The sequence below is a fragment of the Sus scrofa genome, chromosome 8, assembly GCF_000003025.6.
Source record: "Sus scrofa isolate TJ Tabasco breed Duroc chromosome 8, Sscrofa11.1, whole genome shotgun sequence".
Lineage (NCBI taxonomy): Eukaryota > Metazoa > Chordata > Mammalia > Artiodactyla > Suidae > Sus > Sus scrofa.
In genome coordinates this window covers 58,904,228-59,048,406 of record NC_010450.4, presented here as the reverse complement: position 1 = coordinate 59,048,406, position 144,179 = coordinate 58,904,228, and the positions used below count along the sequence as shown (strand labels likewise).

The window sequence follows — 144,179 nt, the reverse complement described above, 5'->3', positions numbered from 1 at the left end:
GAATTTCATCCTTAACATCTCTAACAAATTTGATATATTGGAAAACAAATTAAAAATTCTATTCCTGGAGTTCCTGTTGTGGCTGAGTGAGTTAAGGACTCGATGTTATCTCTGTGAGGATGCAAGTTCAATCCCTGCCCTCACTCAGTGGGTTAAGGATCAAGTGTCGCTGCAAGCTGTAGAGTGTAGGTCGAAGATGTGTCTGGATCCAGTGTTACCTTGGTTGTGGTGTAGGCCTCAGCAGCAGCTCTCATTCATCCCCTAGCCTGGGAACTTCCACATGCCATGGATGCATCCCTAAAAAGAAAATAGAATTCTATTCATGGTTAAACTGATATGAAAGTAGAATGCAGCAGAATGACTATAGGAGGCTGAATTAGGAAGTTATTGAAATCTCTCAAAATATAAAATAAAGTAATATTTTAGCATTTATGTCATATGATATTCTTTTTGATAGTCTGCAGTCCTCAAAATTTCTGTAAGTTTATAGCATTTATGTCATATGATATTCTTTTTGATAGTCTGCAGTCCTCACAATTTCTGTAAATTTACTAATGTATTTTTCTCTTGATTCTTCACTATCATCTGCAACCATAGTTACCAAAGACTGCATATTGAGAGTTTTTGCAAATTACCACTGGTGTATCTTCTTTTGATTTTAGTGCCGCTTCAAATGACCATCTAAACTGGAATATATCTGTCTTTTGTTTAAAAGGGATAGTCAGAAGATATTGAATCTGAGATCTCTCAGTTTCTTTCACTCATCCTAATTTACTGAGATAGAAAATAAATTAATTTCCCAAAAGTTCACCAATTTCCAAAATTTTCTCATTATTATGGAATAACCTCTTTTTTTTTTTTTTTTTTTTTTTTTTTTTTTGTCTTTTTGCCTTTTTCTAGGGCCGCTTCCAGGCCATATGGAGTTTCCCAGGCTAGGGGTCGAATCAGAGCTGTAGCCGCCAACCTACACCAGAGCCACAGCAACACGGGATTCAAGCCTCATCTGTGACCACAGCTCATGGCAACGCCGGATCCTTAACCCACTGAGCAAGGCCAGGGATCGAACCCGCAACCTCATAGTTACTAGTCGGATTCGTAAACCACTGAGCCACTACGGGAACTCCCAGTATTATGGAATAACTTCTGTGGAGCATCTCTGTGGTAGGCAAGGACAAAGGGAAGGAATTAACATACTAGCATATTCCTTTTACTTTTTTATCTGCTAATCCAATTTAGTTAAATATTTCCTTCTTCCCTATCTGTTTTTCTACTTATACGCTTATAAAATAAAAATGTGAGGAATACCATTGTTAAAAGAAATATTAATTCATGTACAATATCTCAGGCTTTGGTCAAATTACCTCAGGGAAAGCTAGGTCAGCAATGAAGAGGAGGGTTTATTTCCCAGTGCTGTATGTCCTAGGAATATGTACATGTCCTTGGAATATCCAGCTAGGATAAATCTGTATTTTATTACAGATTACAGAAAGCAGTAAGGATGAATTTGGGCACCAAGGAAACTAGTTGTAGTCTAAATCTGTGGCATTATTTTAACAATTTAGAATTCTTCTATAGCGTGTTGTCAACAGATTGTGATTTATTAACTGATAAGAAAGCCTTGGATCAGATTGTGATCTTGCGCTAAAACTTAACTCAGTTCTTCCCTTCTGGCAATACTTAAGTTACTAGTGTGACATGAGTCTCTTTGTTCTCTGTGGGTGTGAGTCATCACCTCTCTTTGTCAGATTACCTAAATTCTTTCTGTTTTCCTGAAGTATTTTATGTATCTTAAATAGCTCCACACTTTCAAAGATGATGACTTTTCCTCCTCCTTAACAAAATAGTAAATGTTCAAAATAACACACTCAAGTTATTACCACTTCACCAACCTATGCTGGTGTTGCTCATTCATGTGTTTCTCTTTCCTCTCTTTCATGGTACACAAGTAAAACTATAGGGCCAATGTCACCTACTTTTCTCTCTGAATTGCTTCTCTCTCATTTCCTCCAAGATCTCACTATGATAATTAAACACTTTCTTCTTAGGTTTATTTTTTCCTATCACCACTGGTTACTTTCATCAGCATTTTTTTTTTTTTTTTTTTTTTTTTTTTGCCATGCCTAGGAATATGCAGAAGTTCTTGAGCCAGGGATGAAATCCATACCTCAGCAGTGATAATGCCTGATTCTTAACCTGTTAGGCCACCAGGGGACTCCTTTCATCAGCGTTTTAATAGTCTAGAACCACTATGATATTGAAACAAAACCACCATTACCAAAAACAATAACATCCTCATATTTCCCTCTGAAGGTTATCCTGTTTGTCCCCCCAAGTGCTATCAAAACATCAGAACAGCTTTCTCCAATTATTCTTTGCACCTTCTCATGTTATTTTCCATGATATGTGTTTTCTGTGTGCACTCTTCCAACAAATTATATTGATGGATGATCTCAATTAACTTTCGTTACTTAATTTATCTGAAATAAATTAAATAAATAAATAATAAATTAGTTTTAAAACATTTATATCTCAATCACGTGGAGATAACTATCCTGAGTTCTTGGTGATCCATATATTATTTTATTTGCATATTTTATTTTAGTTTTCCACAGATTTCTCACATTCTTCAAAATCAAACTCATTTTGAGCAATTTTGCTTTTTTCTTTCTGTAGCTTAATAAATAGAATATATTTTATTTTCCTTTTACTTGATTTCTTCTACACTGTTACTGTTAGGTGGAATAATGGACTATGAAGATTTACATACCCTAATGTTCATAAACTTTGAATATATTTGCTTACATGGCCAAAGGAACTTTGCAGATATGATTAAGTTTAAGACCTCAAGATGAGGATATCATCCTGGATTAGCTGGGTAGGCCCAATTTAATTATGATTCCTTACAAGGGAAGGATCTTTCTGGACCCTGGTTAGAGAAAAATGAAACGTGAAAAGAATCTAATTACACTGTGTTTCTGGTTCTAAGATGTAGCAGCTATGTACATGGACTAGATAGAGACTTCTAGGATCTAAGGTTGGCTCCCAGTTGAAACAAACAAAAAAGATCTCAATCCTACAACCCCATGAAACTGAATTCTGCAAACTCCAAATAAGTGGGAAACACACTTTCCTTTATAGCTTCCAAAAAAGAATGTAGCCTGCAGACCCACTGATTTTAGACCAGTGAGATCTCTGCTGAATTTCTTGTTTACAGAACTATAAGATAATTAATTTTGTCTTAAGCCACCAAGTTTGTATAAAGTGTGCATTTATATATATGTGTGTGTGTGTGTATATATATATATATATTTATATATGTATATTTATGCAGCAACAGAAAACTAACACATTTATTGCCCTATCTAATGAATTTTGCTAAATACTCCTTCAGACATTCTCAAGTCGATCTGCTTATTTTTATTTTTCTTAACATATTAACTCAGGCCATCATCATTTCTTACTTGAATTACATCCAGAAAGGTTGTCAAAGACTTGTGAATGGGCAAAATAGATTACTGAGTTCCCTTTCTGAGTGTGGTTTTGCAGAACTTCTGGAGATTAACTGATTCTATAGCATATGAGTCTTTGGTCTGGCTGAGTTTCTTTTGAATAATCTGTTTTACAGTTCTACAAAAGTGAAGTTAACTTGGTGAAATTCATCGCAAGGCAAAAAATTCTTGAACATAGAAACATGTACTATTAATATAATCAGTTTCTTTAGAAAAGATAACCCTATGTATGAGCTTTTTGCCCTAAAAGATAATTACCATTTTCATCTATTAGCAAATGAATTTTGGCATGCATCTTCCTAATGGAGGAAGAGAAATGATACCTTCTGGCTTGGGCCAAGGGCAAGAGTAGGAGGCCATCCAACTAAATGATCAGAAATGCCAAAATAAAGTTGCTAGACTCAGTTATGGCATCTTGCTGTTACCCTCATTAGTTCATAAGCTAAAAATGTTTGATATATATTTATTTTACATTATATATCTTTGCTTTAACTCTTTGAAAATTTATACTTCATCACTTAGTATGTGAAAGTCATAATATTATTACACGGAAAGATTCTTGATCTCATCACAGAAAGAATTCAGAAACAAGATAGAAATTGAGAAAAAGTAAGGATTTATTTTTATTCTTTTCTTTTTGGCTGCACTTGTGGCATATGGAAGTTCCTGGGCCAGGGATTGAACCTGTACTACAGCAGCAGCAAGAGCCACTGCAGTGACAATGATGGATCCTTAACCCACTGAGCCAGAGAGAAACTCCAAGTGAGGGTTTATTTAAGTGAGAACTATGCCTCCTGAGGGGAGTCAGACTGACAGGTGAGCAGCTACCTGCCATTTCTTTGGCAAGTAGATTATGAAGGCATACAAATGAATGGGCAGAATATCATTAGGAAGGAGAGGTTTGAGGGTTGTATTCCCTGATTTTCATTCCAGCTCCACCTTCCCAAAGGGAGGACGGATTTTTATCTTTATTTAGCCTTGTTCAGAAGTTTTCTCCAAGGTTAATTTTATTGTAATGAGGGTGTAATGAGTAACAGATTACATTCAGATGCTGGAGATTCACGCTTTTCCCCACCTTTCTTTGTCTGCCTCCAGGACACTTATCATCCCCAAATGTGTGGTTTCTTGTCAGTCTGGAGGTCCATGTGATAGGGCTTTGCCTTATTCCCTAAATCCCTGCCTGCAGAGCAGCAAAGAATTGAAGCAGCAGGCATTAAGGAGAAAGCTCTCCAGGTGGGCGTGCTGCCCTGGGATCCAAGCACAGCCAGTCAGAACCAAAGGGAACCCCCTTAAAGTGACAGCATCATGGTCCTAGAGTTACAGCTTTCCTTGGGTTGCTTTAAGAAGGGATCACTTGGTCCACTGGAATGAAAGCCCTGCCGCTCCGGGTTGCCTGGACACCACAATAGAGTCCACCCAAGTTCATGGGAAAGGAAGTGTGCAGATTTATTTACACCCTCAAAGAGAGTGGGCTGCCCTGGGAGTAGGGCCTGGCCCTGATTTACAATTGGATTTTTCTTATATCCCCATGTCCTGGATTGGAATGGAGACCTGATTTTTCCTCCCCTGGCCCACTGCACATGTGTAAGGTCTGAGTATTGATTGGTCTTTATTTGGGGCGTATTTGATCTTCTGATTGGTCTCAGGAAGGCCACCTTCTTTTCATGGGGAACAGGTTGGAGAGTCCCTTGATGTTATGCCTGCTAGGCCCTGTTGCTCAAGGTGGGGTGATGATAATTCTTGTCTTGGTCAGAGCTTTGGGTTTAATCTCCTTGAAGGGGACTTGAAGCCAAACCCATGGACACCCTCCCCAACCCCCACTGTTGACAAGATGTGTGGTTTCCTGCCACCTGGCCTGTGGCCTCCCTTTTCTCTGCTCATACCTAATCTGCCTGCTGTAACAATATCACAAGTAATTTCCTGCTTGAAAGTGTTAGTAGCTTGCTTTTCTCTCATAATAAACTCTAAACTTCTTAAATTAATGTGAAGATCCCACTATAAATGGAGATCTAGAAATTCTTCATCTTTGGACAAGCTCTCTTGAGTATATCATTTTGTACAGCTTCTTGCCTGTGTCACAGGCTGATTCGCATCTTAATTTTGCCTGCAACAAATTCATCTGCTTTCCCTTCCTTTTCCCTTCCCCTGGCTAGCTCCTGCTTGATATTTAAGCTTCGTTTTAAATGTTCCTTCTTTCTGGAATTCTTCTTGGACACTAACCCTAGAAAGCCATTTCTATGTATCCCCTAATATTCTGTACTAACATTGCATACAGTTTGCTCATTATTTCACTATCAACAGACTAAAACTACTTTTAATACACTAATTGTTTCTTCGCAACATACATATCCTTAATATTTGACCTAGTGTATGGTACACATGTGCTTAAAGATTTAATGAATACCTAACATGAATCTTTCTTGCTAACTTCTGTTATCTCTTATGCTGATGCTCTGTTGCTTAAACTAAATGTGCCATATAAATTCAGTACTTCTTGTACACAAGCTATTCACATTCCGTCTGCTTCCATGACCTAATTCAAACTCATTGTAAATATATTAATTATTTTTATGATACATTTGATTTTCCTAGAGAAAAAAACATGGTGAATTTGGAGAGACCTAAATTATGTTTTAAATCCAATAAATATATTCTTTGTTAAATATATATGAAAGAATCATAAAATATAATGTTATTAACAAATTCCAGAGTTCACTGAATTATGATTCTAGACTTCTGAAACAGTACTTAAATCATCTATCACTCTAACTTATACTAAACGTCAATGTTTAAAATAAGTATTAATATGTGATATAAGAAATAAATATTTATAAAATATTTTAAATAGTCAATTACCTGCCTTCATTATAAAATTCAAAAATTATAAACAACTATAGCATATAATGTGACAAAAATTTCTTCTGCTCGAACATGGAAAAATGTCTTGTCGTAGGGACAAATCATTATACACATGATCTTTTATTTTTCAATATTTGTCATGATGCAAAAACAATTGAATAAATATGCAAGAATTTCCTTTTTCATTTAGCTCTTACACTTCTATCTAACTTGTTTAGGAAGTCCAGCATATTTTCTGACTTTATGTAATTCTTTTCTTTTGGTATCTAAAGGACTGATAAGAAAAGAACTACATGAAAGGGAAACAAATCACCATTTTCCACTAAGTTTTTAGGGAAGGAGATTGATTCCCTACCTTCAGTATAAATCAAAAGAGAGCTCTCTGTTGACAACTTACAGTGTTCTGACCAATGCTTCAGAAATTTATAGTCTGTAAGTTTCAAAAATCTTTCAGAAGTACTCTACAGATTTCAAGCCTATGGAATTTTAAAGTATAGTTTTTGTGATTTCAAAGCCCCATTATTCCTCCTCTCCACCATACTCCTTATAAAATAGTGAGATAGAAAAAGATTAGTCAGATTTCACAATAGTGAAATATGTTTTTATATTAAAAGAATGAAAAAATAATTACTCAAATGAGGAACTGGGGAACTGGGCAAGATGAAATTTTAGAAAGTAGGACCAGATAATCATTAAACACAATGCACATTGTACCTCCTTTTTTTTTGCTTTTTAGGGCTATACCTGCAGCATGTGGAGGTTCCCAGACTAGGTGTCTAATCAGAGATACAGCTGCCAGCCTATACTATGGCCGCAGTAATGCGGGATCCAAGCCTTGTCTGTGACCTACACCACAGCTCAAGGCAATGCCAGATCCTTAACCCACTGAGTGAGGCCAGGGATTGAACCCACCGCCTCATAGTTCCTAGTTGGATTCATTTCCACTGTGCCACAATAGGAACTTATGTACCTCCTTTTTATAACCTATGGGTTGGAGGTCATCAAGAGGATATGACCGGAGTTCCCACTGTGGCTCAGTGGTAACAAACCCGACTCGTATTCATGAGGTTGTGGGTCCCTGGCCCTACTCAGTGGATTAAGGATCTGGCATTGCTGTGGCTGTGGTGTAGGCCAGCAGCTGCAACTCTAGTTCAGCCTCTAGCCTAGGAACTTCCATATGTCATGGTGGTGTGGCCATTTTAAAAAAAAGGAAGATGTGACCACTGGTTGACCAGAAAGCCAGTAACCTCCTTACTCCCTCTCTATCCTTGAAATACATATTTTATCCACTGTCACCACATCAGGAGACCCTTTAAGGATGCAGACCTGAGAGAGTAATGTGTTATTGAGCCCATTAGGACTAGACATATGACTAAACCCAACCAAGGCCTCTATATAACCTAAGAACCTGAAGGTGGTGTAGACATCTATTTATCTTGCAGCTGTCAAGACAAGCCTCACATGGAAGTTCTCTTACTTATTAAAATTGTATCCGAGAAGGAAATCCTAAGTTGGACATTGGCCTCTCTGTGGGGAGGGGTGGCCCACATGTTAGATGATCGTGGACCACTGCATGGGTACAGGGATGGGCCCAAAACCCTGGTTGGTTTTAACGCATTTGCTCCTTGGTTTTAATGCATTTGCTCCTTGAGGTAGAGCCCTTCACAAAGGAAGAGTGTGTCATGATAAGAATGTCCCTTCCTATCGAGGGGTGGATCGAGAGTATGTTCCATCCACCCACCTCTTCCATGACTCATGCTCCCACTTTGACTAGGTGGCAGCCTATTTATAGCAGAGTAGCTCCCTGTCCACCACCCCACTGTCTCTAGAATAACAAGTGATACTAGGCCTACAGAATATGTATATCTTATAAATGCCCCCTTTTCTATTTCTGTGGCGGCCCTTGCATCCTGTGGAGAGACACTAGGGAAAATTCTGACTGATGCCTGGAATAGGGATGGGTCTAGCTGGTGCAACCTACTCACATGAACTGCTGTTGCTCTTCAGCCCAACACTGACACCATCTGGAGAGAAATAAGAATGATCCACAGCTGCCAGTAGCTGAACTCAGTGGTTTGACTGGTGATCACTCAGCCCTGGCCATTAATCTTTTGCAGTAACAGTTGGGCTGTTGTAAAGTAGGGGGTGGATGATCACGAATAAGCCCTTATGGGATCAGAATATGTGAAGAGGTATTGGGTTCATCTATAAGAGCCTCAGACAATTCTCACCATCTTCCACGTTCTTGGCTTATAAGGCTCTGACATTCCGCAGCAATCTGGAAGCTGATGCTGTAGCCCAGGTACAAGCTCTAGCAGCTGACCCTATAGTAGACACAGTAGACTGGATGCATAGGAAGAGCAACTACTGCAGCACCCAGAGTGGATGGCGTATTGCCAAGGATGCCAGATTGCCCTTATAATGTAGTAACTCAGTTAATGTAATAATAGCATGTTCCATGAGTTTTATTTTTTTATTTTTTATCAAAGTATAGTAGATTTACAATGTTGTGACAAATTTCTGCTGTACAGCAAGGTAACTCAGTAATATTTTTTCTTATTTTTATATATTCTTTTCCATCATGGTCTATCCCAGGATTTGGAGTTCCATGCACTTTACAGTAAGACCTTTTGTTTACCATCCTAAATATAATAGTTTACCTCTACTAACTCTGGTCTCTGAGTCCATCCTACTCCCTCTCACCTCCCCCATGGCAACCACAAATCTGTTCTCTATGTCTGTGAGTCTGTTTCTGTTCTATAGGTAGGTTCCTTTGTGCCATATTTTAGATTCCGCATATATGTGATATCATATGGTATTTGACTTTCTCTTTCTGACTTACTTCATCTAGTATGAGAATCTCTAGTTGCATCCATGTTGCTGAAAATGGCATTATTTTGTTCTTTTTATGGCTGAATAGTAATACATTAGGTATATGTACGATATCTTCTTAATCCATCCATTGGTAGATATTTAGGTTATTTCCATGTCTTGGCTATTGTGAATAGAGCTGCTATGAACATAGGGGTTCATGTATCTTTTTGAATTGTAGTTTTGTCCAGATATATGTCCAGCAGTGGGATTGCTGTTTCATATGGTAATTCTATTTTTTAGTTTTCTGAGGAACCTCCATAACGTTTGCCATAGTGCTTATACCAGGGTACATTCCCAACAACAGTGTAGGAGGGTTCCTTTTTTTCCAACATTCATTATTTGTAGACTTATTATGACTGACATTCTGACTGGTGTGAGAATATAATTTTGTAATTTTGATTTGAATTTATCTAATAATGAATGTTGGTGAGCATCTTTTCCTGTGCCTACTGGCCATCCATATGTCTTCTTTGGAGATATGTCTATTTACGTCTCCTGCTCATTTTTTTGATTGGGTTATTTGGGTTTTTTTTTTTGTTGTTGTTGTTGTTGACTTGTATGAGTGGTTTTTATATTTTGGGGATTAAATTCTTGTTGAATGAGATAAAGATGCATATTCTTATCACTTTTATTCAACATAGTATTTTTGGAAGTCCAAGCCATACCAGTAAGACAAGAAATAGAAGTAAAAGATATCCAAATTGAGGAGAGGTAAAATTGTCACTATATGCAGATGACATGATGCTATATATAGAAAACTCTAAGGACTCCACACAAAAACTACTAGGTCTGAGAAATAAAGTCAGCAAAATAGCAGGATATAAGATTAACACTCAGAAATCAGTTGCATATCAGTATACTAACAATGGAATATCAGAAAGGGAATGTAAAAAAAATACCTTTTAAAAGCACACCAAAAAAAAAATTAAATACCTAGGTTTAAACCTGACCAAGTTGGTGAAGGACATACACTGAGAACTGTAAACAGTAATAAAGTAAATTAAAGAGGGTTCAAAGAAATGGAAGGATATCCTATGCTTTTGGATTGGAAAAATTAATATGGTTAAAATGGCCATTCTACTCAAAGTGATCTACAGATTTAATGTAATCTCTATCAAATTACCCGTGACATTTTTCATAGAACTAGAACAAAAAACTCCAAAAATTTATATGGGGCCATAAAAAAAACAGAATTGCAAAAGCAATCTTGAGGGGGGAAAAAGCAGAAGGCACACTCCTCCAGACTTCAGACAATATTACTAAACCACAGTAATCAAAACAGTGTGGTATTGGCAAAATAACTGACAGATGAACCAATGGAACAGAATAGAGAGCCCAGAAATAAACCTACACACCTATAATCAATTATTTTTGGCAAAGGAGGCAAGAATTTAAAAATGTGAAAATGTGCTGAGGATATTGGATAGCTGCATGGAAATCAATGAAATCAGAAGACATCCTCACAAAATCCACACACACAAAAACTCAAAATGGGTTAAAGACTTAACCATAGACAAGACACCATAAAACTCCTAGAAGACAACACAGGAGAAACATTCTGTGACATAAATTGTACAAATGTTTTATTTGGTCAATCTTCCAAGGCTATTAAAGTGAAACTAAAAATAAATAATGGGACCTAATCAAACTTCCAAGATTTTGCACAGCAAAGGGAACCATTAAAAAAAATATTTTCAAACAAATGCATCTTATGTGTTTTAAATAATACCCAAAGCAACTGCCAAAAGAGTCTGGGCCCATTCACTGGATTTCCCAACTAGTGAGGGATTGACAAATTGATCATATTAGCTCCTTCCTTGAGTGAGGCCTCAAAATATACCTTTATTTCTGTGGACACTTGGACACCACATCTGGTTTGGCCTAACCCTATTGCCACACAAAATAGGCTACCACCCTTAGGGGTTTAAAGAAGCTGAGTGCCATGTCATGTACTGATAAGTGAACAGGGGTCACATATCAAAGCTCATGATATGAAAGACTGAGCAAAAGAACATGATATTGAATGGAGGTTCTATCTCCCCTATAACCTGTGAGCAGTAGAGTTGGTAGAAAGGAAAAATGGAATGTTAAAGCAGCAGATTAAATTACCAGCAGGTAAAACCACCTTGGCTGGGTGGACTAATATACTATCCCAGGCTTTAATACATCTGAATGACCAACCAGTAGGGTCCATTACCCCATATTCTGGATTGAGAACCCCTGTTGAGATACCCAGCAGCCTTAAAGTATGGAAGTTATGAGAGGTAACCACCACCCTGACATAGATCAATGTGCTATGTGCTGAGAACACCAGTGCCTGGGAAAGGCATTATCTCACTGATATTTGTGATGTGCCACTTCATCTTGTACCCCTGGATGAAGAGGCACTACTCAGTCTCCACTGGGATCTACTTGTCCTATTACAAGCTGGAGCTGTCAAAATGCATGATACCAGGAGTAGAACGTGTACCATTTAAAGTGGGAGGAGGTCCTAGTCTGGCATATTTTCTGCACCCCTCTTCTGCACTCTGGTCCATCTCTTTATGCCTGACAGTGTGCCAACATGTGTGGTATGTACAACCAGGTCAAATTTCTAAAACTGCAGCCACATTAACAACTAGAAATCAGGCTACAGATATAAGCCAGAAAGCTGTCAAATGAGCCACCTCCATGCTAATGAAACCTCAGAGCACATTTCAGAGGAAGAGGACATATAAATTGTTAGAGGCAGCCATGAGGATGTGACTAGCAATTGAATCATGAGCTGGACCTAGGCAAATGGAGACAGTTTGCTCCCTACCCTGTTCTTGGAAAGCACATTCCACCTACACTGGGAGCCACTTCAAGGACACAGCCTTGAGGAAGTATTGTGTTGTTGAAATCATCTGACCCATATGTGTGACTGGACCCAGTTATGTACTCTAAATAAATTCTTAAGATTCTACAGGCAGGTGTGGAGATCTACTCACCTTGGGGCTGCCCAGACAAGCCTTGTAAGGAAGTTCCCATGTTTATTAAACTTCTACCTACCTTTTGCAGAGGTCTGCCTCTTTCCTCTCTTTCTCTTGACTGACTTCTCTTTGTATGGGGCCAGTTTCAGAATTCACAAGAAAAACTTTCCAGGCAGCAAACCAACTATTAAATGTGCATTTTTTCATTGGGAATGAGAGTAAAGTATCTTTTGTTATCCTGAGAAATTGGCCCTCTAATTTTTTAAAATGTACTCTGAGAGCAAACAGTAAAATCCATGGATGTGAGTTGACTATGAAATGTATGCGATGCATTTTTTTGACAGTATTTTTTTTTTCTACTTAGCTCTTTGTAATAGGTACTTCCTTTGTTTCTCTTGCTGAATAATTTGATACTCATTTAAATTTTTTCTTTCTTGATGAAATTTCAGATGGTAAAACCTAACAATTAGGAAATACTTCATCAGTCGATTAAATTGATGTTAATGAAAGTGACTTAACAGGAAATTTCTTGTCAGTACTACTTCAAATAACATCTCCAAATTATTTTTCTATCTCATTAGCAATACATTAACATCTATAGACTCCCTACTATATTCAGTAATTTTTTTCATCAAGAAAAATAAAGGAATAATATGGAATATCATTATCCATTATTAGATACTTAATTACTATGTTGACAGAGTTAGAGACTCACATTGTATTTTTAAAATGAGAAGTCTGGTCTATAATTTCATGCAGAATTAGCTATTTCAAATGAAACATGCACTTTATATATTAACTACAGTATAGTTTCACTGAAATATTGTAATACAGATTTTTTAACGTTTGCATTATTACCATTTTTATTTAAAATACTTGAAAATTTTATTTAAATTTACTGTCTGCCCTAGAAAAATTTAAGTATATTCAGATTCTGGATGATAATTATTTTGACCAATAATTTCACCCTAATATAATGGGGCTCATGAAATATATAAATTTTCCTATTACGAAAAAACAAAGACAAGGCTGAGTGGGTGATAATAGATTTTAATGATACTGTTTGGAAGACTTATGAAGTCTGAGGGCTAAATTCCTTGTATGTTATTTGTAAATGTTAATAGTTTTCTTCACAATAGACAAATATAATTTGTCTATCTACTATCTATCTACTGTTCATATATGACTTTTATTTTGTCTCTGTCTCATATCAAGGAAAAATATTTTTAGTTTTAATATATGAAAGACACTTGATAAGGGTTTCTAGTAGAATTAGTAGTCATATTTAACAGTGTAATTAGTAAAGTCTTCTGAGGCAAAAGCATCATTTTAGTAATTCTTTTTTTTTTTTTTTTTGTCTTTTTGCCTTTTCTGGGGCCGCTCCTACGGCATATAGAGGTTCCCAGGCTAGGGGTCTAATCAGAGCCACAGTAAGGCAGGATTCGAGCCACATCTGCAACCTACACCACAGCTCACAGCAACGCCCGATCTTCAACCCACTGAGCAAGGCCAGGGATCGAACCCACAACCTCGTGGTACCTAGTCGGATTTTTTAACCACTGAGCCATGATGGGAACTCCCATTTTAGTAATTCTGACATGGATATAACAAGGTAGAGACATGAAGGTTATCTAGTTTAGCCAACCTATTTCATAAATAAGAAGTCTGTGAGCTGAGACTTACAGAAGCTATGAAAAAATATTATATAGCTAGTTATTATAATTATTGGCAGAATTATGGCCAAAACCTAAATTTTCTGACTCCCAATCCTCTATTCTGTTTACTGTGTCATTCTGGACTGCCTATATAATTAAAAAAAACATCAATTAAAAAAAATCTTCAAATAAAACATTTTAAGCTTATATTAATATTAAGTAAGAATAATTTTATTTACATAATACTATAGATTTGTAAATTACTTCACACAGGGAATAAAATCAGGTACTTGTAATTTTTAAGTAAATTCCCTGTTTACTTATAAGTGAATATTTGAAATACCATCAAAAGTAAGAAAAAATGTGGGAAAATGTGTATTTTCGCATTCTTTAAAAAGAAACCAAGTATCCTTCCACCATTTACTGGGCACATAATAGGAAGCAGGAACTGTGCAAGGCACAGGGAAATCAAACCAGAGAGATAAGTGAGTTTTATATCATGAGTTATTTTATGAATTACAGCAGGAAGATGAAAATTTTCCTGAAAACTATGAGGTGCCATTCTATCTGCTGGTGACAATGAGGGCCAGCATTGTTTTTCACATAGATTCCTCAGATTACATGAAGGATGAAATTCAAAGCAAAAAGCAAAAAAATGTGGGATTAGTAATCAGAAAATTGACTTTTAAGTTTATAAAGCAGTCATTTGCATTTGACTAGGCAGTGATAATGGAATTGGAGAGGAAGGGAGGGGTCAAAGAAATATTAAATAAATGAAATGCTGGTCTTTGATAATTAATGGAAAAAATGAGAAGGAAAACCCATTAAGGACAAATCCTTGATGGTAGGCTTTAGTTATGTGGGTCTTTAATGCATTTAGAAATCTAGAAAATAAAGAAGAATTAAGAAAAATTGTACATAAAAATAATAAATTACACCATAGACACCAATTTGAGGTATCTGTGACTTATTCAAATGATGATATCATATGAGTAGAATTTAGAAATATAGATCTAGAGGAATAAATTTTGGAAAGTATCGCTGTGTAAGTGGTAGCAGAGTTTTGAATGTAGAAGGGATCTCCTAGGAGTTGTGTCTAACTCTAGAAGAAGCTGAGGCTGAGGATGAGAGACTCTGCTCTACATTTACTTTTAAGGGACAAGCTGAGGAATGGCAACTGGAAAATGAAATAGCGGAGTAACTGAAATAGGGATAAAAGCATGCAGAACAGAGATGTGAGAATGCTTCAAACACTTGGTTAGCTCAGAGTTCTTATTTACTGATATAGTTCCATTAAGGGTTAACTTAAAGGGCAGTGTTATTGTTCTGCATGAGGAATGGGCATGGTGTTCTTTCTGGGGAGTTTTTTCTTTTATTTTCTAGGAATAAGGTCTTAGGACCAAAATGCTATCTTCAGCTGGAAGGGTTTGTGGTATATGAACCCAGAGGAACGCTAGGCATTAAGGCATGCGGGGTCTCCACTGACTACCCCACCTTGTCCCCATTAACTTCTATCACCATTACTTTGTCAGAGTGTGAACTGTGGACAGCCTGCATCGTAATTACCTAATTCAACTCTACTGAATCAGAATAAAGTGAGTGGGTGATGTCCTGGTTAACTGCACTGAAAACAAGTACCCTTTTATGATTGTTATGGTTCATAAAATTTAGACAATTAATTTGGATATGAAATATAAACATGCACCCAAGAAAGCAGGGCCATAAATTCCATGGTCTAAACCTTCCTCATTTAATATGATAGCCGTAGCCGCTAGCTACATGTAGCTATTGACTACTGAAACTATTTCTGGTGTGTGGAGAATAGGGTTTGTAATTTTATATAATTATAATTAATTTAAATTTAAAAACAAATAGATACTGCAAAATGTTTGGATATATTTGGAACAACTTGGTTATGTGAACCTATTTTTTCAACTATAAATTTTGTAAATAATTCAAATTCAGATTAAATATTTTTTATCAAAATCTGTTATCTGAATTGGTTGATTCAGCACTGTGTATGAGTACACACTGGATTTCGAAGATCTGATGTGAAAAAATTACACATATTACTAATAATATTTATCTTGATTAATATTAAAATGGCAATATTTAGCCTATATTGGGTAAAAGAAAATATATAATATATAAACTTAATAAATATATATATATTTACTATTCTAATTATATTAAATTCATTTATATATTATATAATATGCTATATATGTATAAAAATAATATATAAATATGCAAATAATATAGAAGTAAAATATATTATTACAATTATTTTTCCTTTTTCTTATTTACTGTTTTTAAAATAGCATATATGGTTCACATTTTATTGCTACCTAATGGCTTAAAAGTGGCCTTCAAAAATTTCAGTGGCTTAAAACTCTGCACATTTATTATCTCTGCTTCCATGGGTCAGAAGTCTTGACACAGATTAGCTGTGTCCTCTGCTCAGGGTCTCAGAGTTGAGGTGTAAACCAAGCTATAGTTTCATCTGGGGGCAGGCTGGGGAAAAATCCCTTTCCAAGCTCACAGTGGCTGCAAGACTGGGATCTTCAGTGCCCCTAGACATTCCAGAGTTCTCTGCCATGGAGACCTCTCCATAACCAATTCATGCATAGGCAGTTGACAAAACAGCAGCTTGCTTCAAGACCAGTGAGAGCAAGAGCAACTTGAGTGAGTTGGAGATTCATGTAATATAATGTCAGGAGTGACATTCTCTCATTTTTGCAATAAATTGGAATCTAATCACAGGAGAGAAATCCCCTTACCGTTGCCATATTGTGTGAGTTAGGAGCAAGTCTTAGAACTCCTTGACACTGAAGAGAGAACAACGAACACCAGGAAGCAGATATCATTGCTGGTTAGTGTAGGGTTTGTCTGACACAGATCTGAGTAGTAACACCTGTCAACTTAATGTCACTAGGAGACCACATTGTCAGTTAGCATATAAAATTCCCTTGTTGCTGAGTTTTTATGAGATTGATTGAAGTTAACTTCTACCATCCTCTTGCAACAACTCTGCATTACATATAATCATGACTGGAAATTAAGGTAAATGTATAAAAGCAAATAAAACTGTTTCCAGCTATGTCACTAGGGTTTTTTTGGTATGTTTGTTTTTTGTTTTTCCATTTTTGGCCACGCCTCAAGCACATGGAAGTTCCCAGGGCAGGAACTAAATCTGAGCCACAGCAATAACCGGAACCCAGAGCCACAGCAGTGACAATGCCAGATCCTTAACCTGCTGAGTCACTAGGAAACTCCCTATTTCACTTGTTGATAGGATGACAATCACAGAAAAAGACTATAAAGATAAGTATGAATATGTAAGAAGCTCTGAACTTAAGATAATTCTTCTATTGAAGGAAAACTTAAGGCCATTTCTCTTAGACAAAACCAAGTCTTCTCAAACAGTGGATATATTTATTGTGCTTATCACATTTAACTCACCTTTCAACAACTCTAGATTCATTTTAATAGACCATTAGGAAAATTTTATAGAAAAATTAATTTTTTATTAAGGAATCATCCCTGTCCTAATCCTCTTTTGCTGGTAGTCATTTTGTGCTAATATAAATTTCCTGAGAGGAGAATTACATTGTTCTGTAAGAACCACACATAATAAACAACAAAAGAACAAGTTTACATGGCACAAAAGATCTGTGGAATAAATTACACTTTGTCTAATATATGAGGATCCCCTGAGACTGGACATATAGTCCATATAAGTTGAAAGGATAAATGGAATCATAAGAGGAATGAGTCTTCTTCTAAGAAACTGAGTTTGCACAGAATGATTTCAACAATTTCAAGTGTTTATAGTGATAGAGATTCTTGTCAGCTCGAGGAAGCATGGACTGTTTGAGTATGCTTACAAGAGATTAGTAATTTGTATTTCCGATATCACTAAATCATACTTATGAGGTGAAACCTATTACATTTGTGATGATTTCTGCTGTAGTACTAGACAAAGCTGAATCTAAATGGAGTGAACAGTAGCTGTTCAAGTAAGGCACTGATACAGTATATGTTAAATGGAAAGTAGTATTCTTCATATTGCATAAAATTTCAGTTGTAAATTTGTCTTAATTATATAGGTTCTTTATATCTATATAGTTACTCTTCCTTTTCATTGATAATTTTGATCTTTTTGGCTTAATTTAGATAATTTTTCTAGGTTATGAAGCACTAATAATTATTTGTATATTGTATCTTTATATCAAATAAATTAATGAATAGGTTATAGTATAAAATTTAATAATAATCAAATTTAATAAAAATTATTGCTAATGTAAATTCAGGATACATTTGCCTTGGGTCATTTATCTCTGGGTATATGTCAACATTTATTAAGAACAAAACATAGATTATTTAAGAGAAGAGTGGAAAAATACCAACATATGCTCATAGTTACATTTTAAGGGTTACTGTTTGTATGTGGTATATTTATAAAATGGACATCTGAAAGAAGTCACTTAGGGAAATATAGATATTGGAAAAATATCAATTTACGTGTACTTTTATGTTTATCAGGTACTATGAATATGTAAAAAATAAGAGACAGTTACAATTAGTTTCCACATTGTTCTCAAAGAACAATGCTTCCCCCCAAAATAGGCTATTTCAAACTGAGGACATAATACTACAAATAACTGTCTGATATTTAAGAGACTACTTTTTTAGTTCTTTTTTATGAACTAAATAATTTCAGAAAATTTTCAAAATTTGCATTAAGATTTTCAATTTGACATTATAATAGCAAATGCTAAAATACAACTAAAGTTGATGGTTGAAGAAATGTATTCACAGGAAAATCAACAATGTTTACTTTCTCAGCACTAGCAGTAGGGTGGCATGGCTAATTTCACTCAGTTAATGGTTGATCTATTCATTTATGATTTGATGTTATGTTGATAACTTTGGAGATGCCATCAAATCATATTTGTTTAGAAAAGGTGAACAAATAATCTCACTACTTGAAATTATATTGCAGTATAATACATGATTTTATTTTATGCAGTTATATATCATATTATAATATTTATTGTTTCTTTGAATTATTTCTGTGTAAATAACCAGTCCCAAATTTAGTTGTATAAAATAATGATCTTATCATTTTTCATAGTCTTGTTTGTCAGGGATTTGAGCAGGGAATGGCTGGCCTGTTATGTTTCCCATATTATTAGCTGTGCTCCTCAATCAGCTGCATTCAGCTGGTGGTTGAGCTGGGATGGAACATCCCTGATGCCTTTTCTCACCTGTCTGATATGTTATGAATCCTTCCTATTGTTAGCTTGGACCTGCTTACAGCGTGGTGCCCTTGAAGTAGTTGAATTTCTTATAAGACAACTAGATTCATGAAGGAAAATGGTAGTCAATGGTTTTAAAGGCATAGAATAGACACACTGTCACTTATGCTGTTTTCTGTTGGCCAAAAGGAGTCAAAAGTTAGCCCAAATTCAAGTTCTTCAATCTTATTAGAAATGATTTGATTTCTGCCTGACTGTATCCTCTTTTGTCCTCTCCATTCCCACTAGACTCTGGAGTAGGCATCTTTTTATTGTTTTTCAAGCTTTTGTTATCTAGGTGCTTCACACATTTTTCCTTTTACTAAGATTGCTTTCATGTGGCACCACATAAAGTTTGCTCTTTCTTTAGTTTTCAAAAACCAGGAAAAATATCACCTGTAGCATGCCATCTCTGATCACCTTCTTTTAGTAGCATCCCATTCAGTTCTTGATTATCTTTTATTCATAATTTTCTTCATTATTTATAATTATGTTCATACATATACATACAAATATATATTTTAGTTATTTATCCAATTGCTCATTGTTCATGGTCTTTTCAATAAGAATATAAATCCACAAGGGAACAGCAGTTACTGTTTTATAATTTTTTGTTTACAACATAAGTAGCATACAGTTGTTGCAAGTGGTGTTTTCTTAATAAGTATTTGAATTAAAAAAATAAGAAAACATCTTGATAATTTAATGTTAAATGAAAAAAGGACACAAAATTGAATATGTAGAATGACTGCGTGTGCATGTGTGTGTGTAAAGTCTGAAAGATTCACTGAATATTATTTTTTTATCTTTGAAAAATGATATTATTGGCAAATTAATCTTTTTTATATTTTTCAATTTAAAAACCCTACATATAGGTATCAATATGAAGTGTTATGTAATAGCAATTTTTAAACATAATTAATTTTTTTCTAATTAAAATTATTTTCTTATAAGTTTGGAATTTTTTCTCATATTACTTTTATAGTTTTGATACCTTGTGTGCCAGATGAGTCTGAATTCTCAATTCTTATGGCTTACTTGTGCTGAATTCTTCTCTTTTACTACAGCATGCAAGTAACTCTTGCTATGGGTTTATATAAATTAAAACCAATTTTTAGTGTTATTAATATATTAGTTTTCTTTGGGGGTGCATTCGAGTAACTGTATAAGCCAGAGAGAAAATTAATTCCCACATTGCCCTTGGCATTACACTTCCTCCTTCTACTGTTTAGTAAAAATGGATCACATAAATGTTAAATTTGTGCTGTTCTGCTGACAGTGAAACTTAAGGAAAGCACCCATGTTATTAGGCTAAACTTAGAAGAGCTGGAGAAATTTCTCTATTGTAAGAGAAATGTGATCTTTGCAGAAAGTAAATTGGCTAGGAGAAATTCAATGAGGTGCCATCTAAAACGTGTAGATAAAGTAAAGAGAGTGCTTTGTAGAAGCTGTGAGAAAGCAATTTAGATATTCCTGGTGATAGCTCAGGTGCTTGGACGCCTAGAAGTCATCTAAATCTGAAACTGCTTGAAGGATACTGAACAGGAACACGCTGTCTTGCATCATTTTTGTGTTTATCTTTGCTTATTGATCGCAGTCACTGTTAACCTTTTCATTGTTTATTGTATCATTCCATTAAAAAGATTATAACAAAAACTCAAAACTCCAAGGAAGCGTCCATGCATAGCAAGTTTCTCTCTCTGTGCAGTATTCAGGAGCACTGCTTAATTTGCCTTTCTGTTCCAAGTGGAACTGAAGACATTTTAATGAAATTAATTTCAAGCCTTTATTCATATGTTTTGACAGCAGCTATCTCCTGACTATCCAAATAAATCCTATATATAAATAAATCTTTAATAAATTATAGATGTTGTGGTCTATATATATATATGTATGACCTATACTTACATACATTAAGCATGAATTCATAAGTCTTCCTCCTCCTCATTTACTATTTACTATCAACAGGAAGTCTGTTAAAACATTTATATGCATCATCTAATGTAACCCCTACAAGCACCTCATGAGATAGATACAATCAACCTCCTTTTAGAAGCAAGAAAGTGAGACTGGAAGATCACTCAACTTGTCCAAAGTTTGAACTAACAATAAACAAAGCTGGTATTTGAACCTAGTTTTCCTTAGGTTGAAAGTCAAATGAGGAGTTCCTGTCTTGGTGCAGCTGAAGTGAATCCGACTAGGAACCATGAGGATGAGGGTTCGATCCCTGGCCTTGCTCAGTGGGTTAAGGATCCGGCGTTGCCATAAGCTGTGGTGTAGGTTGCAGACGCAGCTCTGATCTGGTGTTGCTGTGGCTGTGGCATAGGCCGGCAGCTGTAGCTCCGATTCGACCCCTAAGCTGGGAACCTCCATATGCTGCAGGTGTGGCCCTGAAAAGACAAAAGACAAAAAAAAAAAAAAAAAAAAGAAAAAAAGAAAAAGAAAAAAAAGAAAGTCAAATGAGTTAATAATTTAAGTGTTTAAAATAAAGTCATAAATGTGTTAGAAAACAGATGAGTACTTTTTAATTTTAGGGCTAAGGAGACAATGACTTTCTAAAGCATGAAACATTGCAAGAGAATATAATGATGGATTTGACTGCAAAAAATGATTTTCAATGACTTGGGAAAACAAATCTGAAAACTTGGGAAAAACAAATTAGTGTCATATGCAATGAACAACAACATATTAAACATTAAAAAGAATCAAAGAAATCAATTAAAAAGTACTTAATTGAAATAGGAACAGAGACATGTATAAGATATTTGCAAAAGAAGAAATACTAATGGAGCATTAATCTATAAAAGGATGTTGAAATACCTTGTAATTAACCATGTAAGATTCTATAAAAGTTAAAAATCATTTTTAATGTATGGAATGGTCAAGCATCTCCGAACGAAAGATACAGAGACCAAAACATTTATAAAAGAAGTTTGCTTTCAAAGAACTGGAAAAAAAAATGTCCAGGCTTTAAAAGCACTGGGCATCAAGTTAAAAAAAAAAAAGTTATTGATTTAAAAAAAAAAAAAGCAAGCAGAATTATCACATTTACTGAGTTTGCATTTAGCCTGTTTATGGTGAAAAAAATAACAGTTATCTTGTGTTGTCATCATTATATCCACAAAGGTATGGTCTTATCTTCAGATGAAAGCTGTACAAAAATCAAGGATAGAGTTGTTTTCATTAGAGAACTAGCAAATTATAGAAAATGCCAGGACTTTATCGAGTTTACAGCCTAGAACTAAACAAAGAGACCCAGTTATTTATAGTTTATCTCTCTGTGCAAAGTGTTTTGTTTCATTTTGCTTTCTGGCTAGGTGACATGATGTACATACTTTTCCTAATGGATCCAGGATTGTATCTATATTGTTTCCACAGTTTAAATAGTTGAAACAGGCTTATGTCCTAAGAGATGTAGGAAAACAGGAAAAATCATGTACAGATAACATAAGAGCAAATCAACACAATTTCCCAGCTTAAAAATAAATTTCAAAAGAAAGAATGCCTTTTAATTTAGGAATTTCCTTCCAGAAAAATATAGTACAGATTTGAACAAATGAACCACAATTTATATGTCAAGAGAAATCATATGACTGTCTATTTTATCCAAATATTGGCTGCAACTTCTACATGTCACTCCTAAAGAGATGGGTGAAATAAATTTTAGTATATCCTTTAAGTTGAATAAATTCACTCATCCAAATTTATGATTTCAGTCTCTTTATTGGAAATTGGCCAATAAATATAAGGAAGTAAAGAGGTTATTAAAACATGTTGATCACAGTTTTGAAAATATTTATATAGCAGTATAGATATGAAAGTCTATACACCAAATTTTAAGCATAATTAATATTGGATAATCTTTTTCTGATTATTTTATATTGAATACTTATTTATTAAATGTAAATAGATGAAAAATCAATTTCAAAATATTGTTAGAAGTGTGACAATAGATTGAAATAACACTAAATTTGATAATCATTTAAATTTTAAGCTGAAACTTAATTTCTAACAGTTTAAGTGGTAAAATCTATATTTTCAGGCATTCCTTTATTGAAAATTTCAGACTAAATATGAAAACATCCTTTACAGGTTAAATAATCTTTACCAAGATGACTTTGCTTTAAATAAAATGTAAAAACTTCAAATTTTCTTATGCTTCATAAAAGATGCTATTTTGGTTCTTGCCAGCCTAATAATAATAATAGGGATTTTTAAGCTTTAGTTTCTTTTTTATGCTTACAGGGGAAATAGTGAATTGGCATGCAAAAATTGTATGTTTTTGACAACAATTTCCTGCATTTACCATTAGAAATAGGAAAAGTGAAGCTCATGTGCTTTATAAGGACTTAATATATGTATTTTATTATAGAAGAAACATCCTGTGTGAAAGCATTATGACAGGATCTTCTAATACCCTCTGAAAAATAATCATATGCTTTCACTCTTCTCTAACTCCTCAAACTTTTTCCTCTCAAGCTGTCCACACATCTTTTTTGTTGCATATTTTCATTTAACCCAACTGGACAGATAAATGCATTATACCATAACATTAAAATATTGAGCTCACTTTCTCTATAAAAATGTTAAAGTATATTTTTCTTGATATTCCATAATATGTGCTTAAATTTATATGTACCCTCTGAAAAACCTAATTATATTTCTGAACATCGTTAGTTATGGGTGGCTAAGATTAATGTTTTCTGACCCTTAATTCTTCAAATTCACTGCTTCTTTTATGTTTTCTAAAATAGTCAACATTGGCATAATATATACAGCTGTTCAAACCAGAAAGATTGGAGTGACCCTTGACATAAGCAACCCATTCCCCTAGAAGGTCATCAAAACCTTTACCATTAGGTTTCCTTCTGTACAAACTGTCATGTCTTCAGGTGAGATGTTCTTCAATTTCACATCAAAATACTGCATGTCATGTATATGTGTCTGTATATATGTGTATTCATATATTTACCATTTATGTTTCAAGCAATACGTCTGTTATCATCACCTCCCTATTTACAAACCAGTATTATTCCCAGGAGAAAGTAAAGTCCCCATTTTTCATTCTAGTTCAGATATCTAATCACTCTCCCTCAAATTTTATAGACAAGAGAGAAGCATTTTGCTATTGAGTGTCTTTTAAATATTACTCCAGTCCCTCTCCTTTATGCATCCCCTTTACCACTGTCTTATCTCTCAGAAAGGGGAGATAAAGTTGGGAGATGCAGGGATGGAGGGAGGTGTTTGTCTTGTGCCCCCTGAGAATATTTAACAAAGACTGTAGACATTTCTGGTTGTCAGAATTGGGGGTGTGGGTAATACTGGCATTTAGTGAGTAGTAGCAGGGGGGGCTCCCAAACATCCTTCAGTGCATGGGACAGTCTTCCACAGCAGAGAATTATCCAGCCAAAATATCAAGAGTGCTGAGGTCGAGAAACTCAGCCTTAGATCAAGTCATCACTATCACCGAGACAACTGCAACCACATCATAATTGATCTCTCCCCATTAATCTTGCTCCCATCCATGTCATTTTTAATGCTACAACTAAAATGGCTTGTCTGTAACTTAATATAAGCCTGTGTATTGTACTTAAGACTTTAATATCTCCTGACCATAAGGTCTGACAAGGCTTATAAGAGTCTTCATGATTTGGTTCCTGATTTTTTCTCATTTCCTTTGTTATCATTTACCTTTCTTATACTAAGCTCCAGCCCTCCTGGAGTTGAGGTAGAAGTGCTTCCCATTCTTTGAACATCCATCCTCTCTCTTCACTGTCTGGCTCCCAGCATTTTAACATGCTCTTCCCTCAGACTGATACTGTGACACTCAGTGTCAGGCCTTTTTCCCTTCGGACAAGTATCTGCCACTAAGGAAAGGTGGGATGAAGTCACGGATAGGCACGGTACAAATCACATCACTGGAGTTCCTGAGAAAACAGGTCAGGCTGTTTTGAGACCTAAAACACAGTCCATTTTCTACTTTAGGTATTCAGTAGATGTTCGATTTTGTTGTTAATTACTATTCCTGCTTTATTTGAAACGCTATAATAATATTAAGGACAGTTTTCCCCCATTTGTTTTGGCACTGGAGCCTGGAGTTATCCCACTGGGACGGAGCAGCTAAGGAAGAAGCACTTCCTTTCTTTGCAGGCTCCCTGGGGGTCCTTGTGGTGCCAGGCTGCAAGCAAACATGGAGAGTCATGTGTCCATTCAATATCTTCTATCTATTTAATAGCTGGAAAGTCACAAAATGATAGAGAAAAAAATGGCAGGTTTAGACACCAGAAATTCCCCCTGCCAAATGTTGAGCCAGAGGGGAAAAGCAATAGGAACAAAAATTTTGGTGATATTAAATGTTTGAGAAAAGGTAGAGAATAACACATTTTTCCTTCATCTTTGACTTCTGAATGCTGCCATGAGAAACCTATCACTTAAATATCAATGCTTCTATTTTTATTTTTAAAGTATTTTATGACAAAAAAATCAATTATTTTGCCAATCTGAAGGAATAGGGTTGTGTTTTTAAGAATAAAAATATTCCACCGCCTGCACACATAGAATCCACATTTTTCTTACATCACACAGCTTGATATTTGTCGACACTACTGCCCAATTTCTCTTAGGTTTATTTTTAAAATCCTCCTATCCAGTATGTCCACGTAACTTCATAGCAGGTTGAACACACTTTTTTTCTTTTGTGATACTATGGAAATAAAGATCATGAAAATATATACCAGCTATTTTCATGCCAATTTTTAATAATTATCATTTCCATGTTTAATTTTCCCAAAAAAGAAAACTCAAACAGATGCTACTCCTTAGAAAAGTCTTCCCACATAGGGAATTTGAATTTCTATCATTCTGATATTTCTTTTAGTTATCTGTAGTAAAAATAGTAACTTTTAAAGGGGAGGAAAAAATAAGCTTTTATCTTATTGACATATTGAAAAAAGGAAATATAATGAGTTCAAGTCTGATAAAAATGTCATTTTCAGAAAATATGTAAGTACAGTTTAAGTGCTAAAATCAAGAGTATCTAAGTGATTATATTTAATTATATATTTAAAAATTATTTTCCAGATAAAGGTAGGCACTTGCAAAGCATTCCCAAAATCCACAGAAACATTATTTCTCAGTTATAAAACTCAAGTACTTTGAATTTTTTTATTTTGTTTTATTGACTGTTAGAGAGGGATGGAGATAATAGCTTTGAGGAAGAAGTAACTGTGATATTTGCTCTGTGCTACAGAAGTATTTAAAATTGCATCCCTGCCTTTCTTAAAAAAGGCTGATTAAAAAAATACCAAGTGAAAACTCCATTCTAATTTTATCCTATTTAAAAAAGGAATTTATTCAAGTTATCAGAAATTAATCTATCTAATGGGAGGTTAGATTTTATTGGGTAAGTAGTAGACTATAAATGGGGAAAATCAGTTTTTTAAGTTATGTTCACTTGCAATGTGGAATTACAGAAAAAGAATGCATAGTTAGAAATGTAATACAAAGTAAAAATGAATATGATAGCTTTGATCTTAGATATGATAAGAAGTAAAAGGACTGTTTGGGAGCTTTAGATTTCAGAATATTTGTTCTTTTTTGTACTAGACATTTAGAATAAAAAGAAAAACAAGATATAATTCTCACCAAGAAGGACTTCATATCATAGTGAAGAAAATGTCAATTTGTAAAAACTGAGACAAGGTGTACTAAATTTTATAATGGAGGTTTTTACAGAAGACAGTGTATTGTAGATTAAAGAACTATTCTATTAGGATGAGCAGGGAGTGATGGTATTGAAGAAACACTTTCAGGTGAGATAAAATTCACCTGGAACTCATTGGCGGTGGGTCCACACTGGTGCTGTATTCATAGAGGTTAAGCATGAGCAGGGGCAGAGAAGCAGTGGAAGTACAAAGAGAAATTACTGTGCTGTATGTGATGGATGGAAATGTGTTGGTGGAGCAGAGTTTGTTACTAAGGAGAAGTTGGTAATGTATTTGAGATCTTGTTTGAATAAGCTTTAGGGTCATAGAAATACTTTGAAGCTTATTGCATGGATAGTAGAGGGTTCTGTTACTTTTTTTAAGTGGTGTATGGAATGATCAAATGTTTGTCTTAGAAATTAACTCTTGTGAGGTGTTGGTGAGATGGTGTTTTGGGCAGAGAGGCCAGTGTCAAGGATAGCAGCTACAAGATAGTCATTGTTATTTAGACCAAAGATAAGAGAAGAACTGACTGCAAGCTCTGGCAATGATTAATAAAAGGAGGACATATCTGGAAAGCGGAAGAAGTAACTGGTGTAGGAGACTGGTATGCGTTAGAGAAGAAGGAATCAAGATGGTCGTAAATAGTTGTTTTGTGACATCTTGTCCTGGTGAACTATGGATTCTTCTAATCTCAGAAACCACCTATGATGAAATTTGCATGACTTCTCCTTTTTTTTTTTTAACAAATAATTTAATTCCTCCTTCTTCTGGGTTTTATCTATACTTTACAGATGCTTCTGTTGTTCTAATCACACTGTATTGCTCTTGTTTAGACCTCTCAGGCAGGATGGAAGTAAGAATAAGTGAAAATAAACAAATTATTGAAGGAGTCTAAGTGAAATTATCCAAACTATTGTCAAGTAAACAATTGCCATGGATGCTGTCAAATTAAAAATGAAAGACTAGATTTTTATATGATCTTCAGGTTCTAAATCTATAAGGCATAGAGAGTAGAAAAAATGAGCAGTTGAAATTTCATTTTCATAAACCATGTTATAGCTATAATTTCTTCTGTTTTCAGTGCTGTCAGTTGAATGTGCAGACATTGTCTTAAAGCTATTTTATTTCTCCTCCTTCCTCAGACTTATTGTCTTTATTGTTTAAGAATGTCATCTCTTCCATTTAATCATAAAATGAGTTTTTTAAAGTAATGATTAAGTTTATGATTATAAAATTAATACCTGCTTACTGTGGAAAATTTTAAAAATTGAAAAAATATATAAAGGAAAATAGAATTGAAATATAATTCCACTCCAGTACATAGCCATTATTAACATTGCATTAGTGATTCTTATTGATCTCTATGTGTCCTGTCTTCTTGTATGTATTTATATACAGGCCTCTTTATTGGTCAATTATTAAGAATTTGTTGATTACCTCAGACTGTATATCACCAAAATATTGTCGCTTCTCTTGAGATTCTACATTATGTTACAAAAGTATGTTGTACTTTAGAAATATCTTAGCTTTCTAAAAAAATTATGGACAAAAGTGCCATAAATATCACAGGGGCTGTTTATACAAGGTTCTTTGTTAGAATCTATACTCCACTATTTCTGTGGGTGATATTTATAACAAATACAGATAAGAAAAGGAGAATCAAACTAAAAAAAAATTTGGGGAGTGGAAAAATTCCAAAACATTAGTTTGAAAGTTAGTAGCCTGTCAATTTAACAATTTATTAAGACATATGTGGTTTGTGAAGTCTTGATTTGAAAAATAAAAATGGATGTGTGTGATTTCAAAATTGTTCTAGTAAGTGGGAAATTGCTATTGAAATTTATGGTCAAGAATTGGTTCCCTGGAGAAAGAATCTTATAATTACAGCTCTTTTCTGTTTAACAAGCTGAGCAAGAAATAGCCCTATTAGAACATAGTATTTTATTATTAATATTGTTTCCATAAATTTGGAAAATGTGACATTAAATTTTTTGTAGCAGTTCTATTAAAGATCATTAGTATTTTTGATTTTTATTGTTAAATAAGTGACCAGAAATATAATCTTTTCTTAGATCATGAGCAAAATGTGGAAGTTACCTATTTTTAATCTCATCTTGTTTTTTTCCATGGTCAACTTTCAGCTAACTGAATTATTCAAAAATACTGAAGGATATTGTTTATATTATGTTTAAATATCTAAGTGAATTTGTACATTAATTTTCATTTTTCTTATTTTTAAACTCTTCATTATTTCTGTTAGAATAATTTCAATGTTAACAGCATTAGCAAGTCAAATGTGAGAAATGCCAGGTATTAGAAAGGTTGGTTTTGAAAAAATTGTGTAGGGAGAAAAAAAAAATGTCTTTACCATAGAATTTCTAAATAGAACCTACCAGCTTGTGCTTTAATTAAATTGCAAATGTTTTTCCTTTGAGTATTAAGTATTAACAGCTGGTGAGCGGTTGGATTAGCAAAGCTGTATATGAGGGAAGAAGGAGAGGAGTTAGCCATTTTTCCATAATGTCTCACTAATTTCCAATTCTTTTTAGGCCACTTAACACACTTACACATATACATACGTACACCATGTTCTCTTATACGCTCCTTTTTTTTTGGAACAGGAATACTAGATAGAAATTTTGAAATTGCCCAGAGTTACATCTCCTGTAGAAAATGTCCAATAGTTGGTGGGACCTCCCTGAGGCTTTTATTAACACACTGCTAGATCTCTCTAACCACATGGGGAGATGGTGCTGGTGGTCCAGCTGGCCAATTTATTGAAACCAGGACAAAACCCTAGTTTCTATTTAATTATCTGTGACATTGCTACAACTCTAAGAAATTGGGTTGCCTGGTAATTTTGCTGCATTGCTGAATCTGTTACAAGGTGAAAATGGTGAATTCAGAAAATTCATTGAGTTACAGGCCTGGAATGAAACTTTAATGCCTACTTCATTCATCTCCCTGCCTTAATCCTAGGTCTGCAGTAAAGTAATCCCCCAAAGATAGACATCTTATTTTTATCTTTAAGGAATGAGAATCTGCAATCTTATTTGGGACCCAAGTCTCACATCTCTCCATCATCTCAGCCAGAAAGTTCTTCCAAGCACCTGTACAAAGTTTAGCCAAATTATTACTTGTTACTTCTCATTGAAAATGAATTGAATTCTCACTCCTGAAGATGTAATGTCTATTACCAGAATAAAAGTGAATATGTCTATTAAATTTTTCTTATAGTCTTGCTATTTAAACACCTACATTTGTGATATAGGAATGTTCCAAATTCCATTGACTGTTTCCTGAATACTGTGTTTTATCCAAAGCCCTTTTAATATTGAGATGAAGAATTATGTGCATAATATAGGTTACATCACAGAGCTATTCTTGTTTTTTTCTGAAACACTACCAGATGACTTAATTGTTGAAATATTTTTTTACCTAAATTAAACACCAGTCATAATTATATCTACCTTTTAAATTCATCAAACTATTTTGAACTTTGATTGAATTCCCTTAAGTGAATTATTCTGTCCAAACTGGGCTCAATCCATAAATATAGACAACACATCTATTTATTTTGTCTATTTAAAAATTCCTTTTAAAAATTTTTTGTTGTTATTTCACCCCAAAACACTTTTTTCCCACTGTACAGCATGGGGACCCAGTTACACATACATATATACATAATTTTTTTCTCCCATTGTCGTGCTGCGCTGTAAGTATCTAGACATAGTTCCCAGTGCTACACAACAGGATCTCATTGTTAATCCATTCCAAGAGCAATAGTTTGCATCCATTAACCTCAAGCTCCCAACCCCTCCCTCAACCACCCAGGCAACCACAAGTCTATTTTCCAAGTCCATGATTTTCTTTCCTGTGGAAAGGTTCATTTGTGCTGTATATTAGATACCAGATATGAGTGATATCATATGGTATTTGTCTTTCTCTTTCTGACTTCAATCAGTTAAAAATTCTTTATTTGTATGCTTTGCTTTGAATTGTGATCTGAAATTTGAACAAAAACATAAAGGAGTACTTAATAATAGCTACTAACTATTTCATAGAAAGGAGAACTAAAACTCAGTGATTAAGGAGATTACTCTTAAATCACTATAGTGTTTCCTATGATTTCAAGATGTAATGAAACATACCATTCTCACCTTTTGTTCACTTTTTGAAACTACTGTATCGAGAAAAAATAAAAGATAACCAAGAAAAAAATAACATACCACCACTATTTCCCTGGGAGGTGCACACACACAATGATACTTATAAGAATTACCTTTTGTGGAACATATTTTGTGACCTCATTGCCTTCCTTGTCCGTGGAAATTTAAATGTGTAGAATCCACAACTATTCACAACGATGTGCTAGGGCTTAGAAAACATAACTAATATAATAGTAATGACAAAAACAACATAAAGTAATGACCTGAACCTAGATAAATATAAATAAACACTGTGAGCTGGCATATACGTGATCTTCCACACCATTGAATGTGGGTTAAGAAGCTAACTGGACCAAGACAGGAGCTTGAGGTGCTTGCAACTACCATGAAGGAAAGAAACCACTAAGGCTTGTGTTGTTGTTTGTTTTAATCAGTGTTGTTGGGTTGCATCTATTACCCTAGAAGTTTGCATAGAAGAGGCCTTTCTGGGAAGTCAGAAATTAATAGGAAAGAGTTAAAACTACCGAAAGAAAAATTGGGTACATGCTCTGTTTTCCAGCTCATTCACAGGAAGACAGCCATGCTGAATCTAGGTGGAGCCAACAAATAGAGACTCCAAAGTTTGTGAATGTTCTCTTTAATAGAAGGAGGTAGAAGAAATTGTCTATGTAAATCTTTTAAGTTCTGAGCAGAGGGGTAGAAATCAATGACTCTCTGCAAAATTAACAGTTCTCCACCAAGGCAAGACCTTGGCTTGTATGATGGGATCATGTAGAATTGCGCAAGCTTTGCTAGAAAATCTGGGGGTTGAGTCTAAAGGAGTTGTGTGGAGATGTGCTGTATCAACTCCTGCTCTGTGAGGCCACTACCTGGATGCTAAATTTCTTTATCCTTGGCTAAATTAATTGAGAATGTATAATCTGCAGTATATTATTTTTGTCAATCCATTGAACAGTCCTATATGTGCCAAATAAAAATCCGTATAGATGTGGCACAGATTGCATATTAAGTCAATGATTATGTAGTATAGAAAATGTAAAACTAACATTTTAAAAGTTAGGAGGTATATGCCAGTACTGTCTGTGTGTGTATGTGCATGTACTTAAAATGAAAACCAATGCTAAAGTTGCAGTCATTGATTGATGTGATAAACTATACTTGAAAGGTTTTCAAACACTTTAGAGGAAGAGCATAAATTTCTTGTTATTGTAAAGAAATTATTTTATAACATTAGTCATTTTTCCTTTTGTTCAATTTATACTTTTAAAAGTCCACTAAAATAGTTTGCTGACTAGGTTATACCTTTGGTGATAGTGGCAAAGTTAATAAATACTATAAAGGCAAAAGAGGGTCTTTTAGCTATTATATCAAAAGCTTTTATGAAAGACAAACAATACTCAAAATTATAATTGCCAGTGTTTATATTGTACTGCCCTAGATGATTTAGTCATCAATTCACTTAATTCTAACTATAACCTATTGGATGGCGTCCTCAAGATGTGACCACCCACTGACCCTCAGGCTGAACCCAGACCGTAGATGCTCCTCCCACCTCCCTGTGCTTGCAGTGTAAGTTTGGCTTTGTGTATTCACAGCTGCAGCCATTTTCATGTATGTACCTTTGCGAGAACAATGAGTTCCTGAGAGCATCTGAACTGAATACGTGACTGCACCCAGTTAAGGTCTCTGTATAAACTTTTAAGATACTGGCGTGTGGGTGCAGAGATCTTCTTCTTTGGCAGCTGCCCATGAAAAGCCTTCTCTGTAAGTTCCCTTGCTTTTTAAAGCTGTCACCTACCAATCTGAAGTGGTCTGCCCCTCTTTTTCATCTCTCCTTGTCATTGTATATGGGGACCAATATATAAACCCTGTGTGATGTGTACTCTTATGATCTCCATTTTACAGATGAGGAGACTTGCTCTGAGTTAATATTGTAGAACTGTTACTGACTGGGGTTCTTGGACTTCTTCATCAATAGAAGTTGATAAGGGGCCAGACGAGGAATTCAGACAAGGCTTTATTGGGACTTGTGCTGAAGCAGGAGGAAGTGAAAACAAGTAACAGATTTTTTGTTGCGGGGCAGGGGGAGACAAGCAGGTTCCTTAAGTGGGATGAGGGTAGGGTTGGACCCCTGGGCTAGGCCAGAGGGGCAGCTGAGCTGGTCTGCCCACCCTTTTGGTTGTGCTGTGTGCAGGGATCACGTGTAGTACATTAATCTTGCCACTTACACTTCAGAAGTGGCTTTTTGGTCCAATATCTTGTTTATAATTTTCCCCAACTTGGCATGAATGCACTTATTTTTAAATGCTTATTGACTCTTTGTTTTCTGTTGTTTGAGGAGATGATCCTCTAGGTGCGAGCACTATAGCAAAGTGTCCCGGTACCCAGCCTGTCTTAGAGCTAGCATAAAATTTTAGGCAGTTTGGCTGTGATGTCTGTTTTTTTAACCTCTACAAATAATTTGTCTCACTGGAGAAAAAATATCACACCCCTGCATAGACCGAAGACACCAGTACTGTAATATTTAATCAAAACTGGGGATTTAACCCTGCCAGGAAAATCTGTACAGAATTGTTATGCTGAAAAGGAAAATACAGTAGAATGTCATGATAAAATAAATTCCGTCCTCCCATAACTATCCCTTTAAACCTATTATGTTTGACTAGTTCCTCCGTGTTCCTTGGGTGTTATTGGGGATAGGATCTATGATTTTCATGCTCACTCTCTGAGGTAATAAAATGTTCTCTGGTTACTTTAGTCACAATTAAATCTTATTTTTGTATAACAGGATTCAGTACAAACTACTCCCCAAAATATGGCACCTTGGCGTTTTGAGTATCTTAAACTGAAGAAATTTGAGAAATGGCAGGTGCAGGAAGGACTCTGACGTTTTCCTCATCTCCCCAAAGTAGATCATATGAGGGGTTCCTGCCCTGTGCCCAGAGAAAAAGAGAGTATTTCTGGAGAATCTGGAAGGAAGGAGGAATGGAAAGGAAGAGACTGCTAAGGTCCCCCAGTTTACCACTCTTAGCTCCTCTGCTTTTGTCCTTAGCACACATTTCCATGATTCTGCACGCTTCATTATACTGAGCATGAGTTTAGCAGTTTTTTCCAGTCTTCATTTTCTTATGAAAGCTCCCACTGTGGCATAGTAAATAAATATATACTTTTCTCTTGGTAATCTGTTTTCTGTGCAGATCCCCAGCGAGAACCTAGAAAGGCAGAAGAAAAGATTTTTTTCTTCCCCATGGTTATTAGAATATCCATTCTCATGTAATAGTGAGAACTGTAAAAAAAATTAGACTTCATTTCACCGTATTTTATAGGCCTACTGTGGTTGGAGAGAGTGGCCAGCCTCTTCTACAAATCTTTTTTTTTTTTCTATTTTTATTATGAAAACTTTAGAACATGTCAATATTGAAGAAACTGTTGTGAACATACATACACACTCTTCTAGGTTATATCACAAACCCTTTGGTGTTCTTGCTTCATCATAAGTCCAATGCTTTACCCAGCCTCTATTAATCCATCAATCCATCTTAGTTTTTTGTTGAATTTCAAACTAAATCAGAGACACCAGAACATTTCTAAATATTTCAGTGTGCAGATCTTAAATAGAACTCAGTATTTATATACAGATATTTCTGATGTCAAACTTACAGTTTGTGAGTAATGAATTTCACAGATTTTAGTGTATGCTTTCTGAGTTTGACAAATGCACACACTCTTATAAACTAAATCAAGATGTAGAATATTGCCGTCATCCCCCAAATTTTGGTCATGCTCTTCCCATTCAACTCATGCCTCTCACAAGAGCCAACTATTGTTCTGATATTTTTAGACCACATATTACTTGTATCTGTTTCAGAACTTGAAATGAGTCAATAGGGAATGATCTCTAATGGTGAGCAGCATTACTTTGTATGGGTACAGATCAATTCATTTAAAACATTCATGTATTAGTGGGTTCAGCTCTTTCTAGTTTTTAATCATGCATAAAACTGCTTTGGAATATTTTAGTTTGTTTTTTTCTGAGCACATATTTCTATTGGGGGGTTAAATACCTAGTAATAGAATTATAGGATTATTGAAGAAATGATGTTTAGTTCTGTAAGATATTGCCGGAACTTTTCCCAGAATGATTTTACCAGTATGAGAGTTACGGGTAATATACATTCTGAGCAATTTTGGTGGTATCAGTCACTTTAATCATTCAGGAGAGTATGTAATGGTCATTTATTATGCCTTCATTTTTCTTTCCTAATGATTGATGATGTTGAACACCTTTTCATGGACTCACAATAGGCTCACGGCATATCTTATTTTTGTAGAGTAGAATGTTCTATAAATGTCAGTTGGGGCAAATTGCTTGATTGTTTTCAACAGTTGTCTCGTATCAGAGTCTGTTTCTGCTAATTACTTTGTCTTTTCAGAATGTGTTTTTCCTCCCCCTTTTTTTGTATGCCTGGTAATTTTTATCACAAACCTGGAATGTTGTTGTGTAGGGATGAGTTAAATATTGTGTTCTGCTTATAAACTTGGACTCCGTTCGTTCTGCCAGGACTGTGATGTGTGGGCTTCTGAAAAACCAGTCGGGAGTTGAGCTGGGTTCTAGGCCCCTTGCTGCTGTGATTCCTCTCATTGCTGTAGCCATCAAATTCTGCTGGCTAACCTTGACATTGGGATGTGGGTTAATTTGCAGAGGTTTCCAATTTTTTAAATTTTATTGAAGTATAGTTGATTTACAATGTTGTGATGATGCCTGCTGTACAACAGTGCTTCAATTATACACATCCACCCTTTTTCAGATTCTTTTCCCATATAGGTTATTACAGGATATTAGGCAGAGTTCTCTGTGCTATGAAGCAGGTTTTGCAAAGGTTTTTGCTCCTCTGTTTCCTCTATCTGCTCCCTTCTTGGTCCTGGGTTTCCCTTTTGTGGTGTGGCCTAGAGAGGTGCATGCTCTTGCTTTTCTCCCAGCTGGATTCCATCATTGCATTTACTCAGGGCCTATTTGCCTGGGGGGGCAGGGGACTGGTGTTCTTTGTTCTAAGTTCAGTTTGGGCCTGAACTGGTCCCTGCATCTTTGTAAGCATAGACTTTACATGTCCTACTTGCCCTGTTGGAGCTGGGGTTCTGGGCTTTGCATGTATTCTTGAATTTTCCTCTGGGAACGGTGCTGGGGTTTATTTTTGTTTGTATTGTTCTTTTCCCAGCTGTGTTGGATTTCCTTCAACGTTCTAAGGCCCCAGGTAACAGTGTTTTTTACTGCTTTCTCCCGTCAGTGTAAGGATTGTTATTTGAATGGAGACAGGGAGACCCTTCTCTGCAAATTTCCCTACAAGCTGCTGTTGCTCTCCACCAACACAAGGATTGCTCCTCAATCTTCCGTGAGCACCCAGTGGTTTGCGGAGAAAAAGTCTACAAAAGGTATGACTCTTTCCCTTATTTTTCCCTTCTAAGGCTTCCATACTTTCACTTTTGCCTACATTTGACCTTTAGCTAGTCTTTAAAATATTGTGCCTGTTATCTTCTTACCAGTTGATATTTCCTTCTGCTGCATCTGTCTACTGCATCTGTCCCAAGTAAGTAAGTGTCCCACTTCTTACTTCAAGTGCCTGTGTTTCTACAGATTTCAGATTACTCATTTGTCCTGCAGTTTGTTCTCTGGTGAGTTCAAGGGTAGCTATTGATTTGAATTTTGTCCAGCTTTTGCTTTGTTGTAATGGTGGGAAGGATTTTTAGGTGTCTCTCTACAACTCTGCACTGGATTGACTTTATTTTGATTACATTTTTCTCATTTTTGTATATATTTGTTTCATTTCGCTTTTAACCTGTTTGTGTCATTATATTTGAAGTAGATTTCCTGTAGGTAGCATATATCAGAGTCTTGCTTTTAATTCCTATCCATGTGTGTATGCTTTGAGTGTGTGTGTTTAACCATTTACTTATGTGATTATTGATGTAGTTGGGTTTAAATGTACCATCTTGGAGTTCCCCTCCTGGCTCAGTGGTTAACAAACCCGACTAGGAACCATGAGGATGTGGGTTTAATCCCTGGCCTCACTCAGTGGTTAAGGATCTGGCGTTGCTGGGAGCTGTGGTGTGGGTCACAGATGGGGCTTGGATCACACATTGCTGAGGCTGTGGCTTAGGCTGGCATCTGTAGCTCTGATTCGACCCCTAGTCTGGGAACCTCCATATGCTGTGGGTGCGGCCCTAAAAAAGAAAGCAAAAATAGGAGTTCCCGTCGTGGTGCAGTGGTTAACGAATGGAACCATGAGGTTGTGGGTTTGATCCCTGGCCTTGCTCAGTGGGTTAAGGAGCTGGCGTTGCCATGAGCTGTGATGTAGGTTGCAGATGCGGCTTGGATCCCGCTTTTGTGGCTCTGGTGTAGGCTGGGCGGCTACAGCTCTGATTAGACCCCTAGCCTGGGAACCTCCGTATGCTGCAGGAAGTGGCCCTAGAGAAGACAAAAACAAAACAAAACAACAAAAAAGGCAAAAATAAATAAATCTACCATCTTTCTGTTTGTTGTTAATATGCATTATCCTTTTTTTTTTAACATTTTCTTAATTTTCTTAATTGAATATTACTTAAGATTGTATTTTATCTCTGCTTATTAGATACATGCTTTATATATATCCCTTCTTGGTCCTGGGTTTCCCTTTTGTGGTGTGGCCTAGAGAGGTGTGTGCTCTTGTTTTTCTCCCAGCTGTATTCCATCATTGCATTTACTCGGGGCTTATTTGCCTGGGGAGCAAAGGAGGGGTATTCTTTGTTCTGATATAAGTTCAGTTTAGGCCTGACCTGGTCCTTGCATCTCCATAGCATAGACTTAGGTTTATAGCTTTGTGTCGACTTAAGGTTTATAATAAAACTTTTAAAAATTATCAGCCTACCTTTAATTGTGCTATCTCATTTATAGTATAAGGACACTTCTATTTCTCCCCTCATGGACTTTATGCTATTTTTGTCACAGATTTTACTTCTCTATGGTTGCTTTTGTTTAAACAATTACATTTTGAAGAGATTTAAAAAATAGTTCTTATATTTATCCCTGTAGTTTCCAATTTAAGTGTTCTTTATTACTTTGTACACATGTAGATTTTCTTTAGCATGATTACTCTTTTACTTTAAAACTTCCTTTAATAATCTTGTAGTGCATATATGCTGACTACTAATTTGTTTGGCATATTTGCCATTATGTGTATTTTTAAAAGCCTTAATTTTTGAAAGATATTTTTGTTGGCCAAAGTATTCTTGGTTGGCAATTTTTCTAAATATTTAAAAGATTTTTCTCCGCTATCTTCCAGCTTGCCTTTTTTTTTTTTTTAAACAAGAAATCTGTCTTATTTGCTTTTCTGTGGGGAGTGTGTTTATTTTGCTCTAGCTGCTTTTAAGATTCCCCCCCCCTCTCTTTTTTAAAGCCCCTAGGGCAAGGGAGCACACCTGTCTAGCTCCTTACTACTATGTCCTCATTATCATATTGCATAACATTTAGTAAGTACTTAGTAAATATTATTTAAAAGCTATGAAATATGTGGTGTCTAGCATGGTTGGTTTGACAAGATAAGCTTATGAAAACAGGTAGCTCAGATAAGAAGCCACTCAATAAAGACTGAGTTCTGTTTTGAATGACAGAAAAGGTAAGGTAAAAGCTTATATAACTTTCACATAATGGAAATTCAGATATACATAGCTCTGGACTAATATGGCATCTCCATGATCAGAAGGAAACCTCATTCCTTCTTTTTTGCTTTGCCATTCTCAAATCATAGCTTCCACCTCATATCCAAAAGGGTTGCTTGAGGTTTTGCTGTTACTTACTTTGTATGGAAAGGTAAAGAAGCAAGAAAGAGAGGGAAAAGGATGAATGTCAGTTATTTCTTAGAGAAGGTGCCCAGGAATGTCATATATAGCACTTACATTCCATTGGTCAAAATTTAGTTGCATTGCCACACCTAATTATAAGAGATGTTGGAAATGTAATCTTAATTCAGATAGCCATATGGCCAGATAAAAATCATAGGTATTATTACTCTGGGATAACAGAAGAGTAGAAGAGATGTTGGAGGATAGCTAGCTGTTGCCACAGTCACTGATGACAAACATCCATCCTTTTTAGGGCTGTAGAGAAGAGGCAAGGCAAGTGGGCATATATTGGTAAGCTATTGTCACCGTAGTGCTGCAAAATAAACCACTCCAAAGCTGAATGGCTTGAAGGAAACAACAGTTAGTATAACCTTTCCCGTACTGAGGGACATGGCTGCTTCCAGGTTGTGGCCATTCCAGACAAAGCTGCTCTGAAAAATTGTGTAGAGAGTTTTGTATAGACACAAGTTTTTATTTATCTGGAATAAATGTCCAGCAATGCAACTGTAGAGTTATATGGTTAAATATAGGTTTTTAAAGACACTGCTAAACTACCTTTCAGAGTAGCTATACTGTGAGAGATCCATTTTTATCTGCATCCTTATTAGCATTTATGTTGCCTTGGTCTTATTTTAGCTATTATAATGTTATATGTTATATTTATGATTGGTTTTAAGCCACTTATTTGCAATATGCCCAAGTGTATTTTCTTCATGTTTTTATGTCTGGGTTGTTGAATATCTTATACCTGTGTGTGTATGTATATACTTTTTCATAAAGTTTAGAAAATATTGACCTTTATTTAAATATTTTTCATCACCCCTTCAATTCATTGACTTCAATGCACAAATCTTTTGATGCTTGACACTGTCCCAGAGTTCACTAATGCTCAGATTTTACTTCCCTGAGCATTTTTCTGTTTTTGATTTGAGGTTATTTCTACTGTTGAGTCTTCAAGTATTATAATATTCTATAATGTTTAATCTTCTGTAAATTTCATCCAATGTGTTTTTTATCTTGGGCATTATATTTTCTAGGCTTCCTTTTGGGTATTTTTCTATAATTTTGATTTCTTAACATGCTAAATAATTTATATTCTTGAACAAATTGAATCTCACTATAATTGTTTTTCTACTAACACTACCATATCTATATTTAAACTTTAATTTTCTACTACTTTATAACAGCTTTTATTAAGGTGTAATTATCACAAAATGTATAAATTTAAAACATGCAGTTCATTGGTAGTACATGAGTAGTTTTTATATTCAAAAACTTATCAACACTATCTAACATTAGAACATTTTTATCTCTCCAATAAACACTTCATACATGCTAGCAATTGCTTACCAGCTTCATCCTCCTCAGCCTTGGGAAACTACTAATCTGCTTTTCTTCTTAGATTGGTCTGTTCTAGATATTTTATTTAGCTAGTTTCACAAAACAGGTGTTATTTTATTATTGGCCTATTTCCTTTAGCATAATGTTTTTAAGCTTCCTCTGTGTTGTAAAGTTTAAATCTTATTTATTACTCAATATTTCACTATAGGGATATATAACTAATTTTCATTAGTAGGATGGATTTTGGAGTTCTAATGTTTGGTTCATAAATGATGCTGCTATGAATATTTGGTACAAGTTTTTATATGGATATATGTTTTCATTTCTTGGTAGACACATAGGAGCAGAATTGCTGAGTAAAATAATAACTCTATGTTTAATATTGAGGAACTGCCGAGCTGTTTTCCAAAGTGACTGCAGCATTTTACATTTCCATCAGCAATGCTTGAGGGTTCTAATTTTTCCTTACCCTGTTCAGTACTTGCTATTGTCTGTCTTTTTGATCTGTGCTATCCTAGTGGATATAAAGTGTTATTTTATTATAGTTTTGATTTTCATTTCCCTAATGAATAATGATATTGAAAATTTTTTCATGTGATCTATTTCTCTAGGAAAAAACATTCTACATTGCTTCAATGTCTTAAGAAACATTTTTTTTTTCATTTTCTTCCATAACTTTTTAGTTGTCTCAGGAAGAAGGGAAAACCCAGTTCTTTATGTTCTTCCTCTAAAAGTGAGTCTTTTTATTAAAATATTAAACAAAATAATTCCAATGATTCACAGAGGTCAGATGGAATTACATTAACTTTGTAAGCATTTCAAAACAAGCCTAACAGCCTTACAGCCCAATCCATAGCAAAAATATTATACTGGTGAGAATAGACTTAGGGCAAAATATAAAATTTGCCTTTACATCCAAAATCCTAAGTCCTTCCATAAGTCCCATTAACCAAAATAGAGTTAACATTTTGACCAGTATTTTTCTTTTCACATGTTTAATAAATTATTAACTAAAATTGTCTTTGCTAATTACTTAAATCTCATACGTGACATGAATATATTGGTAAGTGTGACCAGTTGAAACTATAGCCTGAGGAAACTCTAGGTAAAATAATCCTCTCTCAGTGTTTGTAAGTGCTATCAGTTGAGTCATGTTCCTAACAAAAGTATATGTCGAATGTGTACCCTCTGGTATCTCAAAATATGACCTTCCTTGGAGAGAGGGTTTTACAGAGGTCATTAATCTAAAGTGAGGTTGTTGGGGCCCTCCAGGATATGACTAGGCTCTTTTGGAGGGGAAATGTGTGAACATAGATCAAAGCATAAAGGGAAGACAATAGGAAGATGTAAGAAAAAGATAGCCATCTGCAAGCCAAGGAGAGAGGCCTGGAATGGATCCTTCCACAGCTCTAAGTAGGAACAGGCCCTGCTGACACCTTGGTCTTGGACCCCAGAAAGGCTGGATAATAAATTGCTATTGTTCTCGTGGCTGTGTGTTTTGGCAGCCCTAATAAATATGCAAGGGAATTCATGTTATTTCAGGAATCTAGCCCTCCTTTTGCCCCATCACTTTGTCCTTGGCTGTCACTCTACTGGAGGTGCCTTTGATTTTCGTTAGTCTTGCAGAGAACTACAGAGTAAATGTTGACTTTTTCACAATGCTGACACCATGTTAAGCCCCCGTCTGCTCCTGGCAGGTATTTTCTTCCCCAGACAAGAACATTTTCCCCAGTGACAGAGCCTAACACAAAGCAGTAACCTGCCAGAAGCTTTGCTATATCTATGGCAACAAGATTAGAATGCCGTTTACTGCTAAAGTTCAAATCAACAGTTCTTTGGAGGGAGGACAGGATGCTAACATCTGGAATAGCTCTTTTATCCAAGGCATAAAGAAATGCTTTTTTTTTTTTTTCCTTCTTGTGATGACTTTTCTTCAGTAAAGTTTTGAAAGAATATATACCAAAGGCTGTATTAAGATTTTTCTTTATTGAGTAGATTGTCAATGTACCTCTCCTTAGCAGAAAAGAGAGACATAAATTTATTAAAGGACAGATTAATTAGGGAAAAACAATAAAGAGGGAAACAAAAGTTTAACTTTACTCATATATTTATATTTCTATTTTCAGTTCACATGTTTTTTTTTCTCTTAAATGATGCAATAATTATTTTTGCCAAGGATTACAGTTTGAATAAGTAAATATAGGAAAAATACTATACAATTTTCTTACACTACTTAAAATATTTTACTTCTTGCTTCTATGGTTTCTGTTAAGAAGTCCATTATAATTCTTGTTCTTATTCTTCTAAAATTAAGGCATATCTTTTTTTTTCAAAACTCTCCCTTTGTCTTTGGTGTTCTGGTAGTCGTCAATTTGAATATAATATGCCTGGGTGTGCCTTCTGGTATTTACCCTGCCTGATGTTCTCTGAGCTTCCTGGATCTTTTGTTTGTTTTCTGTCCTTAATTTTAGAAATTTCTGGGCCATTATTAATTCAAATATTTCTTTTCCTTTCTGTCTCCTCCCTGGTAGTCCAATTATGAATATATTACACGTTTTAAATTTGCACTGTATATAGTAGTTCTGGATGTTCCTGTGGTTCTTGGATATTCCATAATGTTTCTCTTTCTTCTTCCTCTTTCTCTTCTTCCTAATTCTTTATCATTCTTTTAGCACTTTGAATTCCATTTTAATGTGGTACATTTCTATTGGTCTATATTAAATCTCACTGATGACTGTCTCAGTTTCTAGTCAACTGATGGGCCTAACAAAAGCATTCTTTGGTTTCTGAAACTTTTTTTTCTAATATTTCCTTTCAGTTCTTAGAATTACTCTTTCTCTTTATAGCTTATATGTTCTTGTATATTGTCTAATTTTTCAATTAGACAAATAATATTAATCGGGGTTATTTTCAACTTCATGTCTGAAAAGTCCACCATTTGTATCATAAATCTGGTTCTGATGATTGCTTGGGTCTCTTCAGACTTTGGTTTTATGTGTCTTTTAGTATGTCTATATATATATAAAGCTGGGCATTTTTTGTTGAATAACAGGAAGTAAAGTAAATTCACTGGGGCTTCAGTGTAAAATTTTAAGTTAAAGATGGTTAGAATTTGACTTGTGTTTAACGTTTGTTCTAGTTATACATATCAGAGGCTTCAAATTCTTCTAGTGTAATTTTAATTGGTCTCCCTTATTAAATTTTGGTTTTTCTAATTTTTTTTCCAAAATTATGCATCGTAAATTTTTTCATTTCTGTTACACTGTTCTGTGCTAGAGCCTTGTTAAGCAGGTAGTGTAGAGGAGGGAAGGCATTCTATAGTCATAATTAAATCTGGGAGTTCCCACTATGGTGCAGTGGGTTAAGAACCTAAACTGCAGCAGCTCAGGTCTTTGTGGAAGCATGTGTTTGATCCCTGGCCTATGGCACAGTGGGTTAATGATCTGGCATTGCTGTGGCTGTGGCATAGGTTGCAGCTGTGGCTCAGATTCAGTCTCTGGCCCAGGAACTTCCAAACACTGCAAGTGCAGCCAAAAGTAAAAAATAAAATAAAACTAAATAACAAAAGGAGAGGAAAGAAAATTAATTATTTCAGGGAACCTGGCATGGGACCTTTACAAGGCATTTTTATTCCCTTTTCCTTCTTTCCATACTATGGGAAGTGGTGGAGTGCTTTTTCAGTACTATGGGAAGTAGTGGGGTGCTTTTTGCTTTTTGCCCAGGTAGAATAAAGACCCTGATAAAACCTTAACCCCTGGAGAGAAGGCCTTTTTATATGAGGTTCTATTTCACAATGATTATGACTCCTCTCACCCATCAGACCCATAGGAGATCTTACTCAGCTCTTTACTCTAAAAACCTAATGCAGTTTCTCAAGAAATCATTGGACTCCCTTAGACTGTGGCCCCAGGAATTTTGCATTAATGCAGGTACTAAAATTAAAATTAAGGTTTTCCAAAATTCTGTTTGTCAGGCTAGTCAGTGTCCATCAAGATTGTAGTATAATACAGAATTTTATATTAACAAAATACAACTTGAATCAGACTTGAAAGTGCAGGGCTCCTCTACTAACTCCTCACTGGATAAAATATTTGTTTACATAAAATACCAATGAACATAGATAGCTCTATAAAAACAAGAATTATCCATTGTGGGAGGAAAATCAAGTTTAGGCTTATTAGACACCATTTTAACAAGCACACTAATTTATCAGATGGGGTATTTAAAAAGTAATATGTATTTTAAAATCGAACATTTACTACTGAATATCTGCCATAAACACTCAAATTGTATATAATGGTGCAAATTTTTTTAAGAACCTGAAATACAAGCTTTTTATGTGTGTTACAGAAAATGATCAGTACTTTCCATGTTTATTTTAAAATGGTTGTTCTTTTTTAAAAATTAAAATACTCTGTATTCAGATAGTCATCATTAGATAAACATTATTCAATAGATTGGTTTCAGTCCAAGATTCTTCCTGGTTTAGAGATGACTAAAATGACTACAGATTAGGATGTAACAACGAACCTAGGTGGGTCTAGGAAATCTACTCTTTTTTTTTTTTTTTTTTTTCTGTCTTTTTGTCTTTTTGCTATTTCTTGGGCCGCGCGGCATATGGAGGTTCCTAGGCTAGGGGTCAATTGGAGCTGTAGCCACGGGCCTACGCCAGAGCCACAGCAACGCGGGATCCCAGCCGCGTCTGCAACCTACACCACAGCTCACGGTAACGCCGGATTGTTAACCCACTGAGCAAGGGCAGGGACCGAACCCGCAACCTCAGGGTTCCTAGTCAGATTTGTTAACCACTGCGCCACGACAGGAACTCCAGAAATCTACTCTTATTCTTTGTACAACTGAAAACTTTTTAAGTTGAAATTCAGATGAGATTGCATCAAAATATTCATCTGCCTGGTTTCATTCTAGGCAGAAGTCCGTTAAAGCACTTTCTTGTGGCAGGTCTGCTGTTGATGTGGATATAAGGCAGGGGAATTGTTCCTGTTGTTACTGTGGTAGCTTTCTGCACTTTGTGACTCTCTTGACCACAACCATTTGTCTCACAAATTAAGTGCTGTACCTGCATTGATTTATCTGCTATAGCACTTGTTCTGGTTTAATTTAATTATTTTGTGTGTATGCAGCTTATTGCATTAGGTTTCATGTATCTGTGCATCTAAAATATATTTTGTCACGTACTGCTAAAGCATCTGGGCACCCAAAAGTAAATAAGAATTAAACAAATTTATAAATAATAAGCCTATCCGTTTAGCCAGAAAACTATTTCCATGCTAACAACTGTAATCACCTGCTAAATTAGATTACACTTCTGCCTGAATCTTTGAATCAAAGAGCTCACAAACAAAATTTTGTCAAATTGTTCTCAGCTCAATTTACTTAAAATCCCAACTTTCATAGCCATTACTTTGTCAATACAGTTGTGAACTATGTTTGCAGGTTTTTTGAAGTTAAAACAGTAATGTTTCTTGGAGTACCTTTGGCAGATGGTAGTGTAAAAAATGCCTGATGCTAAATGCCTCCTATGGTTGATACTTTCTATATTATAGAGGTTCGCAGTGTGAGGACAAATAAGTCAATGAATTGTTTAATCCTGATGGGCATTTCATGGTTTATTCTCAGGTACACTCCTTGTAGGTTTGTTTTAGCAGGATGAGGCTAAGATTGTGGTTTTAATATGGAATTCTTGGGACAGGCAAGGCTTTGTCTAAGTCCATCAGCCAATTGAAAGTCCAAAGCCTATTCACCTCAAATCACAGAACAGCTTGTCCTGGGGGCCCCATTGTAAGAGGTCAGGTAGGATCTTCTCCATCCTGTATGCTTTCAGCCCAGAGGGACTATACTGCAAAACACTCCTTGCACAGCTTAGAGAAACCTGATTTTAAGTTTGAAATGGGAAGTTGTACCATTTACAGCCTATATTTTACTTTTTGATAACAGCACTGAAGAAAAATTGTGTGATATATGCTGTATGTTATTTTTAATCTTAATGATAATCCCATGGAGCCACTTGGCTAAACTGGCACAGTTTGATGACTGACAGAGCCAGAATGCAGGATAGGCATTCCTGGCATCAATGTTCAAGCCCTTTCTCCCTGACATTTTCTCCAAAAGGGCAATTGAAGGTAACTGCAAAAAACTTAAAACTACTTTATTTGTGGTTATAATTTATAACCTTACACATAAACTGGTTTATTAATTTGTAAATACAGCAGTTGTTTTTGCAAGTTTAATCATACTAAACTTTCCAAAAAAGGTTAAAGCAAAATATATGGGAAATCCTAGAGTGATATTTATGAGCTGTGCATTGGACCTTGATTATATACTCATTGCTTATTTTTTCAATGCAACATTTGGATTTGAGGTAGATGATTGGTACATATGTTTTTAGCCAAAAAAAATGAGTTTTGCCAATTAGTGGATAAGCTTTCAGGATATAATAGAATGTTAAAATAGGGATCTATCTTTCTCAGGTGTGGAGACCCCATGATAATAAATTGAGGTGCTAGATTTTCTAAGCAGGATGAGAAAAGAACCCATTTAAAATCTGGCTTGATCATTCTTTCCCTCAAATCAAAAGTTGAAAATAGAAAGGGCAGTGGTTACACTGATGCAGAGTTTTAAGAGTTTCTGCTGTGCTCCATTCCTTATCACGAATGACGTGGTTCTTTCCTCTTACCTTGATTGAGAAGAAGGACTTTGAGGAAACTACTTGGAGATGTATTTATCCCCTGTAATGTTGGGACACATTGAATTGACTTTAAACCATCAATTATACAGAAGATTCTCCAAGATAGGCTGAAATGGCTTGAGGCTGCCTGGCTTTGGTCATGTTTGGGAAATAATTTCACCTTCTACACACTCAGTCAAAGGTACCTGATTTTTAGGAACTGGTCCTGGACTCTCTGGTTGGACTATTAGCTGAAGATTGTTTTTAAAAGGTCCTTATCAAGAAGTCTGAGAAGAGGCAAAACAAATGAGCAGAATGAAGATGAATATGAACTTCCAGATGCAGAAAATTTGACAAGATGGCAGTAAGGATGAAGTTATTAAACAGTCAGTGTGGAGTTGCCTTGAGGCTCAGCCGGTTAAGGATCCAAGGTTATCACTGCTGCAGTTTAGATTGCTGCTGTGGTGTGGGTTCAGTCCCTGGCCTGGGAACTTCCACATGCTGCAGATGTGGCCAAAAAGAAAAAAAAAATACAGTCAATATAAGGAGAAACCAGCCTAACAACATGAGAATGGTAGTAGTAGGAATCCATCAGGTAGCCCACTAAAGGAAGCAGGAGGAAAAGGGTAAGCCTTCAACATCTGCTGAAGTAAAAAAACTTTTGTGTTTCTTATTTTGCACTTGACTACAATCTTCATTCTGGAGAGTATCAGTAAACTCTTGCTGTATATCTACCTACAGTTTAGTGGATTAAAAGAATAAACACTGATTTCTCATGACTTAAAGTGTAAGCTTGTTGGTTTGTCTTTTTTTTTTTTTTTAATCTCTTATACTTGCTTTCTTTTTGTAGTTAATTTACAGGGCTGTGATAATTTCTGCTGTAGAACAAAGTGACATAGTCATACATATACTCATATCTATTCTCTCTTAGAACCTTTTCCCATATAGATTATTACAGAAATTTAGGCAGAGTGCTTTGTGCTATACAGCAAGTCCTCATTGGCCAATTATTTCATATACCTCACTGTGCATATATGCCAGTCCCAAACTCCCAGTTCATCCCTCCTACCTCCCACTATCTTTTGTGAGCCGGCTTGGCTAGTCCTAGATTTCAGTTGGCAGCTAGGCTAGGACTGGATAACCTAAGATGGCCAGTATCATAGGTTTGGCAGTTGGCTTGAGTTCAGCCAAGAATAAATGACTTGGCTACATTTCTCTCATTATCCAGCAGGCTATTCCTGACACATTCACATGGAGATGGTCTCAGTGCCCCTAGAATCAGATAAGGGAGGCTAAGCCACATTGCACAAATACTTTTAAGATCTATCTGCATAGCATATTGTCCTAGTGCCCAAAGGAATTCCCAAGGATAAACCTATGGTCTGGGAGGAGTATGGGAAAAGGAGGGGAAATTTTTTGGCAGATATTGCAAATGTTGGAGATTTTAGAAGCAGTTTAGAAAAGCAACTCAAAATGAGAGGAGGGGGAAATATTCAGCTTTATATAAAATATATAGTGTTGGCCATCTGTACATCTTCCTTGAAAAAAATGTCTATTCAGGGCTTTTGCCAATTTTTCCGTTGGGTTGTTGGCTTTTTTGCTGTTGAGTTGTATAAGTTGTTTGTATATTCTAGTGAGTAAGCCCTTGTCAGTTGCATCATTTGAAACTATTTTCTCCCATTCTGTAAGTTGTCTTTTTTGTTTTCTTTTTAGGTTTCCTTTGCTGTGCAAAAGTTGTCAGTTTGCTTAGGTCCCATTGGTTTATTTTTGCTGTTATTTCTGTTGCTTTGGGAGACTGACCTGAGAAAATATTCATAAGGTTGATGTTGGAGAATGTTTTGCCTATGTTCTCTTCCAGGAGTTTGATGGTGTCTTGTCTTATATTTAAGTCTTTCAGCCATTTTGAGTTTATTTTCGTGCATGGCGTGAGGGTGTATTCTAGTTTCATTGCTTTGCATGCTGCTGTCCAGGTTTCCCAGCAATACTTGCTGAAAAGACTATCTTTTTCACATCTTATGTTCTTGCCTCCTTTGTACAGATGGCAACAAGCACATAAAAAAATGCTCAACATCACTGATTATTAGAGAAATGCAAATCAAAAGTACCACGAGATACCACCTCACACCAGTCAGAATGGCCATCATTAATAAGTCGACAAATAACAAATGCTGGAGGGGGTGGGGAGAAAAGTGAACCTTCCTGCACTGTTGGTGGGAATGTAAGCTGGTACAACCACTATGGAGAACAGTATGGAAGTACCTTAGAAATCTATACATGGAACTACCACATGGCCCAGAAATCCCACTCTTGGGCATATATCTGGACAAAACTTTCCTTAAAAAAGACACATGTACCTGCATGTTCATTGCAGCTCTATTCACAATAGTAAAGACATGCAAACAACCCAAATGTCCATTGACAGATGATTGGATTAGGAAGATGTAGTATATATACGCAATGGAATACTACTCAGCCATAAAAAAAGAATGACATAATGCTATTTGCAGCAAAATGGATGGAACTAGAGACTCTCATCCTGAGTGAAGTCAGAAAGAGAAAGACAAATACCATATGATATCACTTATGTGTGGAATCTAATATACAACACAGATGAACCTTTCCACAGAAAAGAAAATCATGGTCTTGCAGAATAGACTTGTTGTTGCCAAGGGGGAGGGAAAGGGAGTGGGGTGATTAGGGAGCTTGGGGCTAATAGCTACAAACTATTGCCTTTGGAATGGATTAGCAAGGAGATCCTGTTGTGTGACACTGGGAACTATGTCTAGTCACTTATGATGGAGCATGATGTGTGAATATAGAATATGTACATGTTTGTGTAACTGGGTCACCATACTATACAGTAGAAAAAAATTGTATTGGGAAAATAACTATTAAAAAATTAAAAAAATTTAAAAAATAAAATATATAGTGTTGATTATTTTTGCAGGACTACTTTTCTCGGGATTAAAGTGGCTGTAGTACTTTTATTATCAGAGATTGACAGGGGAAGTTTAAGACACAATCTTCACAGTTTATTCAAGGATAGAGGTAGTACCAGACAACTAAATGCATTTGAGTAGGTGTGGAAAGGGAATAGTAACATTGCTTTATGGCTACATCCTTTGAGTTCTCCTTGTTGCATGTAATTGTTAGACTGAAAAACAATCCTATGGTAGAGTAGAACAGTAAAACTATTGGATCTAGCACTACAACTATATTTCTTTTGGCCTATCCAGGATTAATCAAACACAGTAATTATCCAGATATAAAAACAATCAGATTTTAAACACAAAAAAACCCTGAATTTTTGGTATAATTATAAAAGGAGCACATCTGGCTTCAGCACTCAAAGCAAGTGTGTGCTGGACTTGAGCATCAGCTAGAAAAGATTTGTAATTTCTTTCCATTGAATCCCCACATGACCTACTTAAGGTCACATAGTTCATGGTAGTAAAAACATATATAGATATACATATATTTCTGTATGACTGCAAAACTCCTGCCTTCTCTTGCAATACCTAGACCATGTACATTCAACCACCAGAAACTCATTATGTTTATAGTGTATAGAATTTTGTTGATTATGGCTATACTTTTTTAAAATCATATTTTTCTCTTAAGTATAGAAAGAGGCTTTTTGCAAACAGATTTATGAAAGTATCTTGCTTTATATATTTTTTATAGAATTTTCTGGATTTCTTTTTGTGTTCTAGTTTGTCATTCAAAAGAATTTTTTTTTTTCAAGTGGGGCTTTGGCATGTATCCTTAAGATCTTTTCTGAGATCTTTTTTGTTGTTGTTGATTCAATTGAATGCCAATGTGTTTGCTTATTATTTGAAAGTTCTTATTGGTTAATACTTTAAAAACAATGGCTTGGCCTGTTTTATCCAGTACTGCAATTGAGAATTTTAGTATCACTTAATTCTTATTTCTTAATGGTCTATTATTCATTTCTGGAGACTAATAATTTTCTCTTTTATTGATATTTGTGCATTACACTATGACGTTTTGAGGCATTGGGTTTTATTAGTTACATTGGTTCCACAAGCCAAGGGTGATTTCCGTCATGTCATTTATACATCCTTAGATTTTTGAAAAGATATCCCTTTTTATAAAATAGCTTAGCCTTCCAATTTTAATTTTATCTCTTACTATTCACTTGTCCTTTTCTTTATTCCTTCTTTTTTTTTTCCCCTGGAAATTTCCTCCATCTAGATTTCCATTTGTACTGTAGCCAGTTACTTTCAGAGATACTGAATTTTGGTAATTTCAGTGATTCCTTAAAACCACTGAATACATTTGTAAAATATTGTACAAAGAATTAATATTTCTAAAATAAAAATAAATAGAATATTCATAAATAGTTAATAGACCAACAATGCACACATTTAACTTTCTTGTGAGTATATAATTATTTTATTAATAAAATACATCTATAGGAGTTCCTGTTGTGGCTCAATGGTAGCAAACCCGTCTAGTATCCATGAGGACACGTGTTTGATCCCTGCCCTCACTCTTGTGTTAAAGGATCCAGCGTTGCCCTGAGCTGTATTGTTTGTCCAAGACACAGCTCAGATCCCATATTGCTGTGGCTGTGGTGTAGGCCAGCAGTTACAGCTCCTACTCAAACCCTAGCCTTGGAATTTCCATAGGCCTCAGGTGCAGCCCTAAAAAAAAAGACAAAAAAATACATCTATAAAATGAGATGACATTCAAACTTATGCCAAAGATTTGAGTATTAAAGCACAAGGAGCAATTCTGGACACATGTTAAGGACTCACTGTGAATCACTATTTTAGTTATTGCTTTTGTTATACATTAAATATGGCAGGGATGTGTTTATAAAATGGGGAATGTTCAGGCTGACTTTTTTTTTTTTTTTTTTTTGTCTTTTGTCTTTATAGGATTGTACCCATGGCATATGGTGATTCCCAGCCTAGGGGTCTGATCGGAGCTGTAGCCGCCAGCCTATGCCACAACCAAAGCCGCAGCAACGCCAGATCCGAGCTGCATCTGTGATCTACACCACAGCTCATGGCAATGCCAGATCCTTAACCCACTGAGTGAGACCAGGGATTGAACCCACAACCTCATGATTTCTAGTCGGATTTGTTTCTGCTGCACCACAACAGGAACTCCCAGGCTGAAATTTTAAGTAAAGTTGATAGCATTACGATGCATATTTGAAAATTTCTATCACATATAAAGAGAATTATCTCTTGAAGCTAAGCTTTGTCTGTATTATATTCTGTGTTTGGAATACTATTTCCTCTATTTACCAGGTTTTTCAGTTCTCATCTTTTGTCTAGTTTTCCTTCAAGAAGTGTTCTCTAGGCTCAAGAATCTAATTTAAACTTCCTACATAAGTTTTCTTATCACAATATATCATGTAATAGTAATGATATAATTATTATAGGATAGCTGGACATAGTATTTACTAAAGATTGCAAGCCACTGACTTTTCTATGAACCAGTAGAATTTACGCTCCAGATTCGAGTCATGCTTCTTTTTTTATTTTATTCTCAGTGCTTAGCTGGGAGCAGATTCAGTATATAATTTAGATAATAAATAGAAAAAAGGGAGAGAACAGATGGAATTGAGGAAGTAAGATCAGATTACAGAAGATTTTTATTTTTCTCATTGTGAATTTTTTTTTTAAACCTGTGTGCTCCGGGTCTGAATTCTCTGAGCTGACTATTATTTCTGTCCACTTAGCATCCTTTTGACACTGTGAGAATACAGGGAGAGTTAAAATCATTTGGACATCTTGGTGCAGTTGATGAATATGTATACTTAGGAAATACGTTGACTGTCATGATTATTTCCTAGGCAGTGTTTTAAACTTTGATCCTACCTGTCCTGTAGGAGGTGCAGATAATGCTGTTTAAATAATTTAAAAATCACCACTGATTTATTAATTTGTCTGCCATGGGCTAATGGTATTTTCATGGTATCTGTATATGGATTCATTCATAGAACTATAATAATTTTGTTTTTAATAATCCATACATCCATACATAATTTATAGGAATTAATACAACTTACAAAAATGTTTAAAATATTATATATATATATGTTTGTAATATATGATAGAAACATATAGAAAATATTTACTGTTTAAAATATAAATTAGTAGGGAGACTATGTTTGCATATATTCCCGCCAAGTGTGCAAAAATGATAATGTTTGCCTCAGGTTCAAAAGGTAGGAGAGCAGAGGCTTCCTATAGGAAATGAATTAATAGGTCCATTGTGCATGAAATCCCATTTTGTTAAATGAAACAAGCCCATTGGTCTTTATCGATCTTTTTGTTTTTAGACTGGTTATGCCTCCTGGTTTCCTTTTATTTAATCAAAACTATTATGTGAAGGTAGAAAAATAGTATTAAAAACTTAAGATGATCAATTGTCTTAAAATTAACTTCAAATTCAAACTGTCCCCAAATATTTTATCATAAATATATCCTTAGTATAAATGTAATACTGAAAACAATATAGTAATTAGGAAGGATTGAATAAATAAAGTAGTATCTGATTACATGAAGCCATGTGAACTGGATTAATTGAATTTTATAGGGTTGAATTTTCATAATAGGGAAAGTGCAAGGGGAAAACATTCAAGTTTTGATTACATGAAGTTAATTATACATGTTCTCACACACATACATCTTTTCAGGCTGTAGAGACTAAAACAAGAAGAGAATTACACTAATTTTTCACTTTATAACCAAAATGTGAAAAAATGTATTGTTGAATGCAAAAACCTGGGTTGCTAGTGATTGTATATCTTTTCCAAAATCTTATAAGAACAACCATTAGCAGACACTTTTCTGGACTTGCTAAGCTGACTAAATATTACATATATGGTTTATTCATAAATGTTTTTTTCTTTCTAAACATAACTATTTACATACACACACACACACACACACACATATACATATACACATCTCTATTCACAATCTAAGGAACTACTCCTTCATGTCAGGATAATAGAGAGGTCGCCATACTGCTTATTTTAAAATACATACTTGGACAACAGTATTTATTCTATCCCAATATGCAGTAGGAACAATATAGTAGGAAAAAGTGCAATCAACAGTTTGGAACTCCTTATTTTAAATAATCAGGCTAATACCTCTGTATTTTATTGGGTTATTATCCACTGAAAAATACTAACTTAACTTTTCAATGGTCATTTTTTTATGTTGCTGTTTGATTTAGTTGCAAAGTTTTGTTATAACATGCTATCATTAAATTAGCCTTTCAACGAAAATATTTAAAACAACTTTGGGGAAGTCAACAATTTCCATAGCAAAATTCATGGCAAATTAAGAATGACAAATCTGACTTCGTCTTAAATAATGCACTGATAGCTAACTATTAACTAAATTAAATATTATACTATTAACTAAATTAAATACTATACTTCTATAGTATTGAGAAGTATTTTGAAGAATTTAATAATTTTAGAAATTGTTTTATTTTTATTAAATTATACTTCTATGGATTTCCTTATTTCCTTATTCATTTTTAAGCTATTTTTTCTCAAATATTTATTTTTTGTGTTTTGTTTCATAATTGCTCATTTTCAAATGTGAAAGATTTTTTTTTAAATTATGGTTTATTTACAGTGTTCTGTCAATTGCTGCTGTAATGTAACCCAGTGATAATATATATCTCACATTCTCCTCCATCATGTTCCATCACAAGTGAGTAGATATAGTTCCCTGTGCTATACAGCAGGATCTCATTGCTTATCCACTCCAAATGCAATTGTTTGCACCTACCAATTCCCAACCCTTAGTCCATCCCACTCCTTCCCCCTCCCCCTTGGCAATCACAAGTTTGTTCTCCATGTCCATGAGTTTGTTTCTTATCTATAGAAAGGTGCATTTGTGCTACTAGATTCCAAATAGCATCTTTTAGGGTGTGGAGAAAAGGGACCCTCTGCACTGTTAGTAGGAATGTGTGTAAATTTGTGCAGTCACTATGGAAAACAGTATGGAGGTTCCTCAAAAGCTGAAAAAATAAGAGTTACCATATGACATATATATGGACATATATATAGACAAAAGTAATTTTAAAAGATACATGCACCCCAATTTTCATAGCAGCACTATTTACAATGGCCAAGACATGAAACAACCTAAATGTCCATTGACAGATCAATAAAGATGTGATATATATACATATGTATACACTCACACACACACACACACACACACACACACACACACAATTGAATATTACTTAGCCATAAAAAAGGATGGGGTAGTGCCATTTGCAGCTGCATGGATGGACCTAGAGCTATTATACTAAATGAAGTAAGAGAAAGGCAAATATCATATAATATCACCTATATGTAGAATCAAAAATGATACAAATGAGCCTATCTGAAAAACCGAAACAGATTCACAGACTGTTTCATAGAGAACAGACTTGTGGTTTCCAATGAGAAGTGGGGGGTGTTGGATTGGGAGTTTGGGACTGGCAGATGCAAACTATTATATGTAGAATGGGTAAACAACAGGGAACTATATTCAATATCAGATAATCATAATGGAAAAGAATATGTATAATTGAATTGCTTTGTTGTAGACCAGAAACTAACATGACATTGTAAATGAACTTGAATTTAAAAAAAAAAATCAAACTTACCCTTTTATACCACTTTCTTTTATGTGTACATGTCAGTTGGGAATTGTTCTATTACAAGGGGAATGAGCCCTTATCCAAATGAGCATGTGAATAAAAAATAAATTTACTGCCTCTTATAAAAAGAGCATGGGATGAATGTAGTTTCAGGTGTAAGGTATTTAATTAGGACTCAAATGTGTCGCCAAAATCCTTTTCAAAGTTTGCATTTTTTATCAGTAAGTCCCAGGTTTAAATCATCACAATATCCAGTTCACAACATAGTGTGAGTATCTGATGGGTTCACACACAATTCTTTCCTCTTGATTATTCCAAATTAGGCACATATCAATCCCTGAGCCAATCTCTGTAGCCCCAAGAATGGAGTGACTTGATTTGCTTACCATACATCAAAGATTAATTACTCTCTTTGCTCCCAGGGGTAGATAGTTAGGTTTATCAGTGATAATAGAATTAGATTATCAGGAGGATGAAAGATTCCGGATGAAAGATTCCAGGAGGCAATAGCAATAAATAGCTAAGGCAATTTCAATTTCATTTTTTATATGATTTCAGAAGATTAGGTTAAGTATCAGTATTTGGTCATAAATCAGTTTATATAACTCAAGTTCTAATTATGGAATCAAATTAAATTTTTATTGATCTCTAGTAAAGACATTAAATAGACATGCCATGTACAAGGACTAAACACATTCATTTTTGTTATTAAAATGTTCAAATACTTACAAAAGTAGAGATAGCGCATAATTCCCCTTTTGTACTCATCTCTCAGCGTCAACATTTAACAATTCCTATCAAACCATGTTTTATCTCTACCCTATAGCTCTTCTTTACTTCAACACCATTGGACAGTTTTTAGAAAAAGTCATAACTTCATCTCCAAAATTTATATAAATTATGTAATTTAACCTATAAGAGTAGTGGGATTTACCTTTAGGGAATTCAAAGATGTTTAAATATGGTTCTTAAATACTCATAATTAATATTCATCAAAGTTAGAAATAGGCATAACTGATATGTATTCTAGATCATATTTCCCTATAGTCTTTATATAATGAGATCTACTCTAATTTCTGATCATAAAACATTTAAACTGGAAAGATACAACAAACAACATTAATATTTACTTGTTCTTCATGCTTCATTTCTGTTAATGGATTTGGAGACCCAATGTCTAGAATAAGTAAGTATTGCCAAATACTTAGGAGATGCTATTTACATTTATTTAAGAGGTAATAATTATAGCTTAAATAAATGTGCACAGTGATTGCTTCTTAAACATTTATTTGGAAAACTTAAGATAAAATACCTCATTTTTCTTACATGTAAAATGGTTAATTTGAATCAGAGAGACCTAAATTGCAATCTCAATTAGTCATGGTATCCTGGCAAAGTTATGTGAAGTCTCTGAGCCATAGGCTAGTCTTCTAATTGCAGAACGTTATGTTTACCTTGTTGGAATGTCTGTAGATCTAAGAATATTGGAGAACATAGAAAAGTATTTAATGGAAAGCAATTTATAATACAAAAAACTTATTTCAAAATATAGTTGATTTAAATAGCTGAGTCTATTAAATGTTAAGTAAACAAGAACTCATTTATTAGATAAATATAAATAATGAGTTAGGATTGATGCATTAAAACAAGGAAGGACTGGATGGAGAAAGAGGGAGAAGAGAGCAGTATTGAAATTGATCAAAGCTGTACCAACAGGGCTAACATTTTCCAATTTTCTACAAGATAATTGATTTGGAAATTCTTTACCATAAAAATGGTAGAATCAAAAACTCATCTGCTTTCAGCTTAGCATCTCCCAATGTGAAACTCAGTCTTGTGCAAGTTTTCATGAAATTATTTCAAATATTTTTCATCAGTGAGAACAACAAAAGGAAGAGCCATGAAAATAAGAATATCATGTTGGTATAAATAATCCATGATACTTGATCAATAGAAATGCTTTCATAAATATTCAGAAGTGGAAGTGACCTTAATTTTTATTGCAGCCATCTAATTTTATCAGTTCAAAATGCCAAAGCTCGGAGAGATTAAATTACCCTCAGTCATGTCTCAAGTATATGGTAAAAATTGAAATCAATAAATCAATTAATTGAAATAAAACCATTTTCCTAACATGTATGCCATAACCAATTTGGATAACATTGCCAATGTTTCAGAGTTCTTCTTATGCTCAAATGAATTAACTAGGACATGTTTAGAAGAATGTCTTGTTCATAGGAAAGTCATGATGGAGGTAATGATGCTGCTGCTCATCAAAATGATGACAACTATGAGAAACAATCTCATCACAACAGGAATTCCTCCGCTCATGTGCTCTATCAGTATACTTGATGCTGATGTGTATATGTGTGGAAAATTGCTTAATGGTCACGAATTCCTTCCAGCCACGTGTATGTGGTACTTTGTAATGTGGCATTGCTGATCCATCCAGCTGGCAGGCCTTGTGATTTTCTGTGTGAGTTCTGGCATTGAGGCCTTGAGAGATCCATGGGGCCTCCCCATTTGCTGTCATTAGCATTTCCCTGAGATGGCCATGTAGGGAAGTCTATAAGCCTAAATGCAAATGAGAGGCCACGCAGTATACCAAACAGCCACCAGTTCCATCTGTCAGTGGGATTGTGTCCATCCATATGTTCTATTCCAGTCAGACCTCCAACTGACTAGTCACTCAGCCAATGCAACAGAAGTCATGAGGAATATTTTCATTGTTGTGTAAACTGTTACATTTTATGGTAGTCTGATAGATAACAATAGGTAGTAGACACAAGAGAAATTTGATTTCATTAACTTTATTTTGAAATGATTCTTAAAGTCTGTCCTTTTTTAAGCAGAAATTATGTTTATCTTAGCAACAATTACAAAGCAGAGGGCAGAATAAAATTCTGTGTTTTCAGCAAAATATTTACTTATTTACTCAGGCATGTGTATGAATCAATAATAATAAACACATGTAATATAATTCATTATAATGATCACATTGTACAACTAAAAATACAAGTGGATTCAACTTAGATCACTTCTACTATGTCACTTTTTTTCAGGGCCAGAAACATTGGAACGTATTACAGAAATGTGAAGGTAGTTAAACAGTATATAAACACATTGTTAGCTAAAAGTTTGCTATTACATATGAAGTACTGATGTTATTCAAAATAATCATTATATAGTGGTGAAACATTTTAACAAAAATGTTTTATTTTAGAGCATCTATTTAGTCATCACATAACCCACACCCAACGTCCTCTTTTATTGATGGTGTATATATAAGATTTTACCTTATATATCAACAGTCAATATACAATATTGTATATTATAATGTTGTATGTTATAAGAAATTTGTTACAGTAGTAATTTTACTTCTTACAATTAATATCCAATATTGATATATTAAGCAAAGTCCATGCTTTGTTTAGATTTTAGTTCTACCTAATTTCTTTTTTCTGTTTTAAGATTTCCTTCAGGATTCTACATGATGGTAGTCCCTATGTCTTAAGCTTTCTGCCTGTGACAGCTCCTAGGACTTTCATTGTCTCACGTTTTTGAGGCGTACAGGTTATATATTTTGTAGACTCTCCCTCTAAAGAAATTGCTCAACGTTTTCCTTATTAGTCTGGGCTTATGTTTTTAAAAGGAAGATCACAGGGGTAAAGTATTGTTTCATCACATATCAAGAGTAAATGCTCTCAAGATGCTATATCTCTGTGGGCGTTATACTTGATCACCTGGCTGATACTGTGTTTTACAGATTTCTCCACTACAAAGTTATTTCCCTGGCTTGCAACACCCTCATGCCTTTCATACCATACTCTTCGAAAGGAAGTCACAATTCACAAATTTAAGGAGTAGGTAATTTTGCTCCTCTACCTTGAGGGCAGAATATTCACATAAATTATTTGAAATTCTTGTGCATGTGAGGTTTGTTTGCCTCATTCATTCATTTAGTTGTCATGACCCATTGGTATGGACTAATGTACATTTATTTTAAACCTTGGGTTATAATCAGGTACTTCTTTATTTGTTTTGTTGCTCAAATTGGCTCAGCTTTGGCATTGAGGCATCTTTCTGGTGGCTTCTGTGTCCCTTTGATGTACCCACATCAACACAGAGTTTTGGGGGTTTTGTTTTGTTTTTGTTTATTGAGTACTACCTTACTTTCTGTCACTACAAGATACTTCAGGCTCATCCTGAATATCTCCTGCCTCAGTCTTAGAATTGGCTATTCTTCTAAGGAGCCCTGATGCCCTTTATTGAAGAGGTTATTAGAAACTACGATCTGGGCTCTTGGTGTGGTTGTGATTACTTCCAGGCCCTCTCAAGTGACAGAACGAGAAGTATATGTGTGTGTTTACTAACCTGTGCACAAGCACACATATAAATATATATTAACCATCTTTTTCTATGTTCAACTAAAAATGAAACCATATCAGCATTTACAGGTCTGACTCATTTCCACATGGATTATTCAAGCTTTTTTTTTTTTTTTCAGTTCTTACTCATAAGTAATTGCTGTTCAGTAGTGAGAAAGGTGACTCTCACCATTCAGTTGCAGAATACAGACAGTCCCCAGCTTAGGATGGTTCAACTGACAATTTTGCAATTTTACGATGGTGTCAAAATGATCCTAATTTAGTAGAAAATGTACTTTGATCTTTTCCTGAGCCAGAGCTTTGTGTCAGGATACACTCTGGTGATGCTGGGTCATGCAAGCCACCCTGCCAGTCAGCCATGAGATCACAACATGAATGACTGATACACTTAGAACCATTCTATACCCATACAAACATTCTGTTTTTCACCTTCGGTATGCTATTCAATAAATTACATAAGCTAGTCACTACTTTATTATAAAATAAATTTTGTGTTAGATGATTTTGCTCAACTATAAGCTCATCTAAGGGTTCTAAGCATGTTTAAGGTAGGCTAGGCTCTGCTATGTTGTTTGGCAGCTTAGGCATATTTTCAGCTTACCAGTCAATTTACACTGGGTTTATAGGCATGTTACCATTGTAAGTTGAAAAAGGTCTATGCTTGTATAGTCATATCAGAATTGTTAACTTGTACTCTTATGGAAAATAGGTTTACCAACTAGAGTGCAGTGGTTATGAAAACTATTTTAATTAATTTATTTATAGCTATTAGTCTTACAGATTTCAATTTACTCCAAATGACTTAGACTTTGGTCTCCATCTTTTCACTACCCCACTCAGTGAGTTTGCTTCATATTTTTGCAATAGTTAGATTATGTTGTAACATGCTGCATTGTATACTGGGATCCCTCAAACTCCTCAGTGATTTTTTCTAATTGTATATAGCTCTTTGTGCTATAGAGTTATATAGGCTTTGACAAATGCACAACAAGCTATATCAACAATAAGCTATATCAACTGTAGATATATATTAATTTTTTGGTAATTTCGCTACCAAAAATATTCCCCCTTTTTTTTATTTATTTATTTTTGTCTTTTTGCTTTTTCTTGGGCCACTCCCGCGGCACATGGAGGTTCCCAGGCTAGGGGTCGAATCGGAGCTGTAGCCTACGCCAGAGCCACAGCAACGCGGGATCCGAGCCGGGTCTGCAATCTGCACCACAGCTCAGGGCAACGCCGGATCGTTAACCCACTGAGCAAGGGCAGGGACCGAACCCGCAACCTCATGGTTCCTAGTCGGATTAGTTAACCACTGCACCACGATGGGAACTCCTCCCCCTTTTTTAACAATGCCACCATCTCTCCTCCCTCAAACTCTAATGTCTTCTCTGATTAGTTTCTGTTTCAGAATCTCATGTAATTGAAACCCTGCAATATATAGCATTTCCAACTTCTTTCTCTTAGCAATATGCACTTTAGTTTCATTTATGTATTTTTGTGACAAGATAACTCATTTTTTAAAAAATCACTGACTTTAAAAAACATTCCATCCCTTACAATGGTTTTTAAGCTTGGTGATTTCAGTTTTGGCTGAATATGAATAAAATCATAATAAATAGATAGCTACATGGCAGTTTGTGTGTTCAAAGTTTAACATCCATTGGGTACATACTCAGGAACCTGATTGCCAAATTGTAGGGTAAGAATATATTTGTTTTTGTAAGAAATTGCCATGTTGTTTTTACAAGGTGGCTCTACCATTTTTGCTTTCACATCAGAAAATAATGGGTCCCCTTTCCTTCACAATTTAGCCAGCAATTGGTAATATAATCTTAAAATTTAATCTTAGCTATTCTACTCTGCTTATTGTGGTATCTCATGATTTCAATTTACATTTCCCAAATGAAAAATAATGCTGGGTAAGTGTAATGAGCATCTTTAGGGAAAAAATAATGAGTATATTTTCATATGCGTATTTTCTAACTGCATATCCTCTTTGGTGAGGTATCTTGTTGAGTTGTTTTTCTCTCTCTCTTTTTTTTTTTTTTTTTTGGTCTTCTTATTTTTGATTTTTAAGCGTTTCTTATTTGTTACAGGAAGTTTTGAGCTGCCTGGAGTGGGAGAAGTGGACTTCCCAGGTGGAAAAATTCTGTGGGGAAGAGATTAAGGTTTTGTTTTCAAAAATGCTCCACTTATTTTATGATAATTACTCTTCTACTTTCCCAGCCAGAGCCATGAGGGATAGGGGAACAGGAATTTTTCTTACTTTTTACTGTCGTGTGCTTGCAAGTTTACTGGAAGTAAAACCTCTGAAAATAAAACCAATGGACCTGTGAAGTAACACCCACAAAAGTGTGGGGGACTGCCTCTCCCAGGAGTTTTCTCACTCTCCCACTAGTCCACACACTAGTCCACTAGTCCATGAAGTTGTTAAAATGACCACTTCCGTTTTCTTCCCAGTTTGTGGTTCAAGGGCTTCTGTTCAGGTGAGCAGTTCTCCTCTATGACTCTCTATGTTACCATCAGTTTCCTTCCTTCCTGTCTCACTGAAACAAAGCTTTGGACCGGCAGACGTTCTACAAATTTATTAAAGCAAAAGTACATTTTCAGAAGGGAGAGAGAACTCACGCACCTGCTGAATGAAGAAAAGAGAGCCTGGCGCACTCTGCAGTAGTGTTTATATCCCAGAGCGTGACCTGAGTGGAGGCCCAGTTTGATCTTCTGATTGGTCTTGGGCACGATACTTTATTTGCATGGGGAACAAGTTATGTGGTGGCCTGGTGAGGAATGGGCTATATGCCTTCTCTAGCAGGGAGTCAGTTGCCCAGGCTGGACAGAGTGGGGGAAGGGGCATTACAATGAGACTGAGACGTGGCCAGAGGCTTTGGGGTTTAGTCTTGAAGGGGACTTGAAGCCTGTAACACCTAGATTTGATTCTCCCCTCACAATTTAGGATGGTTATTTGTTCTGAGTCATCATTCTTTGACAAGCCTAAGAAAAGTTGTGGAATTACAGTTTGTCTAGTATTTTTTATTGTAAGTATAGTTTTGACAGCTTCAGAGTTCTTTGCATATTACAACTGAAATCAGAAATCTAATATTGAAATTAAAAAAACTGATAGCCTTTATTTACTTCATGAAGAGAAAATAAAGTATTATTACTGTACAAATTATTTTAATCTATGAAATATAATTTATTAAAATTATCAAAAATGCATTTTGTATTCATAAGTAGGTTAAATAAATTTTTTTAGATTTTTTGCATTTGAACAATGAAAATTATTACTCATATGGTAATAATAAGCTAAATTTAAAGAAATGTTGATTATTTTAAAAAGGCCAAATAGTAACAGTATCTACTTGGCTAGCCAAAATGGATAAATAAATTCATTTCAATTTCTTTTTTATTCAAGGGATCTATTTGGGACAGAAATGGGAAACTAAGGTATGTCCTTGTGGTTTATGACTTTTAATACCTTGTATTTGTATTGTCAAAAATATTTTAGTATTTTAATTGCTTTAAAAATTGTATGGCATGTAGATGTATGGTGAAAAATATTTAGAAAAACTACAGATATCTATACTTTTTATATTGAAATTATTAGTATTCAGATATTCTGACCTTGTATGATAACTTTTACACAATAATTGCATGGGTTGGAAATTATACTAATTAGAAAAGGTTCAATAAAAGACCTCTTATAAAAAGCAGAAAGCTACACAGGTGAATACATTTTGATGAAAAAAAAGCTTATAAATGATAGCTATAAATAAGATATTATATGCTATTCTTGAAATCCTTACTGTAACAAGTTCATAAGAATTTTTCATTAATTTATTCCTTGAGGGTAGAAATAACTTTTCTTTAAGCATTTATCATTATCTTTTGTGAAGTGTAAGAAAAATGAATCAGGGTAATAACTTATATGAAAAGATCCAGATTGCTCTGTGAGCTAAATGAATAGAGACCAAATCTTTAATCTTAGAATATTCATTTCTACTGAATGATTGTTACATAGTATATCCTTAATAAATGTTGATTGAATAAAAGAATGAACTGATTGAACTATTAAAAAAATTCCTATTCCCCTATCACAAAATGAGGAAATTCATTACAGCAAGCTTATAGTTCCTAAATAATGTTTTTTTATGGAAGGTAAAATACCCAAACTGTGCTGTGAATATAATTGCATATTAAGAGTTATGTTTCTCTAGAAACCATTAAATTTTAGTTCAAGAAGTATACCTTTAATGTAAACAAAATGAAACATCTTAGATTCTAGAAAAAAAATGAAAATTAAAATTTTCCTGGGAAAAAAATCAACAAAAACATGATTTTGTCTTATGTAAAATAGTACAGTGAACAATAGGAAAAAGTTCATAAGGAAATTTGAAATTTTAACATTCATTTTTCAGTGACTAGCAGAGAAAATAGATTTTTAAAAATTAGTTAGAATATGTTAGGGTGCTTTCACTAAGGTAACCATATTCAACATCTGTATATTATTAGAAAAGAAGATAAATATCTTTCGGTGACCATTTAACCACTAGGTTTCTCCTATGGTAAAATATTACCATTGGTAATCTAATAGTATGGAGGACCATATTTGGTAAAATGGAACATGAAATTCCATGGAGAACACGGGAACAAAATATAAACTTTGTCTGAAGTTACAAAGATTATTTCTGATGTGGTACTAAAATGAAAAATTCAGTTTGAAGTGAAGATTTTTGTTCAGGTAGAAAAGGCTCAAATAGGAAAAAAGAAAGCATAGAAAATGCTATAATGATGCTGACTTAATTTGTAATGTTCTCAGTCTAATTCCTATTTTAACTGCTATTTAGGGTAATACTGTTTGATATTATAAATTTAATTTTGATAAAAATAAAAACATTGATATTGATGATCAAATATCAGAGGACTGAATTAAAACCTGCTCGTGGAATTGCTGCTGTGGTTCAAAAGGATCGTTGCTATCTTGGGAGTGCGAGGTGACGGGTCTGATCCCTAACTAGGCACAGTGGGTTAAGGATCTGACATTGCCACAGCTGTTGCTTACCTTGCAACTGAGGCTCAGGTTGCGGCCGTGACTCGAATCTGTTCCCTGGCCTGGAAACTCCATGTGTCTTGGGGTGGCCAAAAAATATCCCAAACAAAAAACCTACACATAAAGTTCTTTTAATAGAAGATTATTGGCCAATTGAAGAATTATACTTAGTTTATAATCACTTAATTTTTATATTGAACAAATCTACTGATATCTTTCATAAAGTTCAAACATGAAAATGAAAGAATTGTCAAGCTTTTACAAGATTATTAAAAGCCTTATACTGGTAAACTGAAATATTTCTTTGAAGCAAAATGTGAATCTCATTTGACAAAGATGATTATTATTTTCATCAGTATGCTTTTGCTTTTTTTTTTTTTTTTGCTTTTTAGGGCCACATTCGTGGCATATGGAGGTTCCCAGGCTAGGGGTCTAATTGAAACTACAGCTGCTGGCCTACACCACAGCTAAAGCACTGCAGGATCCGAGGCACATCTGCTACTTATACCACAGCTCAAGGCAGTGCCAGATCCTTAACCCATTGAGCAAGGCCAGGGTTCAAACCCACATCCTCATGGTTCCTAGTTAGATTCATTTCTGCTTTGCCATTATGGGAACTCCACCTTTTACTCTTTATGTTCTACAAATTGTGCAAAAGATACCAGAAAAGAAATAATCATGAGTGAATTATAATGACAAAATCTTGACCAAAAGTTAGAGCTTGAACTGTGCAGAGATACTATTGGTTATCTGAGTAGGAAAAGCTCTGTCTTTGTATCTGGGCATGTGTAGATATCTCGTTATTAATTTCTGGTCCAGGCTAAGGGCAATGGAATTTATGATATTCTGCTTAAGGATTCAAACTCTCCTGGCAACCCCAGAGGGCATTTTCTTTACTGAGGGATTGCAAAAATTGTCCTGTCTCCCAATTGTACCTGTGGAATTTAAATTTATGGAGTTGACTGAGTGGCAACACAGAGAGGTCAATGCCATTGAAAGAAGAATTTATTACTTAGAGTTCTCAAGAGGGAGCATGCCATGCCATGCAAACCCACATGTGGAAGTACTAGATTTGGTTATTAGGCAGAAGGAACAAAGAAAGCATGACCTAGATCTTTATTATTAAGTTTTCTCTGGGAAGTGAAAGGGAGGACATAGAAATGGCTTAGAATTGGCCCTTTTGCATAATGTCTGTAGGTCCTGGACTGTAGCAGTCATCTCCAGTGTCTGGTACCAGATCCTGGGATGATTTAGGCAGGGGAAAGGTTGCCTGGTGTGTGAGAGACAAAGGAGGTGACTGAGGGTATAACTTGGGGTTGTTGGTTTGTATATGAAAGATGTATTTACAGCTGAATTGGCATCTTGGAGATTAGCTAACCTTGGGAAGGGTAGTTCTCCCCAGACCAGTAGATAACCACCCCCCGATATCAGAGCACCACAAAATATAGAAAATTTTAAAAATATGATTAATACAGTCTAATCAACTAGAAGATACTGATTTGATCACGTGGCCAAGGAGACTTAAATATATTTACCAAAAACTTTTCCTGAGTTTTCCCAAAGCTAAGATTTTTGTCCTAGATACTGACCTAGATATCATCTCAAGATACGGAAAGTCTACTCTGTTCCAGCCCAAACCCTGGTGTACTTGCATGTTAATAGCACTTAATTCTCCAGAGTTTTCCAGTACTCTCTCTTGTGCACTGTATCTCATGCCTTTCAGTAAAAGCCTTATATGTTTTGTGAGGTCTGGTACGTTCTTTCATGAATATAAAATAAGGATTAAATAATGCATATGATAAAATAGGTGAACTTGAAAATTAAACAATAGAAGGTATCAACCTGAAGCTTAAATAAAAAACAAAAATATGAGAAAAGGAAAGATCCTCAGGCTCATTGGGGAAAAAAAATCAAGCAGTAAATGGAGTAATCATGTAACTAGAGACCTAGAAGGAGAGAAATAAGGAAAAATGCAGAAAAGAACAAGTAAAACAACTAAACACACTTGAAGTTTTATAAGTTTAATAAAGTAAATAAACTAAAAACTCAAGAAGCTCATTGAAACAGAAATAGGACAAACATAAAGGCGTATATTTGAATTGTGGAAACCAATGATAGGAGTAATCCTAAAATGCTTACAGATTTATATGTTCCTAAAGATAAAAGATAAGAAATTCCAGACTTTTCAGGAACCTCGTTATGATGGAACAAAACAGAATTGTATCTTTACATAGCAGAAACAAACAAGCAAATCAGAAAACAGCTATAATTCTACATCTAGCCAATAATATAAGAAATGAAATAAAATAAAAATATTTTTGGAATACAAAAGCTGATACAGCCAACTTGCTCTGTTAGAAATAATAAATATAGATATTTGATTTCTTTGATTGAAGTTTTATAGTTCTCGGCATATAGGTCCTTTACCTCCTTGGTCAGGTGTATTCCCAGGTATTTGATTTTGTGAGGTGCAATTTTAAAAGGTATCGTATTTTTGTATTCCTTTTCTAATATTTCATTGCTGGTATACAGAAATGCAACTGACTTCTGAACGTTAATCTTATATCCTGCTACTTTGCTGAATTTATTAATCAGTTCAAGTAGTTTTGGGGTTGGGTCCTTAGGGTTTTCTATGTATAGTATCATGTCATCTGCATACAGTGACAGTTTCCTCTCTTCTCTTCCTATATGGATGCCTTTTATTTCTTTTGTTTGTCTAATTGCTGTGGCTAGGACTTCCAAAACGATGTTGAAGAGCAGTGGTGAGAGTGGGCATCCCTGTCTTGTTCCAGATTTGAGTGAGAAGGCTTTCAGTTTTTCCCCATTGAGGATTATATTTGCTGTGGGTTTCTCATAAATGGCTTTGATGATATTCAGGAATGTTCCCTCTATACCCACTTTGGCGAGGGTCTTGATCATGAATGGATGTTGGCCTTTGTCAAAGGCTTTTTCTGCGTCTATTGAGATGATCATATGATTTTTGACTTTTTTTTTTTTTGTTAATGTGGTGTATGATGCTGATTGATTTGTGTATGTTGAACCATCCTTGTGAACCTGGGATGAACCCAACCTGGTCATGGTGTATAACTGTTTTGGTATGTTGTTGGATTCGGTTGGCTAAGATTTAGTTGAGAATTTTTGCATGTATATTCATCAATGATATTGGCCGATAGTTTTCTCTTTTGGTGGTATCTCTGTCTGGTTTTGGAATGAGGGTGATGGTGGCATCATAGGATGTCTTTGGGAGTATTCCTTCTTCTTCAACCTTTTGAAAGAGTTTAAGGAGGATGGGCACCAATTCCTCTTTATATGTTTGATAGAATTCACCCGTGAAGCCATCTGGTCCTGGACTTTTATTTGTGGGGAGTGATTTTATGACCTCTTCAATTTCATTTCTAGTGATCGGTCTGTTCAGTTGGTCTGTTTCTGCTTGATTCAGTTTTGGCAGGCTGTAAGATTCTGGAAAATTGTCCATTTCTTCCAGATTGTCAAACTTGTTGCCGTATAGTTGTTCATAGTATTCTCTTATGGTTTTTTGTATTTCTGCTGTATCCGTTGTGATTGCTCCTTTTTCATTTCTAATTTTGGTTATTTGGGTTCTTTCTCTCCTCTTTTTAGTGAGTCTGGCCAGGGGTTTGTCAATTTTGTTCACCTTTTCAAAGAACCAGCTCTTGGTTTTATTAATTGTCTCTATTGTTTTTTGAGTCTCTATTTTATGGATTTCTTCTTTGATCTTTATAATTTCCTTCCTTCTGCTGACTTTAGGACTTTTTTGTTCTTCTTTTTCTAATTCGTTTAGGTGGAGGGTTAAGTTGTCAATTTGGGATCTTTCTTCTTTTTTGAGAAAGGCCTGTATTGCTATAAATTTCCCTCTGAGCACTGCTTTCGCAGCATCCCATAGATTTTGAGAGGTTGTGTCTTCATTATCATTTGTTTTAAGGTAGTTTTTAATTTCCTTTTTGATTTCCTCATTGACCCATTGGTTTTTTAGTAGCATGTTGTTTAGTCTCCATGTAGTAGGTTTCTTCTCTTTCCTTTTCCCATGGTTGATTTCTAATTTCATGGCATTGTGGTCAGAGAAGATACTTGAGATAATTTCTACGCTCCTAAACTTATTGAGATTCGCTTTGTGTCCCAGTATGTGGTCGATTCTTGAGAATGTTCCATGAGCATTTGAGAAGAATGTGTATTCTGATTTTTTTGGATGTGGTGTCCTGAAGATATCAATTAAGTCTAACGTTTCTATTGTTTCCTTTAGGATCTCTGTTGCTTTATTGGTTTTCTGTCTAGAGGATCTGCCCATTGATGTGAGGGGGGTATTAAGGTCTCCTACTATCATTGTATTCTCATCAATATCTCCCTTTATGTCTGTTAATATTTGGTGTATGTATCTGGGTGCTCCTATATTTGGAGCATATATGTTGATGATAGTAACATCCTCTCCTTGGATGGATCCCTTAATCATTAAGTAGTGTCCTTCTTTGTCTTTCTTTATGTCTTTTGTTTTAAAGTCTATTTTGTCTGATATGAGTGTTGCGACTCCTGCTTTTCTGTCATGTCTATTGGCGTGAAATATTTTTCCCCACCCTTTCACTTTCAATCTATATGTATCTTTTGTCCTAAGGTGAGTTTCTTGTAGGCAGCATATTGAAGGTTTTTGCCTTTTTATCCACTCAGCCACTCTGTGTCTTTTGATTGGGGCATTCAGTCCATTGACATTTAAGGTGATAATTGATAGATGATTATTTACTGCCATTTGCACCTCGTGTTCTAGTTGATTCTATGGTTCTCCATTCTTCCTTTCTTTTTTTTTTTTTTGGTTGGATGGTCTCCTGTTATTATCTGCTTGAGTGTATTTTTTTTTCATTTTTTGCAAATGCACTATTTGGTTTTGGGTTGTGGTTGCCGTGTTTTTTAAGTATGCTAACCCCTTCCCATAATTGTGTGTTTTAGCCTGATGGTCCTGTAAGTTCAAACACTTCATTACTATATTAAAATTAAGAAGAGAAACATACAAACAAACAGAAAGGCTTATTTACTTCTTAACATCCCTTGCCCACATTTTATGGTTTTGATGACTCTTTTTTATTTTTTTCTTTTTAATTTTATTTTGTTTGAAGCATGTTCATGATTAAATCTGTATGCTGGCTTATTTGAGTGACTGCTCTCTGATTACGGTTTCCTCAGTCCTAGTCTTCCTCTTCTTCTTTTTTTTTTTTCTTTTCTTTTTTCTTCCCTTTCCTTCCTTTCTTTTTGGTTTAGAGAAGCCCTTTCAATATTTCCTTTAACCTGGGTTTTGTGTTGCTGTATTCTTTAAGTTTTTGTTTGTTGGGAAAAAATTTTATTTCCCCTTCTATTTTAAGTGATATTCTTGCTGGATAGAGTATTCTAGGTTGCATATTTTTTCCTTTTAGCACTTTCAGTATCTCTTGCCATTCCCTCCTGGCCTGTAGTGTTTCTGTAGAGAAATCAGCTGATATTCTAATGGGGGTTCCCTTGTAGGTAACATTCTGTTTTTCTCTTGCTGCCTTTAGGATCCTCTCTTTATCACTAACTTTTGGAATTTTTATTATGATGTGTCTTGGTGTGGGTCTGTTTGGGTTCAGTGTGTTTGGGGCCCTCTGTGCTTCTTGTATCTTGAACCCAGTATCCTTTAGATTTGGGACGTTTCCAGCGATAATTTCTTCAAATATATTTTCCATCCCCTTCTCTTTTTCTACTCCTTCTGGAATTCCTATTATGCGTAGATTGGCCCGCTTTATATTATCCCATAGGTCTCTTATATTGCTTTCCAGTTTTTTGATTTGGTTTTCTGTCTGTTGACCGGATTGAGTGATTTCCATTATTCTATCTTCCATATCACTGATTCGTTCTTCTGCATTATTCATTCTGGTTTTTACTGCCCCTAGTTCAGTTTGCATCTCTGCAAATGAATGTTCTAGTTTTTCTTGGCTCCGCCTTATATTTTCTAGTTCCTTTCTGAAGGAGTCTGCATTACTGTTCATATCTTCTCTTAATTCCTTCAGTATTTTCACTGTTTCTCTTTTGAACTCCAGGTCTGTCTGACTGCAGAGATCTGTTTCATTGTTGACTGTTTTAGGTGAGTTCTCCTGTTGGTTTGACTGGGGGTGGTTTCTCAGCTTCTTCATCTTGCTTGTTGTTTTCTTTCTCCTGAGGGAGTTGTACTCTCCGTAATCGGGCAGTGTTTTCCTTGTCACTGCCGTGGAATATTTCCTGAGGGCTGGCGTTGTTGGTCAATCTTTTTTGAGGCAGTGTGGCTTTTCTGGAGTGTTGATGGGGCTAACAGTGTTTCTTTGAAGCAAAGGAGGACTTCCTGAGGGCAGACAGGACTGGGAGGTCCACCCCACGATGGTAGCAGATTTCACTTGGTCATGCAGAGCTTGCTCTAGTGTTTTTAGGCTGTGGGGTTCTTGCAGGGGGTTGGCAGTGTTGGGCAGCTATTCCTCAGGAGTGCAGCACCCCCTGGGGACTGGAGCAGCTATCTGGGTCACTGAGAACCTAAGAGGCTCTTCCCTAGGGCAGCCTAACTCAGAAGGACGGCTTGCGAATGTAGGCGGATCTTTTCACAGTCTGGCCAAGCTTGTTGCAGCTTTTCTGGGCTGCAGGGGCTCTTCCAGGGGGCTGGTGCTGCTGAGCAGCTATTCCTCGGGAGTGGGGCACCCCCTGAGGGCTTGGGCGGGTAGCAGGGCCACTGGAAAACCAAGAGGCTCCTCCCCAGGGCAGCCCGACTCAGAAAGACCGTCTGAGATTTTTTCCCAACTCGGCCAAGCTTGTTGCAGCTTTTCTGGGCTGCAGGGGTCCTGCCTGGAGCTGGCTGTCCTATGCAGCTGATCCACTAGGTCTCGGGACCCCCTGGGGGCTTGGGCAGGTAGCAGGGCCATTGGAAACCCAAGAGCTTCCTCCCCAGGGCAGCCCGACTCAGAAAAACCATCTGAGATCTTTTCCCGACTCGGCCAGGCTTGTTGCAGCTTTTCTGGGCTGTAGGGGGTCCTGCCTGGAGCTGGCAGTCCTATGCAGCTGATCCACTAGAGCTTGGCACCCCCTGGGTGCTTGGGCAGGTAGCAGGGCCGTTGGAAACCCAAGAGGCTCCTCCCCGGGGCAGCCCGACTCAGAAAAACCGTCCTAGAATTAGGCAGATCTATTCACGGCCTGGCTAGGCTTGTTCTAGCTTTTCTGGGCTGCAGGCCTTTTCTCAAGGGCTGGTGGTGTTTGGTGCTGCTCTGCGGAAGTGTAGCCCCTCCAAAGGACAAGCAGGCCTGTGCAGGGACAGCCCCTGTGGTGGTAGGCTTCAGGCAATTGTTGAGGCCAGCCCTCCTGGATGGCAGGCAGCCCCAGGTTCAGCGAGAGCATAGGGGGTGGCAGGGGTGGGGGGAGGGGATGCACTGGGAAGCACAGCCTTCAGCTAGCTAGCGGGCCTGTAAGTTTGCTGTGGCGTGGGGGGTGTTCTATGGGGAACCACCCCTTCTTCTCTCCCCTCCCCAGCAGGGGCGCAGACCAGGCTCTTCTCCCAGGTTCCCTCTGATGCGGCTTTCCACTTCCCGGCCCCTAGAGTATTGCTCCCTTCCTCTGCAACAGCTTTGTTTTCTAGTCTCCCAGGCAGTCTCTGCCCTGTCAAATGGTTTCTAGACCTCCCAAGCAGTTTCCGCTCTGCCCCGCCCCCCCAGCCCGTTCTGGGGGACTAACTTCTGGAGCCGAGGTCTCGGTGTCCAGCCCCCACCCAGGCATCCCCCGGCCCTTTCCCGGGACTAACCTCTGGAGCCAAGGATTTGGTGCCCAGCCCCCCCCCCCCCCAGGCGTCTCAATTTTTGGTGACTGTGCCCGTAGTTCAGATGGTCCGTTGTGTTCTTGATCGGCTTTTCCGTACTCCAACTTACTGCTATACTCTTCTCTGCATCTGGAGATTCCTCTGGTTCATTTGATCTTTCCCCTGTGTAGGTGACTTTCCAGGGTGCGGGATCCCTTTCTCCTCCGCAGTTCCCTTTCGGGAGCGCCCGTCCCGCTCAGATTCACCTTCTCTCACTCTTCTCTTTTCTCCCGTTCTGCCCAGTAATGTCAGGAACTTCTTGCCGTTATTGGAGTTTAGGTTCCTCTGCCAGCGATTGGTTGCTGTTCTGTGCAAGTCATTTATTCTGTAGATGTGCTTTTTTTGTTGTGTTTGTGGGAGAGGGCGAGCGTGTCCCCCTACTCCTCCGCCATCTTGTCCTCTCTCCTAAATATAGATATTCACATGAATATAAAATGATACAAGCAGAAAATTAAGGAAAATTAAAACAATGTGTTATGTGTTTTGTGATGTAGAAATAGTAACACAGGAGGAGAAAATTGAGGTTATAGAATATAGCATATTAAATATTGGTATAGCAATATTTAAATATACTTTGTTAAGTTAAAGAAGCATCTTGCAGATCCCTAGAAGAAAATGAGTATAAAAAAGGAAAAACATATGGATAATTAGAGCTCTAAAATGGAATGTTAAAATTACTCATTTAATACAAATGATGTTAGGAAAAGAAAGAAAAAAAAAAGGCTAGATGGTGCAATTAGAAAACACATAGCAAGATGGTAGACTTTAATCCTCTCCTAGAGATAATTAAATTTAAATGGTCCAAATAAAAGGCAGATTGTCAAATTGGATAAGAAGCCAGACATAGCAACATGTTGTCTAAAAGAAACATAATTAAATGTAAATATAAAACTAGATGAAAAGTAAAAAGGTGAAAAATGTATAAGATGTTAAAATCCTAAGAACCCTGGGGTGGCCTGTACTAATACAAGACCATATATTCTTCTGGACAAAACATATTTCTAAGGAAGGACATTCATGATTATAAAAGTAATAATTCATCACTAAGACAAAATATATTTAAATATGTATGTACCTCTTAAGAGTTTCAAAATATACAATCGGTAGGAATGGAAAACTTTCCATTCTTCCCTTCTAGATTCTTTAGCTTGTCTAAAAGTTAAATTGATGTAAGCCGGTTTTCCCAGCACCACTTATTGAACAATCTGTCCTTTCTCAGACATTGAAAAACTTACGGTCTCTGGAGGAGACAGTTTGTGGGGTGGGGGGATGTGCTTGGGTTATAGGATGGAAATCCTATGAAATTGGATTGTGATGATCATTATACAACTACAGATGTGATAAATTCATTTGAGTAATAAAAAAATAAAATAAAAAATAAAGTGAAAAAAAATTGATATAAGCCAGATTAATAGGATAAAAACACATTTAATTTTGTATGAACAAGAGCTCATAAAGATGAGACTCCCCAGGCTAACCAAAGCAGGCAGCTTTTGTACCTTTTAGGCAAGTAAGCAATAAATTTGTGAGGAATTGACGAAACAAAGGGGTTGGGCTTAGGGTAATAAGTTAGTGAAAAAGTGACAGGTTTGTTTATGCAGCCTTAGTAGCCTTGAATTCCCTATCTCTAGCCCCAAGGATACCTTTTACCCTCCTGGGAGGGCTGTTTCACTGGGAGATTTATTGCTTGCAGGGGCTAAAGGAGAATCCGAGTGTCCTTTTTGTATGGCTGTTTCTTAGCAACTTTAATTCAAAGTAATCAATGTGCTAAATGGCATATTTTAAAGTGGCATATCTGCTCTCTTATAAGCCCCATAACTGATAGAACTAAAAGGAAACATAAATATATCCACAATTAGAAATGAAACGTGCAACTCCTATCTCAAATAGACTTTGACACACCTGGAATGTTAATATATATAGACCATATAGATAGGGCATAAAAATATCCCAATAAATTTCCAATAATTAAAATCAAATAATTTATATCCTCAGAACACTAAAGAATTAAATAGCCCAAAATATTAAAATAACGATTTCTTTTTTTTTTTTTTTTATTTTTTTAGGGCTGCACTCACAGCATATGAAGGTTCCCAGGCTAGGGGTAGAATCGGAGCTGCAGCTGCTGACCTATACCACAGCCACAGCCGTAGCAACGCAAGATCTGAGCTGCGTCTGTGACCTACACCACAGCTCATGGCAATGCTGGATGCCTAATCCACTGAGCAAGGCCAGGGATCGAACCTACATCCTCATGGATACCAGTCAAGATTTGTTTCTGATGAGCCATGACAGGAACTCGTAAAGTATGTTTTTTAATGTCAAGTTTTCCTCACAAAACGACTTGAGGACTCTTTTCTCCTCCTATGTTTTGAAAGAGTTTGTCTAGAATTTATAATATTTATTCTTTAAATATTTGACAAATTTACCGGTGAGGTTTTCTGTGGTAATTAAAAGTTACAAATTGAGTTTTACATATGTGGCAATCATACATATATATACACTTACACACATATATGAATACATAAACATACATATGCATGTGTATATATATATGTGTGTGTATATATACAGATATGCCATGTACTGTAATATACAAATTTCCTATTTCTATTTGTTAGTTTTTTATAGTGTGTTTTTTTCTAGAAATTTGTCATTTTGTTGTTTTAATGTATATTAAAATGTATTTTAAGACTATAGCAACTCTATAGCATGCTACTGGCTCAAGAATCAGCTAGCATCAGTGTCCCATAACTAATAAACCTAAGACCAACCTTATTATAATAGCAACATGAAGTAAAAAGCACTGCAAATTAATGGTAAAGGATTAAGAACAAAGTATTGAGAAAACTGACAACTTAGGAAAAGCTCATTTTAGAACTGTACCTATCTTTACTTTTTTCTGAGGTGAATGCCAAATAAATTATAGCATTAAACATAAGAAACTCCATAGAAGAACATAATTTTTTTTTAGTTTCTGACTATACTTCATTTATTTTACATGTTTTAAAAACAATAATAATATACATGAAGAATAACACCCGTGCATGATTTGTAAAAATGAAACAATACAGAAAGAAATGAAAAGCAAAAATCTTCCTATTCCCTGATCCAAAAATCTTAGCACTCTCCAAATGTGGCAACTGTTAATAATTTCATATATATTGGGTCCAGTGGAAAACAGTTTAAAACATACACACATTCTTTCGAAAATTTTACACATATGTTTCACACAGTTCTGCACTTTTCCACAATAAACAATGTATCTGGGAGATTTTTCTCTATTTTAATGGCTGCAGTTTGTGGACATATGATTATTTACCTGTTCCTTTTTTTTTCACTTAGCATAATGCCCTCGAGGTCCATCCACGTTGTTGTAAATAGCAGGATTTCCTTCATTTTATAGTCAACTACACATTTTATATACAAAGATGTAATGAACATGAGGGTGGGGATCTTTTCCATGTAGGGATTTCATTTCCTTAGGATAAATACATAGAAGTAGAATTGCAGGATTATACGGCAGTTCTATTTTTAATTTTTTTGAGGAAATTTCATACTGTTTTCCATAGTGGCTGCATTAGTTTACTTTCCTATTTCCATTCCATCTAACCAAAGTGTGTAGCAAGAAGTCATTCACAATATTCACTGTATCTGCAAGACATATGGGAATATTCCTTCTGGATATTGCTAGTTTGACTTTTCACACTTTTTTTGCCATTGATTTAAATCAGACTGTCACAAATGTAGCCTTGTAAGAGAATCAAGTAAAACCATTAAAGACAAAAAACAGCTAAATTGTAAATCAAAATTTTAAAAAAGTATCTACATTTAAAACTTTAAGGGTGTCTTATAAACAGAATGGTAAAAAATTAAAACGAATGGTACTACTAAATATTAACTGGAAATAGAAGAACGGGACTCCCAAGTGTTACTGGTGAGAACATAAAATATTATAATCATTTTGTAAAACAGTTTGGTAGGCTCTTAGACATTTAAAAAGTCCATCAATTTCAATCCTAGACTTATATCCCATCAAATGAAAGATTATGTTTATAAAGACTTTTTACTGCCAATGTTAATAGCTTGCCCATAATAGTCTTAAACTGGAAATACAACTAATGTCTATCAACAGATGACTGGATTAACTGACTACTCATAACTGGATATAACATACATTAAATGTATATTCATATAATAGAATACTACTCAGCAATAAAAAGGCAGAAACTGAAAAAGCACAAAACAGCAAATAATTTTGTTGAGTGAGGGAAGTTAGGCATAAGGAAATTTAATGTGTAATTCTATTTGATATGCAATTCTAGAACAAAAAAAAAATAATGTAATGTGGAAAAAGACACGTGGTTGTCCAGGACAGTTGGGTGAAAGTTATCTTTAAGGGAGCATAAGGGAATTTTTATTGGGTGATGAATATATTCTGTCTCAATTATAATAGTATAATATGAGTGTGTATTTTTGACAAAACATCAAATTATAAACTTACTATGTCAATTACTATGTCAATTATATCCAAATAAAATAGATATTATCTATTAGTTAAGATAATAGATAATCTATCTTTAAGAAATTTGGTACTCTATCTTTAAAAAATTTGGTACTATTAATACAGGGATTATGTCACCTTCAAGGGCTATGGGCAATTACAAAAAAAAAAAAAACTCTTTAGAAAAATTGTGGATTTATCACCTATCTTAGCAGCAATGTAAATTGCATTGTTATAATTTCCAGAGGATGGAGATATGCTCTTTCTTGCCCACTAATAGATATTTTTAGTTTCCGCTGGAAACATAGGAAATACAGGAGACTATTCAGCAGCTTCTCAGGAAAGCCTCCTACAGTAAAATAACATTTATTGCTGTTTCAGGCAGAAGCACAGTTAAGGGTCACAATAGCTATTCCTACAGTCCGATTGAGTTGTTGTTTCTTCAGAAGTTGCTCCCCATTGCTTCATATTCCAGTACCTTGGTCTCCCTTGTTGATCAAGTTCCCTCTGAACCTGTTTTTTGTGCTTTGCTACCACTCTTATTTTCTGGCACTAAAGGCTTTTTTTACATTTCTTTATACATTTTGTTGTCTAAGTCTCACTTTTAAAATATTCCCAATACATACATGATATTTTTGAAAATTATTTTATATGCTTATTTTTATTTACTCATTATGTATATTTCATTCCATAGACTGTAAGTCTTATTGTTGGGAGTGCCATATTCTTTATGATTTATGTATATATTATTATACATGTGACTATGTATATAATACATAATAGATATTTAGAAGGTATCTCAAATTAGTAAGTTAGAAGAGAGTATAACTTGTGAAAAATCTCAAATTTATGTAATCATTTATATAGTATTGAACTGATTTTACTTTTGAAATACTCATAAGATTTAGCTTCATTTTTTTCTTTACTATGGGAACTACTAGTTATGCTGAGGTATTAACACAAATGCAGACTAGGGCACATATAAGTAAAACCCACATGCCCCTATGATAAGAAATATTATGTAGGTTATATGTATGTGCATATATATATATGTGTGTGTGTGTGTGTGTGTGTATATATATATATATATATATATATATATATATATATATGACATGTTCTATAGATATACAAAAGAATAGGAAGAAAGTTAAGAGGGTTGAGTTTCCCAAATTAATACCTGAATGTTTTGTGGAAGGTTTTCTCAGTTAGAATATCTTATATTTTCAATTAGAATAGAACATCTAGCTTGGAAGGAAGGAAAATATTTTCCAAAATATCTTTTAAAGGGATTTCTATTTATAATAGATATACAACATCACAGAAACAAGCTATGCTATTCCTCCCACCTTTGCAATTTTATTTCAATGTAAATTATTTTCATTAGAATGTCTCATCTTTTTGGCCAGTTTCCATCAGCTCTTGTGAGTTCTGATGGCTCATAAATTCCCTCCAATCCATGAAATGAACATAAAAAGAAATTAAACACCAAAAGTAGGCTAAACTCCACATAAAGGCAATATCACTTTTGCTTAAGCAATAATTTATAACCACTTTTCACTTCAAAGTACTTTTAAAAATTGACTTAGTGAAAAAGCCATAATTCTTATGAAGAAGGTAAACACTGCTGTACCTTTTTGGTTTCTGGCCACACCCACAGCATGTGAAAGTTCCTAGGACAGGAATTTAACCATGCCACAGTTGTGACCTGCACCACAGCTCTGGCAACACCAGATCCTTAACCTGCTGCATCACAAAGGAACTTCCATCGTTGCTATACTTTTAACAAAAGTGGAAACTAAGGCTGAGGCTTGGAGTCTTCAAAAGTGAAAAATAATACCTGATACTCATTATTAGTTTTGGTTGATTATATTACATAAACCTTCAAGTCCTATCTTAGTACTCACCTCACAATCTTCATAACCTCTTTTAGTCTACAGTACTAGTTATATTAACAGATCTCAGTTTGTATTTTTCCTTAAATGATTCATAGCCTAACAAAATTTTAAGTGATAGATCTTCAGGTAAGTACATTGTCTTTGATTTGCATTATTCCAATTAAATTCAGCAGACATTTATTAAGTCATAATATGTGTCAGACACTGTGGGAAGTGCTAGGGGTAAAAAGATAAATATGGAATGATGTTTGCACTCAAGGGCACAGAGTCAAGAGATGAGGACAGTGATGTACATAAACCACTGGAATAAAATGGCGTGAGTGAATTTTGTCAGTATTTTCAAAATAGAATGTTGACCCCCAAGTTTTTTATATGTAATGATTTTTTTTCCATTATAACTGGTTTACAGTGTTCTGTCAGTTTTCCACTGTACAGCATGGTAACCCAGTTACACATACACGTATATATTCTTTTTTCTCACATTATCATGCTCCATCACAAGCGACCAACATAGTTCCCAGTGCTACACAGCAGATCTTATGGCTAATCCATTCCAAAGGCAATAATTTGCATCTATTAGCCCCAAGCATCCCATCCATCCCACTCCCTCTGCCACCCCCGTGGCAACCACAAGTCTATTCTGCAAGTCTGTGATTTTCTTTTCTTTGGAAAGGTTCATTTGTGCCCTATATTAGGTTCCACACATAAGTGATATCATACGGTATTTGTCTTTCTCTTTCTGACTTACTTCACTCAGGATGAGAGTCTCTAGTTCCATCCGTGTTGCTGCAAATGGCATTATTTTGTTTTGTTTTATGGCTGAGTAGTATTCCATTATGTATATATACCACATCTTCGTAATCCAGTAATCTGTCAATGGACATTTGTGATGTTTCCATGTCTTGCTGTTGTGAATAGTGCTGCAATGAATATGCAGGTACGTATGTCTTTTTCAAGGAACGTTTTGTCTGGATATATGCCAAAGAGTGGGATTGCTGGGTCACATGGTAGTTCTATGTATAGATTTCTAAGGTACCTCCATACTGTTCTCCATAGTGGCTGTACCAGCTTATACTCCCACCAACAGTGCAGGAGGGTTCCCTTTTCTCCACACCCCTGCAGCATGTTTTATTTGTGGACTTATTAATGATGGCCATTCTGACTGGTGTGAGGTGGTATCTCATGGTAGTTTTGATTTGCATTTCTCTAAGAATCAGTGATGTTGAGAATTGTTTCATGTGCTTGTTGGCCATCTGTATATCTTCCTTGGAGAAATGTCTGTTCAGGTCTTTTGCCCATTTTTCCATTGGTTGTTGGCTTTTTTGCTATTGAGTTGTGTAAGTTGCTTGTATATTCTAAAGTTTAGACTCTTATCAGTTGCATCATTTGACACAATTTTCTCCCATTCTGTAAGTTGTCTTTTTGTTTTCTTTTTAGGTTTCCTTTGCTGTGCAAAATCTTGTCAGTCTGATGAGGTACCATTGATTTATTTTTGCTTTTATTTCTGTTGCTTTGGGAGACTGACCTGAGAAAATATTTGTAAGGTTGATGTCAGAGAATGTTTTGCCTATGTTCTCTTCCAGGAGTTTGATTTAAGTCCTTAAGCCATTTTGAGTTTGTTTTTGTGCATGGTTTGAGGATGTGTTCTAGTTTCATTGATTTGCATGCAGCTGCCCAGGATTCCCAGCAATACTTGCTGAATAGACTGAATTTTCCACATTTTATGAGCTTGCCTCCTTTGTCAGAGATTAATTGACCATAAGTGTCTGGGTTTATTTCTGGGTTCTCTATTCTATTCCATTGGTCTGTCTGTCTGTTTTGGTACCAGTACCACACTGTCTTGATGACTGTAGCTTTATAGTATTGCCTGATGTCTTGGAAGAGTTATGCCTCCTGCTTGTTTTTTGTTCTTCAGGATTCCTTTGGAAATTCTGGGTCTTTTGTGATTCCATATAAATTTTTGGATTGTTTGTTGTAGTGCTGTGAAAAACGTCATGGGTAATGTGATAGGGATTGCTTTGTATCTATAGATTGCTTTGGGTAGTGTGGCCATTTTTACAATATTAATTTTTCCAAGCCAGGAGCATGGAATATCTTTCCATTTCTTCGCATCTTCTTTACTTTCCTTGATTAATGTTTTGTAGTTTGTAGCATATAGGTCCTTTACCTTCTTGGTCAGGTGTATTCCCAGGTATTTGATTTTTTGGGGTGCAGTTTTGAAAGCTATTGTATTTTTGTATTCCTTTTCTAATATTTCATCGGTAGTATACAGAAATGCAACTGATTTCTGAATGTTAATCTTATATGCTGCTACTTTGATGAATTTGTTGATCAGTTCAAGTAGTTTTTGTGGTGAGTCCTTAGGGTTTTGTATATGTATTATCATGTCATCTGCATACAGTGACAGTTTTACCTCTTCTCTTCCTATTTGGATGCCTTTTATTTCTTTTGTTTCTTTGATTGCTGTGGCTAGGACTTCCAATACTATGCTGAATAACAGGGGTGATAGTGGGCACCCTTGTCTTGTTCCAGATTTTAGTGGGAAGGCTTTCAGCTTTTCTCCAATGTGATTATATTTGCTGTGGGTTTGTCATAAGTGGCTTTTATTATGTTTAAGGTATGTTCCCTTTATACCCACTTTGGAACCACATTTGCTCCTGAATGGATGTTAGAGTTTGTTAAATGCTTTTTCTGCATCTATGGAGATGATCATGTGGTTTTTTTACTTTTCTCTTGTTAATGTTCTGTATGACATTGATTGATTTGTATATGTTGAGCCATCCTTGTGAACCTGGGATGAATCCCACCTGGTTGTGGTGTATGATATTTTTTATGTGTTGTTGGATTTGGTTGGCTAAAATTTTGTTGAGAATTTTTGTGTCTACATTCATCAAAAACACTGGATTATAGTTTTCTTTTTTGGTTGTATCATTGTCTGGTTTTGGAATTAGGGTGATGGTGGCATCATAGAATGTCTTTGGGAGTGTTCCTTCTTCTTCAACCTTTTGAAAAAGTTTAAGGAGGATGGGTATAAGTTCATCTTTGTATGTTTTGTAGAGTTCACCTGTGAAGCCATCTGGTCCTGGACTTTTATTTGTAGGGAGTGTTTTTATGACATGTTCAATTTCATTTCTAGTGATCATTCTGTTCAGTTGAACTATTTCTTCTTGATTCAGTTTTGGAAGGCTGTAAGTCTCTAGAAAGTTGTCCATTTCTTCTAGGTTGTCAAATTTGTTGGCATAAAATTGTTCATAGTATTCTCTCATGGCTTTTTGTATTTCTGTATTATCTGTTGTGATGACTTCTTTTTCATTTCTTATTTTGTTTATTTAGGTTTTTTTCTCTCCTCTTCTTGGTGAGTCTAGCCAGGGGTTTGTCAATTTTGTTTACCTTATCAAAGAACCAGCTCTTGGTTCAATTGATTTTTTTCTATTGTTTTTTGAATATCTTTTTTATTGATTTCCTCTCTGATCTTTATGATTCTGCTGATTTTAGTTTTTTTTGTTCTTCTTTTCTTTCTTTTTTTTTTTTTTTTTGTCTTTTGTCCTTTTAGGGCCACAATCAAGGCACATGGAGGTTCCCAGGCTAGGGGTCTAATCAGAGCTGTAGCTGCCAGCCTACAGCAACACAGGATCCAAGCCACATATGCAACCTACACCACAACTCATGGCAACGCCAGATCCTTAACCCATTGAGCGAGACCAGGAATCGAACCCACAATCTCGTGGTTCCTAGTTGGGTTCATTAACCACTGCACTATGTAAGGAACTCCTATTCTTCTTTTTCTAATTCATTTAGGTGGTGAGTTAAGTTGTTGATTTGAGATTTTTCTTCTTTTATGAGGAAGGCCTGTATTGCTATGTATTTCCCTCTGACACTGTTTTTGTGGCATTCCATAAATTTTGAATGGTTGTGTCTTCATTATTTTTTGTCTCTCAGTATTTTTTAATTTCCTTCTTGATTTCCTCATTGGCCTATTGGTTTTTTAGTAGCATGTTGTTTAGTCTCCATATAGTTAGTTTTTTCTCATTTCTTTTCCTGTGGTTGATTTCTAGTTTCATGCTGTTGTGATCAGAGAAGATACTTGAAATAATTTCTCTATTCTTAAATTTGTTGAGCATAGCTTTGTGCCCCAGTATGTGATCAGTTCTTAAGAATGCTCCATGTGCACTTGAGAAGAATGTATAGTCTGATTTTTTTTGGATGTAATGTCCTGAAAATGTCAATTAAGTCTAACTTTTCTATTGTGGCATTTTGGATCTCTGTTGCCTTATTGATTTTCTGTCTAACAGATCTATCCATTGCTGTGAGTGGGGTGTTCAAGTCTCCTACTATGATTGTATTCCTATCACTTTCTCCTTTTATGTCAATTAATATTTGTTGTAGATATCTGGGTGCTACTATATTAGGGGCATATATATTGACGATTGTAATAATCCTCTTTTGAATGGATCCTTTAACCATTAAATAGTGTCCTCCTTTGTCTTTCTTTATGGCCTTCATTTTAAAGTCTATTTTGTATGATATGAGTATTGCAACTCCTGCCTTCCTGTCTTGTTTATTGGCATGAAATATCTTTTCCCATCCCCTCACTTTCAATTTATATGTGTCCTTTGCCCTAAGGTGAGTTTCTCGTAGGCAGCAGATTGAAGGTTTTTGCTTTTTATCCAACCTGCCACTCATCAACTTGAATGCCTAAGGTATATTTTCAAAGAAGAGGTGCTTGTATTGAACATATAATAGGAGTAGTTTTTTTGCTTGTTTGTTTGTTTGTTTTTTCCCCCAGTTGGGAGCAGAGTGAGATTGGGAGTCTGGTGAGGAAAGAAGAGTATTTCAGGAGGCAGAACACCATGTGTCAAACTAGAAATGGATTAGACAGCTAAAGAACTGCATAGTTTGGGTATTGATTGAAATGTAGACTCTGTTTATATAACAAAGGCATATTAGGCAAAGGAAAAATTTGGGGATACATCTTAATGACATTCTAATAATCCCTCAAGCAGTGATCCCATTGAGAACATTAAAAACCAGATGAGAGTAACATGGTCATATTTCTATTTGGGCTCAGTCTTTGTTGAAGAAGAGATAATATAGATTATAAGACCATGGATAAGGACAAGAGTTGTGCTTTCTATGGTTCAGGTGGGAGATGATGAAAATCTGACTTAAGTCACTGGTTGTTCAAAGGGGTTGAAATTTAGAGATGCTAACATAGTGAAATCATATAGGATTTAATAACGCATGAGATTCTGTAAAAGGGAGGGTTGTTTGGGTGTCCTCAGTAATTGTAGGTTAATGAAAAAAATGCTTTATTCAAAATAGAAATACAGGAGGGTAAGTTGACAAAAAAGATGATAAGTTTTGATTTTGGACGTGTTGATCTGGAATCTACATTTTAAAAAGCATTTCGATAATTAGCAACTAGTGTTGCTGTCCATTTGTGCATGAAATGCTTGAACACTTTACTGAATCTGAAAGTTTTTAAGTACTAGCCTCATGTTTCATTTCCATGAAAATGTTATATTTTAATAAGCAAATTATTCTTAGTTTGAGTTATTAGTGATGCTTAATGTAGGTATTTAGAAAATTATACTGACCCTACCAATCATGATTTTGTTTTATCGTTTTTATCATTTAATGTTTCTTTTTGATAAATTGTTACAGAAAACAAAAATTTAGTCAGGAATATTATATTTATTTTCAACAATTTTGAAATCACTTGGAGCTAAGTTATCTCAGGTTAGATTTGAAGTGAAAAGTAAAATTTTAAAAAGCCTGATACAAGGGAGAAAAAGGAATTTGATATTAGAACTGTCTGCTCACCTTCTTCCCAAAAGGCAATTATGCTGCATCCTGTGAATGAAGAAAATTGCTGATTTCATTAAATTAAAATTTGATGTTGAAAGGCTTTACATGTAAACGCTTCACTGAATGTTACTATTTTAAAAAGCGGAACTTAAGGAAAAAGTTTCCTGTATCTAATGTGGCCATGCTCCCATTGATCATAATATTAACACCTCATTGAACTGACAAGAGTTTAGAAAAGGTTGAGTTCACTACATTACTACTGTTATTCAGCTGAATATGAGTTTAATTAAAGTCCTTATTGGTGGATTTTATTTATATAAATTATTGAAAAGTATGCTTTCTCCCTATGTACAGTGTAACACCCCCCTCAATTACCAACCCAGTACAGGCAAACAGCAACAACCTTCCCTGGAGGGGAAGCTCACATCTATTTTCTTACTAGATTCTTTTTTAAGATAAAAAAATAGGTTAGTGATTTTTTTTCAGCATCTTCAAAAATATCTTATTTTCTTTATGATGCACTGTTTTAGGTAATTGCTATAACCATAGCAAGAGAAGCAGCCACTCAGTTGGTTTAGTAAATAGTTTTACATCTATGAATTATATTTTATGTTACTACAAAAGTGAATCTGAGTAAATAAACTAGGAATACAAGAAGTGCCTGGTGGTATCATCACAGAACTTTGATTGGGATTAAGTTCCTTTAGGATGGAGATAGGATGAATACTCTATTTAGATATACCCAGGACAGTTGAATCATTACAGGACCCTTAACACTCACAGTTGAGGTCTGTCTTCAGTAAGGAGACTGGCTTCTTTCTCTGCATCCATCTCTGAGGTGACTTACGTTCTTCCAAGTAGAATTAATCTTAAAGTGACTCCCTTTATTGGTTTGCTTTAATACTTTGACCTACCATGAAAACACTGATACTTGAACTGGCATGTCTTTATTTTTCAAAAATCTATTGTTTCTTCTCGACAAGTGAAAAAATTACTATTCGGAAAACACCCAAATTCCTCAGATAAAATTAAATAATGGAATCTCTGCAGCACTATTACTGATCTCTGAGAAAGGACACAAATCTATTCTTACTTTGACCAAAAAAGTACATAAACACACATTTTAAATTATATTCTTGTTTTAAAAACCAAAGTAAATCAGCCTATACCTATTTCATTCACTTTGTGGTCATTTTTTTTTCTTTTCTCACTATTAAGGGGGCTACAGTTTCTCAAGAAATCAGCAAGTAACTCCGTAGCCTGGAATAGAATTTTTGAATTGCATTAGATTTTTTTCTGATGGTGGCTTACTCATTATCCAAGAGATCCTGTGTCCTATTTAACAAAAGCACAACCAGTCAAGCAAAAGTGATATAGAAATCCAACAGTGGAAAAATAGGTCCATTTGATTTGGAAAAAGATCACTATTTTCTAGTGGTTATGAGAATTTTCAAAATAGCAGACATTAAAAAGAAAAAAGTCAAATTTAAAATAGTCTCTATTGGTGAGTGGTGTGTCTATGTCTGTAAGGCAGTGTTTTCAGCCAAGTGTAAATGTCAGTAAACAGAAAATAAGTGAAAGGTGTATTTCTTTTCATAGAAAAGCGATGAAATGGGACAAACTGTCAATATTCCCATTGTTCCTACATGCCCACAGAATATATCCTTGGGTACTTACATGACTAAAAATCCTTAAAGACATAGTTTCTGTTCACTAATACTTTTTCAAAAATTCTGTGAGGTGAGCAAGTCTCACTCAATTCTTCCTCTCTTATCTTTCTTGAATTGAGCAATCCCCAGCAAGAAGGCGCATCTTCTCAATTAACAAATTTCACAAATATGTAAACGCTAAAGAATACATTTTGAGGAGTTCCCATTGTGGTGCAGCAAGAACGAATCTGACTGGTGTCCATGAGGATGTGGGTTCAATCCCTGGCCTCGCTCAGTAGGTTGGGGATCTGGCCTTGCTGTGAGCTGTGGTTTAAGTTGCAGACATGGCTTGGGTCTCGTGTTGCTATGACTGTGGTGTAGGCTAGCAGCAACACCTCCAATTTGACCCCTAGCCTGGGAACTTCCATATGCCACAGGTGCAGCCCTAAAAAAGCAAAAAAAAAAAAAAAAAAAAGATAAAACCAAAAATATGAATAATTTTGAAAGACGTGCTAGTATCATATCATTGATACCTATTGATAAAGCTTAACAAATATATGAATTGTTTGACAAAGAATATGTGATTGTGTTTAAGCTGTCAAACAAGGTAATTAATAACTTTAAAATATTTAAATTTAAAAAAACTTCTTATTAATTAGAATTAGCTTGTATTACCAACTTTCTGAATATCAAATCTAATAAGATTGTTCACGCGGGCAAGAAAAAGCTGAATACACTTTGCAAGGGTTCTGTTTTTAGTGTGGATATAGATAGAAATGTTTAATCTTGGGAAAAATACTTGGATCAAAGTGGGAAAATTTCGGAACAAACTTTTGACTTGTGAGTCTCCAAGTAGGAGTCTCCGAGTAGGACTTTTGGGAGTTGTTTTACTTGATACAATTCAGAAAAGGACCATCTTTGACCACTATGGTCAATTCCAGTCAAAGTGAAAAGGATTGACCAAAAAACTCAGAGTGTATGACATCTGGGGACAAAGGAGAATGCACATAAAATTTGTCATGGAGGTAAGTTTAGCTCATAGAGCAAACCAAAGAGAAAAAGGATATAGGGCTAGGATTAGGGATATAAATCCAAATAAGGTCAACAATTAAAAAAAGTGTGAAAGCTCTAGTTAACTAGTTCTGATGTTTAAAGAGAAGAGAGTTGAACTCTTAAGCATGGTGGAAGCCAATGAATGGATCTAATAAATTATGAAGACTGATCTGAATTTCTACTGTGTACTGCAGAAGTTGCTTTTATGGATCATGTCATGAGAAAGAGTCTAAAATTTCAACTTTATAGTCTATTATTGTTTCTGCTACATCATTTGGGTACGGATCATAAATTTCTATGACTTCCAAGTTCATATCAGTTTTACAGGTCAAGTTGAGTGGCATAAGTAAAGATTTTGAGCTAAGACAATATAGATATTTTGTTTTCATTTCAAGTTGTTGTCAGTGAATTGTGAGCCAGGTGACAAGTGCCACTTCAAATTTTTTATTTTATTTTATTTTATTGATTGTCTTTTCTAGGGCTGTACCTGCAGCATATGGAGATTCCCAAGCTAGGGGTCTAATCGGAGCTGTAGCCACCGGCCTACACCAGAGGCATGGCAACACAGGATCCGAGCCGCGTCTGCAACCTACATCACAGCTCACGGCCACGCTGGATCCTTAACCCACTGAGCGAGGCCTAGGATCAAACCCACAACCTCATGGTTCCTAGTCAGGTTCATTAACCACTGAGCCATGACGGAAACTCCAAATTTTTCATTTTAAAAATCCAATTATTTGAGATCTTTTAGTTTTTAAAAAGTTCTCACTCAAGAGGTGGCCTAATTCATTTGAGCTGTATAAATAGCCTAGGGAAAATGATTCAGACTTTAAAGTATTAGAGCAAGTTCAAAGTAGTAGTTTATAAAAGAGTCCAGAGGAATAAGGCCATAGCCATGCAGGGATGGAGTTGAAGTTCAGGCTAAAGTGAAGCCTAGAATCCACAACAGATAGCGGCTCATCCTCAGACAATAGGCTGTGGATGGGACCTGCCTTAGGCAGAAAAAAGAGTGTCTCTCTCTTTCTCTCTGCACTCACCTCTTCCCTTCCTTCTCATACCAAGATTTGAATTTGAACAGTTGCTAAGGCCGAGCATTCTTAGGGGTGTCACAGTGGTGTACCCCTCATGCAAAGGGCCCTGAAGCCATGCTGGAATTGGGGTGGGAGTTATTCCTACCATGGCCAAATAACATAAATCACTAAACTATAACGTAAATGTCAGACTTGCTGAATGTGTACCAATCATAGGGACTATTTCAATTTTCTTATCATTGACCTTCCACCAGAAAACACTTGCCTGACTCAGATGTAGATCAGCCTCAGTACATTCCATGGGAATTAGCTTTCATTTACCCACTTTTTTATACTTTCCCTTTATGCTCAGAAATGAATAGGAAGCTTGTTTCTTTTGAGCAGGATGGTGGGTATAGTATTCAGTGAGACTCACTAAAGGAAAAAAATAGACAAAATAAAACTCTATTGAAGAAGTAAGGACCAAGAAAGCTAACAGAGAACATACTCTGTAAGTGACAATAAAGACTTTAATATATTCAGGGAGATAGAATTTTATTGCAGTTTAGTGGTTTTGTATTTGAAAAATTGAAAACTTTCTAAATTTGTTTAACAACTAAAAACAGATTAGCAGCAAATGAACATCCAATGATGCAATTTAGACAGCACTTTTATGGACATACTATTTGATAAAAAAATGCTTTTCCTTGATAGAACAGATGAAGAAACAGTACTCAGAGATGCTTCTATGTAGTTAGGCATTTAAGGACATCTTGTCTTATACTATATCTCAACAAGATTAACTTTTCAAACAGAAAATTCTAGTAGGAAAAAATTTTATAAAAACCAAAAACAAACAAGGAAATAGACAAATAATTTTTTTTTTTTTTTGTAGATCTAGCTTATAATCTCAGTAAATGTCAGTGATGGTAATTTCTTTTCTTTTTTTTTTTTAATTGACCTGTATTTGATTTACAATGCTGTGTTAGATTTGGGTGTAGAGCACAATGATTCAGAGTATTTTTCAGCTTAATTTTCAGTATGTGTTTTTAAAAGATATTGCGTATAGTTCCTAGTGCTATATGGTAGATCCTTGTCGGTTATCCATTTTGTATGCAGTAGTGAGCATATGTTAATCCCAAACTCCTGATTTATACCTCTTCCCCTTTTCCCTTTGGTAAACGTGTTTGTTTTCTGTCTATGGATCTATTTCTGTTTCATACCATAAATCCTTTGGATCTTTGTTTTTTTTTTAATTTTATTTAGATTCTAAATATAAGTGATATTATATGATAGTTGTCTTTCTCTGTCTGGCTGGCTTCCCTTAATATGATAATCTCTGAGTCCATTCATGTTGCTGCAAGTGGCATCATTTGGTTCTTTTGTATGGTTGAGTAATATGTCTTCTTTATTCATTCCCCTCTCAGTGAATATTTAGGTTGCCTCCTTGTCTTGGCTATTGTAAATTGTGCTGCTATGAATATTGAGGTGCATGTATCTTTTTGAAATCATGGTTTTCTCCTGATAGATGCCCAGGAGTGGGTTTGCTGGATCATATGGCAACTCCATTTTTAGTTTTTTAAGAAACTTCCATACTGTTCTTTACAGTGGCTGTACCATTTTCATTCCTACAACAATGTATAATAGTTTTCATTTATCCACACCCTCTCCAGCATTTGTTATTGGTAGGCTTTATGACAATGGCCATTATGACAGGTGTGAATGGAGCACTTCATTGTAGTTTTGATTTGCATTTCTCTAATAAATAATAATGCTGAGCATCTTTTCATGTGCCTTTTGGCCATCTATTTGTCCTCTTTGGAGAAATGTCTTTTTAGATCATTTCCCCATTTTTTGATTGTGTTGTTTGTTTGTTTTTTGATATGGAACTGTGAGAGCTATTTGCATATTTTGGATATTAGTCACTTGTTGGTTGCATCATCTGCAGATATTTTCTCCCATACCTTAGGTTGTCTTTTTGTTTTTTGCATGGTTTCCTTTGATGTCCAAAAACTTCTAAGTTTAATTAGGTCTCATTTGTTTATTTTTGTTTTTATTTCCATTAGTATAGGAAATGGATCCAAAAAGCTATTTCTGTGATTTATGTCAAAGCATGTTCTGCCTATATTTTTATCAAGGAGTTTTATAGTATCTGGCCTTATGTTTAGGTCTTTCAAACATTTTAAATTTATTTTTGTTATATAATCCTAGAGAATGTTCTAATTTCATTCTTTTATATGTAACTCTCCAGTTTTCTTAGCACCACTTATTGAAGAGACTATCTTTTCTCCATTGTATATTTTTCCTCCTTTTCATAGATTAATTTCTGTCATCAGAAAGTGCACAAATAACAAATGCTAGAGAGGGTGTGGAAAAAAGGAAACCATTGTACACTGTTAGTGGGAATGTAAATGGTGTGGCCACTGTGAAGAACAGAATAGAAGTTCTTTAAAATACTAAAAATAGAGTTTCCATATGATCAGCAATCCCACTCCTAGTCATCTATCTGGAGAAAACCATGATTTGAAAAGATACATGTACATCAGTGTTCATGGCAGAATGATTTGCAATAGCCAAGACATGGAAGCAACCTAAATATCCATTGAGCTGGGAATGGATAAAGAAGACATGGTACATATATGTGAGAACATACAGTATTTGTCTTTGTCTTTATTTCATTTAGCCAAATGCCTTCAAGGTGAAATAATGTTGTCACAAATTATATGTTTTATAAATTAGTAGTATGTATGAAATTATATTACTCTCTGACATGCTAACAAAATATGCTTCATTTAGCCATTTAATAATTTTTAAAGAAGGTATCAGATAATTGTAGATTCACATATACTTATAAGACATAACACAAAGAGAGTCCACATATATTCTACCAATTTCCACAATAGTAATATTTTTGTAGAATTGTAGAATATTATCACAACTATAATCCTGACTTTCACCATTTATATTATTCATATTTCCCAACTTTATGGTACTCATTTGTATCTATTATTGTACTTGTATTTAGTGGTGTATTATTTTACCTTATGTGTATTAGTGTTTCACCACTACCATAGTCCAAAAACTGAACAGTTCCATCCAACATGGATCCTTACTGTGCTGACATATAACCATACCCAGCTCCCTCCCATCTCCTTCCTGTCCAATATCTAGAGACCATTAAACTGTTCTTCATTTCTAAAGTCTTGTTATGTCAAAAATTTCTTATAATTTGAGTAGTATAGCATGTAAAATTTTGAGTTTGGCTTTTAAACCATAATAATTCTCTGGAGGAATCTTCATGTATTAATAATTCATTTATGTTGACTGATAAGTAGTATTCCATGGTTATAGATGTATCACAGTTTTCTTACTCAATTGTCATTTGAAAGACATCTGGACTACATCAAATTAGTACAGTAAAAGGAGCAATCAACAAAATTAAAAGGCAACTCATGGTATGGGAAAAAAATTGAAAACTATCTTTATGATAAGAGGGTAATACCCAAAATACATAAGGAACTCATGCAACTCAATAGCAAGTGATAATAATAATCTGATTAAAACTTGGTCAAATGATTTAAATATTTTTCTGAAGAAGACACAGAAATCTTCTGTAGGTACCTGAAAACATGCTCAAACGTACTAATCATCAGGAAACTACAAATCAAAACCACAATGAGATAGTGCCTTACACCTATTAGAATAGCTTTCATCAATATGACAATAGATTACAGACATTGGCAAGGATGTGGAGAAATGGTGGTCTTTGTGCTCTACTGATGGGCATGTAAATGGGTACAGGCACTGTCGAAAATGTATGGAGTTTCCTCACAAATTGAAAATCAATAACCATATAATCCAGCTATTCCACTTCCTGGTAAATATCCAAAGGAAATGAAATCACTCTTTCAAAGAGATATACTGTATCCCATGTTTATTGTAGCATAAACAAGAACCAAAACATGGAAACAACTTGGGTCTATCAGTGGATGAATGGATAAGGAATATGTAATGCACACACACAAAATGGAATAGTATTAAACCTTAAAAATAAGGAAATTTTGTCATTTGTGACAACGTGGATGAACCTTGATGGCATTATGCTAAATGAAATAAAGAGAAAAATACTGTATGGTCTCATGTATATGTGAAATCTAAAAAAACTAAACTCAGAGAGTAGAGTGGATAGTGGGGGATGGGAGGAGAAAATATTGGTCAAAGAGTACAAACTTCTAGTTATAAAATGGATAAGTTCTGGAGATCTAGTGTACAGCATGGTGACTGTAATTAACATTATTGCATCATATGCTTGAAAGTCGCTAAAAGGATAGCTCTTAATGTTCTCACCACCCATACAAGAAAGGTAATTCTATGCAAAGATGGGGTTGTTGATTGACCTTGATCACTTTGCATTATAAACATGTATCAAATAATCACATTGTGCAGCATAAATTTATATAACATTATGTGTCAAATAGATCTCAATAAACCTTGAATAATTTAAAAAATAAGAATCAGAAATCTTTTGAAGGGGAAGAGGAATAAATATTCCAGAGACATACAATTAATTAGTTAATCCAATTGATAGCTAAATTTAGACTCTTGACAACCAAGGAAATAAGGAAACCATGACAAGTTTTGTATATCTCATTATGTGATAAGGCAAAGCCAACATGGTTTTTGAAAATAAACATTTTCCTGACACTAAAATTTATGTGAAACCCATAAATTGATTCTTATGCAACTTTAGAAATTTTTTTTTTAAATGGCTCTTAGTTTTCTTTTTGCAATTAAGATTTTTATTTCCAATGGAAATGATGTGTTTTTCTTTAGTATATTTATAACATAAATCGTAATAAATTTCCTGGTAGTAATTTATCCTCTAAGCCATAATATATATTTTAATATTAATTATTAATACGATACTGAATTTGATTTGTTGGTATAATATTTAGGATATTTGCAGGGATCTTCAAACATAAAATTGATTTTATTTTTGTTTATTTGGATTTGTAAATCATAGGTTTTCTTGTAACATAAATACCTTCTTTTAATATCCTCTGGAATATTGTCAGTGGAATTGGAATTATTTTTTCCTGTGGGGTGTTGTTAATAAAATTGAAATAATCTTTTTTTCCCCTGAATATTTGATTGAACTGAACTGATACATTTTTGATGGGTAGTTCTTTGTAATTTTATGCCCAAGCACATCACAATTATGTAAATTTTCCAATTATTTTCAAATCAACAAATGACATTTTCATAGAAAATCATCCATTTGTTCCATATTTCAAAATTCATTTTTGTGGAGGATCTGATGATTCGTTTAATTTCCTCTTTATCTATATATTTAATTTAGTATTTACTTTATGTGCTATTTCCTTCTTTATCATATGGGCTAATCATTTAATCTTTTTAAAAAGCATATATGTGTGTGATGTTTGTGTGTATATGTATATATATAAACACATACACACATGTACTAATTTTATTATTTATTTATTTATTTATTTTGTCTTTTTGCCTTTTCTAGGGCTGCTCCTGTGGCATATGGAAATTCCCAGGCTAGGGGTCTAATCAGAGCTGTAGCTGCCAGCCTATGCCAGAGCCACAGCAACGTGGGATCCGAGTCACGTCTGCAACCTACACCACAGCTCACAGCAACACTGGATCCTTAACCCACTGAGCAAGGCCAGGATCGAACCCACAACCTCATGGTTCCTAGTCGGATTCATTAACTACTGTGCCATGACGGGAACTCCATATACTAATTTTAAAATTTATTCAAAAGAATTAATGTTTACTTTTATCTTTATTAAAGCATTCTTCACTTTATCATTGTTCAAATATTATCTCTTCATAGAGAATTTACTGATAATCCTTTTGTGATAGAAGTTCTGTGATTAACTTCATAATATTTAACTCTTCACGACATTTTCCCTGTTCGTTAATTTAATTCAGGAAATAAATCTAAATATCTCAGATGACACCTTTTAAAACATTAAAGTGAAGAATAAGCATCTATCACCTTTCCACCATTACATATTTAGAATCTTATGACATCAGTTGCTTTTACCTAAAGGAATACAACTTCAATTAAAATGTCCTTTTTGGATACCAGGTTTACTGTGGAATTTCCACTGTAAAGGCTCCATTTCCTGTGAAAGCAAATCGTCTTTTTATCTCTGTGTATTTTTAATTGAGACTTTATTTTAAGAGCAGTTTTGTTTTTTTTTTTCTCTTTGGGGCCTCCCCTGCAGCATATGGAGGTTCCCAGGCTAGGGGTCTAATTGGTGCTGTAGCCGCTGGCCTACGCCACAGCCACAGCCACTCAGGATCCAAGCCAAGTCTGCAGCTTACGTCACAGCTCACCAGATCCTTAACCCACAGAGCAAGGCCCGGAATTGAACCCGCAACCTCATGGTTCCTAGTTGGATTTGTTTCAGCTGCGCCACGCAGGGAACTCCCTGAGAGCAGTTTTAGATTCAAGCAAAATTGACTCTAAGATATAAAGTTTTCCATCCCCCCCTTCTTCCACTCACTGCACAGCCTACCCAATTATCAACCACCTCACTAGTTTATTTTATTTTTTTATTTTTTTTGTCTTTTTGTCATTGTTGTTGTTGTTGTTGTTATTGTTGCTATTTCTTGGGCCGCTCCTGCGGCATATGGAGGTTCCCGCGCTAGGGGTTGAATCGGAGCTGTAGCCACCGGCCTACGCCAGAGCCACAGCAACGCAGGATCCGAGCCGCGTCTGCAACCTACACCACAGCTCACGGCAACGCCGGATCGTTAACCCACTGAGCAAGGGCAGGGATCGAACCCGCAACCTCATGGTTCCTAGTCGGATTTTAACCACTGCGCCACGACGGGAACTCCCACCTCACTAGTTTAGACCACAGTTTAGGAGTTCCTGCAGTGGCTCAGTGGGAACAAATCTGACTAGCATCCATGAGGATGCAGGTTCAATCCCTGGTCTCACTCAGTGTGTTAAGGATCCAGTGTTGCTGTGAGCTGTGGTATAGGTCCTAGAAGCTCCTCGGATCAGACGTTGCTGCGGCTAAGCTTCAATTCAGCCCCTAGCCTGGGAACCTTCATATGCCTTGCATGCGGCCCTAAAAAGACAAACAAAAAAACAAAAAACAGTTCACAGTATTCTGTGGGTTTAGAAAAAATGCATCCTGATGTGTCCAAATCTTCCAATCATTATGGTATCACACAGAATATTTTCACTGCTCTAAAAATTTTGTTATGCCTATTCATTCCCCGACTTCTAATTCCTGATCTTTTTATTGTCTCCAGTTTTACCTTCTCCAGAATGTCATGTAGTTGGAATCATGCAGTGTGCAGCCTTTCAGGTTAGATTTTTTTTGCTTATCAATATGAATTTAAGGTTTTTCTTTTCATGGCTTGATAGCTCATTTCCTTTTAGTGCTGGATAATATTCCATTGTCCAGATTTATGGCAGTTCATTCATTCACATACTAAAGAACATCTTGATTGCTTCCAAGTTTGGGCAAATACCAAGGAATGGCAATTGCTGGATTGTATGGTAAGCGTAGGTTTATTTATTTATTTTATTTATTTATTTTTGGCCTTGCCTATGGCACATGGAAATTCCCAAGCCAGAAATCAAACTTGTGCCACAGTAGTGACCTGAGCTGCTGCAGTGATAGTGCCAGAGCCTTAACCTGCTGTGCCACAAGGGAACTCCAAGAGTAGGTTTAGTTCTTTAAGGAACTGCCAAAATATTTTCTAAAGTGGATCTACCATATTTAATATATTTTTATTGATCTATATCTCCTTGTATCATTTTTGTTTCTTTTAAATTTTATTTCCTATCCTACATATATATGCACACTTACATATAATATATATTATGTATATATTTTAATGCAGGAGAATTTCTGCAAATATCTGGTAATTCATGGTGGCAAATAGAAGAGAAATAATAAAAATTTTATTGGAATCTGTGTATGGGCGGAGCAGTATATTTTAACCAGCAGATTTCACTCTAAGATGATGTAGTTTTGCACTTTTGTTTTGATAGCCTAAACTTTTGCTATCTATAGGTCTTTTCTCTTGAACTGATATTTCTCTAGAAAGAAATTTGTTAGTATCCTAAATTATGTGCTGAAATATAATAAGACTTGTTATTAGTGATGAGTGGGAGGATGAGCAAAGGGTCTCAGTTTTAAGTTTATGAAATTTTTTTTCCATGCTTAGATGATGTTGGGCATTAATAATTTGGGGTTAAGCAGTTCAGGAACAGATCCTAAGGCAGAGATGCAGATGCTGAGGATTTAATGAAGGAAGATCTCTTCAGCAGAAACCTAGAATGGAGTGGGGAAGCTAAGTAAGGAAGAGGTGTAACTGTGATCTTAGATAAATTATAGCCTAGGATGAATCCAAAGGAGAGGTATAGGCATGATCTGGGCCATAGATCTGGCAAGATGATGATTCTGTACCTACGTATCAGTAATTCTTTGCCTGCTTGCCTTTTTTTTTTTTTTTTTTTCCTTTTGATCGTGATAGCATAACTCCCAGGTATCTCGGGGGCAAACCAAGGGAAATTCTCCAGAGAAGGGCCCAGGCAAAGAGCACTGTCTCTGGGATGAAAACTCTAACTAAGAAAAGGATCTGGCAGTTGCATACCCACTGGCCACTGTCTTGCTGCCCCAACTCTTCCTGGTTCATCATTTCTGTAGAGTCAACTGAGTGGATAAGGAATGTTCTAGGATCTAAGTTATGCCTTATATTTTTAAATGAAAATCTTACATTTTTGTACCAATATGTATTGAAATGAAGAAATTCTTTGTCAAAAGTCCCGTGCCTCCAATTTCTGTCTTTCTAAGATTTTGTGATGCGATCCATCTTACATGTGAAAATCCCCCATTGCAGGCTTATGGTCTCAATTCTCTATGCTATTCCAAGTCACTTATGACTTATTTGATTTCCAGTTGTAAAAATGTCACTGTCATGCTCTGTTTTCCTTATTCTTATAAATTTTATGTGCTTATGCTCTTTTTATCCATTTTACTTTTAGAGTGTTTTCAGGAGGGAGAGATTGTAAATGTATGGTTTAATCTGTTATATTTAAATAGATGTCACAGTGGTATACTTCTGTAGGGTATTCCCATTTGAAAAAAAAAAGTGTTCTAAGGAGCATAGAATAAGAATGATAAAAATCAAGAGAGTATTATATAATAATTAAAACATTTAATTAAAATAATTAAATACATGCTAAATACTGTTTACAAATTTGCATAAGTCATTTTGTTTAATTCTGACAGCATCCTTAAATGGTAGATGTGACTATTTTGAGGCAGTTATTATTACTATTATGATCATTTAAGTAATCTGTCAAGTGGAAATAATAGTATCAAGTGTATAGGTTCTTGTGAAGATGAAATCCATAGTTTTAATTTTATGACTTTATTTCATAATATTATTTAATAAATTAATGAGTTTTAATTCTTAAAATGATGTAGCGTAGTGGCTTGCATGTAGAGTGTACATGAAGTAGGTAAAATAATGCCCCATACCCCTACAAAGATGTACATATCCTAATTCTCCAAAAACTTTCCAGTCCTTACTGTTACATGGCCAGGAGGAACTGAGATCACAGATGGAATTAAGGCTGTTGATCAGAGGAAAAATAATATATTCTAGATTATCTATCATGTGAGAACAAGCCAGGAAAAGGCTTCTCACCAAAACCCTACCATGCTGTGGGACCTTGAGCTCTTAGGATTTCCAGCCTCCAGAGCTGTGAGAAAGTGGTGTGTATCAGTGATGGAGCAGTGAGCAGAGCTGCTTTCTAGGACTGTCAGAAAATAAATTTCTATTGTTTAAGTCACCCAGACTATGGTATTTTGCTATGGCAGCCTGAGCGAGGACATACAAACAACTTAGAAGATCACTTACATTAGAAATATGTTATATACCTGAAGTGGGTGAAGATAGTGTTACTTAGAAAAAATAAATTTAAAGTGCAAATTGTCAAGAATTGGATTTTATTGTCACTATGAAAAGGCTGAACCAATAGAATAGTGACTATATAGGAGTTCATTAACATTATGTCTAGACACATATCTAAGAGGGGCGTACCATTAACATTTTATTGTTAAATAGTTGTTGTGCACCAAGACTGTTATCTTCCTATATAAGCACACTGTCAAGTATGAATGTAATTTAATTGGTAAACTCTCAGAGAATTGTAGAGGATTCTGCATACTCTGTTTTTTTCATAGATAATAAGTGGGAAACAAAACTGATGGCTCTCTGTATCTGTGGATATGGAGGGAAGACTATATAACAATTTGATGATAAAAATGGATATTGAAATAACAGAAGTACATATGTAAATTTAATTAAAGGAGTTTATGTAATTAATTAAAATTATTATATTTTACATAGTAACATAATTACTTTATGAACTAAGGAAAATATAATATCTAACTCAGCTACATAGCCTGGTGCCTGTATTAACTCTGAGGCCTTCTTTGTATTTGTCTTTCTCAATGAATCTTGGCAAAAATTCCCAAACTCTGAATTCTCTTCTAACCAAATATATTTTATTTTTGACAAAAACCAGTAGACAGTACATCAGTAAATAATAGAAGAGGCAACTGCTGTTTTGCAAACTGGAAGATAGAAGTGAAGAAAGAGTTGAGCTTGTGTTAAGAGGGCATTTAATGCTTTTTTTGTAGAAAGATAAACCTTAGGGAAGGAAATCATTTGAGATCAAAATTAAATATTCATATGATCACCTGATACAATATGCTGCATCTGTAACTCAGCTAAAAGGAAAACATGTAACTAGTGTTCAAGGAAAATATATATTTGAAAATGGGCAAAGAACAATGTACTTTCATTAAATTGAATTTAAAATTAAAAATTTCTACAGGAATAGCACTCATAGTTTTGAAAATATCCCAATTGAAATTGAAATCTGTATCTTTTATACAGTTAATTTTTATTTTTACATTTTATAGTTCTTCTGCCTTTCTAATTATTTTTAATTTGTAGTTAACCCAAAAGATATTTGCTAAATAATTACTTATTTTATGTTATTCTCCATACTAGTTTCCTTTTTTTAAAAAAAAATTACTTTTATAGAAATTGTCACAATGACTTGTTGCTGTCCCTAATCACTAATCACTATTGAGATATTAATTAAGCTTCTAACTTTCCTGGAGGAAGATTCCCTTCACTTAGTAACTCAGATGCCCTAGCATTCGCAGTTCTGTATCAAACCAGCTTTTTACAACTCTTATAAAAGTTGGAATTAATTTTACTGTGTTGCCTACATTAGTGTTTTATGTTAGTGTACGTGCATGTTAATATTTTTGCCTATTTCTTTTTATTAAACTTTAAGCTCTGCAACAGCAGAAAACCTACCTGGTTTATTATCCATAGGACTCTTCTCATGTGTCAAATATATGGTGGGTACCACTGTCCTTATTCATCCAATGGTTGAATAAACTGGGCTAAGCTACCATTCTGTTTTGAATGCAGGAATGGTTAATTTTAATTGTACATCAAATCATTTAAAAGATAAAGGAACAAACATTTTAAAAGTCAGATAATAAGATTATACTTTAACCTTTCCAAAGCCCGTATGTTAGCATAATGGTGTTTTTTATCAGAAAAGGTATCAGTAGAATCAATTGCTGTGATTCTATAAAAGAAACATAGCTCATCACTAATATACTCTACTAAATATGGGGAATTATAAAATTAAAGTGAATTTATAAATGTCTAAAGCAGATTAAAATATGTCTTAACTCAAGGATTGTTTCTTTTATCTTTATATTATTTTCAGTCTATTTTGTTTATGGCCTAGTTTTCATATTCTATATCAAGTTAGAAGGACATTCATTTTTAAAATTTTATCCATTATTGGAGTTCCAGTTGTGGCTCAGCGGGTTAAGGACCCAACATTGTCTCTGTGAGGATGAAGGTCCAATCCCTGACCTTACTCAGTGGGTTAAGAATCTGGCATAGGTCTCAGATGTGGCTGTGTACTGTTGCTGTGGCTGTGGTGTAGGCTACATTTGCAGCTCTGATTCGACCCCTAAGGAACTTTCCATATGCCATGGGTGTGGCCATAAAAAGAAAAAAAAAAAATCTAACCACTGTTATAGAACTTTCCTACCTTTTTATTATTATATTTGAATTGGAAGTATTTTCAGTGTTAAAAGGATATTCAGATAGTCCTAGTATCTCCTTAGAAATGAAAGAAGTCACAAAAATTTGACACTTAGAAACTAAGTAGCCTGAATTTTAGCCATTAGATTTGCTAATTTAAGCAAAAAAAATTTGGAAAAGGAAAAGCAGAAATAATTATTTTCTTCCTGATAGAGCGAAAATAAAATGTGATATTATAAAAAATAATTCTGAAAGTACCCAAAGCCCTTACTATACTGGCTCCAGATATATAAAGAAAAGTTATAGAGATTTAAGAATAAAAATAAGAATTTTGAAACTTAAACAGATGAATCACAAATAATTTTATCTCTCTTTGAATAAATGCAGATACTACATTAATTTATTTCTTAATAGATAAGATTATAATCCTAATTTTGTTCAGGAAGATTCTGAGAATAAGTATATTCTTTGAGATTGAACCTTTGTCTTCAGATTTTATACAGAATTTATGGTCTAAAGTTTTCTATTGGATGTATCGATAAGAAGAGGTTTACAGAGAAAAGTTTAAAATTTCTTGATTTGGAAATGAGAGAATAAATATATAAATACATTTTTGCTTATGATTTTCTATAACTGCTCACAAGAACAATAAATTTTGGGCCACAAGACATTTTATCACACTTTGGGCAGATGTATATTTATAAATATCTAAAGAATATTCAGACACATCACAGTCTCCACTGTGAAAATCTAAAATGAGGTGTAAACTATGAAGATACCTGCAGCTTCTGAAGTGTACTGTTAAGGGTCGTGACAGAGATGCTGATAACAAGATCAACCTGTCTGGCACATCTTTTGGGGATTCAACAGAGAGCCTGTGATATCCACATGAGGTGAGAAAAAGATTGGCCTCCTGTATTACATTCATTTTTTTTTATTAGTCTTATCACGGTATCACCAGTGAACTAAACTTTTAACATTAAAGGGTACAATAGAGTAAAAATAACAGTTCTGTGGCTCTCAGATAACAATCTAGCAGTGAGGTATTTTTCTTTATAACTCAGTAAGTTGAATAAGTTGAGAAAATAGATACAAAATCCTTTTGACAAACATTTATCACACTCTTACGAAGTGCCACTTACTGTGATGGACACTTAGAATGTCCAGATTTTGCCCTTATGCTCTTCCCTATCTGATGGAAGAACTACCAAGTAACAGCACATTATAACAACACATAATTGCCTATTATAACACCAGGACATTCTTTTTATTTTTTTATTTATTTATTTTTATTTAAGGTGGCACCTGTGGCACAGGGAAGTTCTGAGGCTAGGGGTCTGATTGGACCTGCAGGTGCCAGCCTATGCCACAGCCACAGCAATACCAGATCCGAGACACATCTGCAACCTACTCCACAGCCCGTGGTAACACCAGATCCTTACCCTACTAAGCAAGGCCAGGGATCCACCCTGAATCCACATGGACACTAGGTAGGTAACCTGCTGAGCCACAATGGGAATTCCACCAGGATATTTTAAATATATTTTTACAAAATTATGAGAACAAAGAGAAATGGGACCTCATCCAGCTTAGACACAAGAAAACTGTTTTTGGAAGATTACAGGATTTTTGGTTGGTTGTTTGGCTTTTGGTTTGAGGGGTAGCGTTAGACAAAATAAAGCAAAGAGTAAGGCAGGGATCAAACCTGCAGTGGATGAGATCTTGAGAAAGAAAGTAACATTGAAGAGACAGACTTCAGATAAAGCAATCACCTCATTTGTGGAAAGCTCTAATTGAAAGAAAACTGTTGAGGACATTTTTCATGTAATATAGCCAATAATTATACCTTTATAGCAGTTCAAAGCAAATGTATTTATTTTCTTCTATCAAAGATGTTTTTATGTTTAAAGATAGCCATGATGTATTACTTGGGCTCTTCCTTTTTAGGAGATTCCCATTATTATAACATGAATCCTGAAAATTAGCACCATCGGAAATACTTCTTGGATTAAGCTATTGAGTGTAGAAAGCACCTGTTAAAACATCTGTTCTTGGGGAAAGAAAAAGATTGCAATTACTTTTAGCGTAGATGAGTTTATTAAATTAACCTTCTTGAGAAAGTTCAAATTCCTAGGTAAAATCAACATAAAATAAGGCAGTTTTCACTATAAAGGCAGAGGGCAACCCAGAGAAGGGTTACTCTCCATGAAGGTACCCTTCAGTGAGACACCAGAAGGTGTAGAATCCTCACAAACATCCTAGAGTGAATCACTTGGACAGAAATTCAGAAAAAGGCAAAGAGCTAAAAGCCTATCACAGTGTTTTATGAAATTCTCCACTGTCGACCTTGCATTTATTCTTACATAAAAAATAAATTTAAAGTCATTGTCAGCTGGGTCTAGAAAATATGTTTATTGCAGTTTGTATGAATATTTTTCGTTCAGTATTTAGTGTGGGTGCCTACTCAGCCTTGTTACACAATCTGATTTCTCTTAATTGAGAATTTTCTTCTCATGTTCAATAGACAGTTCCAAGTCATTTGCTATGTTTCAAGCACTGTACTGGATACCAGAAATACAGAGTTGGATAAGACTCATTTTTTTTTCCCTGGGAGGTAAGGAAATTTTCATCAAATTTTCAAAGCTGGTACATTATTATGAGATGGTTGAAAGTTCATAAAAAATGTAAACCAGTGACTTAATGTCATAAAATATAAAATACTAAATAGTAATATTTTAGATAGTAATGATGATATTGAGTATACGTAATAAATTTGAAACTTGTTAGACCATGCTAGATATAACAGTTAAGCTTTATTTTTAGATAGTTAGCATTTCTTACTATTATGTAGAAGTGGTACAAATTTGAGTGTTTAACTTCACATTTTTTTCAAAGTAGGTATACCAACCACTGGTTATTTAATATTAAACACTATGAATTTTAAAAATGATTTATTTTTCGTGATGATATATATGTTCCTGGGTATGACCAAAACTATGAAGCTTAAAGATATAAAAAATCACAAAGTGGACTTTAGCAATTAGTCTGTTAGTACTGGTATTAAATATCACATTAAAAAAAGAGGTAGATTGCCATAAAAGCTTTGACACATTTTTGACATTGGGAAAAAAAAAAATTAAGAAAGGCCATATTTCATGATCACAATCTTTACATATTTTTCTCTTCTTTCTGTACTTCAATAATACTATTCCCAAATTGGAGCTATCAAAATATTCAATACTTATGCATAGTAATTTTAGAATCTTAAAACAATGCAGTATTTATACTTTAAAAATTATGCTCAAGGAGTTATAGAGATTAAAATTGTATAGTCCAATTACAAAACTCCTTTTGTACTGATAATTTTCCTGCATAACAACTGCTGTCTAATAGCAAAGGTGGTATTTTCCATTGTATTGCTTCAGGATTAATTAAAATACTTGTTCTAATGTATTATAAATGGAAATTAAACACGCCACTAATGAAGGTTGGTTACACTGGTGATTGTAATTATAATTATTATTCTGTGATTTTATCATGGTCATAGGTACGTCATTCGCCTTTATTCTCATTAAGCCCTTCTACACCCCACCAAATAACCCTAACTCTATAATAATTCCATATCAATAAGACAGGGGCGAAGTATATTATCATGACTCATGACAGTATTATCCAATAAGTTATTTCACCAATGTTCCTAAAATAATTAATATAACAATATACCTTATGGAGTTCCCGTCATGACGCAGTGGTTAACGAATCCGACAGGAACCACGACGTTGTGGGTTCAATCCCTGCCCTTGCTCAGTGGGTTAAGGATCCGGCGTTGCCCTGAGCTGTGGTGCAGGTTGTAGACGCGGCTGGGATCCCTCGTTGCTGTGGCTCTGGCCTAGGCTGGTGACTACAGCTCCGATTGGATCCCTAGCCTCGGAACCTCCATATGCCGTGGGAAGCGGTCCTCGAAAAGGCAAAAAGACAAAACCCAAAAAACAAACAAAAAAAACCTTATGTTAAAATGCCCAAATATGATTGACTCTCAATGACAAAACTATATTTTTCTCAGTTAGACTTAAATCATCTATGGTATGAATCCAAATTTCTCAGTTTTGTGAACTCTGGTCATTTTGCTACACATTTTTTTTTTCTTTCTGTCTTTTTGTTGTTTAGGGCCGCAGATATGGCATATGGTGGTTCCCAGGCTGGGGATCCAGTTCGAACCTTAGCCGCCAGCCCACACCAGAGCCACAGCCACTTGGGATCCAAGCTGTGTCTGTGACCCATGCCACAGCTCACGGCAACCCACTGAGAGAGACAAGGCATGGAACTTATGTCCTCATGGATGCTAGTTGGGTTTGCTAACCACTAATCCATGGCAGGAACTCCTTGCTGCACATTTTGTGTGTGTGTTACAGTTTGATTGGAGGAGCACGATCCTGTAAATCCTCCGTTCTATTGTTCGGCTCTTCTTCCTGATTTTGTTCCCTGAAATTCTCTCCTTGACTCTGTGCTCATCTTAGTCTCTGTAATCTGTGGATTATTTCAGCTGTGGTTCAACCACTATGTATATTGGTGTATCCTAAAGAGATCTATTTCAGAACTCAGTCAGTTTCCAAACCCTAATATCCAGCTGCCTTCTAGATATTCTTACATGGATAACACACAGTGAACACAAAATTAATGTGTTCAGGTTGAATCCATCATTTTTTGCAAAGTCCCACTTCCCAGTTTGTACCACATGCCCTAACGTTCCCATGTTCCTTGAAGCTTCTTAGGCTCCATTCTCCTCATCCTTACTTAGATCTGATCTTAATAGTCCCCTAGATTCTAACTCCTTAATATCTCTTAAAATTCACTCTATCTTGTCATAGTTACTCCATGACCTTTGTTCAGGCTTTTATCACATTTCCTGGTTTATGAAAATGTACTGCACACCTCTTATCTCTCCTCTATTAGAATTCTGCAAGATGGGCCCTATTCCTCTCCATGTGCTCCCTTCAGTAGGGTTGTAGGTACAGGAGCTAATTTGACAACATGATCGCCAGTGAAAAGAAGGAAGAGGGAAAGGAGGAAAAACCAAGACACAGATGAATTATCCAGCTGGTCACCATCAGCCTGATGGTCTCAGAATTGCCTGCTAGAAAGATAGAAAAAGAAAGCTCTTATCCACTGGTTTCGGTTCTCTTTGGTTAAGTGTTTGTCCATGGAGTATTTACTCTTTAGAACTCCAGAGTTTACTGAGTGGTTTTCAGATGTCCAAAGGCCTGGCTTCAGAAAGACCCTGGGGCTGAAAACAAGTGCTATGGTGAAGTTGAGCAAGGTACTCTCAATTATACCTGTGCAAAACTGTTTGCTGCAGTGGTGTCTGGAGGTGAACTGAGAGATATGTGCAATAACAGTGTCTCATATAAGTGCTCATTCCATCAAATGAATCTGAGTATGAACTGCCCATGCTTAAAAATCTGCATGGCTTCCTAATGATTAAGCTGCCTAGCCTATACCCAAGAATTCTCTGGGAAGCTGTGTTTTTCCCTCCAAATCTCCATCGTTTCTCTTTTTAATTTTAATTTTTATTATTGTGTTTTTTTAAGTTTAAGTGATAATGTGCCTACTCCAGTCTCTGGAACAGACGCACACTAGGAGCATCTCATTAGCAAAGGATGCTTAGTACAGGAAAAAGACACTTAATGCAAATACATTTAAAACTGGAATCAAAATTTCATAGAAGGAGTTCCCGTCGTGGCGCAGTGGTTAATGAATCCGACTAGGAACCATGAGGTTGCGGGTTCGATCCCTGCCCTTGCTCAGTGGGTTAACGATCCGGCGTTGCCGTGAACTGTGGTGTAGGTTGCAGACGCGGCTCGGATCCCGTGTTGCTGTGGCTCTGGCATAGGCTGGCAGCTACAGCTCCGATTAGACCCCTAGCCTGGGAAACTCCAAGAAATGGCAAAAAGACAAGAGAAAAAAAATTTCGTAGAAAATAGTTGGAGAGGCAGTATTGGAGTGGGATGGGGGATCAGTAATAGAAGAATTACAATGAAGCTAAGAAATAACAACATAGCTTATTTCCTATTTTAACAATTTTTAAATTGTTATAAGGATATTGTATAGAGACATTGTATTCTCATTCTCAAAACATTTTCAAAGTATTACTTTTTGCATAGGATTTTTCTGAAATATTTTGTGATATAGTGAAATTATATTCTTTATGACAAATTTTGCAAAAAGATAATGAAGTTTAAAATATATGGTATTATTAAAATATATTGAAATATATGGAGTTTTCATCAGTTTCTCCAAAAGGCTAACTTAAATCTTGATTTCTAAAATGTACTATTTTTAAAAATAACTATCATTACTTATTAATATTTTCTTCTTTATTTATTCATTGCTAAGCCTTTTAAGGTCTTCATTTGGTGGTGGCTTTATATGTGGCTGGAATAGTCCAGGAACATAACTTTATTGGCATATTGAAAATGTGATTCTTGCAAAGTATGCAATTTCACTGTCTAATTAATTTGCATTGTATTTGCATTTCATTGACTAATGTTTACAGGACACTGTTGTTAGTGAACAGAGTTATTGATAAAGAACTTGAGGAGAGGAGCAGGGATATTCAGTAATGTTAAGTAGCCAAAAAGGGAGAAAGAGAAATAATTTGCTAGAAAATAATTTTATAAATTGTCAGTTCCTTAGTGATTATTTTCACGCTATAGCAAATTTTGTTTATCTCTTCAACCTCCTAACTGTGGGAATTCAGAGAATGAATGGATAATGAGAATACACTATATATTTAGTTTTTGTTCTTTTATTGTTCTCATAGGAGTTTTCCTACTCTATTAAAATTGCTAGTGTACTCCTCCTCCGATTAGATTCTAAATTTTGTAAGGTTAGCTGATTGTTAATAACAAAAAAAAAAACCACATTTCAGTAACAGATAATCACTGATTATAAGATTTACTTTTGAGCAACAGTTTAGGTATAACCTGTACTTGTATTATCTCATTGGCCTTTTTATGACATCCCTAGAAGACACGGTACATTTGAGCTGCTAATTGTTATTCTATTTTATATACCAGAAAACCAAAGTACAAAAAGGAAAGTATAAGATGTATTTTTTTCAATCATATGCCTAAAAGTGCTACCACATCCAGAGTGGACATCAGAGTCCCTGTATTTCCTATAAGATGGCAAAATATGAGGACCCTGAGCTGCATTGGATGAAATCTTTGTTTTTTCTCAGTGTATTGGGAGGCACAAAATGTCTGGTTGTCTCTCTTATTGGCGTTTGTTTGGTTTGACCAATGAGTATGATCACCTTGGTGGTTCTCTTACATTCTCTCACCTAATAATTTGTGCAGCCATTAATGCCAGATCCATTGCAAAATGGTGAACTTCTAATTTTGCTATTCCTTCTGCATTTATTATTTATTTAGTTTTAAAAATCAACTACAAGAACAAATACTATATTATTTCCCTTATTTAATGGATTCTGTCTTTTTATATTTTTCCCTCCCTCTCTTCATCTCACTCCTCTTAGAGGAGAAGACTAAACTAAGATCTTGACTCAAGGACTCTTCCTGACTTCTCATCCTGTACCATTTAGTACTCTTCCTCTATATTCTATTTCACCCTCATCCCATTATATCATAATATGAAAGTAGCCTCTGAATGATAATTGCCTCTCTCTCCCAGAGCAGGAGTTAATACCCTGCTTTCTAAATGGTAGGACTAAAATAATGAAATTCAAAGGCAAAAACAACATTATACATTGTAAGTACCAGTAATTCTTAACACTGTGTTTTTCAAGTATTGAGTGAAAGAATGATTGAATGAATATTGAATTAATGAGATGAGGTAAATACTTAATTACACAATTTGAGGAAATACCAGCAGTCCTGGTCTTCAGAAGAACATAAAAGTGAAATGATTTGCTTGTGTAAATGAACATCTCTTTTTAAAACATTCCATCAAGGAAAGACATTTACTTCAAAATAAGCTTATGTCAGTTTTCTGTAAAGCTATCTGAGTAGAAGAGAAAACTTTATGGTTACAACCGTACTTGCTTAAATGATATAAAAATGGATATTGTATCTCATTATTCCTGGGTCTAACCAAGGGAAGCTGTTACAGAACTAAACTATGAGTTAACTCAGTACAGACTGTTATTGTACATGCCTGGAGACATTTTTCTAATCAGTAAATAGGTTTTGCTTTATCTACTGCATATAGATCTGTGCACCCATTTGTCCCATCTGAATGCTAGTTTCCAGTCCTCAAATACAAGCACCACCATAACTGTCCTGTCCCTTTCTAGCACTGAAGAAAAAAGTCTTACCTTTTCCTATTGTACTGCTCAGTTAATTGCTTTAACAAAGATGAGTTAATAAACCTGTCTTTGTGTTTTTCCCTTGTGTTCTGTTTTTATTCTTTGACTTTGATATCAGAGATGTGAAAGAAGGAATGGAGTGACATTCTTTTTTTCTTTTTTTTTTTTTTTTTTTTTTTTTTTTGCTTTGCTTTTTAGGGCCACACCTCCCTCATATGGAAGTTCCTAGGCTAGAGGTTGAACTGGAGCTGTAGCTACGGGCCTACACCACAGCCACAGCAATGCAGGATCCCAGCTGTGTCTAAGACCTACACCACAGCTCACTGCAATTCTGGCTTCTTTACCCACCTAATGAATGAGGCCAGGGATCGAAACCCACATCCTCATGGATACTAGTGGGATTTGTTTCTACTGAGCCGCAATGGGAACTCCCTGGAGTGACATTCTTAACTCCACTGTTGCCTTTTTTTTTTTTTTTTTTTTTAAGATTCTGGATAGTAAGTCAGATCCTTGATTTTTGTAGTACTGAAATATATCTTCATGGTTGTGACTTGTGTTTTAGCTAGTTTCTATTTTTGTGTGAGTTTAGCTAGAGGCTCACTGCAGTAGATGGGTGTTAACTTCAAAATAGTAGTCCAAGGCTTTTGATTGATTTCTAAGGGCTGAGTAGAATACAACATAGTTTATGTTCTCAAGATCTAAAGACAAATTGCTTTTGAATCTTAGTTCTACCACTTTCTAGGTAAGTGGACCAGTTACTTAACCTTTCTATGTTTAAGTTAACTGGAGTTCCCGTCGTAGCTAAGTGGTTAACAAATCCGACTAGGAACCATGAGGTTGCGGGTTCGATCCCTGCCCTTGCTCAGTGGGTTAAGGATCCATTGTTGCCAAGAGCTATGGTATAGGTTGCAGACACAGCTCAGATCCTGCATTGCTGTGGCTCTGATGTAGGCCGGCGGCTACAGCTCCAATTAGACCCCAGTCCCTGAACCTCCATATTCCATGGGTGTGGCCCTAGAAAAGACAAAAAAAAAAAAAAAGCATAAAAAAATATATTTAAGTTAACTGATAAAGCTATTGTGAGAGTTAAATAGCTTAATAAATTTCAAGCACCTATAATCATGCTGGCGCATAGTAAGCACTTAACAAAAGGGTTAGCTGTTGTTACTGTACTTTGTATTGACGTACCTTAATATATTCATCAATGCTGTCATTTTGCCTACTGGATCTGGCCAGCCTCTCTTCATGAATTGTTACAGTTCATGAGGCATGGGAGATGTCGATAGAACATAGTTCTGGGCACATCCTTTAGTAAGCAATCAACATTTGAGGAAGCAAAGAACATAAAATAACCTGAAGAAATCTGCAATTGTTCAGAGTTAGCATAATCTCAAAGAGATAATGGAAATGCCATGTTTCTTTCAAATACTGAGGTACTGAGGTGCATCTCGAAGTGCATTTTGTACGCAAATCCATTGCCAGCTAATTTCTGGTACAAAGTGATTGATGGTAGTGTTAGGTTGTCATATAACAGATGATGTGATGTAGTTTAAACAATAATTCCTTGGAGCATGGAAAATTAACACCCAAAGGATCTGCCATGTTCACTAGCATTATATAAGGAAATATAACTTTATATTTACTGTAACAATAGTATAACAAATTCACTTCTAATTTTTATAACATCCATAATATAAACAAGGCAAAAAAACAAAATAAATGTAAAGTCTTATACGTACAAAAGATGTTACTTTTTTAGTATATATTTTATTTTAGTACATTTTTAAGTTTTTCCTCAGCGTTTTATAAGCTTAAAATCTCTATTTTAGCTTCCATTTTTAGAACAAAAGTAATAAAAATTCCTTGGCTGTAGTTTTGAAGCTTCACTACTGTCTAGGAAAGCTCTTTCTTAAGAAAGGCACTTAAAATACACTCGGTCCCATGCTTTTCTCTTTTCCTAATACCTGTCCCTTCTATACTTAAAAGTAAAGCATCCTTTCTGGAATCTCCTTTCTGCTTTGGATCAACCACTTTACTGAACTAATTTCTTCACTTGTTGCCTGCTTTTCTAGTAGTGGCGTATGAGGGGTATAGGCCTGCTCCAGCTGTTTCTAATTTGATGACTCTGGTTGTCTTTGGGAAATGACTTGGCAACTTTACTCTTTTGTTTAAACAGAGGCAGAATGTTTTAGTATGTAATCACTATATATTAAACACAGTTTCCCCATCCTACATTATATGGATAATACAAACACACAGATATTTTCACAGTTGGATAATGAGAGGGAAGAAAGCATTACAATTTAAAATTCTATGAAAGAAGAGAAAAGGTTTTACAATTCATCAAACACACACATCCAGTGAAATGTAAAGAGATTTTTTTTCCTTTTTTTCCTAGATAGTTTTTGGAATAGTTTTATCTATATTAACACTTATTGATGGTACCAAATATCAAATGCTAAAATAGTGTGCTTTATACATGATTTTTAAATCTTTAATAGACTATCAATCTATTCCATTGTCATTGAATAAAATGTAGTTAGGTTTTATTAAGTTAAAGCACTCTTAATATTTATCCCTAAAATTACCATTTAGGTTATAGAACCAGAATGTGTTATATAAAAATATTTAAGCAATATATTCAGTTAAATATAATCTATATTACTAATTTCAGGGCTTTGATTTCCAGCCAGAAATTGACATGCTCCCTTTTTCTTCTTACTAAATCTTCTGTGCTTACTTCTCTCCCTGTGCTTCTTCACCTTAAGGCATGTGGTATACACATTCCTGCTTCATGGATGATTCTAAGTTGTCATAAAATATCCTCCCGATTCTACACAGCTCTGGGAAATAGTAAACCTGTAAATTATCTCCTGGTAATCTTATAGGAAAAGACTTAGGTAGAATTGCCTCTAGTAAGTAGGTCTCATCTGACACTAATACATTTGACACTTGAACAACACTGGTCTGAGCTGAGTGGGTCCACTTGTATGTGGCTTATATTCAGTCATATCCTGAAGTACTACACAACCTGAGGTTGGTTGAATTTGAAGATGTGGGACCATGGATGGAAGGGCTGACTGTAAAGTTATGTATGAATATGCCCCTAGCCTCTACATTGTTCAAGGATTAACTGTATCTTGTTTTTTTTTTTTTAGTCTCCTTTTGTAGCATTTTTTTGATGCTTTTCTAAATATCTGGAAATTTCCCTCAATAAAAATAGACGACTTTTGCATAGATTTTTGTGAAATAATTTCATGGTCATTTCTTTAAGCATTTAAAAACTATACTATTTTATTTAGGTTAACCCCTTGACCCTTCCCACCAGTGATCTAGGATGTGTATTGGTCAATATGAAGAGCAATAGAGTGTTATATTTGTAGGACATGAATTTTGGACTCATGTTTGATGGACCAATTTTCTTATGTGCCTTCTGCAAAATAAAAATAGTTGCCTGTCACTGTTTTATGAATGAAATCAGATAAAATTATCAGTATGAATTAATATTCCATGTATTAGAGATCACAAAATGTAATCCCAGTAAATAACATCAAAACCATAGATGCATAACCACAATTGGCAAAAAGCAACCCCTGCCCTAAAAGATATATATGCATGTTATGGTACTAAGATTATAAGAACTGGAGTTCCCGTCGTGGCGTAGCGGTTAACGAATCCGACTAGGAACCATGAGGTTGCGGGTTCGGTCCCTGCCCTTGCTCAGTGGGTTAACGATCCGGCGTTGCTGTGAGCTGTGGTGTAGGTTGCAGATGCGGCTCGGATCCCACGTTGCTGTGGCTCTGGCGTAGGCCAGGGGCTACAGCTCCGATTCGACCCCTAGCCTGGGAACCTCCATATGCCGCGGGAGTGGCCCAAAGAAATAGCAAAAAGACAAAAAAAAAGGATAAGATTATAAGAACTTACACATTGTGTACAGTACAATTGCTAGTTTTATATTATCATAATCAAGTGCATAGACATTATCCTAGAACATACTGATTCATTCTTAGAATCTAAGAGGCTGGCCCCCAAAGAACTTCATCAATGCAAATGTGAAGAAGATATGCAAAATACCTTCAGATTCTCTCATGAGGTCCCAGATGCACTGCTTAAAATAACATGGTAAGAGCTTTTGATATGAGATAGGCATTGGAGCACGTGTTTAGTGGCCCTCTTGAAAAATAACAGTGAAAGCACAGAAAAGATTAAGAGAATAGATGGGCAGAAGAAAAAGAAAATGGAGGGAGAGGTTGGCAGGTGGAGAAGAATAGGAGGTGGAGAAGGAGAGAGGATGGGGTATTGTTTCACTCAGGAAAATGACCTTGACAGCTCTGCTGGCCAACCCTGCCTCACTGCCTTGTAACTCCTTTAAGAGGAAAGACTATGGGTTGACATGTCCTGTTAATTTTTAGAATATCTAAATCAAAAGCTATCTAGAAAGGGAACAAGCCTATACTACTATAGAGGAAAACAAAACATCCAAGTTTCATCCTTTAATACAGGCAAGGATAAGATGAACAAGGTCCAGTATATGTGTAATAGGAGTTCAAAGAGGATTGAATTGCAATCACAGCAATTAGGATCAAAACAAGCCAGTAATAGAAACTATCCGTAGGCTTGGCTAAAGGCTTTCCACATTACTTTGAAAGACTGAAATACTAAGTAATAAAAGCTGTAAAATATCAAATTCAATTAATATCTTACTGTTACAAAAAAAAAATAAAATCCCCCAAAATGAGTAAGGATGAAAAAGGAAACTAATATGAATCAGAGGTATCAACACTTCCATCCATACAATGAAATTCTGTGAAACCAAATAAGGTAATCATTTGTGTAACTACATGGAAACATGACCATAATGTATTGTTATAGTAAGAAAAAAAAAACTATCGATACTAGATGCTAGAAGACCATAAAACAATGTTTATAAAATTGTGAATGATCTGAACCTAAAATGTAGAGTTAGTCTCACTTTAAGAATGAAGACAAAACAATATAATTTCAAACTTTCAAGTTTTACTAAAATGAATTTTCCACTTATCTTTTTCAAATTCAATCTGACATATCTTGTAAAATATGCAAAGAAGAGTAAATTGGAAATACAGGACTTAGAAAGTGATACAGTGAAATTACAACAGTATATCAGGGAGCTTTCTAAAGAATGATTTCATAAGAAATTGTAGAACATCTCATGAGCTCAATGAACAACAATCTGGAAGTACAAATGAGTAATATATTAATGGAATTTGGGTTCATGAGTTTCCTGACATAAAAAAATGTATATTTTTAAAAGGAAATCAAAAGTTTAGAAAAAAATGTGAAATAACCAGCCATGGTGATTGATAGTATTGTTTAGGTCAACTATATCCTTACTGATATTCTTCCTACTTGATGTATCAATTATTGAAAGAAGAGCGTTGAAGTCTTCAGCTATAATGGATTCATTTATTTCTCCTTAAAGTTCTGTTGGTTTTGTCTCACAGATTTTGACAATCTGTTGTTAGGTGCATACATGTATAGGACTCTTATTTTTGTTGAATAATTAATATCTTTGAGATCATTTTGTAATGCCTCTTTTTATATCTGAAAACTTAATTCTACTTTGTCTAAAATGAATATAACCACTCTGCATTATTTTTATTATTGTTAGCCTGATATGTTCTTTATGCTTTTACTTTTAATATATCTGAATCTTGAGAGTTAAACTGGACTTGTTGGACACAACATTCAGTTGTCTCATTTATTTATGCAATGTGACACTCTGTCTTCACCTGGTACATATAGACTATTTTTTCTGCTCTCGATTTTCTCCCTTATCTCATGTAAGTTGAGAATCATATTAGCTTGCTCTGGATGTCACTGTAAAATACCAAGGACTGTTTGGCTAAAACAACAGAAATGCATGTTCTCACATTTTTGGAGGCTAGAAATCCCAGGATTAAGATGTGGATGGAGGCTTGGTTTCTTCTGAGGCCACTTTCCTGGGTCTGCAGACAGCCACTTTCCTGTTGTCCTCACAGGCTTTTCCTCCATACAAGGCCTGGTCTCTTTCTGTGTCCAAATTTTCTTTTGTAAGGACATTGATCAGATTGGAAGAGGACCTACCCTAACAATGTCATTTTAATCATCTCTTTAAAGGATCTATCTCCAAATGCCGTCACATTCTGAGTTATTGGAGTTTGGACTTCAGTATAGACATGGGGGAGGTGTCACATTTCAGCCCATAGCAAACATGTTGATATTTTCTTCCCTACATGAATATAAATTATTCTTTAAAAATATCTAACAGTTGCTCTGGAGTTCAAGATATATATGTATTTTAAGTAACCTAGTTCCACCTTCAAGTAACACTCTTCTGCTTCACTTGAGTCTAAGTAACTGATAAGAAACTTATTATCATTACTTTAAATTAATCATTACCTTTTATATCAATTAATGATCAATTAAGAGAGATGTTAATTTACTTTCAGTTGTTTCTTCTCTGACATTGTTCCTTTCTTGATGAAGATCAAATTTCTGATGATGTATTTTTCTTCTTATTCAAAAAAATCTTTCATCATTGATTGTAGGGAACATCTGCCTGTGAAGTATACCCTCAGCTTTTGTTTCTCTGAGAAAGACTTCATTTCTCCTTCATTATTGAAGATAAACCCAATTGTAAATGGGATTCTAGGTCAATGGCTTTTTCATCACTTTGTTTTTCACTCCAATTTCTTCTTGCATGGTTTGTGATATGTCTACTATAATTCTTATTTTTGCTCATATGTAGGTGCCCTTGTGTTTTGCAATGTACTTTCAGACAAAATACCACACACAGCACCATCTGAAAAGGAAAAAAAAGATTGTATTAAAATTTAAAATGTCTGCTATGTGAAACACTGTTAAAAGAATCAAAAGACAACCCATAGAATAGAAGAAAATATTTTAAAAAAACACATTTAATAGTTGTATCCACAGTGTAAAAAGAACACTTTAAGCTCAGCAGTACAAAAACAAGTGACACAATTTGAAAAATTGGCAAAAATCTGAGCAGATGTATCATGGAATAAGATATACAAGTGATAAATAAGCATATAAAAATATATTTGGCCTTATTTATCATTAAATAATCACAAAACAAAATGAAATACCAATAGAATGGCAACTATCAAACAGATTAATATCAATTGCTGATGAGAATGCAAAGTGACAGAAGCTTTCATCCATCGGGATAATTACCAGTGGTAAAGACATTACTAGTTTATTATAAAGCTAAACAGTCCTACCACATGATCCAGTAATTGCCCTCCTCTATGTATTTATTTATCCAATCATTAGAAAATGTATATATTCATTAAAGTGTGATATGAATATCTATATCAGCTTTATTCAGAAGTACCAAAAAGTGGCAGAACCAGTAAGCGAATGGATGAAAATCCCCATTTACGTTACATTCTAGTAATGATAAAACAGCAGATGTAACAAACAGATTAGTGATTGCAAGTAGAAAGAAATAAAAGTAAAATGTGTGAAGCACAGGAAAATTTTAGGGCAACGAAATTATTCTGAATGGTACTCTAACGGTCATTAATTGACACTATTTATTGTCAAAACTTATGCAATTTTAGAGCATAAACAGTGAACATTAACATATAGAAATTTTTAAAATAATGAATTATAATTTTGGAATACCCCAATTTAGAATAAAGAAGATGATAACAATCTACCATTTTAATGGGTGGAATAGTCATGCTGAAAAGGATGGGAGAAAAGGTGCTTAACCAAGATCACTTTAGAAATGAGAGAGCTTTTTACGTCTCTACTTTATGAAGTTATTTCCTATGATGTATTGTTTCTGATACTTCTATTCATGTGTATTGGATAAGTGTGTACTGGATTTGAACAATAAATAATGAATGGCCAGTGGTTAGAGTTAGGTTTCTCACTGTTTTTGTGAGAGTTTGCAGGTAAATGAGAGGAGGCTAGAATAATCCATGTGGTAATGGATATTGGAAGTATCAATAGGAAATCATATTTAACTTAACATGGATATAGATGGTTACATTTAAAAATATCTGTAGATGTGTGTACATGCATACATTAGTATACATGTCTATTCTTTGTTCTGTCAGCTGAGATTTCCTAGAAGCAGCAGCACTGCAGTAGCAAAAAAACACACCTAGAGCCTATAATCTTGATTTCTAATGACTCCAATAAAAGGAGCCAGGACTCCCCGGAGAAAGGGATGACCTGAGGACTAGAGCAGGAAACATGCGTGATGAATCTGCAGTATCTTGCAGTGGCAAAAAGTAAGATAGTATTCGGACTACAAAAACAAAACCCCTTTGTTAGTGTGGGTATGTCGAAGGGATGCAGAAGCCAACCGAAAGCACTCTCAATACCACAGCTAAGAAGATTCAAGCATCGAAATGAATAAAGTAGTATTGAATTATTAAAGTGTAAAACAGATATCCATGAGTCTACACTCATATAGATGACTGAATAACCTAAAAAATAAATAGAGCCAATCAGGATCCTGCTGTGTAGCACTGGGAACTATATCTAGTCACTTATGATGGAGCATGATAATGTGCGAAAATAGAATGTGTACATGTATGTGGAACTGGGTCACTATGCTGTACAGTAGAAAAAAAATTATATTGGGGAAATAACTATTAAAAGATAATAATAACAAAAATAAAAAAATTAAAATAAATAAAAACTAAAAAATAAATAGAGCCAAAATCCAAATCTCACATGCAGGAAAATTCCGAATAAAAATTATGTAGCTGTTCTGCCCTCAAGTTGGGTAATACAAGTTTTTATAAAGATTAGTCCCCTTAGAGAACCAGGTGGGGTGTTAAGTACAGAAGAAAACTTAGACAAGAAGGTTCCTAAGGGTTCTCACATCAAAACAAGTTTCAGTCTCTGACTTAATAGATGACCTCTAGGGATCACTGAAAGCTCTTAGCTTTTAACTCCCCCCAGAGACCAGTCTAAAATGAAAGTCAGAACATTCCAAATTTAAGAAAGATCATTCCAGTGTTTTGCTGGCAAAGGTTTACAAATGGGTCCTCAAAGGAAAAATTTGCATGAGTCTTTTATAAATATATCAGTACTATGTAAAATAAAAGTGATGAATAAAGCTAAAATATGCAACACTCTTCATTGTAAATTCCGTAAAGCCAATGGATACACTTTGAAGAATATCACTGAATGCTTTTGTTGTTTTTTTGAAATATTCTTCTCTCTATATCCAATCTATGATTGCCTTTGATGAATAAGTGTAATTCTGATATCTTTTGTTTGTTGATTTTTTTATGTTAAAAATAATAGAAATGAAAAAAGCATTTGGAACTTCTCTCATTTGTCATTACAGCGAGTGCTTTGTTTAATTGGATAATTGTTCTTGAATACTGCAAATATATTTCTTTTCTTTCTTGGGGGGGCTATTGATAAAGTTATAACTGCAGACAGTATGCTTTTAGCTTTATTCTACATTATTATTTTACATCATGTTTTAGTCTGAACAACCAACAAAGTAATAAACTGAATTTTAAAATTTATAATATTTAATACTCCCAACCATGGCTGAAGAGACAGCCTTCAATGCATAATTAGGAAGATACGAGCAATTAACTGAATTTTAAAATTTATAATATTTAATACTCCCAACCATGGCTGAAGAGACAGCCTTCAATGCATAATTAGGAAGATACGAGCAGGTACATTGTATAGTATAACATTTCAAACATATTGATACAATAGATGTAAATAATCTCAAGAACATAAATATTAATAAAATAGAGAAGTGAGGAGTTCTGAGTATTTAATGTTTGTTTTTACTGTAATTTATTGAATGGAAAGTTTGTATGATTGGATTTTAATGTTTTTTTAATAACTACCAACTTTAAAATTTCCTGAAAAAATATAATAATTCACTTTGTCAAGCTGTTGCTAGCTCTTTTTAATTTTTTTTATTTTGATTTCTTAAAAAAAAATTCTGTTAGCATTTAGGTCAATTTTAATATTTTCTTATTTCTAGAATGCAAGTCAACATGTCATAAGCATTTTGCTCAAAGTTCTGTCTATGGAAACAGTGGACCTTTTCATGATAAATTGGTGAAGAGTGATTGTTCATATTTCCTCAACCCATTCATAATTTGGACTCACCAAGCAACCAGTCCTGACACCTTCCTGGACCAATATTTAGCTTAATATTGATAAAAGGCTGCTTTCAATTATTTATCTTCTATTGAGTAAAATTAACATTAACAAAATTAGCCATTAAGCAGTTTAAAGTGTACAATTCGGTGTTGTTTGACACAGTCACAGTGTTCACAACCACTGCTTCTCTATGGTTCTGAGATGTTTCTATCACCAGTGAGGGAACCCTGTTCTCATTAAGTCACTTCCCATGTCCCTCTTTTCCCTCCGGCGACTGAAAACCACAAGTTGGCTTTCTAGCACCATCAATTTACCTATGCTAGATAGTTTATATAAATAAAAACCCTGCAAGGTGTGAACTTCTGTGTCTGTCTTCTTTCACTGACTTAATATGTTTTCAGGGTTTGTTGACATTGCATCATGTATCTATATATGACTATTTTATGGCTGAATAATATTCCATTATATGGACATACAACATTTTGTTTCTCCATTCATATGTTGATGGACATTTATATTGTCTCTACTTTTTGGCTCTTGTAACTAGTGCTGCTATAAATTCTTGTGTACAAGAATTTGAATACTTGTTTTCAATTCCCTTTGATGTAAACATAGGAGTGGAGTTGGATTTTTTTTGTTTGTTTTGTTTGTTTGATTTTTTGTCTTTTTAGGGCCAAAACCTGCAGCATATGGAGGTTCCCATGCTAAGGGTCAAATCAGAGCTGTAGTTGTCAGCCTACACCAGAGCCACAGCAATAAGTGGAATTGTTGAGTCATATGGTAAATCTATGTTTGCTTTTTTTAAAAAGCTGACAAAGTGTTTTCTATTGTAATTATACCATTTTACATTCCCAACAACAGTATAGAAGTGTTCCAATTTCTCTACATCCTAAAACTTATTTTCCATTTTTATTTTAAAATATTAGCCATCCTAGCCAGTGTGAAATGTTTTCTCAGTGAGATTTTTATTGTATTTTCCTAATGGCTACTGATACTGAACATTTTTCGTATGTTTGTTTGCAGTTTGTACATTTTCTTTCTATTTAGGTCCTTTGCCTATTTTTAATTGGGTTGTTTTGCTTTTATAAGAGTTGTTTTGTATATTTGGGATATTATACTTTTGTCAGATTTGTGACTTGTTAATATTTTCTCCCATTCTTTTGGTTGCCTTTTCACTTTAATAGTGTCATTTGAAAAACAATTTTGCTTTTAATGTTTATGAAGTGTAATCTGTTTTGTTTTTTTTTGTTTTTTTTTCCCTATTCTTGTTCTTTGGTGTCACATCTAAGAATACCTTGAATCCCAGGTCATTAGCCTATGCCTCTATATTTTTCCTCTAAGGACTTTATAGTTATTTTAGTTCTCACCATGAATGTCTTTGATCCATTTTTAATTAATTTTTATGTGATATAAGGTAGGGGTCTGACTTCATTCTTTTGCTAGCTTTGGATTTATCTGCATTTCTTTTTCTAGTTCCTTTTTTAACTTCAGAAATTTATTTTCTCAAAATTCTGGAGCCTGGAAAGTCTGAGATTGGGGTACCAGAAGTGTGGGTTTCTTTTGAGGCCTCTCCTCAGCTTGCACATGCCATTCTCTGCACACCTGCTCCTGATAACTGGTATCTCCCAAAGTATCTTTTTTTTTAATTTTTTTTTATTTTTTATTTTTTTTTTTTTGCTTTTTTAGGGCAGCACCTGTAGCATATAGAGGTTCCCAGGCTAGGGGTCAAATTGGAACTGTAGCTGCCAGCCTACACCACAGCCACAGCAATGCTAGATCTGAGCCATGTCAGCAACCTACACCACAGCTCATGATGCCAGATCCTTAACCCATTGAGTGAGGCCATGGATTGAACCTGCATCCTCATGGATGCTAGTCAGATTCATTTCCTCTGAGCCACAATGGCAACTCCATCTTTTTCTAGTTCCTTAAGGTGTATGTTTAGTTTATACTTTTGGGATCTTTTTTATCCTTTTTTAAATATAGGTAGTTATAGCTCTAGATTTCCAAATGAACTCTGCTTTTTCACTGCATCACAAAAATGTTGGTATGTTGTGTTTTTATTTTAATTTGTATTGATTGTATTTTCTAATCGCCTATGTAACAGATGCTATGTACTGGTTTTTGAGGAAGATGCCAAATGTATGGGGACCCACAACTACAACAGAACCATTCTGTTCTTTGAGAATAAGTTCACATTGCTTTCTGTAGTTCTGTCAATCTGCACTAGAATTGCAGCTGCTGAATTTTAATTTTTGAGGCACCTTCATACTGCTTACCACAGTGGCTTTACCACTTTGCCATCAGTGCATAAGGGTTCCCTTTTCTCTTTATTTTTGCCAACGCTTGTTACCTCTTGCCTTTTTGATGATAGTGATTCTAACATGTGTTAGATGACATCTCATTATGGTTTTGACTTGCATTTTCCTGATTATTTGTTATGTTGAACACCTCTTCATATCTATTGATTGTGTGTCCTCTTTGGGAAAAAATGTCTATTCAAATCTTCTGCCCATTTTTAATCAGATTATTTACTTTGGCTTTTGAGTTTTATATTCTACTTTTATAGCAGTTCTCTATACTGAATCTAATTTCTCAGTTTGCTTGTATTTCGACTCATTTCTCTCTCTCTCTTTCTCTCATTCAGTTATAGACCTGGAAAGCAGAGAACACATTATTTTAGTTCATTTACAAAGGAGCTATTCAAATGTCAAATGCAAAGCAGTTGGGAAAGTTATCTTTGAGAGCTATATTTATATTTTCAGGAATGTGACCTAGCCACAAATAATGCACAGAATACAACCAGAAAGTGAGAAAGTAAATTACTTCTAAAATTATTCAACAGCCTGGAATGTAACTTTAGTCTTCTCTCCTTGCAAATGGCAATATAAGATAGTTAATTTCGAAGCAAACAAATCACCTTAATTGAACACAGTTTTCATTTTAAAACAAGTTGTAGAGCTTAAGGCTGAAGTCCTCCAGAGAAAATAGCCCTATGATTTATATCAGCACTGCTCGAACTCAAAGCAATTTGTGAGGTTGCATATGAATAATGCAGAGTGAGAACAGCGCAGGAGGAAACCATTGAAGGAAAGTAAATGAAGTTCCTTTAAAATGGAATATATAGGAAACTATTTAATTTGAATTATTCACCAACACTAGTGATATTACAGGAATAACCATAGATCAGTGAATATTTCAATTTTTAAGATGGGGTCATGCTGTTCCTTTTAGATATTAAAAAAAAAAAAAAATCCCAGAGACCAGGGATGGAAAAGAGAATGAGAAGTGCATTAGAGTCTATGACTATGCATGGATGTGCTGGAGTTCATCTAAAAGAAGGGAAGAGGGGCCTGTTGAACTCTGACACACAGTGATAGCTGTTGACTCAAAATCTACAGAGGCAGTTTGTGCCAGCTTGAGAGAATGCCAAATGATCAGCAGAAAATGCACCTCTTGGATATGCTTTAACTATGCTGATTCTAATGATAAGCTGTATATTTTGGAGAAATTCCAAAGCTCCTAAATAGTGCCTAGGTTCCTTTACACGTGGAAAAAGAACACCTGTCGTTTCTCTTTTCTTTTACGTAATCCTAAATGCTATAGTGTTGAGTAGTTTAATATATAATTATTCCAAGAGCATCAAATGAGAAAGTAAAAAGCGAGATTGTTTCATAATGTAATAATTGTACAATTAAAATAATATATAAAGCATTTGCCATTTACTTCATTAAAATCAAATGCAAAACCAAAATTTTATCAATTTTAATATCCACAAATCCTCTTTAATATTGCATATTATTTTTCATCTTAGCCATTCCTTACTTATATACCTACTATGTGTATTGACATTGCTTTAGAATCACTGAGTCGAGACGTCATCTTGTCTATAGAAGTTTGCAATCAATAGTCATTTAAAGTTAATAGTATGAGAATTCTAAATGATCTGGGAAAACTGCCAACTGACCGATATTAAAATAAGTGACTAGACTTGATATTTGTATGGAATGTGTCTAACTAGAACTGAAATAGCCATGGCTAAAGTCATTTAATTCAAAGAGATGCTATACCGTGATTTTAAGGAATTTGGGATTTAGCCTCAAACCATTCAGTTTATGAATACCCCTAGAAATCAGTTACTACTGAGAGGACATACTGTCACCTAGTTGAAAAAAACACAGCTGTAAAATAATTATATTCCTTTGAGCAGTACTCTAGAGACACCGTGAATTTGTACAATGCAAGGTAGATGACAGAGTGGAGTGAAGTGAAGATTTTTCAACTCCTTCAGCTAGATGGTGCTTTAATATTCAGACCAAACCAGTATTTGATTTCAGATTCCAGTGAACTTATCAATAAAAATAAATGAAATTCTTTCACTTTGAGTGTACAAATCTGGTCTGTTAGGATAAAATGAATTTGATTTGGCTGCTTTTATCTTCATCTTTGATCTCAGGTGGGATTGGCTAATGTTTGGTTAGCATTCTGAATGAGAACTTCTTCTTCATGTTCATATTTTCAAATCTCTATGTTATGTCATGGTTCACCTTGCAAGTTCTCTAGAAGCTTTATTTTGTTGATCTGGACCTTTGGAAGTGATGAGGGGCAGGTGTAGGATGTTGGAGAGAAGATTTTGAGACCAAAAAAACTATCATATTTCAGAGCTTCCCAGAACACTTTCTGATAATCTGAGAACACTTGGGATTCTTTAGACCCAGTTACAAAGATCTTATCAAATGTTATAAAAATTCTTTAAGCACCCAGTTTTTCTGAAAATAACTTCAGTGCTCTGATAATTCCCATTAGCACAAATGTCTCTTTGCCCAGTAATACTTCTTGAGTAGGCCACCTGTGAGATATGGAGAAGGCTTGAGAATGAATGATGTTTTTACTCAATTTTCATGAGTTTGATATTGACTTAAAGCAAAAATCTAATAAGGCAACTAATTTTAGTGCAGCTGTGTATCTTGGCAATTCTTCACCAATTCTGTTTCCTCTTATGTTGAGATGCAAAGAATCATGTTTAATAATAAGTATCTGAGAACATAGTTGTGAATATTTTTCTATTTAGATTTAAAAAAAGATTTTTAAAATAAGTAAGATTCTTCACATATGGTAATATTCATAATAAAGCACAACCTTTAGTATGTGTAATGTGGAAATAGTATCTTTATATACAAAACATATATTACAGTGGTGATTAAATTTATAAAATCACCTTCAAATTGTGTATAATCTGTGATAGTTGAATATGCCATAAAAATTAAGAACCCAGGCCTTGGAGGCACATTGCCTGAGTTTAAATTCCAACTCTACAATATATTCTTTTTGTAATCCAGTAAAAATCACTAAATATCTGTAAAATGTGATAATTACCATACCTAAACTTGGGGTCTTTATTGAGATGAAAGAAATAATCAGTGATTATCACTCTTCCCAGAACGTAATAGGTGCTCAAGAAATGTTAGATTTTAGCATTAGTTTCTATTATTTTTGGCATTGAAAATTTATATTTTAAATTGAATTTTCAATAGGAATACTGATTTCCAAAATACTATGTATATTGAATGGTTTTATCTACATTTCAATCAATCTTTATTTTATTGATTGCAGACATATTTTCTGTTATCAACCATGGCCTCAATCATGTTACGTGGCATAACTCCTCAAAATCAAATGGCTTAAGCCAGCTGTCATTTGTTTACGTTCATGCACTGCAGTTCACCTGTGCATCAGCTCATCTTGGTTGGATTCAGCTGGGGTGCCCTGTTTTATGCTGGGAGTAAGCTGGCCTGGGTGCTTCACTGTGACATGGCTCAGGTCCACTCCATGTGAGTGTACCCTGATGTCCAAGATGAAGGGCAGACTTCTCCCTCTGCCCAGAGTTGCAGGTACACTACTGAACAAACACAGCTCAGATTTGGTGAGTGTCACATTTGTTAATATCCCACTGGTTAAGGCAAACATGTTGCCAAGCCTAACATGAAGGGGCAGCTAAAGAGGGCAGCTGCATATCTTTAAACAAAGTTGCAACCTATACTTTCTTAATTTGAAAACTATGTAATGAATCCACAAAGATTTGAACATGTAAAAAAATAAGAGTTCATAGCCAATAATATAATTTGAATATTTATGAATCTCTAACTTTTTTACGGTTGTTATCTCATAATTGTTCATATCAGTTATTGCAGGGAAGTGAGAGTTGTATACATTGTCTTTACAATATTTGGTATTGTAAATATTAAGAGAGAAAGCTTAGGATCTGTATTAGTCTGTTCAGGCTTTCGTAACAGAATATCACAGACTCTAGCTTAAACAACCGTTTTGGAAGCTTGAAGCCCAAGATCAAGGATTGGCAGAGTTGGTTTACTCTGAGGCCTCTCTCCTTGACTTACAGATGGTCACCTTCTTGCTCTGTCTTCACACGGTCATCCTCTATGTGCACGTGTGACTAGCGTCTATATGTCTGTCCAAACCAGCTCCTTTTGTAAAATTACCAAGCATATTGGATTAGACTGGTATATAAATAAGCAAATAAGCGAAACAGGTAAACAAAAACTTCATTTGAACTTCATCTCCCCTTTAAAGACTTTACCTCCAAATAGGGTTACATTCTGTGGTACTTAGGGAAAGGATTTCATTCAAAACTTGATTTTGGTGGAGATACAAATCAGTCCATAAAAGTATTTAACAAAATGATGGATTTAAGATGTCAGGAAATTCAAAAGCATGATCTTATTTTTTTTTTTTTAGTTTAGTTTTTATTGTTATTTCCCCCAACACACTTTTTTTCCCCACTGTACAGCATGGGGATCCAGTTACACATACATGTATACATAATTTTTTCTCCCATTGTCATGCTGCATTGTAAGTATGTAGACATAGTTCTCAGTGCTATACAACAGGATCTCATTGTTAATCCATTCCAAGAGCAATAGTTTGCATCCATTACCCTCAAGCTCCCAATCCCTCCCACTCCCTCCCAATCCCTCCCAGGAAACCACAAGTCTATTCTCCAATTCCATGATTTTCTTTTCTGTGGAAAGGTTCATTTGTGCTGTATATTAGACACCAGATATGAGTGATATCATATGGTATTTGTCTTTCTCTTTCTGACTTACTTCACTCAGGATGAGAGTCTCTAGTTCCATCCATGTTCCTACAAATGGCATTATTTCATTCTTTTTTATGGCCGAGTAGTATTCCATTGTGTATATATACCACATCTTCCTATGTTTTAAATGTGTAACTGAATCAATTTTTAACTCAGACAGTGATCTCTAGGGTTGTGTGCCTCATCATACAGTATATGTCTATTTGTATGTCCTTATGAGTTTTTTCCAATATTTCATATATTTTCAAATTTAACGACTCATGAAAACTCTGGATTTTCCTCTTTCATGTTCTGAATGGAAAAATTAGATTTCCAGACCTTTTCCATATACATGTCATAAAAATAATAGATTTTCTCTCCCTTCCTCCATGCTTTTTTCCTACCTTCCTCTCATTCTCTCTCTCTTCCCCTTCTCTTCCTCTTTCTCACTTTCTCTTTTCTCTCCCTCATTCTCTCCCCTCCTCTCTCTTTCTTATCTTTCCTCATCTGTCTCTACATATCTTTCTTGACTTGCAATGGAGTTAAGTCCCAATAAACCCATTGTAACTTAAAAATATCAAGTTGAGGGAGTTCCTGTTGTGGCACAGTGGTTAACTAATCCGACTAGGAACCATGAAGTTGCTGGTTCCATCCCTGGCCTTGCTCAGTGGGTTAAGGATCTGACGTTGCCATTGAGCTGTGGTGTAGGTCACAGACATGGCTTGGATTCTCCGTTGCTGTGGCTCTGACATAGGCTGGCAGTTACAGTTCCAATTGGACCCCTAGCCTGGGAACATCCATATGCCAGGAGTGTGACCCTAAAAAATATATATATATATATATATATATATATATATATATATGTATATATATATAAATAAGATATTTATATATATATATATAATATTTATATATATATATATAAATAAGATATTTATATATATATATATAAATAAGATATTTATATATATATAAAGTTGAAAATGCATTTAATACACCTAATTTGCTGAATATCTTAGCTTAGCCTAGCCTACCTTAAACATGCTTAGAACACTTAGATTAGCCTACAATCGGCAAAATCATCTACCAGAAAGCCTGTTTTATAATAAAGTGTTGAATATCTCGTGTAATATGTTGAATATGATACTGTAAGGGAAAAATAGAATGGTTGTGTGAGTACAGAATGGTTGTGAGTGTATCTGTTGATTATGTTAGTGATCTCGTGGCTGACTAGGGGCTGCAGCTCAGCCATTGTCCAGCATCCCAGGGACAGAGTATTATTAAATACACTGTGTGTTGCTAGCCTGGGAATAGATCAAAATTTAACATTTGAAGTATAGTGTCTACTGAATAAATACCATTTTGACACTATCATAAAGTCAAGATATCATAAATCAAACCACTGTAAGTAGGGGACCATCTGTATATGTTCTAATGGACAAATCAAGTGGCCTCTGAAATGTTAGGAAGCAGAGAAGGAAATAAAGAAATTTAAGACCATAAATTAGATGATAAAATCATTACTTATTGAGATTATAAGTATGGGATAACTTCATCATAAATTCCTTCCAAAAGAAACATTTGAAATGAACATTCCTGTAAAGCTAATTCAGTATAATATTTTAAATACTTGCGAGTCAACATTAAGTACTTTAGCAAATGATTTAAAATATAATTGACCTATTAACCCTGGCTTTAGAGAGTTTTTGAGAAATTATAAAGATCAACCATATATTTTTCACTCTCTCCATATATCTTATTACATTTCAGGAGGTTAAAACTTAAGCTACAAGATGATAAAATATGTCAAGCTTTGTGAATATTTGATCTTGTATATAATAAGTTAGTATAAATGATGTCCTTATACCATGGTCTTCTTCTCCTGCATTCTTCTTGGTTTTGCATCATCAATTCTTAACAAAGCAAAACTGAAACATCAGGGAGAGAAGAATCGCATTGGGTATGTACATTTATATACCAGTCACCAAGAGCTAAACATCCTAAATGCTAAATTCTGTGCTTGTTTATTTGGTATGTCATATACTTGGGCACTGATTAGTTATTAAAGGATCTGTTTCCAGTTTGAAATGTTATTGACTGTTTCTACTCTCCCATTAATAATGGCTCCACTGTATCAAATTCTAAACTCATTTAGAACTCTGACTCAGAATGTCTGACAGGAAAACTCAGATGAAAATTCTGTTAATTTATTCCAGGTACTTTTTTTTTTCAGGCTAAAATATAAATAAATAAATGAAATTAATTCTCTAGAATTGACGGGTTTCATTTTTTTTGTTTTATTTTTTGTTTGTTTATTGGCTTCTGAATTAGAGTAATTCAAGTTTGCTTCCATTTAAAAATTTTTTCATTGGCTTATCCAAAAGAGATTTCTTTCCTGATTACACAGCCTGAGACAGATGACATGGCATTCCTGGGTCACTCATGTACACAATGACTCACCAAACCAGAGGTCTTTCATTCTGTAGTTCTGTTGTCCCCCAGGGACTCAATGGCATATCTGTGAGGATACCAACATCAGGGCAACTGAGGAGCTAGAGACACCCACTAGACTCCTCAGCATCTTTTGGGGGCTAGGTCTAGAGGTGGTATGTTTCCCCAACATTCTCTAGCAAGATGTTAGGACCAGGACCTAATTATTTGCAACAGAGGCTGGCAAATGGAAAGGAGCACACATTTGGGTGCAAAAATCATCTATGCCATAGCTGCCTCAGTTTTGGCAAATAAGAGAGCAACAAAAATGTGAAATGAAGATAGAGATTGAATAGGTCAATACTGAGTGTTTATTATGTGCTCTAATGTGTCAATAAGGCCGGAAGTGACTGGTTTTTAGAGCTAGGGAGAGTCTTAACATTCACCTAGACCCATTTCCTTGTCATATACATGAGTAAATTGATGTCTGTTCACTCATTTCTTCCTTCTTTCATTTAATATTTATTCACTGAGTGCTTCATGTGTGCCAAGTTCATGGGGGCTAGACTTTCTGTTTGCAGATGGGGCATAAGATACCATTTCTGCTTTAAACAAGTTCAGAGACTTTGAGGAATGATGTACATTAAAGGCACCCGCAGTGGTATGAACAGGGTGCCCTAAAAGCAGAGAAGAGTATCACACTCTATATGAAGAATGGAATTGGAAGAGTGGTGGGCTGAAAGGAGCATGGTCATGCTGAGTCAGAAGGGAGACTTAGGCCAACAGGGTTAAACTGGACAAGGGAGGAAGAAATGCAAGCAAAGGAAAACCCACGTGCAGGCCCAGGAGAACCCGGGACAGTCTGGGAAAGGAAAACATGTCACAAAGTCACGCTGAGTCAAGTGCAGTGATTGGTAAGCCTCCAGGACTCCCTGACTTGGTAACCTGAACTTCAGTGCCGCTCTCTAGAGTTCCAGCCTATTTCTCCTCCTTCTCTGGAAAGAAAAATTGTTAATGAGTTAAAAAGCCTCAGCTGTGGAACTAGTGTAAATTCTGCATGCCAATTTTAACTGCATTTAGGAGTTATTGGTTGATCTCTTATTACCTCATCTAAAAAATGGCTAATAATAACTATTTCTATCATGTATATAAAGTAAAGAAAGGAAAAAATCACTTGGGTTAATTCTTGGTCCACAATAATTACTTGATAAAATGTTTGCATATGTTAATATTTCTACCTATCTAAATTAAGTAAGATGTTAATATTTTATTGGGAATTAATGTTAAAATTCATAAAAATAGATTCCATGTTCAATTTATTTCTTATGGTAAAAGGATAAATAACTAATTTACATGAATAATCATAGCTAAAACCATATGTCTTAGATTATATGGGATATGTTTTTTATTCATTAAAAAAGCTTTGGTTGTCCAGCCACATAGTTGCTTTGACAATTTGGAGTTCTGTCTTGTGCTTGTTACTTACAGTTTGGTACTAATTTTCCTCATCTTAGAAACAGGACTAATACTCCATCCTATGTGATGTTTTTGTAAAAATCAAATATATGTTTTTTACATTTTATTTGTTCTACATGCATATACTTAACATTACAATAATTCTAAATTTGTAATCAATCCTACCATAGGTAGTGTGTCACAGTTTAATTGGTAAAGTTTATTTTTCTTTCTTAGGGGAACATAAACAAAAAAGTGTCTTTAATTTGATGGGTTTGATGAAATAGATATACAGCTCACCCAAGCGTTTTAGAGCAACATCAGTTTTATTTTCCTTTCCTGCTTCTTTTTACTTCATGTCACAAATTACTTAGTCATATAGAAGCATGTCTAAGAGCCTGTGCAAATAAATAAATGGGAAATCAGAAAAATTACCCAGATATTTAATCTTAAGAATAAGATTTTAGAAAAATTAAGCTGTGTGGCAGAGATGTTTGAATTTATATTATAAAGATAACATACGTTTGTATTAATATAATTTTTACCTGAAGGAGATAATAACAGATAGAAGCTTTTTGAGGGTCCAAATTACAGAGGAGGTTGGAAGACTCCTTGAACTTCTCAGGGAAGATTTATACTGCATCTCCATGACTGGACTTCTTTTCTCAGCTGGTTTGTTTATGTGTGTGTGTGAGTGATGCCATCAAACTATAGACCAAAACCCAACTTCCCAACATCTAAGATATTGTACTTCCCATGATTTTAAGAGAATTCTTGAAAGTTTTATCAAGCAGCTGTGCAATAAGACAAAAAGCCACTTTTCATTTAAAGTTTAAAAATATGCCAAAGTGGTGTTATTTTCCAGCTCATTTAAAATGTTTTAATCAGAGGATGCTTTATTTAAAGAAAACTTACATAGGAATCTAATATTTAACACAGATGAAAACAGAGCCAATCACATTTAAAAAGACAGTGGGATCCAATGTCATCTTGCTGGTCCCTCCTTTCTGCCCTTTCTACCAGAGGAATCCAGGGAGAGGCTGAGTCGTTGGGGCAGCCAGGGCACCGCTGGCAGACTACTTCCACAAAGTATAAGGTGTGTAGAGTGTGAGAGTGCTAATGTCTAAATGTGGAACTCTGTATTGGAATTTGGAAACAAAGTGAGAATGACTTTAATTATTTTCCTTTATTGTTTAAGGGTGATCTCATCTGTTTCAATAAAGATTTTTTAAAGTGTATACACTCAGAAGGAGGTATAAGATGTGAAAATGTTTGAATATGGCACCAGTTAGAAGAGTTGTTATTGATTGTTCATTCACTATAAATGGAGCTGTACTTGATTTTTATAATTCTGAAGAAAATATGTTGACCCTACTGCTCACTAACAAAGAACAACAAAGAACAGGAAAAATCATTTAATGTCAGACTACACTTTGATGAAGTTGATGATGCTGAAACTCTGATTGCTCTTGAATTGAAGAATGGTATTAATTTTTTGAAACCTTAAAGGCAAATAGCCCTTACAGAATATATTATATAGAATAGATTATGATATTCTCTCAAAAATATTAGCTGCAGTGCCTCAATATCCAGAATATATATATTTTTAAAAATATTTTGGTCGTAAGATGCCTTTGTAAAACAATAGCCAGTACATACTGAACTCTAACAAAAAACATTTTCACTAGATTTTTATTTTTATTGGTGCATGTCATGCTTCATACAATTAGTTCTTTTCCTTTCCTTCTGGCTGCAGTTTGCAATGACTAACAATATCATTTTTCAGTTAATCTTGTAGGTTTTTACTAGCATTTTTCAACAGGTACCGTTTATGTGTAAAATAACCTATTTAACTCAATACCTTTTTCTTAACACTAAAGCATCAAAAACTAGGGAAAAATTGCAACTGTCTTGAAAGCTGGACTAATGACATCCAAAATAATGAAAAATGTCATAAAAATTGCATAATGCATATGATTAAGCAATTTTGTGAAAATACAAACTATCAACTTTTTTTTATTGTTATTTCCCCAATACAATTTTTTTCCTACTGTACAGCATGGGGACCCAGTTATACATACATGTATATATACTTTTTTCTCCCATTATCATGTTCCGTCCTAAGTGTCTAGACATAGTTATCCTACACAGCAGGATCTCATTGTTAGTCTATTCCAAAAGCAATAGTTTGCATCCTTTAACCCCAAGTTCCCAATCCATCCCACTCCCTCCCTCTCCCCTTGGGCAGCCACAAGTCTGTTCTCCAAATCCATGATTTCCTTTTATGTGGAAAGGTTCATTTGTGCTGTATATTAGATACCAGATATAAGTGATATCATATGGTATTTGTCTTTCAGTGTTTGATCTGTATCAAACAATAAGTGGTATATACATATGTATAAATATATATGTAAACATATATAAATACATTAAAAAAATTCATACCAATAATTCAAACCTATATATACTATCTGAAGATATTTTTAATTAGAAAATTATCTAATTTTCCTATTTTTTTTAAATGAAAGCCTTTTTTTGTTTTAATGAAATGTATTTGATGTATAGCATTCTGTAAGTTTAACATGTACAATATTTGACGTGATACATTTATATATGTGATGTGACTGCTATTGTAGCAGTAGTTAACACTTCTATGACATTGCATATTTATCATTTCTTTTTTGGCGAGAATAAGATCTAGTCACTTAGTAACTTTGATCATTATAATACGCTATTAAGGACTTTATTCACCATATTGTACATTAGATCACCTGGACTTATTTATTTACTTTTTGAAAGCTTGTACCCTTAAACAGTACCTCTCCTATTCCTCTGTCTCTCAGCCCCTGGGTAACCATCATCTTACACTCTGTTTTTACAAGTTTGGTTTTTAAAAATTTCACGTGTAAGTGATATCATACAGTATTTGTCATTCTTTATGGGACTTATTTCACTTAATATAATGTCCTGAAGTTCAATCCATATTGTTACACATGGCAGAATTTCCTTCTTTCTCATGACTGGATAATATTCCACTGTGTGTGTGTATGTGTGTGTGTGTACGTGTGTATCACACTTCTTTATCCATTGATCTATCCAAGGACACTTAGGTTGTTTCTATATCTTGGCTGTTGTAAAAAATGCAGAATACATGGGGGTGCAGATCTCTATGAGATAATGACTTCTTTCAGATATATATCCAGAAATGTGATTGCTAAATTAAGGTGATGGTTGTATTTTTAATTTTTATTATAACAAAAGTAAATTAATAAACATGTACATCCATGTATGCATTCAGTGAAAGAGGTAAATATTCTATTAATTAAGCTTAGAAATTTTCATATATATGATACTAAGTGGCTATAAGTAACAGTAATATGTGTCCTTATTAGTTAAAAACATTTTTAAAAATCAAAATTTTATAAAAATATGTATTAAATAAAAATAATTTTACATCTTTATATTCAGTACTGTTAAATTTACTACCATTAAACTCAATAATTTAAATATTTACATGCATATTTGCATACACACATAAATAAGTTAGGGACACAAAGAATGGCATTAGAATAAATATGCACACATGTGTATTCAGCAAACAACTTTTAACGGATTTTCAGAGCTTTTAAATGTCGCAATTATTATTTGGCTTTAGAAAAGATACATTAAAATAAAATATAAAAAATAAAATACATGAGGAAATATTGAGAGAATCCCAAAATTATAGAATATGATCAAATTGCTTCTTCCCTTTATGTCTGATATATGTTACTGTTGTGATTTTTGTTGAGAAATCTCTTTCCCTTCTTTGTCTTCTTAACTACAGAAAGTTATAGTTAATAGTTAAGTAAATAGTTTTATATTAAAATGTGATCTTGTATTTCCAGGTTTTATTTTTTTTTTATTATTACTTGAGCTCAGGTTTTTCATAGCTCCACTAACCTATCTCTTCTCTTTTGAAACCTTGCTTTTTCTTCGAAATCCTTTAAATATTTGAAATCTAAACAACTATTTTTACATGTGAATACAGTACTCTGAAATTAGATGAGGAATTTTTTAGGTATGAAAATGGTAATTCCCTGTTTACAGATAAAATGTGCTATATACAATGTCCACTTTAATTGGTTCTAAAATATTGCATTCTAAAATATTGCATTACATAAAGGTAGTAGCTTTAAATACCATTTTCCTGCAATGAAGAGCAGGTCAGCTCTTTTCTGCTATTGAAAAATGTATTATTATCCCTACATTCCACAATCAGTTCCTTCCTGAAACAACCACATTCTTGTGGAGAAGCCAGCTTGAGTCAGGGCAGAACAGTCTTTGTTATACCTCATTTACTGTATTTATCTGGAAAAGTGTCAGGAGCAACTTTCTGTTCTCAGAATATAGTGAAGAAGTCATTAAAGTGCATTAGGTTGAATTATGCTGCAGAGGTCAGAGAAATGTTAAGAGTTGTATGCTGCCTACCTAAATCTAGATCAAGAATAAGTAACCATTTTAAGGGTTTCCCAAGAAGAAGTTACTAATGCACGAGGTCTGGGGATTACAATGCACCATAATGGCACCCAATTTCTTCTAGCCTGTGAGAAAACACATTTCTGTTAAGCCACCATTTAGGGTGTTTTATTATGGTAGCCTGTGAAAACTTATACAAAGAAATGTGTAGAATAATAAGACAGTCATATATTAAAGGAAGGACTTGTGTTCGCACATGAGAATAATGACTCCTTCAGATGTTTATTTAGTGTTTATTTTCACCGGAAAGCTAATAAAATAAGTAATGTAGATCATTAAACACACACACACACACAAACACACACACTTGCATACAATAACTTTATGTTATAGCTGAGCAACAACTAGGGCTCAAAGTAAGATTCAAAATGCATACTAAAATATAAAATTATATTCTAAATATCTTTATAGAGTTTGAATGTACTTATAACTAAGATTCTCTTCATATGAAGATCTTTAAAGAATAAATTCAAAATATGGTTTCTCTCTGATTGAAATAAAGTGTCAACTCCGAAATACAGTATCAAAGATATAATGCCACCTAAACCTATAAATATAACTTAAGTTCGTATTTATAAATAGGGAAAGTTATTTTTTATTGAAGATCTATTTCAACCTTAGGGAAGGAAATTTTTTTTTTTTTCCAAAATAGTGCAAGGGGTAAACATGTTTAGCTGTGTGTTTTGGCTCAGCTGGAGTATTTTGCAGGAAATATGGTAGGCATGAAAGCTATTCATTAAGAATAATGACAATAAAAACTTTGCAAAATGAATTGCCCTTCTCAATAGCAGTAATATATGGGAAACAAGAGTGAAAAATGTGTAAGAACAATTTAGAAAATAAGGAATTGTATATACCTAATATGAACTCCACATGTTCAGACTTCACTTTGGGGGATAATTGTGATAATATTCAATAGAGATCTGATCAATATGAAGTTATAAAAACCGTGGCCCTTTATATAATTAGGATTTATCTAACAACACACTATAATTTTACTCCCGAAATACAAGTATAGTAATACATAGTGGCCCAGCAACTCCAAAAGCAGCTTCAAGTTCAAGACTAATCCAGCCTCAAAGAGCTCTTAATTCTTTAGAAAGGCCAACTTATCCTAAGCATTAGCTTATAGGTTTGGAAAACTCTGTTTATAGTCTTGAAAAATAATTATTACAACTAATAGCTAATTGTATTCTTCACCTAATGTTTTGCTAATGTGCAGTATAAAAATGTTAGTTTAAAACTGAATTTTTGTTTCTTTCATGATTTCCTTTGCTATGCAAAAGGTTGTCAGTTTGATTAGTTTCCATTGGTTGATTTTTGCTTTTATTTATGTTGCCTTAGGGAGACTGACCTGAGGAAGTTTTTATAACGTTGATGTCAGAGAATGTATTGCCTGTGTTATCTTTTAGGAATTTGATTGTGTCTTGTATTATATTTAAGTCTTTAAGCCATTGTGAGTTTATTTTTGTGCATGGTGTGAGGTTGTATTCCAGTTTCATTGATTTACATGCAGCTGTCCAGGTTCCCAGCAACAGTTGCTAAAAGACTTTTTCCCATTTTGTATTCTTGCCTCCTTTGTCAAAGATCAATTGACCATAGGTGTCTGGGTTTATTTCTGGGTTCTCTGTTCTGTTCCATTGGTCTGTCTGTCTGTTTTGTTACCAGTACCACACTGTCTTGATGACTGTGGCTCTGTAATATTGCCTGAAGTCTGGGAGAGTTATGCCTCCTGCTTGGTTTTTATTTCTCAAGATAGCTTTGGGAATTCTGGGTCTTTAGTGGTTCCATATAGATTTTTGGATTGTTTGTTGTAGTTCTGTGAAAAATGTCATGGGTAACTGGATAGGGATTGCATTGAATGTGTAGATTGCTTTGTGTAGTATGGCCATTTTGACAACATTAATTTTTCCAACCCGGGAGCATGTGATATCTTTCCATTTCTTTACATCTTCTTTAATTCCCTTGATTAATGTTTTATAGTTCTCAGCATATAAGTCCTTTACCTCCTTGGTCAGGTGTATTCCCAGGTACCTGATTATTTTGGGTGCAATTTTAAAAGGTATTGTATTTTTGTATTCCTTTTCTAATATTTCCTTGTTAGTATACAGAAATGCAACTGATTTCTGAACGTTAATCTTGTATCCTGCTACTTTGCTGAATTTGTTGATCAATTTGAATAGTTCTGAGTTGAGTCCATAGGGTTTTCTATATGTAGTATAATGTCATCTGCATACAGTGACAATTTTACCTCTTCTCTTCCTATTTGGATACCTTTTATTTCTTTTGCTTGTCTGATTTATGTGGCTAGTACTCCCAATACTACGTTGAATAAAAGTGGTGAAAATGGGCAAGTCAAACTGACTTAAGATTACCTTGGAGTTGTTCTGCTGTGCTAAAGGGATCTCTTTTTGAGAAATAATTTCTCTTAACAAAAAACAAAACAAAACAAAAAACAAAAACAAAAAATAGCAGAATATACATGTTAGCTAATCTGTTGAGGATATTCTACCCTAAAATAGTCAAATGCATCCTAACATGACTCTTTAGTTGCCTTATGGTTGAAACACTATTCATTTTCTATTTCTGTGTAATAAATTGCCCACAAATTTAGTGGCTTATCATACATGTATTATTTCTGATGATCCTAGTCACTTCAGTGCTTACCAGAATATTTTTCTGAGTGTAGTCCTTTTGTATTCATATAAAGCACAGTATAATCCCTTGAGGCTATAGACATCTGTATCACCATAGTTTCACAACCCAAGAGAAAGACCTACTTCATTTGGTTCTGTGTTCTAAAGGCAGCTGCTTACTTGAAATGGCTTTTTGCAACTGCTAAAATATTAATTTCCTGAAAAACTTCAGTACTGAATTTATATTGATTATAAATTTCATCCAATGACAGGATGTTAGCAGAAATCAGTTTCTGGTGATTTGCTGGTCTGATTCTATTCTTAGTTCCTTGCCAGGTGGGCCTCTCCAATATGACAGCTTACTAATTAAAGCAAGCCAGCCAAGAAGGCAATAGAGGAAGTCTGTTAGCAGGAGATAAAAGCCATGGTCTTCCTTAATCATGGAAGTTATGGCTTATTACCATGCTAGTGGTCTATGGTTAGAAGTAACTATGTCTTGTGTACTCTCAAGGAGAAGATGTTACCCAAGCTGGTTAATATCAAGAGGTGGGCATGATTGAGGACCATCTTTGAAAGCTGACTATCATAATGCACAATACATTGTCAATTTTCTTTCATGCTTTTATTGTTTGTATATCCTTCATAGACATTATAATAATTCTGCTTTATCTTTCAGATAGTCATTAAAACAATTACTGAAATTAAATAGATTGGCAATGGATTCATCTGTCAATGGACATTTAGGTGTTTCCATGTCTTGGCTATTGTGAATAGCTCTACAAAGTACATAGGGGTGCATGTATCTTTATGAATGAAAATTTTGTCCTGATATATGCCCAGGAGTGGGATTGCTAGATCATATGGTTGTTCTACATTTAGTTTTCTGAGGAACTTCCATACTGTTTTGCATAGCGGTTGTACCATTTTACACTCCCACCAACTTTGTAGGAGGGTTACCTTTTCTTCACACCCTCTCTAGCATGTGTTATTTGTTATTTGCAGACTACTGTATGATCCAGCATCCCACACCTGGGCACATATCTGGACAAAACTGTCATTCGAAAAGATCCGCGCACCCCTATATTTATTACAGCATTCTTCATGATAACCAAGACATGGAAACAACCTAAATGTTCATCAGCAAATGAGTGTATTAAGAAGATGTGGTATATATACACAATGGAATACTACTCAGCCATAAAAAAGAACAAAATAATGCCATTTGCAGCAACATGGATGGAACTAGAGATTCTCATACTAAGTGAAGTAAGTCATAAAGAGAAAGACAAATACCATATGATATCACTTATATCTGGAATCTAGCATATGACATAAATGTACCTGTCTACAGAAAAGAAACAAACTCATGGACATGGAGAAGAGACTTGTGGTTGCCAAGGGGGAGGGGGAGAGAGTGAGGTGGACTGGGAGTTTGGGGTTAGTAGATGCAAACTATTGCATTTGGAATGGATAAGCAATGAGATCTTGCTGTATAGCACAGGGAACTATGTCCAGTTACTTGTGATGGAACATGATGGAGGATAATGTGAGAAAAATAATATATATATAAAACTGGCTCACTTTATTGTACAGAAGAAATTGGTGTGATTATGCCAATATTAGTGATAGTAAATGATCATTTTGCTTAAAGTAACATGCTAGGAATTTTCACTCTAAACTTTTTATTTTTATTTTTATAATTAGTAGTAAGTGGAGATATGGTTTGAGACGCCATTGTTTCAATATCCTCTTCTTCATGAGAGTTTCTTATACTAGTTTTAACATCCACTGATAATTTGCTATCTTCAATGTAGTATAAATTGGCATTCTACCATAAGAAAGACATTCTCTCACATCTCATAAAATTAGTATAGAATTCTTATTTTGTCAGTTATTGTCTATTATTGTTATTTATTTTAGTGCCTGAATTTGTCACACATTAGAGTACATACTCAGTATGATTTCAGTTGACATTTGTTGAGAGTTAACTGTATGTGTAAACCAATGGACTAACTTAATGAATATTCTGTGTTCACTTGAAATAAATGTAAGATTATACTGTTCTGTATTAACATAATCATGGTATTTGATAGTGTTCAGATTTTCCACATTCTTACATTCATAGCCTTGGTTTGTCTGTCACGTGATGAGAGAATAATGTTAAAAGTTTTCAAATAAGATTTTTGAATTATCTAGTCAACATTTGCTTAATATATTATTTAATGCAGTTATTAGGTACATATGCATTTACACTTGATATGTCTTTCTGATGAATTATCCTTATTTCATTATGCAATACTAATCTTTAGCTCTGTTATACTCTTTGTCCTCAAATATATTTTTCCTCTTCTTAATATTAGCCATTCAGAAACTTTAGTCTTAATCTTCACATAGTATTTCTAGTTTCATTCCCTTACTTTATTTCCATATGTGTTTATATATTTAAAGTATGCCCCTAGGAGACAGTTATTAGGGTTTGATTTTAGATTTTATTGAGTCAAAGAATTACTGTATTTTGACAAATTTGTTCCATTTATATTTATGTAATTATTGACATAGAGTATGTCAATCATTTTGCTAAATGTTTTCTCAGTTTTGTCTCCAGTTCCTTGGTTCCATCATTTTGAGAGATTATTTTTTTCTACTCCCATTTTAATTAATATATCGGCTTTTATTGTTATACCAGTTTTGCCTTACTTTTTTGTATTTACTTTAAGAATTACACTACAGAACTTTAAACATCATTTTCTACTTCCACTCAATGTTTAATTAGCTAGCTTAGATTCTAAGAACCTTGCAGTAGTAAAGTTTCATGCCTTGAACTTTGTGCTACTATATACATACTGAATCTATTTGGACTAAAGACCTACAGAATATTCAAAATTTTTTTACCTATCATATATTTTTCAGGTATTAAGTGATAAAATTTTTAAGAAGCATTATATTTTACATTTACCCTTATATTTATTACATATAATGATCTCTTGAGCCTAATAGATCTAATATTCATCTGACATCATTGTCCTTCAGCTTAAAGAATTTCCTTAAGAGGTTTTTAAAAAATAACTTTTAGATTGCCATATAATACACATTGTAAAAAAATTTCAAGCATTATAAATGTTTCAGTGAATTATTAGATAGTAAACATCACTGAGATTAAGAAATAGACTATTAAGAGCACCTCAAAAACTCTGCAGGTCTTCCCAGTTACCGACTCCATTTTCCTTCCCCAAAATTACCTGCTAATACCATAGATTAGTTTTACCCACTTAAGTAATTTTGAATTGGAAGTCTGCTGATTACAAACTGTCTGTTCTTAATTTGAAAATATTTTATTTTACTTTTTTTATTTATCTTTTTTATATTTTAAGTATTATAGAATAACAATATAACTATTAATTATTAATAATATTTATATTTTAGCAAATCAGTGATATAATTCCATTTTATTTTGTCCTTCACTGTTTCTGATGAGAAATCAGACATATATTTTTTTCTCCTGTATATAAATTTTCATGGTGCTTTGTCTTTGATTGTTAGCATTCTGACTGGGATGCATAGTGTGGTTTTTGTTGTATTTCTTTGTATTTCACTTGTGGGTCTCTGATCTTTGAGTTTATACCTTTGCTTTAAACTTGAAAAAATTTTTATTTTTTTATTTTATTTTATTTTTTTTGGCATTTGTCTTTTTAGGGCTGCACCCACAGCATATGGAGGTTCCCAGGCTAGGGATCTAATCAGAGCTACAGCTGCTGGCCTATGCCACAGTCACAGCAATGCCAGATCTGAGCCACATCTGTGACCTACACCATAGCTCACGGCAACACCAGATCCTTAACCCACTGAGCAAGGCCAGGGATCAAACCCGCAACCTCATGGTTCCTAGTTGGGTTCATTTCTCTGTGCCATGATGGGAATTCCAAATTAATCATTTTTAAGTACTTTATGGTCTTTATCTTTCTTCTAGTCTTAAACTCCAACTATATGCGTGTTAAATCATATTAAATTGTTGAACATGACATTGATATTCTCAAACTTCTTTTAAAATAGGTATTTTTTGTTCGAATTTTTGTTTGGACAATTTAATTTTATCTTCAATTAACATACAATTTTCCCACTATCTATAAACTTATCAAGCCACCTACTATATTTTTCATTTCTGATATTTTAATTTTCATGTGAAAGTTCCATTTCATCTTTGCAGATACTCTTTAACTGTTCATTCATGATGATCATATTGCCTTTAATGTCTTTGTAAAGGATTTACAAAGGTTACTATAGAATCCTTGTTTGTTAATTAGAGTATCTGGCTTCTCTTGGGATCAGTTTCTGTTGCCTTCTTTTTTCTTGACTGTGAGTCATTCTTTTCCATTTCCCTTTTTTTCCCTCCATTCCTCATAAATATTGATATATGCTAGGAATAAGCATAGGAAGTGTGGATTATATCTTGTTTTCATTTTTATCTAGTATGCTTATTTTTTCTTATACTCAGTTACATGAGCTACCTCTGGCCCTTTGGACTTATATTTATTCTTTGATGAATCTACTTCAGTTTTGAATCTAGACCTAGAGGATATTCTTTATTCTAAATCATAGATCTTACCTGTAATGCATTGTGTATCTGTACTTTCAGTTGAATGCCTAAGGCACTCAATGAGTCTCTCAAGTATGGTTGGGATTGAAACTGACATATCCCATCACTGCAAAACTTTGTCACTGCAAAACTTTGTCATCTACTAGCCTCACAGTTTCTAAGAAGCCCTTACTGATATCTTGGCCTTTGCACGTACCAAGGTATGCAACAAATAACCAAATAGACTTTTGGAAATGCCCAGTGGACAGGTCTCATTTCTTAGGTAACTTTGTCCATGCATATAAGTATCTTGGAACCTTGATAGCTCTCTTATTCTCTTTCCTCAACTCAGTAAGTCCCTCTCTGCTTAGGTTCTAAGTCACTGCTCTATAGCATGATTCATCACAAGAAGAAAGACAAGGCAATTGTGGGATTATGTGAGGGCTTACTTCAGTGACCAAATTCCTGTCCTATGTCTTTCATTTCTTGAAAATTATTACCTCATTTATTTTTCTAAGTTTTGTAGTTGTTTTTGGAGGAAATATAAGTCTAGTGTCAAGCACTACATCATAGAGGTGAAAATCTTTCATACTATTTTTGAATTATAAGAAGTAATTTATTGCCATTTATTTTTGAAATAAGAATAAATTCAGAATAAAAAGGGTGTGTCATCAGAAAATAGATATAATATGCATGTCTGCTAATATTAGGACTAGTGAATTAAACTTTGTACTTAGCATTTTGCATAAAACCTCATCATTACACTTTTTTTTATAAATGGTTCCTATATTCATTAGCATACTTGCTAGATTATAACAAAGAAACTCAATGTACAGTAAATTATGTATTTCATCTTCATATTAGCAGCCTAAACACAAGCAGCACATGGCTAAAGGAAATAATGCTATCCTTAAATCATGGTTTCTAATATTCTTCCAGTCATAGCAAGCCAACCAAGAAATAATAAAATAAACAACTTTATCTTTCACAGAGTACTTTGAATTTGACCACATCACTTTCTCAAACATCTTTTTTTTTTTTTTTCTTTTTATTCTTTTTTTTTTTTATTATTTTCCCACTGTACAGCAAGGGGGTCAGGTCATCCTTAGATGTATACATTGCAGTTACAGTTTTTTCCCCCACCCTTTCTTCTGTTGCAACATGAGTATCTAGACATAGTTCTCAATGCTATTCAGCAGGATCTCCTTGTATATCTATTCTAGGTTGTGTCTGATAAGCCCAAGCTCCCGATCCCTCCCACTCCCTCCCCCTCCCATCAGGCAACCACAAGTCTCTTCTCCAAGTCCATGATTTTCTTTTCTGAGGAGATGTTCATTTGTGCTGGATATTAGATTCCAGTTATAAGTGATATCATATGGTATTTGTCTTTGTCTTTCTGGCTCATTTCACTCAGTATGAGATTCTCTAGTTCCATCCATGTTGCTGCAAATGGCATTATGTCATTCTTTTGTATGGCTGAGTAGTATTCCATTGTGTATATATACCACCTCTTCCGAATCCAATCATCTGTCGATGGACATTTGGATTGTTTCCATGTCCTGGCTATTGTGAATAGTGCTGCAATGAACATGCGGGTGCATGTGTCTCTTTTAAGTAGAGCTTTGTCCGGATAGATGCCCACGAGTGGGATTGCAGGGTCATATGGAAGTTCTATGTATAGATTTCTAAGGTATCTCCAAACTGTTCTCCATAGTGGCTGTACCAGTTTACATTCCCACCAGCAGTGCAGGAGGGTTCCCTTTTCTCCACAGCCCCTCCAGCACTTGTTATTTGTGGACTTTTTAATGATGGCCATTCTGACTGGTGTGAGGTGGTATCTCATGGTAGTTTTGATTTGCATTTCTCTTATAATCAGCGATGTTGAGCATTTTTTCATGTGTTTGTTGGCCATCTGTATATCTTCCTTGGAGAAATGTCTATTCAGGTCTTTTGCCCATTTTTCCATTGATTGATTGGTTTTTTTGCTGTTGAGTTGTATAAGTTGCTTGTATATTCTAGAGATTAAGCCCTTGTCAGTTGCATCATTTGAAACTATTTTCTCCCATTCTGTAAGTTGTCTTTTTGTTT

At 34.8% G+C, this 144,179-nt stretch overlaps 1 protein-coding gene across 1 annotated transcript; it reads left to right on the top strand.

The window, feature by feature from the left end:
- LOC110261960 lies at nt 26,936-119,738 on the top strand. Its single transcript, XM_021100539.1, has 9 exons — nt 26,936-26,959; nt 27,023-27,136; nt 36,309-36,453; nt 36,565-36,608; nt 62,064-62,135; nt 63,380-63,411; nt 96,064-96,119; nt 103,439-103,528; nt 119,265-119,738. Exons 1-9 carry the CDS (start codon nt 26,936-26,938, stop codon nt 119,435-119,437), a joined length of 750 nt encoding a protein of 249 aa, XP_020956198.1. The 3' UTR covers nt 119,438-119,738.

Coding starts and splice junctions, on each gene's coding strand:
- LOC110261960 (XM_021100539.1), top strand. CDS start 26,936: ATGGTATTGAAGAAACACTTTCAG. Junction 36,609..62,063: donor GTCTACTGCATCTGTCCCAA/GTAAGTAAGTGT, acceptor TATTTGTTACAG/GAAGTTTTGAGCTGCCTGGA. Junction 96,120..103,438: donor TGCAGTGTGCAGCCTTTCAG/GTTAGATTTTTT, acceptor CATGTTCAATAG/ACAGTTCCAAGTCATTTGCT.